At 44.2% G+C, this 144,179-nt stretch overlaps 1 protein-coding gene across 1 annotated transcript; it reads left to right on the top strand.

The window, feature by feature from the left end:
* The first annotated feature begins 25,352 nt into the window (after positions 1-25,352).
* Positions 25,353-131,222, top strand: GPR83 (G protein-coupled receptor 83). Its single transcript, XM_040340159.1, has 4 exons — positions 25,353-26,198; positions 121,780-121,905; positions 126,537-126,670; positions 129,981-131,222. Exons 1-4 carry the CDS (start codon positions 25,779-25,781, stop codon positions 130,603-130,605), a joined length of 1,305 nt encoding a protein of 434 aa, XP_040196093.1. The 5' UTR covers positions 25,353-25,778; the 3' UTR covers positions 130,606-131,222.
* The last annotated feature ends 12,957 nt before the right edge of the window (positions 131,223-144,179 follow it).

Raw genomic sequence — 144,179 nt, 5'->3', positions numbered from 1 at the left:
TTTTTAGATCCACTGTACCTTAGTAATCCTTTATGTTACTGGCCGCTTCCTGTATATGGATTCATCGGTTAGCAAGTTCTTTCTAAATCCCGCAATAACTCGCGGCAGAACATCCGCAATGTCTCCTGGGAACAATGACAAAAGCTCCCAGGAGACATTGCGGCATCGAGGAAGTGACGGAATACCCGCACACTACCTGATGAATCCATATTCAGGACGCGGCCAATAACATAAAGGATTACTAAGGTTCGCCTGCCCCTGACAGTGACTTGAGCTGGGCATCGCCGCTTAGTGAAGGATTGGCTCGGGCGGCTCGGCTGCTCTAGTCCTGCAAAGGGAACTGAGTTCCTGCTGTGAAAAAAGTGCAGGAACTCCGTTCCCACGCGTTCCCGCAGAACTTGAGCCCTGGAGAAAACAGAAGGAGGAGGGAAAAAGAGACAAATAATTAAAGGGCATTACATGTACCCAATGTTCATCATGCTAGCTACATCACATATGTACAATATAGAGCATATAGATATCCATAGGATTACTAACCGTAAGTGCAAGATATGCAGGTTAGTAAAACATCAGTAGCGGATTTTTTGAAAAAGCGATAAAAACTGTGGTTAGCTGTTGATCAAGGCAGCGCTCCCTCTAAGGCCGCGTACACACAGTCGGACAAAACCGATGAGAATGAACCGAGGTTCAGTTTCCTTCGGTCCAAACCGACCGTGTGTATAGCCCATCGGTCTGTTTTCCTTCGGTCCAAAATTTTAAAACATGCTTCAAAATCGAACCGATGGCCGCTGCCCGATCGGTCCAAACCGATGGTTAGTACAGAAAAGCATTGGTTCAAAACCCGCGCATGCTCAGAATCAAGTTGACGCATGCTTGGAAGCATTAAACTTTGTTTTATTTAGCACGTCGTGTGTTTGACGTCACCGCGTTCTGACCCAATCGGTTTTTGTGTACGCACATCAGACCATCAGGCCACTTCAGCGGTGAACCAATGGAAATGGCCCCGTCGGACCATTCTCATCGGTTTGGAACGACCGTGTGTACGCGGCCTTACAGTCAGGATGGAGGCCCGGCCAACACAACCCAGGAGATGGTGTGTCCCCCAACCGATGCAGTTTCGAAGAGGACGTAAGGAACGTCCAAGGACCTCCAACGACAGGAAGAATGGAACTAACTGTTGAACAGGTCCGGCCAAGGGGCCACTCACATCCCTACATGTGGGAAATAATGAACATTAGATTCATATCCATGATTATATTCCTGAGAGCCCTAAACAGGATTGAGCATACAAAAGCCTACCTGTTATAACCTCACTGTCCAAACATCTTGGAGAACTAACCACAGATCTTCTGTGGATGTAGGCGGCCTCAAATCCGTCTGTCTCTTCATGCAATTCCAGACAGACTTGATGATGTTGAGATCAGGGCTCTGTGGAGGCCAAACCATGACTTTCAGGACTCCTTGTTCTTCTTTACACTGAATATAGTTCTTAATGACATTGGCTGTATGTTTGGGGCCATTCTCTTGCTGCAGAATAAATTTGGGGCCAATCACACACACACACCTCCCTGATGGTATAGCATGATGAATAAGTATCTGCCTGTATTTCTCAGCATTGAGCATACAATTGATCAGGCAACGTTGAGGACTGCAGGAAACGTAATGCAGCAGATGAAAGACACATCATGCTTGCTTTCCTTTGACATCTAAAGATGTCCAGCCGTGCCATCAGCCCAAAACTGGTGGAAAACCAATGGGACCCAGGTACACCCATCTACTGTCTGAAGAAGTCTGGTCAGAAGTTGTCTTCATGGAGGAACTGTGGCCAAAAAAAATATACTTCTGACATGCAACTCAATAATGCATTAAAACGTAGGAACTGGGGTGCAGAAAAATGTCAGCAGGTGTTCTGAACTGAGTCAATTTTTTTTATATTTGGCTGTAGCAGGAGGATTTTGTTTCCCTTAAGGACTGGAAATAATGAGTGTCTGCAGCCAAATGTGAAGCATGGTGGAGGTCCCTTGCAATTTTGGCACTGCATTTCTGCAAATGGAGTTGGAGATTTGGTCAGGATTATTGGTGTGCTCAATGCTGAGAAATACAGGTAGATACTTATACAATATTTCATACCATCAGGGAGGCGTGTGATTATCCCCAAATGTATTCTACAGCAGGACAACGTCGCCAAACACACAGCCAATGTCACTAAGAACTATCTTGAGTGTAAAGCAGAACAAAGAGTCTGGGAAGTGATGGTTTGGCCTCCACAGAGCCCTGATCAAAACATCATTGAGTCTGTCTGGGATTACATAAAGAGACAGAAGTATCTGAGGCAGCCTACATCCACAGAAGATCTGTGGTTAGTTCACCAAGATGTTTGGGACAACCTACCTGCCGAGAAGAATTGATGCTAATTTGAAAGCAAAGGGTGGTCACACCAATTATTGATTTGATTTCTCTTCTGTTCATTTACTTCCCATTTCGATAATTGATAAAAATAAACTATTAACTCTTCTATTTCTTAAAGCTTTTTTAATTCACAGCATTTTTTTACACCTACCTAAAACTTTTGCACAGTACTGTATGTATGTCGGGGTTACAGTATACAGTTGTTTTATTGTTCTTTTCTTGGCTATACTGTATTTAAAAGCAGAAAATTTGACTTTTGCCAAATATTCACTGGTGGTGAACCTGTCACTGTCATTTATCTGCTTGCCGACCAGCGCACGACTGTATATGTCGACAGCATGGCACGGACAGGCAGAAGGACGTATATACGTCCCCTTTAAGATTGCGGCATTGTGGATGCGCGCGTGCGCTCCCGCCGTGAGCCCGACCGCAGGTCCGTGGACTTGATTGCTGCGATTGTCTCACGGTGAGGAAGAACGGGGAGATGCTGGTGTAAACAAGCATCTGTGATCGGGAACGGTGATCACTGTCTACACCCCCTACAGTAAGAATCACTCACTAGGGCACATTTAACCCCTATAGCGCCACCTAGTGGTTAACCCCATTCACTGCCAGTGTAATTTTCACAGTAATCATTGCATTGTTATAGCACGATCACTGTAAAAATGACAATGGTTCCAAAAATGTGTCAAAATTGGCTGATGTGTCCGCCATAATGTTGCAGTCACGAAAAAAATCGCTGATCGCCGGCATTAGTAGTAAAAAAAAAAATGATTAATTAAAATGCCATAAAACTACCCCCTATTTTGTAAACGCTATAAATTTTTACCAAAAATAGGTAGAAGAATACGTATCGGCCTAAACTGAGGAAAAAAAAATGTTTTATATCTTTTTTGGGGATATTTATTATGGCAAAAAGTAAAAAATATTGAATTTTTTTCAAAATTGTTGCTCTATTTTTGTTTATAGCGCAAAAAATAAAAACCGCAGAGGTGATCAAATACCACCAAAAGAAATCTCTATTTGTGGGAAAAAAAGGACGCCAATTTTGTTTGGGAGCCACATCGCACGACTGCGCAATTGTCAGTTAAAGCGACGCAGTGCCGAATCGCAAAAAGGGGCAAGGTCCTTAACCTGCATATTGGTCCGGGTCTTAAGTGGTTAAATATCACCAAAACAAAGCTCTATTTGTGTAAAAAAATGTCATATGTGTACAGTGTTGTATGACCGCACAATTGGCATTCAAAGAGTGACAGCGCTAAAAATTGGCCTGGGCACGATGGGGGTATATGTGCCTAGTAAGCAAGTGGTTGAATGACTGACTTTATAAAAGGTCAGTGATGATGGGTGTTCTTGTCTATAAGCCCTTTGAGGTGTCCCTCCTGATATTATTTTAATGTAGGGAACTGTGGGAGGAGTCTACATGTGGCTGTACTGACACGTTCCACCTCTATCACTATCATGGAGCTGATGCAGAGCAATGCCTTGCATCTGATGCTGAAGACAGGACATGGCTGATAAAGGCTGAAAGAGATAAGAAAAGCTGCAAAAGACGATGACAAATTGTAAAAACAATATTTTATAAGAAATGGCAATTTTTTTATGTGCTTTGGCAAACCAAAAGTCACCCCATTAAGGTTTAGATCCACTTTAAAGGTAAGCAGATACAAAAGACACAAATTAATGCAGTTGTGAACTCAATGATAGATCAATAATAGCCTAAAAGTCACTTCTGGTCCATTCACATTGTGTTCAATCAAGCCCTGATAAGGGGGTGTTTTTGGACCACCAAAACATGTTGGATTGTCCTCCTGACTTTTATTTGAATAAAGTTGTATCTGGCTTTACTATCAGTGGCATGATGCTTCAATTTGCATTTTTGTTATCTCCTAATACAGTGCCTTGAAAAAGTATTCATACCCCTTGGGTTTTCACATTTTGTCATGTTACACACTAAAAACATTAAATGTATTTTATTGGGATTTTATGTGATAGACCAACACAAAAGGGCACATAATTGTGAAGCGGAAGGGAAATGATAAATAGTTTCAATTTTTTTTACAAATAAATATGTGAAAAGTGTGACGTGCATTTGTATTCGGCCCCCCGGAGTCAATACTTTATAGAACCTCCTTTTACTGCAATTACAGCTGCACATCTTTTTGGGGGATGTCACTAACAGATTTGCACATCTAGAGAGTAACATTTTTGCCCATTCTACTTTGCAAAATAACTCAAGCTCTGTCAGATTGGATGGAGAGCATCAGTGAACAGCAATTTTCAAGTCTTGCCACAGATTCTCAATTGGATTTAAGTCTGGCTTGACTGGGCCATTCTAACACATGAATTTGCTTTGATCTAAACTATTCCATTGTAGCTCTGGCTGTATGTTTAGGGTTTGCTGGAAGGTGAACCTCCACCCCAGTCTCAAGTCTTTTGCAGACTCGAACAGGTTTTCTTCTAAGATTGCCCTGTATTTGGCCCCATCCATCTTCCCATCTGACCAGCTTCCCTTTCCTTGCTGAGGAACAGTATCCCCACAACATAATGCTGCCACCACCATGTTTCACAGTGGGGATAGTGCAAGTTCCAAATCCGACACATACTTCACTGTGGATAACGCATTTGTTGAGCCCTGATACTCAAAGGAATAACCAAATCAGGGACAATGTAAGGGACAATGTAAGAGAGGTACCCTGTAAAGCTACATTAGCCCTTATATCCTTAACCACTGCCTGACCACCCTATAGCAGTTTTACTGCTACAGGGTGCCAGCTGTGCACCAGAATATATATAATATATATATATATATATATACGAGATCTGACACTTTTGCCTGCAGAGGGCGTGCTCGCACACCACCGGCAGGCCGCTTCTGCTGTAATTATTCATAGCAAAAGCCAATCTGTTGGAGCCGGGCACTCAATATCCACCGGCACCCATAATAAAATCCATCTCTTCCCCTACTAAAAGCAGCACACATAGGAAACACAAACACTGGCATTTCTAGTATAAAAAAATATAAATACAAAAACATTTCAGTATATACCCCATAGTTTGTAGACACTATAACGTTTGCATAAACCAATTAATATACGCTTGTTGGGATTTTTTTTACCAAAAGCAAGTAGCAGAATACATATCGGTCTAAATTTATGAAAAAAATTGATTTTACATTTTTTTTACTGGATACGTTTTATAGCAGTAAATAGAAGAAAAATCAGTGCAACAAACAGATAGAACACAAGCAGCAGCTGTACACTGGGATTCAATTTATAAATTCCTGAAAGTCAATGTAAAAAGGTAGTGCAGCGCTAAAATAATAGTCCAAATAAAAGTCATCCAGGTGATCCTTTTACAATTGACTGGTAATGAAAAGCATGCAGGTGATGTAGCGTGGGATAGCAGGAGACCTCCACCAACAATAGCACTGAAAATAAAATACGCTTTCCCACATGGGTGAATCCAAGGCACATATCAGCATAATCCAAGCAGGGGAATGGATACCTCTCAGGATAAATCAGCATAGATGGCAGGCATGGGATCCCACTATCATGTTATATCATTCAAGGACTGTAGTGGCCAGACTGCTGCAAACCCTGTGCATTCCCAACCACCAAATGCTGTTGACTCCTTGAGGCTGGTTTACTAAAAGAGTTGAACATCTTCACACAGGCTATTTTCAGTGAGGTGAGCGGCCATTGCTATTGTTGGTGGAGGTCTCCTGCTATCCCACGCTACATCACCTGCATGCTTTTCATTACCAGTCACTTGTAAAAGGATCACCTGGATGACTTTTATTTGGACTATTATTTTAGCGCTGCACTACCTTTTTACACGTTGTATAGCAGAAAGTAAAAAATATATATTTTTTTTCAAAATGTTAAGTCTTTTTTGTTTATAGTGCAATTAATAAAAAGCACAGTGGTGATCAAATACCACCAAAAGAAAGCTCTATTTGTGGGAAACAAATTACATCAATTTATTTTGGGTACAGCGTGACATGACTGCCCAATTGTCAGTTTAATTCAGTGGCAGCAGTGATGTTGAGGGGGAGTGGCAGCAGTGGTACTTGAGGAGGGTGGCAGTGGTGATGTTGAGGGGGGGGGTGGCAGCGGTGGTGTTAAGGGGGGAGGCAGCGGTGGTCCTTGAGGGGGGCAGCAGTGATGTTGAGGGGGGGTGGCAGCAGTGGTACTTGAGGGGGGTGGCAGTGGTGATGTTGAGGGGGGGTGGCGGTGGTGATGTTGAGAGGGGTGGCAGCGGTGATGTTAAGGGGTGTCAGCGGTAGTACTTGAGGGGGGCAGTGATGATGTTCAGGGGGGTGGCAACGGTGGTAGTTGAGGGGAGTGGCAGCAGTGGTACTTGAGGGGGGGTGACAGCAGTGATGTTGAAGGAGGTGGCAGTGGTGGTGTTGATGGGGGGTGGCAGCGGTGGTACTTGAGGGGGGTGGCAGCGGAGATGTTGAGGGGGGTGGCAGTGGTGGTGTTGAGGGGGTGGCAGCAGTGGTACTTGATGGGGGTGGCAGCAGTGGCATTGGGGATGTTGAGTTGGGTGGCAACGATGGTACTTGAGGGGAGTGGCAGTGGTGATGTTGAGGGGGTGGCAGCATTGGTACTTGAGGGGGGTGGCAGCATTGGTGTTGAGGGGGGGCAGCGGTGGTACTTGAGGGGGGTGGCAGCGATGATGTTAAAAGGGGTGGCAGTGGTGGTACTTGAGGTGGTGGCAGCGGTGTGGTTGAGGGGGTGGCAGCGGTGGTACTTGAGGTGGGTGGCAGTGGTGGTACTTGAGGGGGGTGGCTGCGGTAATGTTGAGGGGGTGGTACTTGATGGGGGTGGCAGTGGTGGTGTTGAAGGGGGTGGTACTTGAGGGGGGGTGACAGAAGTGGTGCTGAGAGGGGTGGGAGTGGTGTGTTGAAGGGGGTGGCAGCGCTGGTACTTGAGGGGGATGGCAGTGGTGGTGCCATGCTCTCTCACCACCACCTCTGCTTCTTACTAATCACCATCTCTCCACCACCGATCTCATCCCTATTCCCCCATCACCTCTGTTGTATTCCCACGCAGCGGACACATTGCAGGATTTCACACAAAAGAGAAAATGTGCTATAGAGTGTAAACTATGAAGTAACAATGACTTTCCGACCAAGGCCAGGGGTCAACGCAGAATGCCTGAGTCTTCGGACTAAGGTGCGTCCGCTAAAATGTTGTAAACAAAATCAAACTGTACACATAAGAAAAAAAAAGGGGTGGGGTTTAATTGAGGAAGAGAGCAAGAAGAAAGATGGAGGAGCGAAGGAAAGGTAGGGGAAGGAAGTTCCCTCAGGCTGGGGATAGAAGTAGGTTAATTAGAGAGGCTTAGGCCAGTCGGGTGGAAGGTTGGAAGATCGTAAGACCACCATGGGGCCCACACTTTGAGGAATTTAGCATCAGTGTCATGGAGGATACTTGTCATCTTATCATGGATCATAAGGGTGCTCTTCAACTCTGCAAACCAAACAGCTGGCTTTTTTCCAGGCCCTAGCTCTTAGGTGCTTAGCTGTGATAAATAGGTAAAGCCTTGTACACACGATCAGTCCAAACTGATGAAAATGGACTGAAGTTCAGTTTCATCAGTCCAAACCTACCGTGTGTATGCCCCATCGGACTTTTGTCCTTCAGACCAAAGTTTTAGAACTTGCTTTAAAATCGGACTGATGGACACCTGACTTGTACACAAAAGCATCGGTTCAAAACCCGCGCATGCTCAGAATCAAGTCGACGCATGCTTGGAAGCATTGAACTTAGTTTTTTCAGCACGTTGTTGTGTTTTACGTCACCGCGTTCTGACCTGATTGGTTTTTGAACTGATGGTGTGTAGGCACATCAGACCATCAGTCTGCTTTATCGGTGAACCGATGAAACTGAACTTCAGTCCGTTTTCATCAGTTTGGACTGATCGTGTGTACAGGGCCTTAGTGTCTAATTTCTGCTGGTAAGAGAAGAGGCCCGAGATTGGACAATGTAGCAATGCGAGTTTGGCGAGTATGTATCTATCCTTGCGGATAGATACATGGAAAAGGGTGAAAAGGAGTCTAAAGACCCTTGAACAAAATCCCACAAGGCGGGGCAGGACCACCAAACACAATTCACTTTGTTTTAATATCACTTTAACACAGACCTGTTTAGCCATTATTAAACTATTTAAACCTTATAATTTCTTGCATCGCTGAGAGCAAAAGACCGTAATGGGAGATTGTGAGAAATGGAAAGTTATGACCTACGTTAAGACCTTTTCGTTTTAGAAAGGTCATGTCCTTTAGGAGAGTTATCTGTGTACAGCATGTGGTATTAGAAATTGATGGGAGGGGATCATACACCGTGGTAGAGAAGGATCATTTCCAAGAGGATACACATTGATTATTTTGATTGATACAAGTTGGACTTCCGTTTTTTTTTGTGTAGTGGTATTCCCAAAAGGGCCGCTGATGGAAGGGATGGAACATGATAAAAGAGCAGTCACTGCACATCTCCTGATAACAGCAACACAAAGGATAATGATGACCAAGGTTCTTTCTCTGATTGTGCAGAGACTGCCATCACACACACCATAGAAACTCCAATGCTGTATCCTGGCCTAGGCCAACAAGGCCCAGGCCTAGGGCAGCACGGAAAGAGTCCCCGCCGGCTTGCGCTATACTGTAATGCCACGTACACACGGCCGGAAATTACAACCGTGTGTAGGCTCCATAGGACATTTGCTGTCGGAATTTCCGATAACAAAAATTTGAGAGCTCGTTCTCAAATTTTTCGACAACAAAAAACATTCTCGTAAATTCCAATCGTGTGTGGACAATTTCGACGCACAAAATTCCACGCAGGTTTAGAATCAGTACAGACTGAAAAGCACGAGGCTGAAAAGCGCGAATCGTATCTCACCAAACTTCTACTAACACGACTGGTATTGAACTTCCCTTTAATAGTGTTGTACGTCACTGCGTTCTTGGCGTTCGGAATTTCCGACATTTGTGCGACCGTGTGTTTGCAAGAAAAGTTTGAGCCAACAGCCCTCGGAAAAAATTCCACAGTATTGTTTTCGGAATTTCCGATCGTCTGTACGCGGCATTAGTGTAGCTCTAGTCTTATGGGGTGGACTGGGCTAAGAGGTAAATTTGTCTAGCGCCCCCATAAAGTGTTGCCGCACTGCTTCCGGTATGCGGGCGGCCAGCATTCCACAACTGGGGGGGGGGGGGCGCTGCTTATAATTTTGACTGTCCTATCATCCTGGACCACAAACCTTTATCACTGTGCTATATGTTTTCTGCTGCGCCATTGGCATGGTTATATCTTCTTAGTCCTCTCCATAAAATTATCAGAAATTTGTGCTTAAAGTAGAACTATAGGCAACACTCAGTTTATTTTTTACCATCCCTGTCCTATTGCAGAGATTTCCCTTCACTTCCTGCCCCATAGCCAAACAGGAAGTGAGAGGAAATCTATGAAAATTAAGAGAATTCATTGCCCCCCCCCCAGGCCCTCAGAACTTGTGTCCCCACTCGAAAATTTCAGGGCGGGTCTTAAACAGTAAGGGGTGTAGCCTTGACAGGAAGGGTGTAAAGATGAATAGGAATGGTGGCGCTGCCTAAGTTTGTGCCTGTGTCTGTGTGGGCCTGAAGGTGGTCCACCCAGACCAGGGTCAACTATGGAGTGGCCCAGTGGTCCCAGTTGGGCTATATGGGAACTGCGCTGATGAAAGTTCCAGAGCTCCACAAGGACTTGGGAGCAATCACTCTGAGGCTGTCAGCTACACTAAAAGTGCTCTATGGAAAAACCCTAGTGCTAGACGCCAGCAGAGATCATAGAGGGTATGCTACTAAACAATGAGACACCTCAAAGTGCCTGGGTACATTTGAGTTTTAAACCAAGGGTGCTGTCTCTATGTAGCAGGAATACCAGATGTAAAGTTCCAAAATATAAGCGGATGCCTCTAGAAGGAACAATGATGTGGGACAGGTGTCTTATACCAATATATGCAGATGAGAGATATGTCAGGTTGTGTCTGGGTGTGTACCAAAAACCATCAATAATATAGATGTCACAATAAATATCAACAAGATGTATAATAAATGCACAAAACCCAATATCGACAATCCAGTCTATGATCAAACCAGGCACATATGCTTAGTATTGTCCGTGCTCACAAACTGTGAAGGAATAGCTGGTGGTATATAGCAACCTATGGATATCACATATATAGTCCATACATGTCCATTAAACCATTAACCACTTACCCCCCGGACCATATTGCTGCCCAAAGACCAGAGTACTTTTTGCGATTCGGGACTGCGTCGCTTTAACAGACAATTGCGCGGTCGTGCGACGTGGCTCCCAAACAAAATTGGCGTCCTTTTTTTCCCACAAATAGAGCTTTCTTTTGGTGGTATTTGATCACCTCTGCGTTTTTTATTTTTTGCGCTATAAACAAAAATAGAACGACAATTTTGAAAAAAATGAATATTTTTTACTTTTTGCTGTAATAAATATCCCCCAAAAATATATAAAAAAACATTTTTTTTCCTCAGTTTAGGCCGATACGTATTCTTCTACATATTTTTCGTAAAAAAAAATCGCAATAAGCGTTTATTGATTGGTTTGCGCAAAAGTTATAGCGTTTACAAAATAGGGGGTATTTTTATGGCATTTTTAATAATATTTTTTTTACTAGTAATGGCGGCGATCAGCGATTTTTTTTTCGGTATTGCGACATTATGGCGGACACTTCGGACATTTTTGACACATTTTTGGGACCATTGGCATTTTTATAGCGATCAGTGCTATAAAAATGCATTAGATTACTATAAAAATGCCACTGGCAGTGAAGGGGTTAACACTAGGGGGCGGGGAAGGGGTTAAGTATGCCTGGGTGTGTTCTTACTGTGGGGGGGGGGGTGGCCTCACTAGGGGAAACACTGATCCTCGGTTCATACAGTGTATGAACCGAAGAAAAGCATTTCCCCTGCTGACAGGAACGAGAGCTGTGTGTTTACACACACAGCTCCCCGCTCTGTACCGAGCGATTGCGTGTGCCCGGCGGCGATCGCGCCCGCCGGGCACACGCACGGGAGTCGGGGGCGAGCGGGGGGCGCGCGCGCGCCTCCGGCGGCGCGCGTGCGCCCCTAGTGGCGGCTAAAAGGTAGGACGTCATAATACGTGATCTCGCCTAGGAGAGCCACCTTGTGGACGTATTATGACGGTGCGGCGACGGCAAGTGGTTAAAGCATAGAAAATAAAGGAATCCCGGTAAAACAATTGGAGTCCAATAGCAGAGTGTAGATGTGGTATAAAGGTGCTCCTACAACACACTGCGGTGTGGTCCCGGTGCTCCCCTCAAGGTTCCCCACTCACCAGATAGAGGTCCCCTCTTAGGGTGGCGTACATGTATTGTGGGGTCCTGTGTCTGTTGCTCCGCTCCTATGCTTCCTCCAGAGAGGTGTCAGGTTTCCAATATGCCCAGAACTCTGCTTCCTTGTTTCCTCAAAAGAAAAAATCCAAGAGCTCCAATGGTATGATAAAGTATGAGACCACGTGATGTAGCAAAAAATTTGGTATTTATTGGTTGATAAAAATATATGCTATACATATATATATAACCTGCTGTGGGACCGGCTGCTACAGCAATACAAGCAATATTGCTTGTATTGCTGTAGCAGCCGGCCCCACAGCGGGTTATATATATATGTATAGCATATATTTTTATCAACCAATAAATACCAAATTTTTTGCTACATCACGTGGTCTCATACTTTATCATACCATTGGAGCTCTTGGATTTTTTCTTTTGAGGAAACAAGGAAGCAGAGTTCTGGGCATATTGGAAACCTGACACCTCTCTGGAGGAAGCATAGGAGCGGAGCAACAGACACAGGACCCCACAATACATGTACGCCACCCCAAGAGGGGACCTCTATCTGGTGAGTGGGGAACCTTGAGGGGAGCACCGGGACCACACCGCAGTGTGTTGTAGGAGCACCTTTATACCACATCTACACTCTGCTATTGGACTCCAATTGTTTTACCGGGATTCCTTTATTTTCTATGCTTTAATGGTTTAATGGACATGTATGGACTATATATGTGATATCCATAGGTTGCTATATACCACCAGCTATTCCTTCACAGTTTGTGAGCACGGACAATACTAAGCATATGTGCCTGGTTTGATCATAGACTGGATTGTCGATATTGGGTTTTGTGCATTTATTATACATCTTGTTGATATTTATTGTGACATCTATATTATTGATGGTTTTTGGTACACACCCAGACACAACCTGACATATCTCTCATCTGCATATATTGGTATAAGACACCTGTCCCACATCATTGTTCCTTCTAGAGGCATCCGCTTATATTTTGGAACTTTACATCTGGTATTCCTGCTACATAGAGACAGCACCCTTGGTTTAAAACTCAAATGTACCCAGGCACTTTGAGGTGTCTCATTGTTTAGTAGCATACCCTCTATGATCTCTGCTGGCGTCTAGCACTAGGGTTTTTCCATAGAGCACTTTTAGTGTAGCTGACAGCCTCAGAGTGATTGCTCCCAAGTCCTTGTGGAGCTCTGGAACTTTCATCAGCGCAGTTCCCATATAGCCCAACTGGGACCACTGGGCCACTCCATAGTTGACCCTGGTCTGGGTGGACCACCTTCAGGCCCACACAGACACAGGCACACACTTAGGCAGCGCCACCATTCCTATTCATCTTTACACATTTATCCTGTCCCCGAGGGGATAGTCCTTTTAGGAAGGCTGCAGCCTTAGACCTCTGATATCCTAGCGCAGGTTTTTTTACATTCTTGACAGGAAGGGGTTGGTCATAATTAAATTAGGGGGTGCACGAGTTTAGTCAGGCCTAGGGCAGCACAAAACCTAAATACACTACTGAGTGACTCCATGCACACTGACCCAGTGACTAGACTAGGAAATGTATTTTTAGGCTTTAATGCTGATGAAACTTGTAAGGGTATAGGGCATGTAATACTCCAATAAGTGCAAGTTCCAAAGCGGAGGACGGTAACTTCCCTGATACTCAAAGGAATGGCCAGATGAGGGACACTAAGGGCTGTACCCTGTAAAGCTACATTGGCCCTTATATCCTCAACCACTTTAGCCCCGGAAGAATTTACCCCCTTCCTAACCAGAGCATTGTTTGCGATTTGGCACTGCGTTGTTTTAACTGACAATTCCGCAGTTGTGCGACGTTGCATCCAAATAAAATTGATGTCCTTTTTTTCCCCACAAATAGAGCTTTCTTTTGGTGGTATTTGATCACCTCTGCGGTTTTGATTTTGTGTGCTATAAACAAAAATAGAGCGACAATTTTGAAAAAAAAAAAGCAATATTTTTTACTTTTTGCTATAATAAATATCCCCCAAAAATAAACTATTTGTTTCCTCAGTTTAGGCCGATATCTATTCTTCTACATATTTTTGGTAAAAAAAATCTCAATAAGCGTACATTGGTTGGTTTGTGCAAAAGTTCTAGCATCTACAAAATAGGGGATAGATTTATGGCATTTTTATTATTTTTTTTTTTTTACTAGTGATGGTGGAGATCTGCGATTTTTATCGGGGCTGTGACATTATGGCGGACAAATCAGACACTTTTGACGCTATTTTGGGACCATTGTCATTTATCAGTGCTATAAATAGCCACTGACTACTGTATAAATGACACTGGCAGGGAAGGGGTTAAACACTAGGGGGCGATCAAAGGGTTAAGTGTGTCCTAGGGAGTGATTCTATCTGTGGGGGGGATGGGCTACCACTGACATGACAGCGATCACTGCTTCCGATGACAGGAAGCAGTAGATCTCTGTCATGTCACTAGGCAGAACAGGGAAATGCATTGTTTACATATGCATCTCCCCGTTCTGCATCTTCATCTCACGAAGGCAGCAAATTCAAAGGGGCGTACAGGTACGCCCATTTGCCTGTACAAGCCATTCTACCGACGTATATGCGTGTCTGCGGCGGTTGGCAAGTGGTTAAAGTGGAGTTCCACCCTAAAAATGAACGTTCTATTAACAGCTTGCCTTTAACCGGTTAAGCCCCGGACCAATATGCTGCTAAATGCCCAAAGGCGTTTTTACAATTCAGCACTGCGTCGCTTTAACAGACAATTGCGCAGTCGTGCGACGTGGCTCCCAAACAAAATTGGCGTCCTTTTTTCCCCACAAATAGAGCTTTCTTTTGGTGTTATTTGATCACCTCTGCGGTTTTTATTTTTTGCGCTATAAACAAAAATAGAGCGACAATTTTGAAAAAAATTCAATATTTTTTACTTTTTGCTGTAATAAATATCCCCCAAAAACATATATATATATAAAAAAAAAATTTCCTCAGTTTAGGCCGATACGTATTCTTCTACATATTTTTGGTAAAAAAATCGCAATAATCGTTTATCGATTGGTTTGCGCAAAATTTATAGCGTTTACAAAATAGGGGATAGTTTTATTATATTTTTTTTTTTTTTACTACTAATGGCGGCGATCAGCGTTTTTTTTTTTCATGACTGCGACATTATGGTGGACACTTCGGACAATTTTGACACATTTTTGGGACTATTGTCATTTTCACAGCAAAAAATGCATTTAAATTGCATTGTTTATTGTGAAAAAGACAGTTGCCGTTTGGGAGTTAACCACAGGGGGCGCTGTAGGAGTTAGGGTTCACCTAGTGTGTATTTACAACTGTAGGGGGGTGTGGCTGTAGGACTGATGTCATCGATCGAGTCTCCCTATAAAAGGGATCACTCGATCGATGCAGCCGCCACAGTGAAGCACGGGGAAGCCGTGTTTACATACGGCTCTCCCCATTCTTCAGCTCCGGGGACCGATCGCGACGAGCCGAATAGCCGCGCCGTCGTCCCGGATCGCTCCCCGCGGGGATCTGACCGCCGCATGTAGCGGGGGGGGGGGGGTCCCGATTGGACCCGCGGAAAGGCGGGGACGTACCTGTACGCCCATATGCCTGTACGTGCCATTCTGTGGACGTACATATACATGCAGCGGTCGTCAAGTGGTTAATGTTTTCGTAATCTTTCTAGTTCCTGGTCCTAGGTGGATCAACTTCCTGTCCTAAGACCCCATTGCCTCCTGGGAAATGATGACACTCATTTCCCAGGAGTCTCTGGGCATTACTGTGCCTAAAAATCACCCAGCATGCACCTCTCCCTGAAAACCAGAAAGAAAAAGGAACTGGGCTTCACATGCCCACACATATGATGGTTACGGCCACAACATGAGCTGGAGGATATAAGGAAAGTGTTTGCAATGATTTCTGGAACGCTTGGGGAGCTATAAATATGTTTTAGGGACAATTTACTGTTATTAATTTTGGCTTGCAAAAAAAAATTATGCCCGGAATCCCGCTTTGGGAGGGGGTGTCTGTGTGTATGCAAGACAGCTTGAGTGGAATTCCGTCGAAAAAACCCGTCGTGTGTACATAAGTTGAGTGGTGGAAAGTATTGCTTCCCGATTCCTGCACTGCCTTTTGTTTTTTTGCTCCTGACCCCAGCATCTGTGCATTACTGGCACTCCTGCATTTTATGCATCACATCCTCCTGACCCTTGCACTCCTTGTGTTATACACACCTGACCCCTGCATTTATTTATTTTTTTAACAGGTTAAGTGTGTTGTGTTTCCTTAAACACAGCACTGACCACAGTAGGGGATTTTGTTTACAAAAAAAATCATCATTCCCCTTGCTTGCAGCAATATCATTTCATATAAATTTGTCAACGTTGCAATATGCAGAGAAATGAAAACAGAATCTCACATGGAATGAAAGTCCACAGCGATGATGTGCAAAGCCACATACTGCAAAACAAACATAAATAAACAATCACGTAGGTTTAGTTGAAGCCTGCATGATTTTTTCATGAGTATCTAAAGCTCACCAAGGGAAGGAGAGGCAGCAACAAAGAAAGTTTGATGGAAGGGGAAATGGGAAAAAATTCAAGAAAATGTCACTACAATAACCTTGTACTGAGAAAAGCATGGAACCCGCTGCTGACCTACTATATATTGTCAAAAGTATTGGGACACCTGCCTTCACACACACATGAACTTTAATGGAATCCCAGTCTTATAGGTAGATTCAGGTAGATAGGATTAAACTTGCGGCGGCGTAGCTTAGCCTGTTTAGGCTACGCCGCCGTAAATTAGCTAGGCTAGTAATGATTCTCAATCTACTTACCTGCTAATTTACGGCGGCGTAGACTAAAACGAGCGGGCGTAAGGGCGCCTAATTCAAATTGGTTGGAGGGGGGCGTGTTGTATGGTAATGAGGCTTGACCTCACGTTTTTGATGTTTTTTTACACTGCGCATGCGCCGGGCGCCTACATCTCCCAGGGCACATTGCGACTAAGTACGCCGTACGGGCCTATTGATTTCGACGTGGACGTAAACGACGTAACTCCCAATTCGCGGACGACTTACGCAAACGACGTAAAAAATTCAAACCTTGCGGCGGGAACGGCGGCCATACTTTAACATTGTTATTCCACCTCATAGGTTGAATAACTTAAGGCCGCCTAAGGCCTTACGGAAACGGCGTAAAGCGACTGCGGCGGCTGGGCGTACGTTCGTGAATCGACATAGAAGCTAATTTACATATTCTACGCCGGCCGCAATGGAAGCGCCACCTAGCGGCCATGCGAAAAATTGCAATCTAAGATATGACGGCGCAAGCCGTCGTATCTTAGATATGTTTAAGCGTATCTCTGTTTGAGCATACGCTTAAACAAACACCGGCGTAGATTCTGAGTTAACTCTTTGTGAATCTACCTATTAGTCCGTAGGGTTCAATATTGAGTTTGCAGCTATAACAGCTTTAACTCTTCTGGGAATGCTGTCCACAAGGTTTAGGAGTGTGTCTATGGGAATTTTTGACCATTCTTCCAGAAGCGTATTTGTGAGGTCAGACACTGATGTTGGACGAGAAGGCCTGGCTCGCAGTCTCCGCTCTAATTCATTCCAAAGGTGTTCTCTCTGGTTGAGGTCAGGACTCTTTGCAGGCCAGTCCTCCACCCCAAACTCCCTCACCCATGTCTTTATGGACCTTGCTTTGTGCACTGGTCCAAATTACTTGGTGGAGAGGCGATTATGGTGTGGAGTTGTTTTTCAGTGGTTGGGCTTGGCCCCTTATCAGCATACAAAGACATTTTGGACAATTTCATGCTCCCACCTTTGTGGGTACAGTTTGGGGATGGCCCCTTCCTGTTCCAACATGACTGCGCACCAGTGCACAAAGCAATGTCCATAAAGACACGGATGAGCGAGTTTGGGGTGGAGGAACTTGACTGGCCTGCACAGAGTCCTGACCTCAACCCGATATAACATCTTTGGGATGAATTAGAGCAGAGACTGCGAGCCAGGCCTTCTCTCCAACATCAGTGCCTGACCTCACAAATGCACTTCTGGAAGAATGGTCAAACATTCCCATAGACACACTCCTAAACATTGTGGACAGCCTTCCCAGAAGAGTTGAGGCTGTTATAGCTGCAAAGGGTGGGCCAACACAACATTGAACCCTACAGAATAAGACTGGGATGCCATTAAAGTTCATGTGTGTGTAAAGGCAGGCGTCCCAATACTTTTGACAATATAGTGTATGTTTCAACCCTGTATTTAGCTGTTTGGCTGGTGGTTTCATTTAAACTATGCACTACATACACAATTTCCATTTTCATTCCTCCAGAACATGATCTACAATTATGCTGCTAGGTCATTGTATATTTATGGACAGAATACATACAGTTATATCATTGTTTTTTTACATTAACAGGTCATTGGAGCGGTCATGAATTTCCATCCTCTACCAATATGGGTATGAATAATGAATGTATTTATTTGTATATGCCACCAGAAATCCTTAAAGGATCACTAAAGGAAAATGTTTTATTTGTTAAAATGTGGTATCTGTGGTATCCTATAAAGTCATAATAGTTTAGTGATTTTTTTTTTAAAAATAGTGAAAAGGGATTAAATTCCATCGTATCTCTTACCTGCATCTATCTGGTTTCGTTTTTGCCTTTTACTTCCTGATTCTCGGCGCTCGTTCATGAGAGCGACGTCGCCGTCATGCTGGGAACTACATTTCCCAGTATCCTTTGCGCATCGCGCATGTGCAGATAAAAAACCGGGACGCGCACTCTGTGCAAAGATTTGAATAGCCCGCCCACTATACCGCCCAACGATGGATCACACAGGCTGGCTGAAGTGTGGGAGGACACAGTGAGAGAGGGGGCTGGAGGAGGCAGAGCGCACCCACCCCCTTCCCTTCGGTGGTAATTAATGAAAGAGAGGAGGTGCTGGGGTGTTACAGACACACCCAGTAATTCACACCTCCTTGCAGTCTGGAAGACGTACACAGCGTCCAGACGCAGAGATGTAGTGTACAGAGGAGGGAACCAGCACGTTACTCCCCACAGCAGGAATCAGACCCGGACTGGGACAAAAAATAGGCCCGGGCATTTTAGACTGAGCAGCCAACTTTTGCAGGGGGGGTTTGGTAGACATTTGTGGGTGGCTAGTGTCGGCCCTCCACACTGTAATGTACAGGGGACACTGTAATATAAAGGGAACTGCATTGTAAAGGGGCACTGCAATGAATACAGTGCCCCTTTACAGTGCAGTCCCCTTGATATTACAGTGTCACAGTCCTATTATGGCCATACAATGCTAGTACTGTCTGTCCCCTATTGTGCCCACACTGCCCAGTGACACTGACCTGCTCTCTTTTTGGTGGTGCGGTACAGCGTGGCTCTCTCTCGGGAGGTAAAGGAATATTGTGGCTCTCTCTCTGGTGGTGTGGTAAAGCGTGGCTCACTGGTGGTGTGGTACAGCGTGGCTCTCTGGTGGTGTGGTACAGCGTGGCTCTCTCTCTGGTGGTGTGGTACAGCGTGGCTCTCTCTGGTGGTGTGGTACATGGTGGCTCTCTCTGGTGGTGCGGTACAGGGTGGCTCTCTCTGGTGGTGCGGTACAGGGTGGCTCTCTCTGGTGGTGCGGTACAGGGTGGCTCTCTCTGGTGGTGCGGTACAGTGTGGCTCTCTCTGGTGGTGCGGTACAGCGTGGCTCTCTCTGGTGGTGCGGTACATGGTGGCTCTCTCTGGTGGTGCAGTACAGGGTGGCTCTCTCTGGTGGTGCGGTACATGGTGGCTCTCTCTGGTGGTGCGGTACAGCGTGGCTCTCTCTGGTGGTGCGGTACAGTGTGGCTCTCTCTGGTGGTGCGGTACATGGTGGCTCTCTCTGGTGGTGCGGTACAGGGTGGCTCTCTCTGGTGGTGCGGTACATGGTGGCTCTCTCTGGTGGTGCGGTACAGGGTGGCTCTCTCTGGTGGTGCGGTACAGTGTGGCTCTCTCTGGTGGTGCGGTACATGGTGGCTCTCTCTGGTGGTGCGGTACAAGGTGGCTCTCTCTGGTGGTGCGGTACATGGTGGCTCTCTCTGGTGGTGCGGTACAGGGTGGCTCTCTCTGGTGGTGCGGTACATGGTGGCTCTCTCTGGTGGTGCGGTACAGTGTGGCTCTCTCTGGTGGTGCGGTACAGCGTGGCTCTCTCTGGTGGTGTGGTACATGGTGGCTCTCTCTGGTGGTGCGGTACATGATGGTTCTCTCTGGTGGTGCTGGAGCTATTAGTTCCCCCAGCACAGTCCTCTCTTTCATTTTGCATGTCTCCTATAATAGCTGCTATAATAGCTGCTATAAGCACTCCTCAGCGTGTTTTTGGGATCCCCCCCCCCAGCAGAGTGCATGCTGGGGAGTGTAATCAGCTCCCTGCTATCTCTGCCCACCTATCTCTGGGACTGCATTTCCCATGATGCCCCTCTATTTCTTCCGATTGGCTGCTGTTGTGGGGACATCTCCTCACATGTGCTGCTGAGTCCCGACAAGAGAAGGGGAGGGGAGTGAGCGGGGGAAACGTCCTGCCAGCAGCCGACAGCTCTCCCCCTTTCCCCACTGTGCAGACGCCTTGGCTGGAGGAGGAGGAGCAGCCCCTGGGAGCAGAGGTGCGGAACTGTTGGTATCGGCTCTAAGGCTGAGCTGTGTGTGAGAGAGACACACACAGCTCAGCCGATGCAGCCGAAAGTTCCGCTGGAGACACAGGCACGGCCGCATATCGGTAGTGGCGAGCGGCGGCCATGGCCTGTGTTAACTATGTTCAGGCCGCGGTCGGCGCTTACCTCCCGCTGTGCGGCCTGAACAGCAACAGGCTACGGCGTGGGTGGCCCTGGCCGGGTCGGCCCACCGGGCATATGCCCGGTCTGCCCAATGGCCAGTCCGGGCCAGGCAGGAATCCTCGCTCTGTGTTTCTTTTCTCAAACAGACAACCAGGAAGTGGGGAGAAGAGACAAGGAATAGATCAACATCTGAGCAAAAACGAACAATGAGGACATGAAACCAGGACTGCACTAAGGTAAAGGAAGCTATTTAGCTAAAAAAAAAATTCCTTTAGTGACCCTTTAATTCATGCTGTGAACTGCATAGAGGCTCCTGCAGGTGTCTCCTGATATTCAGTGTAATCATTTCTGATTTCAGATTCAAGTTATCAGTTATACATTAGAAATGTCAGTTTGGGAACACATTATCAACATAAAGAGAAATCAATAATTGCTTATGAGTGGGCATGGCTTTGTTTTCGAAGACAATTGATCTAGTATCTACTATGGAGCTCCTTCGACATTTCTGAAGAAGGTATTGCCAAATAATGTGAGCAAAAGTATTTACTCACGTTAAAAGGATTTCTGTCCGAATTGAAGATTGACTGCTGACACTGTAGACGGTACTAAGATCCATCTTTCAGGGAAGATTATTTGCTGCAAAATTAGCCCTTCAAGGGATTTTTTTTTTCATGTTCAAGAGTGCACTACGCACAGGGTGCAGTGTTCAGGAGTGTATGGCCCCGTACACACGACCGGATCTGTCCGCTGAAACTGGTCCGCGGACCAGTTTCAGCAGACAAGTTCGGTCGTGTGTACAGCCGACCGGACCGGATTCCCGGCCGAGCGGACTTTTTTCCAGCGGACAAAAGTTTCTTAGCATGCTAAGAAACCTGTCCGCTGGAAACCTGTCCGTCGGACGTGTTCAGTCGTCTGTACAGACTCACCGGACACGTCCGATCGGCCGCCATCCCTCGCATGCGTCGTACTGATTCGCCGCATGCGTGGAAGCTTTGAACTTCCAGGGCCGCCCACGTCGCCGCATCATCGTCGCGGCGACGGCGCGGCCACGTCCCCGCGTATTGTTTACGCGCAGATTTCTGTCTGATGGTGTGTACAACCATCAGACAGAAATCTCCGGGCGGACATGTCCGCTGAAAACAGTCCGGCGGACCGTTTTCAGCGGACTGTCCGTCCGTGTGTACGAGGCCTATCACACGCAGGGTTTAGGGTCCAGAAGCGCATTGCATGCAGAATGCAGGGTTCACGAGTGTGCTACTCATAGTGCAAGGTTTAGGAGTGTGCTGCTCACAGAGTGTAGGACTCAAGCGTGTGCTATAAACAGAGTGCAAGGTGCAAAACTCCTGGGGCCAGATCCACGTAGATCGGTGTAATTTTAAGCAGGCGTAACGTATCGTAGTTACGATACGCCGCCGCTACTTTGAGAGGCAAGTGCTGTATTCACAAAGCACTTGTGTCTAAAGTTACGGCGGCGTAGCGTAAATGTGTCGGCGTAAGGGCGCGGAATTCAAATGACAAAGATGTGGGCGTGTTTTATGATAATTCTATTTGACCCCACGTAAATTACGTATTTTTTTTTGAACGGCGCATGCGGCGTCCGTGGGGGTTTCCCAGTGCGCATGCTCCAAATTAACCCGCAACAAGCCAATGCTTTTGACGTGAACGTAATTCTACGCAAAGCCCTATTCGCGAACATTTTACGCAAACAACGTAAACGACGGAAAATTCGACGCTGGCCCGACGTCCATACTTAACATTGCGTACGCCTCATAGAGCAGGGGTAACGTTACGCCGAAAAAAGCCTTACAGAAACGACGAAAAAAAATGCGCCGGCCGGACGTACATTTGTGGATCATTTGCATATTCTACGCGGAAATCAACGGAAGCGCCACCTAGCGGCCAGCGTAAATATGCACCTAAGATCCGACGGCGTACTAAGACGTACGCCAGTCGGATCGAGCCCACATTCAGTCGTATCTTGTTTCGTGGATACAAAACAAAGATACGACGGGGGATCGTAGAAATTACGCGGCGTATCAATAGATACGCCGGCGTAATTTCTTTGTAGATCTGGGCCCTGGGGAGTACTTAGCAACGTCCTGTCAGGCTTCATGAGATATGTAAATTTCCTACACCTATAGAAGGGTATTATTCATTTTTAGTCAGAGCTACATTTTGTTTTCATCCCTTACCTGCATAGGCAGTTTTTTTGTGTGAAGGTGAACTATCCTTTTAACCCCTTGGCGCAGGGGTTTTCTATGTCTGGAGATGGGGCCGAGCTTATGGCCACATGACCGCCATGACAGCCAATCACAATGGTCACATGATCGGAAAAGTATTTTATGAGCTGCCGGTCACTGTGCCAGGAGCACGCTATGCGCGTAATCTCAGCGCAGCACTGTCGGTGATAATGCACACAAATATGCTACCGATCGGCGCCAAGGCCCGTCCGCCGAGAGACCGTATATTTGCGTGCGCTTATTGCCTAGAGGTTAAAGGTTTTAAGAGATACAATGCACAGCTTTATGCAAATATAAATGTAGAATCAGCGTATCGGTGGCTTACTAAGCAGTAGCTATCATCCATCAAGTAGAGAAGGAGTTAGTGCCAGTCTACACCATATGCAGTCCAGGGCGTTTTTTTTCCTGCATCAAAAACCCATAGAAAGTAGGTTATATGGTCTCCAATGAGTTCACACCATTGCGGTCAGTACCAGGGCTTTTTAGTTTCACAGAAAAAAAAAAGTAGAACATGCTGCATTTTTCCTGCACTTGAACGCAGTAAAATGCATCAAAAACACAATTTGGAATGCACTGGAACACATCATAAATGCATCGAATCCAGTAGTGAAAAAAAAATGGAAAAAAAGCACCTGGAATGAATCCGGAAACGCATAAAAAACGCACCGGAATGCTCCAAAAAAATGCATTTAAACCGCGCATCGGGAAAAGATCTGGAGTGCGTTTTTGTGGTGTGAACCGCCCCTTACAAAAGGCAGAGCAATACGTATGAGTGAGTTTGACTGCTGGTGCCACCTGTTAAACTCTACAGCCTAGGTTAATAATGCTGTGGTTGTGGCATGTGTACAGCCCTGTCAAGCATGTTAGCATTCGGGTGGGTGGCTAAGAGAACTACGACTCAACCATCTGCGTTTATCACCCTTCCTGTTACATTCTACATTACATAGAATATAATAATAAAAATAAATAAAAAAAAAGAGCTAACAAAGAGAGTGGGAATGCCTTACAATGGCCAGAGCAGGTTTGCAGAGAACCAGATATGTAACTAAAATGCCCCGTACAAACGATCGGATTTTCCGTCAGAAAAACCTTGGATGGTTTTTCGACGAAATTCCGCTCAAACTTGGCCTGCATACACACGGTCTGAACTTTCGATTGCCAAGAACGCAGTGATGTACAACACTACGACGAGCCGAGAAAATGAAGTTCAATGCTTCCGAGCATGCGTCGAATTGTTTCCGAGCATGCATCAGAATTTTTGCGCGTCGGAATTGCTACAGACGATCGTATTTTTCGATAGGAATTTTTTCCGTCGAAAAATTCGAGAACCAGCTCTTAATCTTTTGCTGCCGGAAATTCTGACAGCAAAAGTCCGATGGAGCCTACACACGGTCGGAATTTCCGTTCAAAAGCTCACATCGGACTTTTGCTGTCGGAATTTCCGATCGTGTGTACAGGGGAACAATAGGGACTCTGCAAGATATAATAAACTATCAGATTGTTTAAATCTCAAAATTGTAGTAAAAATTGAAATATACATTTTTAGCTAGATTCAGAGAGACTTAGGCTGGCGTATCAGTAGATACGCCAGCCTAAGTCAGAATTTGCGTCAGCGCTAATTTAAGCGTATTCTGGTAACCAGATACGCTTAAATTAGGCTCAGATACGAGCGGCGTAAGTGTCTTACACCCTCATATCCTAAAGTGTAATTTTTAGGCTGACCGCTAGGTGGCGCTTCCATTGCGGTCGGCGTAGAATATGTAAATCACTAGATACGCCTATTCACGAACATACGCCCGGCCGACGCAGTTCAGATACGCCGTTTACGTAACGCATTATCAGGCCTAAAGTTATTCCATCAAAAAGCTGGAATAGTAATGTTAAGTATGGCCGCCGTTCCCACGTCGAAATTTGAAAATTTTACGTCGTTTGCTTAAGTCGTCCGTGAATAGGGTTTTACGTCATTTACGTCCACGTCAAAATCAATAGGACCGTGCGGCGTACTTAGCCGCAATGCACACTGGGATATGTACACGGACGGCGCATTTACGCTACGCCGCCGTAACTTAGCAGGCAAGTACTTTGTGAATCATGTACTTGCCTCGCTAACTTACGGCGGCGTAGTGTAAATGCCATACGCTACGCCGCAACTATGCGCTCGCCATCCTGAATCTAGCTATTTGAGTGAATTGACCCTTTCAAAAAAAAATAAATCTATTTTTTCTTCCAAAAAAGGAGCGTCCTGAATTTGCATTGGAGTTATAATATTTAAACCGTTCAGATGCAAATTCTGCTTAACTGCTTTATTCTAATCAAACTAATCCCCGTAAAAATAAAATCCTATGAAAACAAAAGAAAATCAAAATCTTTCGCTCAACAAAAAAAACAGAACAAAGCCGTCCTTTCCTGCAAGGTTTCGATCGGAGCGAGACAAATAATCCATACCAATACAACCCTGACTTGTTTTGTTCTTGGTTGACAGACAGCAGGCTAGCGGGGACGTTAAGGGAATGTGCAGACTGGTGTGCGAGGCTCATTCATTCTCCGTAACGCTCTTTGCATTTAGAGATCTCCAAGTAGCAGAGGGAAGGTCTTTAACCAGATAAAGTGGTGGGATTCTGGTACGTCACGATGGCAAATAAGCTGCAGCCCAATAAGCGGAGAGCTGGAGATCCATCAGCCTGAGAGCTGTGCGTGTCTGCATGTGATATAAGTGTGCTGTAAGCGAGGACCAGCAAGGAAACAGATGCTGCACTGAGCGCAGGGGACATCTGTTGCTATTGTGATTGGCAGTGATGCTGTAGTCATCCTTCGTTCAGTTATGAAGATCGATACCAGAGCGAGCCTGCACAGTTCTGACTTTTCTTCTTCTTCTATGTCTGGAATAACCACTTAATTATCCCATGCCTTTTCCATGCTTTTCATTAGGGGACAGAGCTGGTCAGACATGGTTTCCCATCTCCTGTGGCTAATTTTGCTGGGCTTTTCCAGCATGCCGACGCCATCGGAAAGTTTAAACTTCAACAACAGCCTAAAGGCGTCTATCCAGCTTGCCAACAGCAGCTCCTTGTTCAGTTGGAATAACTACAGCCTGGCCGATTGGCAGAACTTCATAGAGAATAGGCGTTATGGGACGGAATCCCAGAACCCCATGGTGAAAGCCCTTTTAATCGTGGCGTATTCCTTCATCATTGTCTTTTCGCTTTTCGGGAATGTCCTGGTGTGTCATGTGGTCATCAAAAACAAAAGGATGCATTCGGCGACCAGTTTGTTCATCGTCAACCTAGCCGTGGCAGATATTTTGATTACACTATTGAACACGCCGTTTACGCTGGTAAGGACATGTTGCGTTTTTACGCTTAGAGCAGCCTTTCTCAACCAGGGTTCCTCCAGAGGCAAGGAGCGTTTTATAAATAACTACTGACACCAATGATCTTTTGTAGCTATCTGTAAGGGAGATCCTTCTCAATGATGACCATCCATGTAAGTAGAAATCTTCCCACTGGCCACAAATGTAAGGCGCATGCTTTCCACTGACCATCACACTAATGTACCATGAGTTGGGTTACCCGAGACTAGAAAGTTATTTTAGGGTTAAAAAGGCTGAACCTTTCTCAGCCAGGGTTCCGTGGAAGCCATGAGTTCCCCCTGAGGTTTCTGGGGGTTCATTGAGCAAGGAGCAATTAATAAGTAACCACTGACACCAAGCTAACAGTAAGGGGGACCACAAACATTCTTTCCACTGACCATCACACTATTGTACCATAAGCTGTTGATATAGTAATTATTCGCAGGGGTTCCCTGAGACCGGAAAGTTATTTTAGGGTTAAAAAGGCGGAACCTTTCTCAGCCAGGGTTCCGTGGAAGCCATGGGTTTCCCCTGAGGTTCGAGGGGTTCCTTGAGCAAGGAGCAATTGATAAGTAACCACTGACACCAAGCTAACAGTAAGGGGGATCACAAGCATTCTTTCCACTGACCATCACACTATTGTACCATAAGCTGTTGATATAGTAATTATTAGCAGGGGTTCCCTGAGACCGGAAAGTTATTTTAGGGTTAAAAAGGCTAAACCTTTCTCAGCCAGGGTTCCATGGAAGCCATGGGTTCCCCCTGAGGTTCGAGGGGTTCCTTGAGCAAGGAGCAATTGATAAGTAGCCACTGACACCAATGACCTTTCAGCTAGCAGTAGGGGGGGATCACAAACATTCTTTACACTGACCATCACCCTAATGTACCATAAGCTGTTGATATAGTAATTATTAGCAGGGGTTCCCTGAGACCGGAAAGTTATTTTAGGGTTAAAAAGGCTGAACCTTTCCCAGCCAGGGTTCCGTGGAAGCCATAGGTTCCCCCTGAGGTTCTTAGGGGCAATTGATAAATAACCACTGACACCAATGACCCTTTAGCTAGCAGTAAGGGGGATCACAAGCATTCGTTCCACTGACCATCACACTAATTGCCATGAGCTGTTGATATAGTCATCATGTAGCAGAAGTTCCCTGAGATTGGAAAGTTATTTTAAGGCTTCCTCCGTGTTAAAAAGGTTGAAAAGGCTGTCAGAGATGGTTATCCCACCCAAATCTGAAATATCAGATGTTGGTGGATTGTGGTGGGCTGAGACAACCCAATGGCTTCTTACATATTTTGTGAGCTCCAGTGCCCCCCACGCTCACATGTAGTCTCACTCCTCCTGTTGTATTTTCTGTGATGAAATATCAAGGGCAAAATGCAACAGGCAGCGTGAGACACATAAAAGAACTTGGGGCCAGATTCACAGAATAGATATGACGGAGTATCTCCTGATACACCGTCGTATCTCTTGTCCTATCTATGCGACTGATTCATAGAATCAGTTCCGCATAGATAGCCCTAAGATCCGACAGGTGTAATTGATTTACACCGTCGGATCTTAGGATGCAATACTTCGGCCGCCGCTGGGGGGATTTTGCGTCGTATTACAGCGTCGGGTATGCAAATGAGGATTTACGGCGATCCACAAAGGTTTTCGCGTTTGTTACGTCGTTGCTAGTAATTTTTTCCTTTAACATGGCTTAACTTTAGTCGAGCCATGTTAAAGTATGGCCGTCGTTCCCGGGTCGAATTTAAATTTTTTTTTGTTTTGGCGTAAGACGTCCGGGAATACGAATGGACGCAACGCACGTCGCCGTTCTAAAAAATGACGTCACATCGCGCAAAGCACGGTGGGAATTTTTTAAACTGAGCATGCGCAGCACGTCTGGCGCGGGAGCGCGCCTAATTTAAATGGTACATGCCCCATTTGAATTGGGCGGGATTGCGCCGGACGTGTTTACGATACACCGCCGCAAGTTTACTGGTAAGTGCTTTGTGGATCAGGCACCTACACTGAAAACCTGCGGCGGTGTAACGTAAACGGGTTACGTTGCGCCGCCGCAATTGTACCTGAATCTGGCCCTTGATATCTAAGCTAAGTTGTAGACTGAGGCCCCATACACACCATAGAATCTATCCGCAGATAAATCCCATCAAATGGGTTTCTGCGGATAGATCCTATGGTGTGTACACGCCAACGGATATTTATCCGCAGATAAATCTCCCCTGGAATGGATTTCCAGCAGATAAATATTTGTCGACATGCACAGAATATCTATCTGCTGGAATCCATTCCAACGGATGGATCCGCTCGTCTGTACAGACTTACCGGATCCATCCGTCCAAAGGGATTCCCCGCACGCGCCGTAATGAATAGACGCATGCGTGGAATTCCTTATATGACAGCGTCGCGCCCGTCGCCGCGTCATAATAGCGGCGACGGCGCGACACGTCATCGGCAGAGGATTTCAGCGCGGATTTCAATGCGATGGTGTGTACACGCCATCGCATTGAAATCCTCTGAAATCTTAGAGAGGATTTATCCGCGGATACGGTCCGCTGAACCGTATCTGCGGATAAATTCTATCATGTGTATGGGGCCTGAGATGTGTAAATCTCAAGATAAATGTACACTCAGACTTCATCTGGATCCACTTGTAACTGAAATTTCAAATAAAATATTAATTTTGGGTGTAATAATAAAGTACTTGTATGTTTAAAACACAAGCCATGTTCTGTATCAAAGCAAGCAGTTACAAAAAATGTATGAACGTTTTACAACACTAGAGCACCTAGTGAGAGTTCATTTTTTGATCGAAAATCATGTGTTTTGTTTTGTATGCTATTATCAGCTATTTCAAGCTAAAAGAAGGCAAAAAATTAACCTGCCAAACACACAGCACCATATAACAGAAGGTACTGCGGATTGATGGACAGTTTCTGTATCATAAGAAAATGTTCTTCTGTGCATTAAGGGACCTTTTGTTCTGATTTTGCATGGTCCAATTGTGACTTGTGGCCACACCAAGTCCCTGCTCCACCATCCTGCTATCCAATGAGAGCACATTAATTGGCAATAACAATGCTCCAATTGGATGGCTGGGTGAAAGCGTGTTTTTTTCCCCCAAATCAGAGCTTTATTAGAGGCTGTAGTTACAAAACAAGCCCAAGATTATGGATTTCTCCATTGTACAGAAGAGTATCTAGTTAAAAAGTGGACTTTGCAGTAAAATGCAAAGGCTGGTAAATTTTATTGAGCATCTTCCCCTTTACGGGTCAACTGCTGGTAATGTGTTTTAAAATGAACCTGCAAAAAATGTGTAAAAGAAAAAAAAATGTATACATTCCCCACCCAGTGATGCGCGAGATCACTGTCCTTCTGAGGAAATTCCTGTAGAGTGCAGAGTGGCAAAACCACCCAAAAGACAATATTTTTCATGAGCTTTGGCTGCCCTCAGTGCCATGTATTCTCCAGGATTTAGCTGGAAAGATTACGATGTCCTCCTCACCTAGGCAGGGCTGTCTTTAAGGCAGGGCAAAAAGGGCAGCTAACCTGGGCATTGTCATTGTTGTGGGGCCCAAAGCAGCTGCCTCATACTTGCCAACTATCCCAGTTTAAATTCCCTTGTCCCTTGAAGTTTTAGTCCTGTGCTGTGTCCTGATATCTCAGTGTGAAGTGCTGCTACTAATGCTGCCCAGCTCTGCCCTATTGTTGTGTACAGATGACTCACCTGCAGACACTGGGCCGGATTCAGATACAATGACGTATCTGTCCGACCCGCGTAACGTATCTCCGATACGTTACGCCGCTCTAACTTTGGGCGCGAGTTCTTAATTCACAAAGAACTTGCGCCCTTAGTTACGGCGGCGTAACGTATGTGTTGCGGCGTAAGGCCGCGTAATTCAAATGGGGATGTGGGGGGCGTGTTTTATTTAAATTATGCTTGACCCCGCATATTTGACGTTTTTTTTTAACGGCGCATGCGCCGTTCTTGAAAACATCCCAGTACGCATGCTCGAAAATCCGTCGCAAAACGTCATTGCTTTCGACGTGAACGTGAATTACGTCCATCCGTATTCGCGAACGACTTACGCAAACGACGTAAAAAATTCAAAAATCAGCGCGGGAACGACGGCCATACTTAACATTAGCTACCCCTCACATAGGAGGGGTAACTATACGCCGGAAAAAGCCGAACGCAAACAACGTAAAAAAAAAGCGCCGGGCGGTCGTTCGTTTCTGAATCGGCGTAACTCCTCATTTGCATATTCCTCGCATAATAATACGGAAGCACCACCTAGCGGCCGGCCTGGAATTGCAGCCTAAGATCCGACGGTGTAAGTCACTTACACCTGTCGGATCTTAGGGATATCTATGCGTAACCTGATTCTATGAATCAGGCGCATAGATACGACCGTCGGAACTCAGAGATACGACTGCGTATCAGGAGATACGCCGTCGTATCTCTTTCTGAATCCGGCCCACAGTGTTTACATAATCGGCATTCATATGTAAATAGAGGCAGCATTCATATGTAAATAGATGAGGTTGGCAGCATTCGTATGTAAATAAAGGCGGCATTTGTATGTATATCATGCCCCTCTGCAGTGAAGAGATGATGTGCTGTAACCTCTAGCAACCAATCAGTGAGCAGTATTACTTTACAGTAATCTCTAGAAACCAATCAACAAGAAGAAATCATGTGCTGTAACCTCTAGCAACTAATCAGTGAGCCGTAATGTTTGCTGTAACCTCTAGCAACCAGTCAGTAAATGGTAATGATATGCTTTAAACTCTGTCAACCAATCGCAATCACTAGATGATCTGATACAGTAAACTGATTTTAAGTCTAGCTGATAATTATTTTATGTCTCAGAGCAGGTGGAGAGCAAAATGACATGGAGGGGGGGCTCCAGGGTCTAGTCAACATTAAAGAGGGCCCTGCACCTAGGCACCATGAGAAAAAGACGGAAGTAGGGTAAACCATGCCTTTTTTTATTTACATTTTACCCTCTACTAACAGTAGGTGATTTGAGAATGGGAGGGGGCCTGGGCAGTGTCTGTGGTCCTTACATTTTAATGCAAATTCTGTTTTGAAGCTGATCCCCACCCAAACGACTACATACACAGTTACCAGAAAAACATAATTGTATTATTTATATACTAAACTATATATATATGAGAATGCGACTTATCACGTCTGAATGTGCTAGAACACAGCTAAACTTTAAAGCAGGTAGATCTAGGGGTCTCCAAACTTTTTAAAATGCCAGTCTACTGTCCTTCAAACTTCAGGGGGCCAAATTGTGTCTAGTAGGGGTAGAAAATGTCCCGGGCCCAGCATCAGAGAGAATAAACACTGCCTCAGGGTTGGTGGTCGGTTACATAATGCATCTGGGCAGTCTGAGGAGGAATGGTGCCCCATCATTGGCATCATTGGAGGAATAGTGCCCCATCATTATTATACAGCATTTATAAATCATCAACAGGTTACGCAGCGCTTTACAATATAAAAGGGAGATAGTACAGTTACAATACAATAAAATACAAAAGGGTTAAGAGGGCCCTGCTCATAAGAGCTTACAATCTAATATGGTGGGACAAATGGTACAGAAGGTTGTAACTGCGAGGCATGAGATGATGGAAGTGATAAAAATTATAGCTGGATGCATTATAGGCTTCCATAAAGAGATGAGTTTTCATGGATCGCCTAAAGGCAGCCAGAGTATGAGAGAGCTAGACAGATTAAGGTAGAGAGTCCCATAGAATAGGAGAGGCTAAGGAGAAGTCCTGAAAACGAGCATGGGAGGAGGAGACAAGGGAACTTGAGAGCAGGAGGTCTTGAGAGGAGCAGAGAGGATGGCTTGGGTCAGGGATGGACTGGCCATTGGGACTACAGGGAGTTTCCCGGTGGGCCGATGGCTCAGTGGGCCGGCTTCAGTGACAGCAGACTGCCGCCCCCCTCCGCTCCTCTGTCTCTCCCTCCCCGCAGCGCTCACCTGGGGGGAACAAAGAAGCAGGGGGAGGACCAGAGGAGCAGGGGGGACGACGACAGAGGAGCATGGGGGGAGGGGACAGACAGCTGACTCAACAGCTATGGCCTGGGAGTTTCTCACTTCTGCCTTATCTTGTCCCATAAAGGGGGCACCGAACTGATTCTTTGCCATGGGTGAAATAATGTCTAGCTTCCCCACTGGTACTGCCTATAAGAGTACCAGTACCAGCCGTTCTACTCTAATAAAGTAGAACGGCTAGTGGCTAGTGAAGGGGGAGAGGGGGCTTGGGTTGCCAGGGGGGGTGCGGGAGTTGTCCGGCCGCCATGGGAGAGACCTGTCAAAGTGGGCCAGTCTGGATGAAGTCCAGGGCCAAATTTCTGTCCCAGTCCAGCCCTGGCTTGGGTGATATTTGGAGACAAGATTGGTGATGTGGCTCAGGGCAGAGTTGTAAATGGCTTTGCATGTTTTAGTTAGTATTTTGAATATAATTCGCTGGGCGATCAGAAAACCAGTGGAGGGATTGGCAGAGAGGAGTGACAGACACTGAGCAGTTGGTAAGGTAGATGAGTCTGGCAGCAGAATTCGTGATAGACTGAAAAGTAGCTAGCATATGGAGAGGTAGACCTATGAGAAGGAAGTTGCAATAGTCACGGCGAGAGATAACAAGGGAGTGAATTAGAAGCTTGGTGATTTCATTAGTTAAAAAGGGGCGAATTTAAGAGATGTTATGGAGGTAAAGTCTACAAGCTTTTGACAACGATTGGATTGGATTTGGGGCTGAAAGGACAGATCAGAGTCTAGGATTACACCTAGTACCCTGGCGTGAGGGGAGGGATTGTTGGTTGCATTATTGACCTTGATAGATAAGTCATGGAGGGGGGGCGTGGGCAGGGGGGGGGAATTATCAGCTCAGTTTAAGAGAGGTTTAGTGGGAGGAGTAGTGCCCCATCATTAGTGTCAGTAACAGTAATGATGCCCCACTATTGGTATCAGTGGGAGGAATAGTGCCTCACATCAGTGGGAGAAAGCATGCCTCAAGAGTCAGATAAAGGCTAAAGTGCCGCATCGGGCCCTCTGGCTGCAGTTTGGAGACCACTGATCTAAATGGAAGAAAATGTTGTCTAGGAGGCATAAAATGCATTTATACTTTCCAGATAACTTCTCCTGCATTTAGAAAAGGTAAACTCAGGAGTGTCATTATGCATAAGGCCTAACTGTAAGTTATTCTGCACACTAGGTGTGGGTGGAAGACACAGGTGCACTGTCCTCCACCCTGTAAAAAGTCTATGAGAGGCTGAAAGTTGCTGCGGCTGCACGGTGCACCAAGTAGTACTGTTGTTTAGGGCAGTATGAGCCCAGGGGCGAAGGCTCGGAAAACAGTCTTCTTGCTTTCTAGGCATTCAACCCTAAACGTTAGTAGCGCTTGGTGCATTGTCCAGCTGCAGCACCTTTCAGCCTCTCATAGGGTTTTACAGGCTGCCTGCGCCTTCCACTGGCACCTAAACACCAGAGCCTCATTCAGTGGGGTTTAACGCCCAGTCATTTCACACTGCTCTCTAAATACATCTGCTGTCAGGGGGGTTAAGGTATAAATAAAAATATAAATGAAGGTTTAGCGATTGACTTTTTAGGAAAAGTCTATATTTGCATATCCATACCTGTGCTTTTAGGTCTGCTTACACTGCTAAGCTTAGGTAAAAAATTGGGGTGCGTTTCAAAGATCTGATGGAGCAGAATGTTACATGCTTGGAAAATCCAGAGATTAAAATGTTGGTGGGGTGTTGGACAGTAGTGTGAAGAATAATTTGCAGGTGTGCAGTGAGGGATGCTTTCTATGAAACAAGTGAACCCAACAGAGGTCACTGCAGTAGTGATACAAAAAAGACAAAATGTATTAAGACCTGTTAATTTTTATTTGCCAAGCAAGAACCACAGGAGTTGCCTGATGTGGGTTTTAACAAAGCTATAGACTAATGCAGGGCCGTCTAACACAAGGAAAAAGGAGCAGCTGCCCCAGGCCCTGTCATTGTTGTGGGACCCAATGCAGCTTTCCCTTGAGCCCACAAATAGTTGAGAAGGGGATTCGAGAGAACCAAAGAAAATGTTTGTCCAGGGTCCAATCAATGTTAAAGCGGAGTTCCAGCCTTTTTATGTTTATTAAAAGTCAGCAGCTACAAAAAGTGTAGCTGCTAACTTTTAATAAACAGGCACTTACCTGTTCCACGGTCCAGCGCTGCGGCCGCCCGGAGCGTCGCTCCTCACCCCCCCATTCTCTGCCAGCACCTCCATTCAGATTGTGTGCACCGGGCCGTGACAGCTTTCGGCTTCACGGCTGGGCACGCACTGCGCATGCGCGATTCGCGCTGAGCACTAAGAGTAGCGATCTCCTGGGACCTGTCACGTGTCCCAGGAGATCACCTAGAGGGAGGGGCCACCTTAGGCGAGAGGAGTCGCCGAGGGGGTCCCTGGGTGGAAGGAGGAAGTGGGACAGGAAGTCCCACTCCTACCGAAACCCCCACTCCCCCCCCCAAAAAAAATTCCATGCCAAATGTGGCATGTAAGGGGGTGAGGAGTGCTTAAAGCGGAAGTTCCACTTTTGGGTGGAACTCTGCTTTAAAGATGGCCCTGGACTAATGTAAGAGGAGGTGTGCCAATGGTATTGGTAGCTCTGAAAGAGGGGGTGTGACCCTTGAAACGCTTCAGTGGTATATGCACATCTATACGAGCGGAGATTGTGGAATAACAGCTGCATAGTGTTCTCAGTGATGTGTTTGAGATATTTCCAGACTAACTAACCTTTCCCCTATGTCTGAATTTAAAGACGTCTTACTTAAATTTTGTTCATCATGTTTCTGTTTCCAAGGAGGCACTTGTAGTACCGTACTTCCATCTTCCTTCATTCTGTCTAATGCCGCGTACACACGATCAGGCTTTTGCCCGACCAAAAGCTCATCGGAATAAAGTTCTATATTTAAACTCCAATGGAATTCATCGGAATTTCCGATGGAATTTCTCCGATGGGGCATACACATGGTCGGAATTTCCGATGGAAAAAGTCCGACTGACTTTTTCCATCGGAAATTCCGACCATGTGTATGCCCCATCGGAGAAATTCCATCGGAAATTCCGATGAATTCCATTGGAGTTTAAATATAGAACTTTATTCCGATGAGCTTTTGGTCGGGCAAAAGCCTGATCGTGTGTACGCGGCATTAGACAGAATGAAGGAAGATGGAAGTACGGTTCCGATGGTGTACGCGGCATAAGGATCACTCACTCACTATGGTAGGACAGGAAACTCATTTTTCCCAGCACAGCCATCCGATAACTCAGCTGGAAGGAGACAGCTGCTTTGCAGATGACCCTTTTCTCCATCTCCAGGCACTTGCTTGGAACATTTTAAGCCAACAAGCCCCCCTCCTCCTGCGTTCCTAATGAGAAGCTTGTCTCTGGCACGTGCTAGGAGACGGAGAAGAGTGCCATTTGTCAAAGTAGCGCCTTTTTGTTAGCTGTGTTGATGGACGGTCGTGGAGGAAGAGCTGTCCTGTCTATTCTCACAGCTAGACTAAAATAGCATATAGCAAAATGCAGCAAATTACTACATGGGGAACAGAACACATTGGGGTTGATTTACTAAAAGTGAAGAGTGCAAAATCTGGTGCAGCTGTGTAAAGAAACCAATCAGCTTCCAGGCTTTTTGTCAAAGCTTAAAGGGGTTGTAAAGGTAAAAGTTTTTTCACCTTAATGCATTCTATGCATTAAGGTGAAAAAACATCTGCCGATTATAGGCCCACCGAACCCCCCCTTTACTTACCTGACCCCTCGAAAATCCCACGCCGTGAACCCGCAGGCTTCTTGGCCGTCTTCCTGGCTCTGTCATTAGTTGATTGAAAGCAGCGCAGCCATTGGCTCGTGCTGCTGTCAATCACATTCAATGACGCAGCGCAACAGGGGTCGGGGCCGAGTGATACAGTCGGCGGCTGTATCACAGGAGCACGCCCGCAAAGACTCAACACCACGCAAGCTCGCTCGCATGAAAGTGTTGAGTCCTTGCGGGGGGGGGGAGCCGAGAGAGCCGCAGAGGGACCCAAGAAAACCAGGTTCGGGGCCACTCTGTGCAAAACTTAGAACTGTCTCTGCACAAAGTGTTATTTCTGAAGGAAAAAAAGTAATTTAAAAATCACTCGCGGCTATAATGAATTGTCGGCTCCCGGCAATTCAGAGAGAATTCATTCATAAAAAAAAAAGCGTGGGGGTCCCCCCAAATTCAATTTGGGGGGACCCAGGTCTGGTATAGATATTAAAGGGAACCCCGCCGTCAATTTTTTTTAAAAAAATGATGTGGGGTTCCCCCCAAATATCCATTCCAGACCCTTCAGGTCTGGTGTGGATTTTAGGGGAACTCCACCCCAAATTTAAAAAAAAATGTTGTGGAGTTCCCCCAAAAATCCACACCAGACCTCTTATCTGAGCACGCACCCTGGCCAGCTGCAGAAAAGAGGGGGGACGAGAGAGCGCCCCCCCTCCTGAACCGTACCAGGCCACATACCCTCAACATGGGGAGGATGTCCCCATGTTGATGGGAACAAGGGTCTCATCCCCACAACCCTTGCCCGGTGGTTGTGGGGGTCTGCGGGCGGGGGGCTTATCAGAATCTGGAAGACCCCTTTAACAAAGGGGACCCCCAGATCCTGCCCCCCCTATGTGAATTGGTAATGGGATACATTGTACCCCTACCATTTCACTAAGGAAGTGTAAAGAATTGTAAAAAAACACACACACTGTGAAAAAAAGTCCTTTATTAAAAAAAAAAAATAATCCAGCGGTGGTAATCCACACTCGATCCCCGCTCTAATATCCATACCAGACCTGAAGGGCCTGGTAATTGAATTTGGGGGGACCCCCACACTTTTTTTTTTTTTATGAACTAATTCTCTCTGAATTGCCGGGAACCGACAATTCATTATAGCCGCAAGTGATTTTTAAATTACTTTTTTTCCTTCAGAAATGACATTGCTCCATTGAATCTTTTTTTTTCCTTAAAGATTCTACCGAATCTTCTTTTTTTTTTTTTTGATTCCGTCAAATCTTCTTTTTTTTTTTTTAAAGATTCCGTGGAATTTTCTTAGAACATTCGACAGACACCATAAGCCTTCAATGACAGATTCGACCTTAATTAATTTGGATTTTCGGACAAATGCATTTCTTTAACGAAAAACGAAATAAATAAAAACAAATTTCAGGAGTAACTAAATAAATTAATTTTTCGGATGAAAACAAAATTCCGAAACAAAATATTTCAGTGTGCACATGTCTAATAATGATAACCAGGGGGGCGTGGCCAGGCAGCAAATGTAGAAGGACGTGTGTTCAGAGAGCTCCGCCGAATCTCCGTCATTTTATCCTGGAAACTCACCTAATTTGCTCCAAACCTTGCCACACGACTGCCGGGCGGTTCCCCGCTGCTAGTCTGCATCGATCTCAGCTGCTCTGTCCCTCGATGTCGGCTCCGAGGAAGCACAATCAGCCCCGGCCTACGGACCTCATGGCACAAGATGGCGCCGCGGACCAACGTACGGCTAAAGACAGACACAGAGCGGGAGCGGAAAAACTCTTCTCAAGGGCGCTCGTCTCGGATGCTGGTCCGTCTGTCAGCACCCCTGAACTCACACCCCAGGATGGATCGGAGGCGGATGACACCGTTCCATTGGAGGATCCGGCCGGACCCACCTTCTCCTGGGACGCAGTGAGTACTCCAGAGGGGGCCCCTGCTAGGTCTCAGGCCCGCACAAGCCCTGCAGCTGATGCGGAGCCCACACTGAGGGACATCTTTGCGGTGGTTACCTCAAATAACCTGTCCATAACGGCACTTTCAGCTGAGCTTAAGGGACTTAAGGCAGAAATTACATTCCTGAGACACGATAACCAGAAGCTTAGAGAGCGGACATCTGCATTAGAGGGCCGGGTGAGTTCTATAGAGGACGACATGGCGCCCATGCAACGTGATCTTACATATAACAGCCATCTCCTTGCTCAACACTCCTCTCGTCTGGAAGATTTTGAAAATAGAATGAGGAGGAACAACGTGAGGGCCATAGGGTTCCCCGAAAAGATTGAGGGTAGGAACCCGGTGGAATTTATTGAGCAATGGCTGTGTCAGGCTTTTGGAAAAGAGGCTTTCTCCCCCATGTTTACAGTGGAGCGGGCACACAGGGTCCCGACTAGGCCTCCAGCTCCAGGGGCCCCCCCTCGGCCTTTTCTCTTTAGGCTCCTTAATTACAAGGACAGAGATGCGGTGCTGCGACTAGCCAGGATGAACCCGGACGCACTGAAATTTGATAACACCAAGGTTTCGATGTTCCCGGATTTTTCAGCTGATTTGCAGAAACAACGGGCCAAGTTTATGGATGTCAAACGCAGGCTTCGAGACCTGGATTTGAAGTATGCAATGTTATACCCTGCTCGCCTGCGGCTAGAAGTCCATGGAGCCGTTCAATTCTTTGATTCCCCCTCGGCGGCTGCACAGTGGCTAGACAGGGAAGAAAATGCGCTACGTGATGCCCGTAACAGGCGTCCGGCACATGTGTGAAGCTGAGCTGCTTTTGTCACCTAACATGGATGTATATTCCACATTGATCCGCCACGGCGGAGCACTCTGCTGCCATGTTGGCATATGCAGATTTGCTACGGTTTATTTACTTTTGTTGCACGAGAAGTTTTAAGACACTGAAGTGCGCTTCCACTGTTGCCCCTAAGATGGCCTGGTTTTGGCCTCGAGCACATTACTGCTCTATTCGTTTGACCATGATGGTCAGTTCTTGCTATCATAACGTTGCTGAAGCTACCACCTCTCCACTACTCCCTGCACTTCTCCTTACTTATCATTATTTTTATTTTTATTTTTTTGCTCTATTGCCCTTGTTATTTTTGTCTCCAACATCATTTTATTCCTCCCAAAGTACCAGAAGATCTGAACTGATGCATGCCCTTCGAATGGATCTGGGGTTCACAGAGACTACTCTTTCACTGTGTTCTCAAGACTCACCTCCTCGAACTGCCTATTTGCTGCTCCTATTATTTGGGTACATATGTACTGCAATGTCTGTGTTCAATGTTAGATTTGCTTTCTTACTATGGCTAAGGTAACCAGATTTATGTCATGGAACGTCAGGGGGTTGGGCAGCCCAGTTAAACGTTTGGCGGTGTTGCGCACGATTAAGCGGCTCAGGGCAGACGTGGTCTGTCTCCAGGAGACTCACTTCCCCCCGACTTCTACACCACAGTTTGCAACTCGGCAATTCTGTCATCAATATCATGCGACTGGTTCGGTGTACTCGAGGGGAGTGAGTATCCTTATCAGGCGGGACACGCAGTTTTCGCCTCTGAATGTTAAAATTGATCCGGAGGGCCGCTTTGTGATTATTCTGTGCTCCCTGTATGGAACCAAGTGTATATTGGCTGGGTTGTACATCCCCCCCCCATACTCATCTAGCTTACTTAAGGTGATAGCTGATTATATGGCCAGATGCCCAGGGGTCCCTACATTGGTCCTGGGAGACTTCAACAATTACCTAGACTATACAAAGGACAAGCTGATTTCTCGCCTTACTGGGCCGGGGGGAGGGCCCGCAGGTCCTACTCCTTTTGCCCGCCTTTTGATAGAGATGGGCCTCACTGATGTCTGGAGGGTACGTAACCCTGAGGCAAGGGTATACTCATGCCAATCGGCATCGGTGGGGGGCTTGTCAAGGATCGACATGGCACTGGGCACTGATTTACTGTTGCCCTTGGTCTTGTCCTCCCAATACCACCCAAGACAAATCTCTGACCACTCCCCGATCACCATAGACGTTACACTGGGGGCCGTCAGGGGAAATTCCTTATGGAAACTGAATCCCTTTTGGCTAGCTCTCATACCGGACCCCGATCCAATCCCAACATTGATGACGGAGTTCTTTGGTCACAACCTGGACTCCGCGGGAGTGGGCACGGTGTGGGAAGCGGCCAAGGCGTTTCTACGGGGTCAGTTTATTAGGGTCATATCCCAGATCAAAACTAAAACCAAAGAATGGGAAACATTTGTGTTAACAGAAGCCCAAAGGCTGGAAGCCACATATATAGAGGATCCTAATGATTCTACAAATAGGTCCTGGCTGGCCTCCCAAGCGTTACTAGAACAACTCTCCCTACAACTAGCTGAGAATAAAAGGTTCTTTCTACAGCAATCACACTTTGAGGAAGGGGAGAACACAGGCCACATGCTGGCGATGCTAGCCAGGTCTCAGCAGCCCACCTCACACATAGTGGCACTTCAGGATGCACAAGGCACCCCATGTTACTCCACCCGATCTATATTAGACACATTTTCTATTTTTTTTTCAAGACGTTTATACGTCTAAAGTCCAACCCACCAGGGAAGAGCTTTCTTCCTTTCTGGATAGGTACCCCATCCCTAGCATCTCCTCCTCTGACGCGGCGCTTTTGAATGCCCCGTTAACTGAGGACGAATTGTTGGAAGCCCTGGCGCATGCCCAAAATGGGAAGGCGCCAGGGGCAGATGGCTTACCTGCTGAGGTGTTTAAAAGATATTCAGAACAACTCCTGCCAATCCTCCTGAAGGTTTATAACCACGCTCTTGAAACCGGTGTGCTCCCCCCCTCTATGAGTGAGGCCATCATAGTGGTAATATTGAAGCCTGGTAAGGACGCTATGTCGCCAGACTCATATAGGCCGATCTCCTTACTAACGTTTGATGTTAAATTGCTGGCAAGGGTCCTGGCCAATAGATTGTCCAAGTGCATCCAGCATGTGGTGCATAGGGATCAATCGGGATTCATCCCAACCAGATCTACTGCCCAGAATCTACGTCGGCTGTTTCTTAACCTGCAGGTACCGGCTGACAACCCTGGAGATCGGGCCATTTTCTCGCTGGACGCCGCTAAAGCGTTTGATAGCGTTGAATGGCCCTATCTCTGGGAGGTCCTGAAGAGATTTGGAGTGGGTAGCACTTTTCTTAAATGGGTTCAACTGCTGTATAGCGCCCCAACAGCCAGGTTACGGGTTAATGGAGAGCTCTCTGACTCCTTTAGGCTTTTCCGAGGCACCCGGCAGGGGTGCCCTCTTTCACCCCTGCTGTTTGCCTTGGCTCTAGAACCCCTGGCCATCCATGTTAGAGCTGCACAGGATATAGTAGGCTTTTGTAGAGGACCCAGACAGGATATAATTTCCTTGTATGCGGATGACACCCTAATATATCTCGGAGACATGGATGACTCCCTAAGGAATGTGATGTCCCTGATCGCTAACTTTGGGCAACTGTCGGGATTTAGCATAAATTGGAATAAATCGGTATTGTTACCGCTTGACCCCCTAACACACCAGCTGCCTGAATGTGCTAAAGATGTACTGTTAGTGGATGAGTTTAAATACCTAGGCATCCAGATTACGGCCGACCCAAACCAGTATCTCCTACTTAACTTGGCCCCACTGTTACGAAAGTTCCGGGCAAAATGCTCGGCTTGGCTTAAGCTGCCCCTTTTGGTCACAGGAAGGGCTAACTTGGTCAAGATGATCTGGGCTCCGCAGCTGCTTTACATATTCCACAATGCCCCGATATGGATTCCCCATACGTGGTTTACCCAAATAGATGCCCAATTCAGGAGTCTGATATGGGGCAACAAAGTGGCTCGTATTAGTCTCTCCTCCCTGCAGCTGGCCAAGGATCAGGGGGGCATGGCGGTCCCACATGCTAGATATTATTTTGTGGCCTCGCAGCTCCAGCACCTGGGGGGCTGGGGTTGGGAGGACACTGAAGACCCCATTCGTTTATTAATGACGCCTGGTGGGTCGGAGTTATCCGCGCTATCTCATTTGGAGGCGGGACTTACACAAATCTCGGGCTCCCTACCTACCTTTAAACTATTGAACTCATTGTGGAAGTACACCAGAACGCTACTGCGCATAACAGGCATATGCTCATTTACACCGATATGGAACAATAAATATTACACTGAACTCTTCAAACTTAAAGACTTTCGATCTTGGGAACTAGCTGGCATACGGTACATTACACAGTTGTATAGAGGAGCGACGCTTAAATCATTTACTGATCTCAGGGAGGAATTTGCACTGCACAGGTCCCAATTCTACCGTTACTTGCAATTGAGACACGCGATACAGGCTGAAGCTAGGCTTTCACAGCTTAGGTTCTCAACACATCCACTGATGGCGGAGGTATTTATGAATAAGGACAGGAAGGGCATGATCTCCAATGTCTACAAGTTGCTGCTGGGCGTGACACATGACGCTTCCTCTCTGCCGTGTAGGAGGGGTTGGGAGAGGGATCTAGGCCCCATTGATGGAGAGACTTGGGAACTGTGTCTCACTTCAGCTCCATTGGTATCTGTGTCTGCGTCTCGCAGGCTCTCTCATTTATTCCTACTACATAGGGTGTACAGGACCCCAGTACGTTTGCATAGGTGGGGGTGTCGGGACTCTCCAATATGTCCAAAATGTTGTGCACAGGAAGGGGACCTGTTACACATGTTGTGGAAATGCCCGAAATTGTTCCGCTACTGGAACTTTGTTATAACCACTATTTCCCAAACGTATCAAGTACCGATCCCGCAAGATCCGATTATATGTCTACTCGGGGCTCTGGAGATCCCATCGCTCTCGCCCAATGGCCATACTGCAATACTCCGCCTGTTATACATAGCTAGAACGGCGATTGCGAGACTTTGGATATCTCCCAGGGTACCGACGACTAAGCAATGGACTGATGATGTTAATAAACTGTTAATCAGGGAAAAAATTACATACCAGCACAGAAATGCGTTACGGAAATTTTATTCCATGTGGCAACCATGGCTCAATGTCCCGGGTCTAGGTCCCCCACAGCTTATCATGGATAGATTGTTGCTAGGATAATAATGATGTATTGTACTGTACTACGAAAATCTCTGTCTGACTAGGGATAATTGATGTCTATTCTTCTGATCCCCATACCCCTCCACTCACTGCTCCTTTTCTCCCCATCTTTTCCCCTCCCTCCTTTTTCTCTCCCCCCTTTTCTCCTTTATTTTTTATTTTTTATTCTACCCTCACCTTTTATAGTAAGGCCTTACTATGCAACGTTTAGGTGGTAGCTTTGGTTGATTATGCGGAGAAATATGAAAGGAAAGAAAAAGAATTCTGTTTTGCTTTGTAACATTCCGGTCGCGAATCGTTTTTTTCGCTCCGGAGTGGCACAATCTACACCTGTTACGTGTTTTTTATACTTGCTGATGTAGAAAACAGCACAAAATGCTTAGATACATCTTCTATACCTTTTCTGTGAACTGAAAATAGGTCAATGATGGTATTCAAAATATGTGTAAAGGTGTATGCTGATGTTTGTGACTTTACATTGTTTTCTCAAATAAACGTCTTTTGATTTAAAAAAAATAATGATAACCAATGTACTCACAGTTCATCAGTATACAATTGTATTGGAGAGGGTGGGCTCTGCTCCCCAGAGGGACTGCATCCCACACCCTCGCCAGGTTACGAGGGGTGGTGCATTTCTGTCCCAAACAGGGTGAGGTATTTGGGTCAATTTAGGAGGGGATTTTCAAGGGAGGTCATGGGGATCGTGGCTGGTTTGTTTTGTGCTAGTAACATCTGTATACTTTTCGATGCAATAAATATGTAGTTAACTCAGTTGGGTGTGTAGAATCCTCTGTTTTGTGTTTTTGGTTCAGATTGTGTGCATAAGAGGGGGGGGGGGACAAAGAGCCAGAGCATTGTGTATATAAGGCATGTAAAATTCATGTTAGTGGTTTGAGGGATTCAAAATTGTGAATTTAGTGGTCTGTGAGGTCCAAAAGGTTGGTGACCACTGGTCCTATAGGTTCTTAGATTTGTAAAGATATTGCGCGTATTGACAAAAATAGACCAGCATCAAGTGTTAAATCTGGAACCTGAATCATATGCTGTGTACAGTATAGGCAGCTCTATTTTAAATGTAACTCTCATATCAAGTATTTATGGTTAATTAACATGAATTCTAGGCAAATATAAAATACAGTTGTTAATGAAGCTCTGTATCATTAATACATCAATAAATGTATTTTTGTTAAATGCAAGCACTAAGGGCCAGATTCACAAATGAGATACAACGGCGTTTCTCCTGATACGCCGTTGTATCTCTGTTTCTATCTATGCGACTGATTCATAGAATCAGTTACGCATAGATAGCCATAAGATCCGACAGGTGTAATTGTTTTACACTGTCGGATCTTAGGATGCAGTACCGCGGCCGCCGCTGGGGGGAGTTTGCGTCGTAAACCAGCGTTGGGTATGCAAATTAGCAGTTACGGCGGATCCACAGCGGTTTTTCGCGTTCGCTACGTCGCCGCTAGTCTAGATTCCCGTCGCAAAGTTACACTTTTTTTTTGGTGCCTTAACTTTAGTCAGCAAGTGTATTGCTGTCTAAAGTATGGCCGTCGTTCCCGCGTCGAAATTTAAAAATCAACGTCGTTTGCGTAAGCCGTCCGGGAATACGGAAGTATGCTACGCGCGTCACCGTTCAAAAAAATGACGTCACGGCGCGCAAAACCGAGGAAACGGAGCATGCGCAGTAGGTCCGGCGCGGGAGCGCGCCTAATTTAAATGGCACACGCCCATTTGAATTGGCCCACCTTGCGCCGGAGGCCGCGGGCGTAGTTTTCATCGCAAGTGCTTGGTGAATCAGGCACTTGCGATGAAAAATTGCAGCGGTGTAACGTATCTAGGATACGGGGATGTAAACAGGATTCATGAAATTTGAACTGGGCACATATATCTGCAGCGTTTTCTTATCTCTCTTCAAAGCACTATGTCCCGTAGCTGTCTCCTGCTTCGTTCTTCTGTTATCAGCCTGATAACTCCTGACAAGTTTTTCGTCACATGTGATAAAAGCAGCCAGGGTTTTGTGTTGGGGAGGATGCTATAAAAAGCTATGAAGAGAGTGTGTGTGTGAAGTAGTAGCACATCAATTTGTGGGCGGGGCCTAGGGTTGTGGAACCCAATCTGGGAAAGATCACACACACAGTTTTTGATGTTGTAAACAGTCTTGTATATTGTTGTAGCCAGGTACTGGACTATTATGATTTAAAGCGGAGGTTCATCCAAAAGTGAACCTCCGCTTTTCGGAACCCTCCCCCCCTCTGGTGTCACATTTTTGTGTTCTGGGAAACACACGGCTCTCAGAACACAGCAGGCACCAGTGAGAACGGCGCAGCGTGACTCGCACATGCGCAGTAGGGAACCGGGCAGTGAAGCCGCAGTGCTTCACTTCCCGATTCCCTCACCGAGGATGGCAGCGGGGGAAGCCGAGAACCGAGCAGTAGCTCAGCTTCGACTGCCGACATCGCGGGCGACCTGGACAGTGCCCATTTTTTAAAAGTCAGCAGCTGCTGTAGTTGTAGCTGCTGGCTTTTAAAAAATAAAAATACATGTTTTTTTTTGTTATGCTTCCATTACACTGATGTTGTTATGCAATTGCTTCATTCTCCTCTTGCCAGCAGGGAGAGAGACAAGTTACTCCAGGCCTAAAGACTTTGCTACAGAGTGCCTGGGTTTCTGGGAGATGTAGTTTGAGACAGCGGCCATGTTAATGAAAAAAGTGTCATCCTAAGCTACAAATACCTATGACCTGTGTGTGAGAGGGAGAGCCAGAAGACTTTGCCAAGGAAGAGCTTACTCTCTTAGTGCCAGGGCTACTCGAGCAGACTGGACCTATTGGAACAAGCCATTTAAGAGGACCTGAGAGTAGGGCTAAAGTCACTTGGTTGGGTTAGTTACTCATAAAGTTCACAGAGTGAGGCTACTGCTGAGAGCTCAATTCATTCGGTGCACTCTCCACCTCGCTTATAGCTAAGAGATCAGCCAGACTTTCTGAAATATCAATTGAGTCAATGCCTCTTCAGGACCTGCTTATTGCAAGGCTCTGCATCCCCCCCGGTTGTTGGTGAGAGGTCCACCTGCTCACCTGTATCTTTTACACTAGACATACTGCTGAGGACAGTACACCATCAACTCTTCTTTTATACACCAATCCCGTCAACTGAGATGCCTATATTTGACCTCACCTCACAATACTGTAATCACCGGGTGCAGTTAAATCACAGCTATCACACAACCCCTGATTAGCAAGTGTTACTCATCGCCTAGTTTAATGGCATCTGGCATCTTTACTGCCTACAGGATATAAGGTCATCTCTAGGGCACCAACTGTCATCAAAAGGGCCCCAACGTTAGCTGGCAGAAGATTTGTCTTAGAGATTGCCTTTCTATTACAAATTCATGGTTCCTTCTTCTCTTTTGTTGTTTAAGCTGTTTAACGCTGACTGTGCTCATTTAACCAGTTATGGCCTAGCACAGCCACCATTAGGAGCTTTGGGCAATCTAGTTCTGTCATTGCTTAGTTAGGTTTCACGTGTTGACTGCTAGGTGTCCTGGGTAGCATTTCTACTGTTTATGCTGATTTGGAGCTAGTACATCAATTGATTTGTCCTTGCCTATCAATCATCTTCTGAAATAATAACTTATATGTTCACTTTTGCTCATGGTCTTGTTGTCTTACTTGAAAGAAACATTGGTGATAAGATATTTCTGTAAATATGTATTCCCTTTTCTAAATAGTCTGGTGTGCCAGAGGAGCTGGGGCCTGTGAAATTGTTGTGGCAGAGCACAAAGGACCCATCTTAACCAGCGGCTCTACAGTCTTACCAGACTTGGACCTGTGTTACCGGCAGATGGCTTTTGCTAGAGGGGTGATGGCATTCAGTATACGGAGGTGGCACTCTGTTTCTGCTGCAAAGAACTTCAAATCACTAATCCAGACAATAGAATGTTCCTTTTTAACAGGTGTTGCCCTGCAGTGGCCACACTCCACAGGAACCTCTCCCTGCACTTTACACTCTTCCTACCATTCCCTGTCCCTAACCTAACACTCACTTCGGGAATGCCACAATGATACAGGCACTCTCATTTTAAGGTCCAGCACCAAGATGGCTGCGGGAGGTCATCAGAGGTTTTTGCGTCCAATGAGACACCAACAGAGTCCCTGGGGAAACAATTCTCTCTGAAGACTCCACTCCATCTGTATATTGACAAAACACCACCCACTGGATGGAGGAAAACCTGCACCTGCCTACAAGTTAGAATCCACATGTTAATTGGCAATACAACTTGCCAAGCCTTCATACAGCCACAGTAATTGAGAACAAATCTAAGGCGTGATGGAACAGAATCAGTCATAGTATTGAAAGTGCATAGGCTAGAGCAAAGTCGACAGGGGGAAAGAATCACGGTATTACCTATTCCCTGCAGATATACCGCTGACGCCCCCAACGCCTCAGTGTGAAAGTGCCCTTAGTCACTGTTTATTGAACTAATTGAACATAGCATTGCCACATCATCCCTTTAATCCAGGACACATATGCACTACGCAGATTCTGAGGCTGATTTATTGCAGATAGGGCACCAAGTGAGTTTAATTACCACCTTAATCAGCCACAGAACCTGTGTAATTAATTTGTGTGCTGGGTTGTAGGGATGATGTGGCAACCCTAATTGAACTGGTCAGCTGTGCACTGTAGCAACTGTCCTTATTTGTTGTATTTGTTTTTCTGGAACATCTCTTTTGATTCCATTTTTCTTATCTTGTTGTAAAATGGAAAATTTAATAAAAATGTGCAAAAAATATTATAATAATAAAAAAAAACAAGGTTTAGAAGCACTTTAAACATTGTATATTATTCAGATAAATACACCCGTGAAATAAAAATAGTTGAGGTGGTTTAATGTGTATTTTTCCAGAGCTATCCTCAGATGTTTATTTCTAAATATCCTTGATGAGTGACTAAGGTCCATCACAACCCCATGTTTGCATATATAAATGGGCCTATTTAGCGCAGCTCATTAGAGTAAGCTTGACAAGGTGTAATTAAGCTGTGACTAAATTTACCAACAGTGTTTTGTTAGCTGACCAAATTTTAATCTCACCTCTGAAACCAGAATAAACTCAGGTAGCAGCTGCATACTAATTTCAAATTCATACAACACAATTGATGGGCTTCTGCTTTCTTATTTCCGTAGTTTATGGCAGCACCAATAATGAGATTTATAAACATGGCTTTTGGCACTCTTGCTATGCAGCACTGGGGTCATGCAATTGATTTTTATAGAGGATATTATCTTAATAGAGTTGATATTTTTTCCTGTATTTCTCTATTTCTATATTTATTGAACACATGTATATAGCACTGACCTATCTACATCATTATATGTCCCCCAGAGAAGCTCACAATATATTGTCTCTGTCACGTTCATGCACATGCTAGATGTAATTTAAGAGGAAGCCCATTATTTGACGATTTTATGGTTTGGTGCGATGAAACCAAAACCAAAGGAAACTCATGTAAATAAGGAGAATATCTTTAAACTCTATGCCTACAGTACCTGCCTGTGAGAATGTGTTTCCAACGCAATCCCATCGTGCTGGTTCTCTGCGACAGGGTACTGTACATCTTACGCTCGCTGTAATAGGAAAAACACATTACAGCGAGTGCGAGAAAGAAGCAACGGGGATCTGACTTGGATCCCCGCCAATACCAGGCACTGTGTTTGGTATGAATCATGAGGGAGAACTCCACGCCAAATTTTAAATAAAAAACCGGCATGGCATGGGTTCTCCTTCAGGAGCATACCAGGCCCTTGGGTCTGGTATGGATTTTGGGGGGGACCCCCATGCCAGTCTGGGGGGGGGGTGGTCCTTGGGCTGAGGCTCGGGTGCATCCAGAAGGAAAGAAGAGATCCTGGAAAAGGGGCAGATGTGAGAGCAAGGAGAGGACAGCGGCAGAGAACACTGCTAAGAGACAACTGGTCGCAGCCAGGAGGGCTGGTGAGTGAGCACAGTCGGGAGGACTGGGAAGGCAACCTGAGAGAACTGGAAGTTTGCAGTTTGAGATGGGTGCAGAACCAGAAGAGTGGCCTGTGGGAAGGGCAGTGGAGAGAGGTCATTGCAGCCAGGCTGACCTGCAGGGCCTGAAGAGAGCTATCTGGGATTGGTAGCTAAGTAGAGGACACTTATCACCTGAACTATTTCTACACCATAGGGGCCCGAGGCCCCTGCCCGCAAAAGACAATCCACTGAGGCATGGCACTGAGTTAGTGTCAGGCCTAACCATGCGGTGCTAGCTAGTCAGGAGGAGTAACAGTCTGCAGCAAGTGAAGTGCTGGAGGAGTGGAAAATCGTTCGAGGAGGAACAACCTCTGCTTCGTTGGTTTCCCTATAAGGGCGGAGGGCTCCCACCCAGAATTTTTTTATATAATTGGCTGAGGGACATTTGTGGGACTGACGCACCATCTTTTTCACATGTCATTGAGCGTGCCCACCGCACCCCTCCGCGTCCCCCACCTTCTGGAGCATCCCCACGATCCATTATAGCAAGGATCCTCAACTTCCAAGACAAAGTTGCTATTCTGCACCTGGCCCGAGAGAAGGGTCCACTTAAATACAATGGCAACACCATCTCAGTGTACCCCAATTTTTCAGCAGATGTCCAGCGACAACGCACCTCCTTTGCGGCAGTGAAGGCCCGCTTGCGTACGTAGGGCCTCTCCTACGCCATGCTTTTTCCCGCCAAGCTGCGCATCATTTATGAGGGTAAAGCGCACTTCTACAACAACCCCAAGGAGGCTATGGCCTGGCTCAATGATCGATACAGAGTTCTTCCTAGGCACAGGCCTGCCTAATATCTGTGGTCCTAGGCCCCTGCATTCTCCTCTATGTTTGCCTTGAACTGACTGTGGATACGGTATGTCCATCCTTCCATTTTGGAGAACTAATTTGCCTTGACTGCACTGATCCGAATTTTCATGAAGGTATGGTACGCCTCCCTGCAATAGGCCTGAGAACTACTACCCTGTCATCTTTAATCCTAATAGACTCAACTTCCTCCTTATTAACAGGCCTATCCCCCTACAACTTCTGCCGGTTGTTTACTCTGCAATCTACTGCATCCGCTGTTGAACTGTGATGCTTTTCACCCCTACAATGCTGCTCGGAAGTCACTCTGGACTCCACTACACACCCCATACCAGTTAGTGGCAAGGCCACGGTACAGCTCTCCCTCAGTTTAAGGAGGGGTTTTTTCGTTTTACAGTTCAGGGATCCAAGGCTCGCTATGTTGGGGTTGGCCGAGGGGGGGCAAGGGATTTTAAGACTCCGGGCTTAGACAGTTTCCCGACTGAATGGTACTCACAATTTAAAGACCTTTTGTGCCCCTTTCTTTTGCGAACCTATAACAAAGCTCTATATGTCGGGATCCACCCCCCAACGATGCAAGAGACTTTGATTGTACTTCTATTAAAACCCTGTAAGGACCCACTTAAATGCGAATCTTACCGTACAATTTCTCTTATTAATGTGGACGTTAAGATTCTGGACAAAATATTGGCAAACCATTTGAACACTGTAGTCACGTCCTTGGTCAATAGTGGCCAAGGGGGCTTTATCTCCGGCAGGTCACCCAGAATGAATATCCGCAGCCTGTTTCAAAACCTGCAATATCCACACGACTGTCCTTCCACTCGTGCTATTGTGCCTTTGGACACTTGCAAGGCATTCGACAGTGTGGAATGGCCATATCTGTTTCGATGGCAACACCAACCCCCGTGTCTTTGTGCGACGCAGAAAAGGTGAACGGATGGACTCTACATGCCTGGTTTCCACCGTGAAGCATGGAGGAGGAGGTGTGATGGTGTGGGAGTGCTTTGCTGGTGACACTGTTGGGGATTTGATCAAAATTGAAGGCATACTGAACCAGCATGGCTACCACAGCATCTTGCAGCGGCATGCTATTCCATCCGGTTTGCGTTTAGTTGGACCATCATTTATTTTTCAACAGGACAATGACCCCAAGCCCACCTCCAGGCTGTGTAAGGGCTATTTGACCAAGAAGGCGAGTGATGGGGTGCTGCGCCAGGTGACTACCTCTTGAAGCTCATCAAGAGAATGCCAAGAGTGTGCAAAGCAGTAATCAAAGCAAAAGGTGGCTACTTTGAAGGACCTAGAATATGAAATATATTTTCAGTTTCACACTTTTTTGTTATGTATTATTCCACATGTGTTAATTCATAGTTTTGATGCCTTCAGTGTGAATCTACAATTTTCATAGTCATGAAAATAAAGAAAACTCTTTGAATTAGAAGGTGTGTCCAAACTTTTGGTCTGTACTGTATATTAGGGGCCGGTCGCATGTCGGTCGCTCTTTTAAGTAGAAGGTCATCATCTGTCTTTCTAAAGGCCTCTTCTCCCTCTACCTGCTAGTTATCTTGTGTCCTGATGTTTTCCATTTTATATGCTGTAAGTCTAAAACATTCTAGATAGTCAGTTCTTCTGGCAACTTATCACTGGTAATACAGACCAATGTTTAGAAATGTGTTCTACTCAGCAAACCGCCAGCTGTATTTTCTTTGGATGGAAAACCGAGGTTGTAAATGTTTGAGGACCCCTTGAGACCTGGTAAACTAGTCAGATAACTGTAAAACTATATACCGTATATACTTGAGTATAAGCCGACCCGAGTATAAGCCGAGGCACCTAATTTTACCACAAAAAAAATGGGAAAAGGTATTGACTCGAGTATAAGCCTAGGGTGAAAATGCAGTAGCTACTGTAAGCGGAAAAGAGGGTCAACAATGCCCATTTGCAGCTTCACTGTGCCCATTTGCAGCTTCACTGTGCCCATTTGCAGCCTCACTGTGCCCATTTGCAGCCTCACTGTGTCCATTTGCAGCCTGACCTTACTATGCCCATTGCAGCTCTTCAACTCGACCATCCCCTCACCTACATTCTCTCTACTGTTTGTAACATTAAGGAATGTGCCATCACTGTGGGGATGTGAGTCTCCCTGGGTGTACTCGTAGTATGGTAGGATCCAGTTGGTTCCCTCGGCAGGTCCCGTTACCATAGCACCCTTGGTAATTTGCAGCCTGACCTCACTCGGTCTCCCAGGGAACACTGTGTTCAGTGATCCGCCTATCACGGATGCCCTCTTGTCCTCTCGTCTATCACGGATGAGAGGGCGTCCGTGATAGGCGGAACACTGAACACAGTGTTTGCTGAGAAACCTAGGGCCAGATTCTCGTAGATCGGCGTAAAAATGGGCGGGCGTAACATATCTGATTTACGTTACGCCGCCGCAAGTTTTTCAGGCAAGTGCTTTATTCACAAAGCACTTGCCTGTAAAGTTGCGGCGGCGTAGCGTAATTCACCCGGCGGAATTCAAATTCGGCGGGTAGGGGGCTTGTTTAATTTAAATGAACCGCGTCCCCGCGCCGAACGAGCTGCGCATGCGACGTCCCTAAAAATTCTCGGCCTGTATTGCTCTAAATGACGTCGCAAGGACGTCATTGGTTTTGACGTGGATGTAAATTACGTCCAGCACCATTCACGGACGACTTACGCAAACGACATAATTTTATAAATTTTCGACGCAGGAACGAAGGCCATACTTAACATTGGCTGCGCCTCATATAGCAGGGGCAACTTTACGCCGGGAAAAGCCTAACGTAAACGTCGTAACTTTACTGCGTCGGCCGCGCGTACGTTCGGGAATTCGTGTATCTAGCTAATTTGCATACTCGACACGGAAATCGACGGAAGCGCCACCTAGCGGGGAATAAAAAAAAATTGCAGTTACGATCCGACGGTGTAAGAGACTTACGCCTGTCGGATCGAATGGATATCTATGCGTAACTGATTCTAAGAATCAGTCGCATAGATACGACGGCCCAGATTAGGACTTACGATGGCGTACAATGCACTGCGTCGTCGTAAGCCCTTTGAGAATCTGGGCCCTAGTGTTTTCACCTATCACGAAACAGCACAAGGAGGAGTGCGAGTTTTTAACACTACATGGACTCGGGTACACAGATCGGATTCTGCAGTGGGCACGGGGAGGTCAGGCGGCAATGGACTCGGGTACGCTGACTCGAGTATAAGCTGAGGGGGTCATTTTCAGCCCAAAAAAAGTGCTGAAAAACTCGGCTTATACTCGAGTATATACGGTAAGTGCACTTTTACAATCTTACACTGCACATGTTGAATTGTTTTTATGACAATCATAAAAATAATATTTGATGCTGGTGAGAGTACATCATAATTTAGATTATCTACTATGTACAGAAATTATTCATACAACACAAACTCTCCATAATCTTCTAAACCGAGGACACCTTCAATTGGAGGACAATTGACAAGCATCCTACTGTCAGACTCTTGCTTCTATTCTATATAATCATAATAATAACAGCTACCTTTGTCATCCTTACTGCTCTACCTACCCCAGGAATAAAGTCCATTCAGCTATCAGAGGGTTCTCGGAAGAAAGGGAACTATAGGAAAAATTAGGCTTCGTAGTTACTTTGTGATTGCTTATGTGAATGGAAGACGGCACTCCTGTGTTGCGATCTCTGGGAAAAATGTATTATAATGACATCTGTCTTATCCTACAGAGCAGCACTTAGCATGTTACTCCAAGCAGTGTTGAATTGAAAGCAGTATCCCCCTGAGATGGAACGCCGTTTATTTTAAATTCAACCAGAATCCGAAGGGCTGACCGGTTTCTATAAAATAATTTTCATCTGAAGCAAAAGAAAATGTAAAAAGGGTGCCGAGTAGCTCATAGTCAATAGTGTAGCAGCAGGGGTCCCATCTGCATTGTTCCAGGATTCTTCTACTTCCTTAGGGTCTCATAATATAATTCCACTCTCGGAGGAGCCGCTGGTTCTGCCCTGCTGGAATGTATTGGAACCCCGAATAACACTCACGCACCTGAAACTGCTGAAATTTGCATTAGACAATTTAGAGCAATGTCAGTTCAATACAAACACAAGTTACAAAGTTAGACACACATACATAAACAGTATTGAAAATAAAAGGGGCATAACTTACAGAAAAAAAGTGTTTTCCTGCTTCTGGAGTTGGGTTGAAACAAATCGGGATCATGCTTCACACGTTCACTAGATTGTCAAAAGTATTGGGACTCCTGCCTTTACACGCGCATGAGCTTTAACCGATTGATGCCGCGTACACACGATCATTTTTCGGCATGAAAAAAAAACGACGTTTTTAAAAACGTCATTTAAAATGATCGTGTACGCTGCACATCGTTTTTCATCTTCTGAAAAACGACAAAAAAAAATTCGAACATGCTGAATTTTTTAACCTAGTTTTAAACAATGTCATTTTTTCGGGTAGTAAAAAATGATTGTGTGTGGGCTAAAACGACGTTTTAAACCCGCGCATGCTCAGAAGCAAGTTATGAGACGGGAGCGCTCGTTCTGGTAAAACTACCATTCATAATGGAGTAAGCACATTCATCACGCTGTAAGGCCCTGTACAGACGAGAGGATATCCGCTGGAAACGGTCCGCCGGACCGTTTCCAGCGGACATTTCTGCTCCCGATTTTGATCTGATGGGCTGTACACACCATCAGATCAAAATCCCAGCGGAAAACATACGCGGTGACGTGCCGCGCCGTCGCCGCGGCGACGTGCGCGACCCTGGAAGGTAAATACTTCCACGCATGCGTCGAATCACTTTGACGCATGCGAGGGATGGGGATCGCTTGGACTTATCCGGTGAGTCTGTACAGACGACCGGATCAGTCCAACGGACAGGTTTCCAGCGGATAGATTTCTTAGCATGCTAAGAAATTTTTATCCGCTTGAAAACCGTCGGCTAGAGAAATCTCCGCCGAAAAATGTCCGCTAGGCCGTACACTCGGCCGGATTTGTCTGATGGAACTGATCCGTGGATAAATCCCAACGGACAGATCCGGTCGTGTGTACGAGGCCCAACAGACAGAAAAGCGCGAATCGTCTTTTACTAACAAGGAATCGGCTAAAGCAGCCCAAAGGCGAATAGAACTTCCCCTTTAAAGTGCCGTTGTACGTGTTGTACGTCACCGCGCTTTGTTCATCATTTTTTTTAAACGATGGTGTGTGGGCAACGTTGTTTTTAATGATGAAGTTGGAAAAACTTCGTTTTTTGGACATGCTAAAAAACAACGTTTTTTTCAATGCCGAAAAATGATCGTGTGTACGCAGCATTAGCCCCGGAACATTTTACCTTCTTCCTGACCAGAGCACTTTTTACAATTTGGCAATGCGTTGCTTTAGCCGACAATTGTGTGGTCGTTCGACGTTGTACCCAAATAAAATTTGAGTCCTTTTTTTCCCCACAAATAGAGCTTTCTTTTGGAAGTATTTGATCACCTCTGCGGTTTGTTTTGCGCTATAAACTAAAAAAGAGTGAACAAAAATATATAATAAATAAATAAACATCCCCAAAAGTTTTTTTTCAAAAACAAATGTTTTCCTCAGTTTAGGCCAATATATATTCTTCTACATATTTTTGGTAAAAAAATCGCAATAAGCGCATATTGATTGGTTTTCGCAAAAGTTATAACGTTTGCAAACTATGGGAAAGATGTTGGGCATTTTTATGGCATTTGTTATTATATATATTTTTTTACAAGTAGTGGCGGTGATCTGCGATTTTTAGTGGTACTGCGACAATGCGATGGACAGAGCAGAGACTTTTGACACTTTTTTTGGGGCCGTTGGCATTTATACAGCGATCAGTGCTATAAAAATGTACTGATTACTGTGTAAATATCACTGGTAGTGAAGGGGTTAACACTAGGGGGCAATCAAGGGGTTAAATGTGTGTTCCCTCAGTGTATTCTAACTGTGTGGGGATGTGAGTCACTAGGAGAGTAGCCATATCGTATAGGATGACACGATATGGCTCCTCTCCTCTGGTAGCACAGGGAATTTTTACACACACAAATCCCCGTGCTGGCGCTCGTGCACGCGATCGCGCATGGCCGGCGACAATCGTGACCACTGGCCATGCACATTGGGTCCCCTGCCGCGCAGCGGTCTCACGCGCCCACTGGTGGCCAAAAACGGGTAGGGCGTACCCATACGGGATTTCGCACAGGAGAGCCATTGTGCCGCAGTTTATCTGCCTGCGACAGCCGGCAAGTGGTTAATGGCATCCCAGTCTTAGTCTGTAGCAGGGATCTTCAAATTACAACCCTCCAACTGTTGCAAAACTACAAGTCCCATGAGCCATTGTAAAACTGACATTCACAGACATGACTAGGCATGATGGAAATTGTAGATCCTGAACAACTGGAGGGCCATTGTTTGAGGACCCCTGATCCGTAGGGTTCAATATTGAGTTGGCCCACCCTTTGCAGCTACAACAGCTTAAACTCTTCTGGAAAGGCTGTCCACAAGGTTTAGGAGTGTGTCTATGGGAACGTTTGACCATTCTTCAAGAAGCACATTTGTGAGGTCAGGCACTGATGTTGGACGAGAAGGCCTGGCTTGCAGTCTTTACTCTAATTCATTGCAAAGGTGTTTTATCTGGTTGAGGTCAGGACTCTGTGCAGGCCAATCAAGTTCCACCCCAAACTCGCTCATCCATGTCTTTATGGACCTTGCTTTGTGAACTGGTCCAAATCATTTGGGGAGGGGGGATTATGGTGTGGGGTTTGTCATGTTACATGACATTGTTTTATTATAAGGTACTGTTTCTTTAATGTTCATCTTAAGTTTGTCTCTTGTGCCACTCCGTAGTTTGCATGCTGCTTAGTTTTCTCCTCCCCCTCTTCTCTGTATCAGTCAGGGGTCTGACAATTCATGGGGCCCCCGGGCAATAGAAGATAATGGGGCCCCCGGGCTTACAGATGGCCACCACGCCAGGAGGCAGTGCAGAGGCGGGGCAGCTAAAATCTCTGGATTTTCACATCAAAAGGATGTCGGTTTCGGACATATCAGGGACAGATATAAAAAAAAACATAGATTTTTACATACTGTCCCTGGTTTTACTGAGCCTGACAACCCTGATGGGGCCCCCTAGTGGCATGGGGCCCTCGGGCAGTGCCCGAGTGACTCAATGGTCAGTCCGCCCCTGGTATCAGTCATTTTATGCTGTACAATCAGTGTGACCTGTTGCATCGTCTAAACCTGCATGGAAGAATCGTTGTTTTACCTGTTGTAACTGCACATTATCATACAACGAATAAACATTGCCAGATCTTCTTTCATGTGAGTTGTGACTGAGTAAGCTATCTAAAAGGTGATTTGGTATGGATAATCTCATCAGGGCAATGAGTGCCATGGATAAATGTGTGAAAGAGGGCGCTAGTGGGATTATTACCTAACTATTAGGACACCCTCACTGGGAGGGACCCAACGGTAGGCGTGGTAGGTTAAATAGAATTAAACACTCCAGTGAACAAAAACACAACATGAGCTGTATATCAATAACTGAAAGATAAATCAATATAAAGCAGGTACAGTGAGATAATATATGCCAAAATAATAATCGCGAATCCTCGTGAGAGTGAAACCAATAAATGTGAAAAAATGATTAGGTGTCTCTAAATAAACACTACAATAAGCAGTCCATATGAAGTAGCCTTCCCAAGGAAATTCAATTAGTAATCATGCGATGAGAAGTGAGGCCCCATACACACGACCGAGTTTCTCGGCAGAATTCAGCCAGAAACTCGGTCGGAGCTGGATTCTGCCGAGAAACCCGGTCGTGTGTACACATTTCAGCGAGGAACCCGTCAAGGAACTCGTCGGGCCGAAAAGAGAACATGTTCTCTATTTTCTCGTTAGTCAATGGGAAAAGTTGGCCCGCCGAGATCCTCGGCGGCTTCCACACTGAACTCGACGAGGAACTCGATATGTTTGGCACGTCGAGTTCCTCAGACGTGTGTACGGGGCCTAAGTGATATTGCAGCCACCACCTGTTAAGGCTTCACCCGATGTGCTCTGGTCAAGTAATGCTCTTACCGGATAGCGTGGACCTCTTTAATTAAAAAGAAAGGTCTGCAGAGTTGAGCAGGTATAAGTGCCTGCACACTATTCACCAACTGTTCAGACTTCTATGATGTTTGGACCAATGGTATCCCAGGAATCCATCCACAAAAATAAAAGAGAGCTAATAGTGCATTATTGCTTTATTAAAATGTAAAAACAGAAATGGCTGATTGGCCCCTTACTTTGGTGGGTGCCTGCCCGGCACTAGGACTGCATGCGTTGTAAATAAAGCTCTGTCTGGATCTTTACAGACCGCTCGGTGTGGGGTGTCCCAATCGAGTCTGCAGAGTCTATGCGTGGGATCAGCTGGGGAGCGGGGATGTCAGAGTACCATGTGCTCCTGAAAACCACATTCATAGCCTTTGCAGCCGATCCAGAATAGGGTTGTTTTTCAGGGGTTGGGCAACATTACGCTCAGATTCTAAGTCCGAAATCTACACCTAATCTGTGCTAAATTGGGATGAAGATGCATCAGCTGGTGTTCAACAAGGAACACATGGAGATCTAGCTGACTCCCCCCGTTAGGGTATACAGATTAACAACTTAGCAACCGCCCTTTAGCGGTTTTACTGCTACAGGGCGGCAGCTGTGTGACGGATCACATATATATATGTGATTACATACTTCCACCTGCAAATTCACAGCAGAAGCCTATCTGCAGGTATCTGGGACTCAACGTTCTCCGGGACCCGCTGATCGCTGGTGTACTACACCGAATTGGGATCTGCCTATGTAAACATGGCAGATCCTGGTTCTAACAGGGGGAAAGGGATTTAATCTCTGTCTCTCCAACCAGTGTGTGTGTGTTTATGTTATTAGTACATTGTTTAACCTTGTATGTTGTGGTCGGTGCCCATCTACTAGTTTTTTGAAATTATCGATGTTTCCTGCTGATACCACTGCTTGTGGAAGAGAATTCCATTTCCTTACCGCTCTGACAGTAAAGAACCCTCTACGCAGTTTAAGGTTAAACCTCTTCTCTTCTAAGTTTAGTAAATGGCTCCATACTCTGGGTCCTTGGTTCCCAAATGAGATGCAAAATTTGCTCTTATCAGAAAAGAGGACTTTGGACCACTGAGCAACAGACCAGGTGTGTTTTTCTTTATCCCAGGTAAGACGCTTCTGACATTGTTTGTTGTTCAGGAGTGCCTTGACAAGAGGAATACGACATTTGAAGCCCATGTCCAGGATCTGTCTGTGTGTGGTGGCTCTTGATGCAATGACTCCAGCCTCAGTCCACTCCTTGTGAAAGTCCCCAACACTTTTCCCTTCCACATAACGTTCTATTAATGTGCTTTGATACTGCACTTTGGGAACATCCAACCTCTTTTGCAATTACCTTTTGAGGCTTTCCCTCCTTATGGAGGGTGTCAATGATGGTTTTCTGCACAACTGTAAGGTCAGCAGTCTTTCCCGTGATTGTGATTCCTACTGAACCAGAATGAGAGACCATTTAAAGGCTCAGGAACCCTTTTCAGGTGTTATGGCTTAATTAGCTGATAAGAGTGGGACACTTTGAGCCTAGAATATTGCACCTTTTCACAATATTCTAATTTTATGAGATTGTGGATTTGGGGTTTTCATGAGCTGTAAGCCATAATCATCACAATTATGACAAATCACGGCTTGCACTATCTTGCTTTGCATGTAACCAGTCTATCTCATATATTAGTTTCACCTTTAAAGTTGCATTAGTGAAATAAATGAACTTTTGCACAATATTCAAATTTTTCGAGTTTCACCTGTATCTCTGGAGTGAATCCCCTTTTTAATGCATGCCAATATTCTGTTGGCTTTGCTTTCAGCAGCTTGGCATTGCATGCCATTGCTGAGCCTGTCATCTACTAGGACCCCCAGGTCCTTTTCCATCCTGGATTCCCCCAGAGGTTCTTCTCCTAGTGGTGAGTAAATTGCATTCATATTTTTGGCACCCAAATGTATTACTTTACATTCTTAAACCTCATTTGCCATGTAGTTGCCCACCCCATTAATTTGTTTAGGTCTTCTTACAAGGTTTCCACATCCTACATATTTATTGCCCTGCTTAGATTTGTATCGTCTGCAAATATTGAGACTGGGCTGTTTATCCCATCCTCCAGGTAGTTTATGAATAAAGTAAAAAGGATTGGTCCCAGGACAGAACCCCGGGGACCCCTACTTTCCACACTGGACCATTCTGAGTACTCCCCATTTATCACCACCCTTTGGACTTGCCCCTGTAACCAGTTTTCAATCCATGTACTTGCCCTATGGTCCATGCCAACAGACCTTAGTTTGTACAGTAAACCTTTGTGGGGAACTGTATCGAATGCCTTTGCAAAATCTATATATACCACATCTACAGGCCTTCCTTCGTCTAGATGCCAGCTTTAAGTTTCCTAATGTGCGAATATTTTGTTTTTAATTTAAATTATCTGTTGGTTATTTGGGTTACACCACACAAATACTGTCCCCAGCAAATACAGAAGAGCTACAAATATCCTTTCCAAGGCCAGCTGGGGCTTACAGTTCCTCGATGACTGAAGGGCCCAGATTGCTTCCGGCTCAGCCATATGCCCGGAGCGTGAGTCTGTTCCTATATTTAGATGAACACAGATATGTACCGTCGTTATATTATAGATCTTCACGTTCCCTCGAATGGGAATACTTTATTGTAGTAGAACACTGGAAAATCCAATTTGTGTTGAGTGTCCCACAGCTAGTTTACATGATAAAACATCTCTCCCAGCTGTGGATTAGCATAGACTTTACATGCTCCAGGCGAATATTGTTCCGCCAATCACTTCTTCATTTTGCATGACAGAGCCACAGTTATGTATACGGCAATGGTTATTTTTTTAAAGTCTATCTCTGAGCAAAAATGAAATCCCCTTCCACCTCTCTTTACCCATTCAGAACAATTTTATATGTATTTTAAAAAATACATTGAGTCATCTGAACATTCATTTTAAATTATATTCCAAAAAAAGACAATTTCTAAGAATGAAAAGGAATAGCACATCTTCTGTGCAATACTTGATAGAAGTGAATTATTTAACGAGTCGATTTAAATCCAATTGCCTTGAAATTATCCTTTGGGTAAGGGAAAATATAGAAAGAAAGGATTTGTTCGTCCCTAGACAGACAATATCCGACATGGTATGTCTTTTTGAATTTGCATACGTGCCTCAGATATCTCACCTCTCTACAGGGAAAAAAAAATCTCACACTCCATATCCAAACATAATAAAATAACCCATAATTTCCAACTTTGACATTGAGAAAATTACGATAGATTGGAGAGGCATTATATTTATTAAAGGGCCAGTCTTCCCAAATGTAATACTCTAGTTTACAGGTAGATCCTGTTGGATTAAGTCAGCCACTGGCTTCTTATCAGGGGCGGCAACATCTCCATCTCTGAACCCACAGAGTTTGTTCTTTTATGCCGGCCAGCACTGCAGTGCCACTTCCCACTCGCCAGACACATTACATGCTCATGTTGCCCCAAAATCTCCATAGACCATAGGGCAAGTACATGGATTGAAAAGCCTTTACAGGTTACCAGTTTAGAGTTACACAGGAGGTCTGGCACTACAATTTTTGCTCTTGCTCTAAAATTCTTGGCAAAACTTCATAAGTGGTGCGATCACTGGGCCAGATTCAAGAAGCACTTGCGCCCGTGCAACCATAGGTTGCGCGGCGCAAGTGCTTACTTGCTCCGGTGTAACGAGTGCTCCTGATTCAGGAACCTCGTTACACCGACTGCAGCCTAGTATATGACAAACATAAGCCTCCTTATGCCTTCATATCTCAGGCTGCATTCTTGCGTTGGCCGCTAGGGGGCGCGGCCATTGTGATCGGCGTATAGTATGCAAATTGCATACTACCACCGATTCACAAAAGTTGCGCGGGCCCTGCGCACGCAAGGTATGGAGTTTCTGTACGGCGACTTTAGCGCAAGGTTGCTCCTGCTGTAGCAGGGGCAACCAATGCTAAAGTATAGCCGCCCTTCCCGCTCGTGAAATTTAAATTTCACGTCGTTTACGTAAGTGATTCGTGAATGGCGCTGGACGCCATTCACGTTCACTTAGAAGCAAATGACGTCCTTGCGACGTCATTTGCCGCAATGCACGTCGGGAAAGTTTCCCGACGGAGCATGCGCTGTTCGCTCGGCGCGGGAGCGCGCCTAATTTAAATGATTCCCGCCCCCGGCGGGATCATTTACATTAGGCAGCCTTACGCCCGGCTATTTAGCATATCGCCCGCGCAATTTACGGAGCTACTGCTCCGTGAATCGCGGGCATTTCAAAATATTTGCGTGGGCGCAGAGCAAACATCGTTGCCCTTTGCCCACGCAAATATTGCACGGATCTACCTGAATCTGGCCCACTGTTTATATGTGTGCTCTGCTGGGGGTTTATTATAGTGCCACGCTGGTGGTTAATTATTATTGCATGCAGAGGGTTAGTTGATGTGCAATGCTGGCAGTTAATTATTGTTCCATGTTGGGGGCTAATTATTGTTCTGTACTGGATGTTAATTTTTGTACCATGCCAGTGTTAATTTTTGTGCAGTGCTGGTGGTTAAATATTGTGACATGTCTTGGGAGTTATTGCTGGCTCTGACAATTGCTATGGTTACTATTGCTGGTCCCAAATGGGCTTATTTTACGCCAACACTCTCTTCAGTCTACCCAAAGGTCCTATGTTGTTTATAAAAAGGGGGGATGGTGGCACACTACAAGCTTTAGCCTATGAAAAAAACTACTTTTTTGTCCATTCCCACTTTTGGTCACACACAATTTTTGACTACACCTACACATGCTCAGCAGGCCCTGTGCATGCTGCATACACTCCCCCACCAACACATCACACTCCCCAAAAAATATATATGTTTTGCATGCTCCAACAGTAAAATATTCCTGCCGTGAATTCTGTCTCATTTTCTGTTAACTTGGGAGTTTTAGGCCACGTACACACGATAGGATCGCCAGAGGAGAACCGTCTGAAGGACCGTTTTCATCGCTCCAAACCGATCGTGTGTGGGCCCCATAGGTTATTTAACCTTCGGTCAAAAAAATGAGAACTTGCTTTAAAATTGAACCGATGGACGCCTAACCGATAGGTCAAAACCAATCGTTGGTATGCAAAAGCATCGGTTAAAAACCCGCGAATGCTCAGAATCAAGTCGACGCATGCTTGGAAGCATTGAACTTCGTTTTTTTTCAGCACGTCGTTGTGTTTTACGTCACCACGTTCTGACACAATCGGTTTTTTAACTGATGGTGTGTACGCACGACGGACCATCAGTCAGCTTCATCGGTTAACCGATGACAACGGTCCTTCAGACCGTTCTCCTCTGGCAATCCTATCATGTGTACACGGCCTTAGACATACCTGCCCACCTTTGCATGCTCAAACGCCTCCTGTTGCATTCTCCTTGATGTGTAATAGATACATTTAAGTAAGGAGAATTAAGAACTTGTCATAATGAATTCCAGAAAATTATAATACTCTATTCGTTTGATTCGTGTCAAATATACCAACATTTCTTTAAAAAAAAATCAAGATATGCGAACAAAGTGAGCAGGATTTTTTAGGAACATAATTGCAACTACATCCTTTAATTTAAAGGGGCCATTCAGTCATTTTTTCAACTTTCCATCTATTAAATCTTCTGCCCTTGTTGTTTTAACTTTGGATAGTAAAGCATTTTTTTTTCTGCCAGTAAATATCTTATACAGCCCACTTCCTGTTTCTTGTCTGACCATTAGATTAGGCTTATGACATCATGCACAGCTCTTTTTCTCACTCTAGTGAGAGTTTGCCAGGAAGAGAGGGGGGATGAGTCATACAATGGCCAATAAAAGCTGTAGGGCTGCAGAGCTAGAAGTGTGCCTCTGTGTGTCTGTGTAAATCCAGGTAGTGAACAGGCAGCAGCTTCAGCTACCCACAGTTAAAATGGATGCAGCCAGACACAGTGGAGGGAGATTTTTGCAGCATATTTGATAAGTACAGAATCACAGTATACAGTATCTTCTCACTGAAGAAATTACACTTTGCTACAATGTAAAATAGTGAGTGTACATCTTGTATAACAGTGTAAATTTGCTGTCCCCTTATAATAACTCAACACACAGCCATCAATGTCTAAACAGCTGGCAATAAAAGTGGGTACACCCCTAAGTGAAAATGTCCAAATTGGGCCCAATTAGCTATGTTCCCTCCCTGGTGTCATGGGACTTGTGAGTGCTACACAGTGTAATAGTGAGAGTCCCCGTCACTATAAAAAGGGAGCAAAAATGGACACAGAGGCCCAGATTCAGAAAGGCTTTAAGAGGACTGTACGCCGTCGTAAGTCCTAATCCGAGCCGTCGTATCTAGGCGCCTGATTCTTAGAATCAGTTACGCATAGATATCCATTAGATCCGACAGGCGTAAGTCTCTTACACCGTCGGATCGTAACTGCATATTTTTTCTGACCGCTAGGCGGCGCTTCCGTCGAATTCCACCTCGAGTATGCAAATTAGCTAGATAAGCAAATTCACGAACGTATGCCCGACCGACGCAGTAAAGTTACGACGTTTACGTTAGGCTTTTCCAGGCGTATAGTTGTCCCTGCTATATGAGGCATAAGTGCGGCGTACCAATGTTAAGTATGGCCGTCGTTCCCGCGTCGAAATTTGAAAAAGTTACCTCGTTTGCGTTAGTCGCCCGTGAATGGGGCAAGGTCGAAACCAATGACGTCCTTGCGGCGTACTTTGGAGCAATGCACACTGGGAAATTCCACGGACGGCGCATGCGCCGTTCGGCAAAAACGTCAATCATGTCGGGTCACAGTAGATTTACATAAAACACGCCCCCTTGATCCAAATTTGAATTAGGCGGGCGTACGCCGTCCGATTTACGCTACGCCGCTGCAACTTACGGAGCGAGTGCTTTGAGAATACAGCACTTGCCCGTCTAAGTTGCGGAGGCGTAACGTAAAACGGATACGTTACGCCCGCACAAAATTACGCCGCTGACTGTGAATCTGGCCCAGAGTCTGCATGTCAGTGGACTACAGAACTACACAGCATAGCAAAACCCGGAGAAAGCTGCCAAAACTGTTTTCTCTGTTTCAAAGCTAAGTTCGAATGGGGCTGTGTAGTTTGGAGATCCTGCAGAGACTTGGGTGGGATGGGATCTCCAACCCTGTGTCCAGGTATTATGAATAGCCGGCAGGTTGTGTGCCCAGGTGCACACAACCAATATAATGAGAGGAAGGTGGAGTGTGTGCAGCTGGCTGCTGGTGTCTCTGTGTTGGGACAGACGCTGTGTGCGTTAAAGGGCTTCGGAGCTGTGTGCATCCAGGACCGTGGGTCTGGAGGAGCTGCTGGTTTGAGGGACCAGTACCTGTGGCAGCAGTGCCGTTAAAGAGTAGCCAGGTGGGCTGGTATTTTCAGTTGTCTCTGAATAACGTTTAAACCCCTGCGTGGGATTCCTGAGTGGACTTTTGTTTTATTTTTCCTCATTTAATAAACGTGGGCTACCAGGCCCTTAACGTTATATGCCTGTTTGGTGTTGACTCACTGCACGAAAATTCATCTACCACAAGAGTTAAACACCCCCAATACTACAACAGTCTCAGGTGTTAATGGGAAGCAGATGTGTTAAATTTGGTGTTATCGCTCTCACTCTCTCATACTGGTCACTGGAAGTTCAGCATGGCACCTCATGACAAAGAACGCTCTAAGGATCTGAAAAAAATAATTGTTGCTCTACATAAAGACTTCCTAGGCTATAAGAAGATTGCCAAGACTCTGAAACTGAGCTGCAGCACAGTGGCCAAGACCATACAGTGGTTTAACAGGACAGGTTCCACTCAGAACAGGCCTCGCCATGGTCGACCAAAGAAGTTGAGTGCACGTGCTCAGTGTTATATCCAGAGGTTGTCTTTGGAAAATAGACATATAAGTGCTGCCAGCATTGCTGCAGAGGTTGAAGGGGTGAGGGGGGGGGGGGGGTCAGCCTGTCAGTGCTCAGATCATACGCTGCACACTGCATCAAATTGGTCTGCATGGCTGTCGTTCCCAGAAGGAAGCCTCTTCTAAAGATGATGCACAAGAAAGCCCGCAAAAAGTTTGCTGAAGTCAAGCAGACTAATGCCGTGTACACACAATCAGGCTTTTGCCTGGTCAAATCACATCGGAATTCCGACAGAATTTCATTGGAGAAAAATAGAACATGATCTATATCTAAACTCCGATGGAATTCATCAGAATTTCCGATGAGAAAACTCAGATGGGGCTACACATGATCGGAATATCCAATGGAAAAAGTCTGTCTGCCTTTTTCCATCAGAAATTCCGATCATGTGTACAAGGCATAAGGAGATGGATTACTGGAACCATGTCCTGTGGTCTGATGAGACCAAGATAAACTTATTTGGTTCAGATGGTGTCAAGCATTTGTGGCGGCAATCAGGTGAGAAGTACAAAGACAAGTGTGTCTTGCCTACAGTCAAGCATGGTCATGGTATTGTCATGGTCTGGGGCTGCATGAGTGCTGCCGGCACTGGGGAGCTACAGTTCATTAAGGTAACCAAGAATGCCAACATGTACTGTGACATACTGAAGCAGAGCATGATCCCCTCCCTTCAGAGACTGGGCCGCAGGGCAATAATCCAACATGATAACGACCCCAAACACACCTCCAAGACGACCACTGCCTTGCTAAAGAAGGGTAAAGGGTAAAAATGATGGATGGCCAAGCATGTCTCCAGACCTAAACCCTATTGAGCATCTGTGGGGCATCCTCAAAGGGAAGGTGGGGGAGCTCCGTGATGTCATCATGGAAGAATGGAAGATGACTCCATTGGCAACCTGTGAAGCTATTATGAACTCCATGCCCAAGAGGGTTAAAGTGTAGGTTCACCCCAAAAAATCTGTTTTTAACATTAGATTGGGCCTAATTACGGGAAGCAGAATCGGGTGTTTTGTTTAAAATCAATGTAGTACTTACCTTTTATGAGATAAATGTTCTCCCGCCGCTTCCGGGTATGGGCTGCGGGACTGGGCGTTCCTATTTGATTGACAGCCTTCCGACCGTCGCATACAGCGCGTCACCAGTTTCTGAAAGTAGCCGAACATCGGTGTGCAGGCGCCGTATAGCGCCGCACCGACGTTCGGCAACTCGTGACGCGCTGTATGCGACCGTCGGAAGGCTGTCAATCAAATAGGAACGCCCAGTCCCGAAGACTATATCCGGAAGTGGCGGGAGAACATCTATCTCAAAAAAGGTAAGTACTGCATTGATTTTAAACAAAACACCCGATTCTGCTTCCCGTAATTAGGCCCAATCTAATGTTAAAACATTTTTTTCGGGTGAACTCCCGCTTTAAGGCAGTGCTGGAAAATAATGGTGTCCACAGAGAATATTGACACTTTGGGCCCAACTTGGACATTTTCACTTAGGCCCCATACACACGATAGAATCCATCCGCTGAAAAATCCCAGCGAATGGGTTTTAGCGGATAGATCCTATGGTGTGTACACTCCAGCGGATCTGTTTCCGCGGATATTTATCCCCTGGGATGGATTCCAGCAGATCAGATATTTGCTGACATGCTAAACAAATCTATCTGCTGGAATCCATCCCAACGGATGGATCCGCTGGTCTGTATAGACTCACCGGATCCATCCGTCCGAAGGGATCCCCCGCATGCGTCGTAATGATTCTATGCATGCGTGGAATTCCTTATATGACAGCGTCGCGCACGTCGCCGCGTCATAATCGCGGTGACGGCGCGACACGTCATCGCCAGAGGATTTCGGCGCGGATTTCAATGCGATGGTGAGTACACTCCATCGCAGAGAAATCCGCTGAAATCCTCGAGAGGATTTATCCGCGGAAACGGTCCGCTGGACCGTATTCGCGGATAAATCCTCTCGTGTGTATGGGGCCTTAGGGGTGTACTCACTTTTGTTGCCATTTAGACACTAGTGGCTGTGTTGCGTTATTTTTGAGGGAACAGCAAATTTACCCTGTTATACAAGCTCTACACTCACTACTTTACATTGTAGCAAAGTGTCATTTCTTCAGTGTTGTCACATAAAAAGATATAATAACATTTTTACAAAAATGTTAGGGGTGCTCACGTGTGTGATACTGTATATAAAATAATATGCAAAGTGGTTGGAGGGAAACTCCAGAATGGTAAATATGTTTTTATTACAAATTATGTGAGCAGACTGCAGTTCGACTTTAAGACATTCTTTTATTAATATATTTACATTAAAACATATTTTGGCTGAGAGTTGAGTACATTGTCTCACATATCAATATGTGGTGTTCATCCAATATTAGTACATATAAATATTTTTTTTTTTCCAGTGGGAACGCAGGGGAACGCAGTTCCGGCACCTCCAGCACTAAATGTATGTAATGGCAAGGGGTGTTGGGGTGTACTGCAGGGTCTATTTATACTGGCTGCTGGGGGATATATTGTCTCTGGAGTGCATCTATTTTTGCAGGGGGTCTATTGTTGCTGGGGAAGCCTATTGTTTCTGGTGTGGGATCTATTGTTGCCTGGAAGTCGGTTGTTGATAGGGGGATCTACTGTTGAGGGAGGGTTCTATTGTTGCTGGCTGCTGGATAGTCTATTTATGCTGGCCACAGGGAGATTCTCTGTTGCTCGGGGGGGGGGGGGGGTATAATGTTAGAAGCAGTCCATTGTTGCTTGGGGGATCTTTTGTTGATGGGGGGGGGTGATTGTTGCTGGCTGCAGGAGATCTACTTTACTGCTTTTCCTGTTATCATTGACAAATTACATATAAATTACTTGCATCACAAATTCTACTTCTCTTCTCTTTTCTCTAAAAGGTCCAGTACTGGGAGGTGGGCAAGGGTTGGAACAAGGGGCGGAGACAAGGGGTAACTCTGAAAGGGGGAGTTCCTGCACTTATTCTCTGAAAACAAAAGCCCTGTGTGTGTGTGTGTATATATATATATATATATATATATATATATATATATATATATATATATATATATATGTGTGTGTGTGTGTGTGTGTGTGTATATATATATATTATTTTATATCCTGATATAATAAAATTCCTTAGCTGTGGGAGATTATTGCATACTTGAGGAGGAGGGGACACCCAGAAAATCCTTGGATCCTATACTCTCTAAAGTATTTAAGCTTATAAAATCCATGTACTTGGTTATAGATTGGTTCTAGCAAAAGCCCCTTATAAATAAACATTGTACCAACCTGCATGTCAAAGAGCTCAATCTCAACTAAGTATTCATAAATCTGTACATGAACAGAGTTGGATCCCACATGGCCACTCTCATATCACTCAGACTTATCTTACATTTCTATAGTGATGAATATAAGTGCTGCTAGAAACACCAATCATGCATGTCAATGTTAAATGTAACTTGTAATGTTTATAGATGACATTATTTAGAGGGTTTTATTTGTTTCAATAGTTTTTATTTGGTTTTAACAAATAATGAACATGCAGAAGTTACACCCACGCAGGGGCTAGCATTGAAGTGTTATCTCACATGGAAGACAAAAAATAAGGAGGTGGTACATGAACAGAGGAAACAAGAGCTAACATAACAGCAATGAATAGGAGTGTTTTCGGGGGCCCATGAGGACCAAGAGGTCCCAGAGAGGCTCCTGGCAAATAATGGATGTCCCCTGGTCCCTCCATAATCCAAAAGGTGTTGCAAAATATAGCCTGGACATATTTGAAAGGGAACGGAAATCAGAATAAAGTTGAGCAGAAAGGTAAAGCTAGAGGAAAGGAGCTTGTGCACCAACTCAGTAGGGAGCTATGAAAGAGAAGGAGGAGCCTAGGAGGGGTTGGGACGCTAGAAGATCAGAGACCAGGAGATGGGGGGAAGTTAAGGGCTCCAGTGTTGGCGAGGTGAGTCATGTTTGAGGGCAGGAGCAACAGCTTGACGGATGTCCACTCCCAAGACAGCAGTCCTATGAGGTGCAGGGGGAGGAAAGGGTAGACTTGGGGGGGAAGACCTGGAAAGGTGGAGGGAAAAGACCAGGAAAAAGAGGGGGAAGCTGCCCGAGGAGCAGAGACTGTCCCTTCCCCACAACTGAAGTAAATGCGGAACAATAAATTTAGTCAACAAATTATCCTGTGATGGATAACAAAGCTGATGACAAAATATTCCACAGAGAGCAGAGTGACCAGACCACCCTGGTCAGTAGGCCAAGGGAGGGAAGCCTGGTCAGCCTGAAGCAGTAGAGAATAATAAGGGCATTTGTGGGCCAGGAAGGCCGCAGTTCATGAAGTAGGGGACGTCCATAGAAGGGTCTGAGCCTCATAAGATCCTGGTGAGGAGCCCTGAAGGCCAAGCCCGCATTATAAGTTCTTAGCTGGGTGGCCATCCATCTCCTGACAACCCGGGGGCCACGTAGGTCCAAAAGTGGTAATTTCCCCCAGAGTAAGGATCTCAGCGTAGGAGGAGAAAAAAAACCATACAACCAAAAACCCCTCCCAAGAACCACAGGAATAGTAAACTGGAAACAAAGAGGCTGGATGGCCATGACTCACAGGTGCACTAACAGTAATGAGAAAGGAGGGAGAAACCGAGTATCCAATCACGGCAGTGAGAGTTCAGTGGAATGATCATCTCAGGGAGGAGCGTGAAGAGCTTGAGCGCAGAGAGGTCTGGGGGAGGTCTGGGGGAGAGATCTCTTGCAACCAGGTGTTTTCTCCCAGAGGCGGCCGAGTTGACCAGAGGCTAGGTGGGATCCTGGAGGGACGTGCTGGACTAGGGGCAACGCCCCTCTGTGGCAAAAGGTGTAAGGAAGCCAGTGTAGATTGCACCTCTTCTGGGGTAGTGATGGAGTGGCTGCGGCCTTGATATTCAAAAGGGGAAACCCCGGAAATACTTGATGCGCTGGTTCACAAGAACAGAGGTGAAAGGCTTCAGTTGACAATGTTTCTGGAGAGTGATTTGCAAAAGATCTGAGAAGAACTGATAGTGATGCCCCTGAAAGCTTAAATTGGACCTGTTCCTGGCAGCCATGAGGAGCATTTTTTTTAGTGCAATAATATGTGAATTTAATAATAATGTCCCTTGGGGGGCCATCAGGCCTTTTCAGGCCCAGGGACTGGTGAATACAGTCAAATTCAAGCCGGTCAATAGGGATAGCAGGGACCAGCTCCTGAAACAGGGCTGTTGCAGTGGAGATGAGATCTGTGATGGTTTCCGGGATCCCTCTTAGGCGGAAGTTGCCCCGGCGAGAACAGTTTTCAAAGTCCTCGAGCCGGGGTATGTCTGACAGGTCTTGTTCATGATTTTCAATTACAGTGACGCGGCATCCATTTTGTCCTCAGGGTCATTGGTGTGGCTCCCCAGCTCCCTTATCTCTTTAGTGAGATGGCCAGCAAGCTTAGATGTGGCTGCTGACAGTTCGCTTTTGCTCATGGCCTTGAAGCGGGACAGCATCTCAGTATCATGCAGGGGGAGGAGGTGCCGATGGAGCCTCTGCAAAACTCTCCAGATGACAGGGCAGCTCAGTATCTCCTGGGAAAAAAGGTGGCAGAAGCTCCAGACTTGAGGGTGGAGCATCCGGCAAGTCCGCCGGTGCAGGGGCCGCATACTCCGGATCAGTCCGCTTGGCGCTGGAGACGCGGGTGGAGCCCGTTTTTCTTGCTATCCATGCAGCAGAGGTAGGAGAGGCAGAGGATGTAAGCAGGATTCAGGGGAAGCTCTGCTGAAAGCCGCAAGGTGTGCCGATGTGTCCGGTTGGCGAGTAGCATGATTACCGAGCGGCCATCTTGGATCGCTGCTCAAGAGCGCCCCCCTAGAGTTTTTTTTTTAACCTTGCTTCTTCCTTTCTAAAAAGCCAATTGTTTGTAAAGGATTACATTTCTAACTTGAGTTTTCTCCTATATACATTTCTTTTTTTTCAGATTGCAAATACCAATCATTTATTAAAAACGTGTGAGTATTTGCAGTGGGTGGAATTTAGAATATTTTTCATTTTCCTGACTTAAAAGAAGAAGTGTTTCTTTCTGTAGAAAATAACACAAAAAGAAAATATATGAAAGAACACATCACATTTAAAGCTAGAAAAACTTGCAGTAGCAATGACATTCAGACAGGTGCTGGTGACAAAGAATGATGTTATGGATGCTGGTATACGGAAGGTGAAGGACAGAAGAAGCAGCCACAAGTGACTTGATCTATTACTAATGAGGTTTAAATCTGGAAAGATGAAGAAAAAAGAGAGAGCGAGAGAGAGAGAGAGAGAGTTTATAGTGCAGAGTAGACCATGCAGAAATTTATACAGTACTGTGTAAAAGTTTTCGGCAGGTGTGAAGAAATGCTGTAAAGTAAGACTCCTTTCAAAAATATATATTTGAATTGCTTATTTTTACCATTTGACAAAATGCAAGGAGAGCGAAAAGCAGAAAAATGTAAGCCAAGCAATATTTGGTGTGACTACCCATTGACTTCAAGCCAGCATCAATTCTTATGCCGCGTGCACACAACTGTTATTCATGTCATGGAAAAAAACAACGTTTTTCTCGATGTGATTCCTCTCAAGCCTGCCTTGCATACACACGATCGTGAACAAAAATGCTTGAGCAAAGCGCGGTGACGTAGAACACGTACGACAGCACTATAAAGGGTAAGTTCCATTCGAATGGCGCCACCCTTTGGGCTGCTTTTGCCGATTTGCTGCTACAGCTTGTTAGTAAAAGTTTGGTGAGAGACGATTCGCGCTTTTCAGTCTTTGTGCTTTTCAGTCTGTTACAGCGTGACGAATGTGCTATCTCCATTACGAACTGTAGTTTTACCAGATCGAGCGCTCCCATCTCATAACTTGCTTCTGAGCATGCGCGTTTTTTTCCCCTCGTTAAAGCCTACACACGATCGTTTTTCACGACGTGAAATAGAACGACGTGAAAAACGACGAGAAAAAATAGAGCAGGTTCTAAATTTTTAACGGCCATTTTTCACGTTGAGAAAAATACTCTGGAGCCTACACACGACCGTTTTTCACGACCAATTTAAAAAATTACATTTTTCTCGTCATGAAAAACGGTTGTGTGTACGCAGCATTACACTTTTTCACACTTTTTACACTGGCACAAAGTCAGGGATTTTATAGGATTGGAGACAGGTTTATGATTAACCAATGATACCAAGCAGGTGCAAATGATCATTAATTTCAAATGTAGGTTAACCACTTGACCACCAGGCACGTAAACCCACTTACATAATAACCAGACCAATTTTCAGCTTTCGGTGCTCTCACAATTTGAATGACAATTACTCAGTCATACAACATTGTACCCAAATGAAATTTTCGTCCTTTTTTTCACACAAATAGAGCTTTCTTTTGGTGGTATTTAATCACCGTTGGGTTTTTTATTTTTTGCGCTATTAGGCCGGGTACTCACGACCAAACATGTATGGTGAAAGCGGTCCGTCGGACCGTTTTCACCATACATGTCTGCCAGAGGGCTTCTGTACGATGGTTGTACACACCATCGTACAGAAGTCCGCGCGTAAACAATACGCGGGGCGTGTCCGCGGTGTCGCCGCGTCGATGACGCGGTGTCGCCGCGACAATGACGCAGCGACGTGGGCGGCCCGCCTTTAAAATGCTTCCACGCATGCGTCGAAGTCATTCGACGCATGCGAGGGACGGCGGGCGCCTGGACATGTACGGTAGGTCTGTACTGACGACCGTACATGTCCGAGCGGGCAGAATTCCAGCGGACTGTTTTAAAACAAGTCCAGGAATATTTGTCTGCTGGGAAAAGGCCCGGCGGGCAAATGTTTGCTGGAATTCGGCCCGCTCGCGCCCACACACGACCAAACATGTCTGCTGAAACTGGCCTGCGGACCAGTTTCAGCAGACATGTTTGGTCGTGAGTACGGGGCCTAAGAGAAAAAAGACTGAAAATTCTGTAAAAAAAAAAAGAATTTTCTTTGTTTCTGTTATAAAATTTAGCAATTTTAGTATTTTTTCTTCATTCTTTTGCATAATGTGAAAGATGAAGTTACGCAGAGTAAATAGATACCCAACATGTCACCCTTCAAAATTGCACATGCTCGTGGAATGGCGCCAAACTTCGCTACTTAAAAATCCCCATAGGCGACGTTTTAAATATTTTTACTGGTTATATGTTTTTAGTTACAGAAGAGGTCTAGGGCCAAAATGATTGCTCTCGCTCTAACGTTTGCAGCGATACCTCACATGTGTGGCTTGAACACCGTTTTCATATGTGGGCGGGACTTATGTGTGCGTTCGTTTCGGCATGCGAGCACACGAGGACAGGGGCGCTTTAAAAAATATATATATTTTATTGTTCACTTTACTTTACTTTATTTTAGTTTGACACGTTTTTCCGCAAAAAATAAAAAATTTTGATCACTTTTTTTCCTATTACAGGGAATGTAAACATCCCTTGTATTAGGAATATAGCATGACAGGTCCTCTTTACAGTGAGATATGGGGTCAATAAGACCCCATATCTCACTTCTAGGCTGGGAAGCAGAGTATTGCGGGGTATTGCAGAGTATTGCGGGGTATTGCAGAGTATTGCGGGGCATTGCAGAGTATTGTGGGGTATTGCAGAGTATTGCAGAGTATTGCGGGGCATTGCAGAGTATTGCAGAGTATTGCGGGGTATTGCAGAGTATTGCGGGGTATTGCAGAGTATTGCGGGGTATTGCAGAGTATTGCGGGGTATTGCGGGGTATTGCAGGGTATTGCAGGGTATTGCGGGGTATTGCAGAGTATTGCGGGGTATTGCAGAGTATTGCAGAGTATTGCGGGGTATTGCAGGGTATTGCAGGGTATTGTGGGGTATTGCAGGGTAGTGTGGGGTATTGCAGAGTATTGCGGGGTATTGCAGAGTATTGCAGGGTATTGCAGGGTATTGTGGGGTATTGCAGAGTATTGTGGGGTATTGCAGAGTATTGCACAGTATGGGTATGGAGCAGAGTATTGTTAGTATGGGGCAGGGATGGCTAAGCAGGGATGGATGGCTGGATTTTTTATTTTATTTTATGACTCCAACCACTTTTTTTTATTTTATTTTATGACTCCAACCACTTTTTTTTATTTTATTTTATGACTCCAACCACTTTATAAACCAACTTTTAGATTCCGCTATTTTTCATAATCCTCTACATTTAAAAAGTTCAACATTAAAAAGAAAAGAGGATTAGTATGCCACAATAGCAGAATAATCAGACTCCATTCATATCAGCAAATGCTTTGTGGGTGTAGAAAGTTGGAAAAAGTCGTGCTTGCTGCATTTTTGATGTGGTTTCCAGCAAAGAGCACATTACATGGACCTTTGATTGGTAGTTTGGTGCCTCATAAATATATTGAAAAATGGTTAGCGAGGTCTGTCAGAAACCAGGGCATGCAAGAAAACTGCTTCAGTTTGCAACTTTACAATGAATAATTCTCTGTGTTCTGTATGTAGAGTATCTAGAGCAATGATGTCAATGTGCCCCCCCCCCCCACCTTTTCTCCGAATGGCCACGCAATCTTTCTGTAATGTATATGGCTCCTATTGTTTCTGTAAAGTTCATTGAAGGGAAGCGCCCATTGCTACTCATTAATTATTATTATTTTTTTAAACAGTTGCTTGGGTATGACATAATTGACAATCCCCATGTAAGGAGTACATAGAAAAACGAATATATGTACTGCTACTTTCAAGATAAGCAATTCATTAAAAGAGGAGTATGACCAAAGCACTTACTTTTGCTCTCCTGTGATCCAGAGTCACCTCGCAGAGCCAATCCAGGCTCTGGAAGGATCCTGACACTATTGTCGGGATCCACCCAGCTGCCTGATGGAAAGCTGGATCCTCCTATCAGCTCACAGCTGAGAGACAACTGTCCCTGCCCCCTCCTCTACTTGGCGCTCCAGTGAGTATGGCGGGGCAGAGCGGAGAGCGGTGACTGACAGTCCCTGCTCTCCAATGGGAGCAGACCGAGAACTGAGCGGTCATGTGATCACTCAGTTCTCAGGCTTACAGCCAACATAGGATAGCTGCAGCATCACATTTATACTGCAGCATAGAGGTGAGTATTTGTGTGTGTTTTTTTTTTACAGACCCCATACTACTCCCTTTAAGCCCTGGTTCACACTGGGCTGCGGGAGTGAAGCCGTGCGAGTTCAGCTGAACTCGCACAATTTCACTCCCGCTGGCAGTCCCGATTTCGGCCGCAATTTAAGAGACATCTGTGCAGGTTTCTGCACAGATGTCTATGTAAATCGCGGCCCTAAATCGCAAAAAGTAGTACAGGAACTACTTTTTGAAATCGGTGCAGCGCCGCAGATGCGACGTCACACCGATTAGGACAGTGTCATTGCCGGCAAGTGAAATCGCATCTCAAATCGAAGCAAATCGTACCAAGTGTGAACCTGGGCTTATACACAGTTCTTATCTAAAACGTGCCTGCCCTGAGACACAATGGGAAGTGAGAAGAAATCAATCCAAAGTTAAGAAAATCCCCCCAACATAGACAGTTGTCAGTGGAACACATGGAATATTTTGATTTAGCCTAACTTTAAATCCTGATAACAATGGGCATCAGCAATAAAAACCTGACCGAGATTTTAACCCCTTTTTCTTTATCCAAAATGAAAAAAAAAAAACTTTAGATACAGTTTAACCACTTGCCGACTGCCGCACATTTACATCGGCAGAATAGCATGGGCAGGCAAAGCAACGGATATTTACGTTGCTTTAAATCCTACCCCCTATCAGGCGCGCACGCGCCCTCCATGGTCTCCATGATCGTGCCCGTGGGACCTGCGGACTTAACGTCCGCCGGTGTCCCGCGATCGGGTCACAGAATGGCAGAACGGGGGGATGCTTTTGTAAATAAGGCATCTCCCTGTTCTGCCTGGTGACACAGCACTAATTGTCTGCTTCCTCTCATCGGGAGCAGTGATCAGTGATGTGTCACAGTAAGCCACGCCCCCTAACAGTTTGAATCACTCCCTAGGACACATTTAACCCCTTCCCCGCCCCCTAGTGGTTAACCCCTTCACTGCCAGGCACATTTATACAGTAATCAATGCATTTTTATAGCACTGATCGCTGTATAAATGTGAAGGGTCCCAAAATAGTGTCAAAAGTGTCCATAATGTCGCAGTCACAAAAAAATTCAAAATTGTCGCTCTATTTTTGTTTATAGCGCAAAAAATAAAAAGAGGTGATCAAATACCACCAAACGAAAGCTCTATTTGTGAGAAAAAAAAGGACGTCAATTTTGTTTGGGAGCCACGTCGCATGACAGCGCAATTATCAGTTAAAGCGACAAAGTGCTGAATCGCAAAAAGTGGCCCGGTCCATTTGCAGCCAAATGGTCCGGGGCTGAAGTGGTTAAAGTCCAACTCCAGGCTGATAAAATCAATGTGGGTGTACCCCTCCCCCCTTGTATATGCAGGATGTAATGCTCTTTTAGTCTATTGGAGAGGAATGCTTACAATACTTTCCTCTCTGCTGGTTCCAGTAGTAACACAACTGATCATTTTAAAAGAGCTCTGTGGTCACAGCATACACTTTCATTTTATAAAATGATTTTATTAACAATAGTTTATATTTACCAATCCAATATAGGCTTACTTGAAAAATCTCCCTTCATGTTGTGAGCTCTGCCTGTCTGCTGCCCATCCACTTCCTGGGTTCCCTGCATGCTTTGCAGCTTCTCTTCTGCTGTTTACTTTCCATTCCTAGGGACTACATGTCCCATGGTACCTTGCGCTTTGCAAACAGAGATTCCTGTACTGCCTCTGTCTGTGTTCCATCAGATTAGGCAACCCGTCATATCTTGTAATGAAAGTGATGTTCCGTCACGGTCATCTTGGTACACCCAGCAGTAAGCTTACAGTCTGAAGTTGCCAAGCAGACATCTTCTTACACCGAAGTCTTGCATTTCAAAGGTGGCCAAAATGACGTCTCCTGATGATGTCTGTATGACGAAATGCGCGGGCAGAGCTTTCATCGTCACTACGTCACTTTTGGTTTTGAAGTTTTTCGGTCTGCGGAACGCAAGGCATCCCAGGCGATTCTGTTTACAGTCGTGTATTACACTGTAGCACTAGTGCTTTTTAAAATACCTTTTACATAATAAACTTTTAATTACGGATTTACACAATGAGATCCCTTCTTTTCTTATCCATCTCTATGTGAGTGTATGGAACCATCGTGGATGTCAAGGAGGAAACGCAGAACAAAGAGCTGAACTTTAAACATTTATGATGATTTTTGTATACATATCATTTTTCTTATATTATTATATATACGTCGGAGTTGATTTTTTGCTGAATTATGCACTTTCGAAGCTTTGAAGAATTGGACACCCATTGGATATATTCATTGATCAGCACTTGAGCACTTTATTTATTGTGCATGCACACAGAACAGTTTGCACCTTTTATGATGATGTTTTAAAGAGACAGTACATTACATTTTTTTAAATTTTCTAAATAACAAAAGTTGCCACATTGTTACCATTTAGCAGAACCAATTCACCCATATACCTTTCATTTATTTTTTTATCTTAACGAATTACTTGCATTAAGGTAAAAAGCATTTAGGCATCAACCCCCCCCCCCCCCAATGCCTCACTTCCTGGTCTCACTGGGTTTGCTAAGGCAGTGGGAGACATTGGTTTCTGCTGCTGTCAATCAAAACCAGTGACGAGAAGGCCGAACCAGCTGTCTGTGTCAATAGACACAGACAGTAAGGCTTGGACGCAAACTTACACAAGTGCCCCCATAGAAAGCGTCTTAACATGGGGGCACTCAGCGAAGGTGAGGAGCCAGGAGCACTGGCAGAAGACCTGAGAAGAGAAGATTGGGGGCCGCTCTATGCAGTTTCAGGGAATTTGTTATGGGCTACTATAAATCCTAAAGCAGCTAGCACAATACTCCCGTACCAAGTACTACAACAAAAGTGCTACAATAAATAACCAAACAGTGCAGTGCTATTTGTTATTTTGAAATTATTATTTTTTCATTTACATTTACAGTCAATTTAAACAAGCCCTTAATCGTCTCTGTAGCTATAGGCATAGTGGAGAGTCATCTTCAAAAATTACAACAGAGGTACTGAATCCTTTGCTCTTTTCCTATTACCTTCTTGATGCAGAATCTTGGCAGCCTACCAGTCTTCTAATGCAAACCCGTAGCAGGAGTTTCTAAGCCCCTGACACCCCTAACTGACTGATACCCCACTTTAGAGTCTTTGTTGTTATCATTGCGGACAAATTACTTCACAGTGAATGCAGCTAGTGGGTTTAGGGATGGCATAAACCACTTAAGGACCTTGCCTGTTTTTCAGACTCAGCGTTTACAAGATTAAAACCGTATTTTTTTTGCTAGAAAATTGCTTAGAACCCCCAAACATTATATATATATATATATATATATATATATATATATATATATTTTTTTTTTTTTTTTCTAACACCCTAGAGAATAAAATGGCGGTCATTGCAATAATTTTTGTCACACCGTATTTGCGCAGCGGCCTTACAAGCGCACTTTTTTGGGAAAAAATTCACTTTGTTTAATTAAAAAATATGACAGTAAAGTTAGCCCAATTTTTATAAATTGTGAAAGATAATGTTACCCAACATGTCACGCTTCAAAATTGCACCCGCTCGTGGAATGACGTCAAACTTTTACCCTTAAAAATCGCCATAGGCAGCGTTTAAAAAAATCTATAGCTTGCATCTTTTGAGGTACAGAAGAGGTCTAGGGCTAAAATTATTGCTCTCGCTCTAACGATTGTGCAGTTTGAACACCGTTTTCATGCGTTCGCTTCTGCGTGCAAGCTCGTCGGGACGGGGCGATTTAAAAAAAAAAAAACATTTTTCTTATTCATTTTAATTTATTTTAGTAATTTTAACACTGTTTTATTTATTTTCTTTAAAAGGGTCACTTTTATTCCTATTACAAGAAATGTAAACATCCCTTGTAATAGAAAAAAGCATGACAGGTCCTCTTAAATGTGTGATCTGGGGTCAAAAAGACCTCAGAGCCCATATTTAGACTAAAATGCAATAAAAAAGGGCTGGGAGAGGCAGGGCTTGGATCCAATCAGGTGGGCTGCATGCAAATGTGTTGACAAATAATTTGTTGATGGAGACAGCAGAGATGAATACCTCAGTCTGCTGCTGCTCTTTCAGTGTCCAATCAGGCTGGTGGTGGAGAGAGGACACAACCGTATGCCCTCTTCAGCTTATACTGTAACAGAGAAAGCAAAACCATCCACTTGTCTGTGCTGTGTAGTAGGGTTGTGCAAATCTCTGGACTGGATGGACAGAAATGCAGATATTCTGGCAGATAAAATAACTGCCAAATATGTATTTTATTGGTATTTTAACTATTTAGTAGCTTGCTTGAGGTTTAGCTTAAAGTGTCACTCAATAAAATTAACTTTAGCAGTTTCTTGCTCACTGGCGCCACAACAACCACTGGAGTTCTATGTTAAACCAAGACAAAGATACAACATCTATAAATGACAACACAAAAATGTGCCTTTAAGGCCTTGTACTCACGACCGGATCTGTGCGCTGGAAACTGTCTGCCCGACAGTTTCCGGCGTACAAGGCTGATTTGTGTTTTGTTCCGCTGGCGTGTACACACCAGCGGACCAAATTCCCGTCGTACCGGAACGCGTGCACGTAAACTACGTACGACGTCACTATAAAGGGGAAGACCAAAGTTAATGGCGCCGCCCTCTGTTCCTCTTTTGCTAGTTACGTGTTTGCTCGTGTTAGTGAAGGTTTGGTTAGAGCTGATTCGCGCTTCTCGGTCTCCAGGCTTTGACAGCGTGTATTCACGGGTTCAGTGCGTGTGCTTGCGGTAACGTAGTTGTCATTCGGCTATAGGCAAGCAGGTTGTTTCTGCTTTAGCAGTTGCATCCTGTGCGCTCGTATCTGTTTGTCGCGCGTTTGTCGCAGGTAGTGCTGGATTTGCGAGTGCTTTCTGTTTCAGTGTGTTCTTGACTGACCAGCCGGCCGGTTTGAAGCCATGATGGAGCAGCAGCGTCAATTTTCGCGAGTTGGTGCTGTTTATGGGATGGCTGCTGGATATGTTCATTTGTCCAGTACTTTGGCCAGAAACAGGGGGCGGAGGCGTTTCTGGACCAAGAATTGGTTGCGCCAGCGTGACCAGTTCTCACATATGCCTCTGCTTAGGGAACTCCAGGAGAATAATCCTAATGACTTTAGGAATTTTCTCCGCATGACGGACCCCGTATTCAACCGTCTGCTGGATCTTCTGTCCCCCTATATCACGAGGCAGGACACTGTGATGCGCCAAGCCATCACGGCCGAGCAGAGGCTTATTGCCACGTTGCGGTACCTGGCGACTGGGAGGAGCCTGCAGGACCTCAAGTTCTCGACAGGCATCTCTCCGCAGGCGCTTGGGGTCATCATACCGGACACGTGTGCTGCCATCATCAAAGTTATGCATGAGGAGTATATTAAGGTAAGTTTCCTGGCTCTAATAATGTGGCCAACTAACTTTATTTTTATTTTCCCAGATATGCTGTGTGTTTAACTAACGTTAGCTTTTCTCCCTATGCATGTTGATATCAGCTTTACATGTTTTATTCTTGGCCTACCTGCATATTTGTCCCTTACCCAATATTAACCTGTCCAGCATGCTATCCTAGGGACAAACCCACCTTGCCATTTTTTCAAACAGGACTTTTTGGGGTTTTTCCCCCCCCCCCCCCCCCTTCAAACTTTTATTGTCCCCATCAGAGGGCTGTGGAGTCTCTTAATGAAGTGGCCCTATATATTTCATTTTCCAAATTCTCCATGCACATTTTTCTAATGCAATTTTAATACTGTGAACTGTCACAAGGATGCTTGTAGGATGTATTTGTTACAAAGTACTAAATCTCTAATTTTGTTTGTCCCCACAGCTACCCTCCACACCACAGGAATGGCAGTCTGTGGCTTCCCAATTTGCCCAGCGGTGTGATTTTCCAAACTGCGGTGGAGCAATAGATGGGAAACACGTCCGCATTGTGCCCCCACCCCGCTCGGGGTCCTACTATTATAATTACAAGGGTTATCATAGTATTGTGTTGATGGCGGTGGTGTCGGCACAGTATGAGTTTCTATATGTGGACGTGGGGAAGAATGGCCGGATGTCTGATGGGGGAGTGTTCGCACGGACTGATTTCTATGATCGTCTCCAAGCTGGTGGTCTGGCATTGCCACCAGATGAAGATAATGTGGAAGGACTTCCGTTTGTGTTCCTAGCGGACGAGGCTTTCGGGCTTGGTCCTCACCTCATGCGGCCTTTTCCCCAGAGGACCCTCACCTCAGAGAGGAGTGTGTTTAATTTTCGGTTGGCCAGGGCTCGGAGGGTAGTCGAGAATGCCTTTGGGATACTCACCAACCGGTTCCGCCTGTTCAGGACATCGATACATCTGGCGGAATATAAATTGGACACCGTTGTATTTGCCTGCTGCATTTTGCACAACTTTTTACGCAGGCACTCCCAGACGTACCTACCCGACATCGGTTCTGAGGCAAGACTACCCTCAGATCCCCTTCCCGGGCTGGACACTGGTCGCGCTGGCTTGGCCCCCCAATCAGCTCGTGAGGTACGCGACAAATATGTTGAGTACTTCATGGGTCGGGGGGCCATTGCTATGCCAGATCATATTTCTTTCTAATTCGGCCCCCAAAGAAAGGAATATTCTAAAAAATAATAAATAATTAGACCATTGGACTTTATACAGTTGTTTGTCATTAATGCTTTTTCTCTTTTTCTGTCTTCCTGGTTCTCTAACTAACTTCTTCAATTGTAATGCATAATTGATTTCTCCACTTTTAGTAACTAACCACATTTTGCACAGTATTCACTCATCTACAAACAGGGTATTGAGTCTAGAAATAAGAAGCAACTCCATTTGTAAATGTTGAGGTCAATTTTTTTTTATTTTTGCTTGTTCATGACCCCAAAAAAATTTTTTGATTTTTTTCATTACTCCCTGCTTTTGTACTTAGGAGTCTTCAAAATTTTTTAAAAAAATTTTTTTTTTTTCAGGTAATTCAACCAAAAATATTATGCAGATTATACATTTATTAACAAGTTCACTTTTTTTTTCCTCAAATATAGTTAGATTTATTGTTTACATATATATATATATATATAGATTATATTTGGTGGGGTGTTTACCGCCTTAAATTTATTTTTGGCCATATTTTTTAGGCACAAAAAACAATAATTTTGTAACCATTTTTCTTGTTTTTGGTGTGTTTTTCTAAAACAAAATTTTTGGGTGAGAATTTGGAGTCAAATCTCTACTTCACTAAATTCAGTGATTAGAGAGATTTATAATTCTATATATATATTGAAAATAATTTTTGGCGTTGTTTATTCTTTATGGTCTAAACTTTATAGTATCCCAAAATGTTCAACATGGTCAAAAAGTAACAAAATCAAATTCAAAAAATATAAAAACTCACAACAGCAGTCAGTCATGGTGTGCTTTCACACTGGAACACGCCAAAATTGGAAGATACACACATTCAGTGCAAACTCGCCAAATGTCATTGGTTCAACAGACAAATGGCCACATGTGCTATCTGACATCATGGGTGATCAATGTCTGTGTTTTGTGGGAGCAAACCCTTCCTCTCAACTACTTGAGGATGGAGGAGGGGGTTGGACCCACAAAGCACAGACATTAGATATTCTGTGATGGCAGATAGCACATGTTGGCACACTGTGTGTGTATCTTCAAATTTTGGCGTATTCATTATTCAAACTGTTAAAATGTTTGTGGGGGCGGGGGATGGGCGGGGGGTGTTTCAGTCTTTGACACGGCCCATCATGTCAATAATGTTCTTAAAATTTGCTTCGATTACCATCATTCTTTGCCGCATATTGTCCATTTCCGTGCTGCATTCCAAAAGGACATTTGTTACATTCTGTTCCATGAGAAACATCCTTTCACGCATATTGTGCATTTCAGTGCTGCACTCCATTACCTGCTGAATAATTATAGCAGCACTTGCACGTGAAAATCTTGGCACACCATCCTCCTCCCCTAAACCAACAAAAAAAAAATGGCATTTACAATATTATTTTTCAATGAGGCCTATCTACATATGTTTTTTGGAATCAAGCTAGGGTGACACTGACCTGATGGGCTTCTCCTTTCCACCTCTTCGACATCTTCTATCACTCCTCCTTCTTCCACCACCTCCCCATCATCTTCAATCACTCCTCCTTCTTCCACCACTTCCCCATCATCTTGGACTCCTCCTTCATCCATCAATCCACCTTCTTTCAATTCGCCAAATTGTTCTTCCGCCACTTGCCCTTCATCTGCTATGACTTCTAAGTCCAAAATTACTTCTTCCTCCTCTCTTCCTTCCTCCTTTCTTCCTTCCTCCTCTCCTTCCACATCCTCCTCTCCTTCCACATCCTCCTCTCCTTCCACATCCTCCTCTCCTTCCACATCCTCCTCTCCTTCCACATCCTCTTCTCCTTCCACATCCTCCTCCTCCTCCACATGTTGAGATGGCAGATTTTGGCCTTGTCTGGCCCTCTCTGCCTCCTCCAAATGCTGGCGACTTCTTTCCCCTGAAATAAACCAAAAAAAATGTAGACTCATCAGCACACAGATATTGGAGAGCATAAATCGCACACATTGCTTAGAAGATGCTTTCATTTAGTTACTTTTATCTTTCACCAAACCTACATTTTGCAATTACTTCTATATGGCAAGCTCTGATCCTGCCCCTTTTTAGCAAAGTGACACACATGGATGTCCCCCCTAAACTGTATTTCTGGGATACCCTACCAAAACCCATTTTTGATTTGGGGAGACACAGGTGCTCTGCATTGCAGATGTGAAAACATCTGCTTTATTACCACTGTTTTTAGAATGAATCCTGTTTGCCTTTCCCATTCTCCTTCTTTTTTTTTATAGAACTAGCTTTTACACAATGTTTACAAACAAAGTTTTTGGCCAGTGAGCCATGTCCAGGTGTGTTGTTCCTGGAATAACCGAGCCTTTCTGATAAACTATGTGATGTTACGTTGTTTACTAAGAACACTGTTTGTAAATATGTAGTTATTTATGTTCTAAAAAATAAATAACAACATGTCTTTAAAATTACAAGCAGGCCAAGGAGGCAGATGGTGAAATATACATGGCAACACATTATTGCAGACAATCACCACCCCCCCCCCCCCCAAACCCAATATATATTTACTTACTTTTACGCAGAATTTTAAGTATTTTCTTCATCTGATGTGGCTCCCTCAATTTTAAGTCTGACCATCGTTTCCTCAGCTGTTCCTTGGACCTGGTGATCCCAAACATCCTCTGCATTCTCCTCGCCACCTTGTCCATAATATGTGCCTTTCGGCGGTTAGGGGTCTTGTATGGCCCTAATTCACCATCATAGTCCTTTTTTCGCATGATGTAAACTAACTCCACCATTTCCTGGAACCGCATATTAGTGGCTTTATATCTTCTTTTCCTTGATCGGGACGTCCCTGCCTCTGTCCCTTCACTTGTGGCATGAGAGCATCGTGCCCGCTCGTGTGACATCGCCATCTTTCCTTTCCCACAGAGATTATGGGCGTGGAAAAGATGAATTCTTACGCCATGGGCGGAGAAGAGGGCGGCGTTTAATACATACGCGGAGTGTAGAGAATGCAAACAACGTGTTTACGTCCGTTACGCGGAGAATCTTCGAGCGCATCCAGAACATACACAGTTAACGCCATATTTCCTAAAATCATTGATTAGGGGCCTCGCAAAGGTGACGAGGGCGGGGTTTCATAAATACGCGGAGTGTTAAAAAGGTTTACGCCGTGATTACGCATCTTACGCGGTAATTAGGCGAGCGTGAGAAACGAGGAGCGAGAGACAGGAAGGTAAGGAATTTAAAAATGTGATCAGCAGAGGCCTTGAAAATGTAGACACATGGGATGGGGGTTTGGGCTGTTGGTTGCACCCTTTTTAAGCTATTCTGTCTATGGGGTACCACAATGTTATTTTGGTATCCAAATGCTTTTGGACACCTCACAAAATAGAGATGTGAACAATGCTGTACCTCATTGACAAGTTTTTGAATGGTGTATTCAGATCAGGCAAAGTATTGTTCAAGTGTTGGTTGTACAGAGGTCATTAGGAAGTGTCTTTTATGTCATCCATTGTCAGGGGTATGAGATTTACACATGAAAGAGTGCCTAGATGAAAACTGACATTTGTAAGCATTGTTTAATTTAATATATTTAAAATATTTACTGCAATGTGAACAATGGCTCTGCATCTAGCAAATCAATGTTTGGTACAAGCAATGCGGCCGAGCTGCCAATCATTGTTTAAACAAGAGAGACTGTGTTTGGAATTAGATATAGGTAATAAATTTGAAGACACATATTAGATCAAGGTCAACGCTGATCCTTTTGAATATTTATTTTTCTGTGGTTTATGTTTTTGTAATCTAGACTCAAAAAGAAATATAATTTTTCAAAAATTGCAATGGACCTCCTACAAAGCAAGGAATCTATAGAGGCCTTACTTCAAAAATACCAGGACACGCCCATCCTGTGGAATTCAAAACACTCGTTATATTGCAATAAAGAGGTACGAGCGGCAGCACTAGAAGAGCTAGCAAATTATATGCAAACTTGGGTGCCAGGATGCACTGCCAACATGGTGAAGGATAAACTTGCCAACCTCAGAAGCACATACAGGAGAGCATACAAAGCTAATAAAATCAAAAAATCGGGAGCAGCAGCAAGACAAGCAAAGGAACCCAAACTGTGGTATTATAAACAGATGGCTTTTTTGCGGGACGAAATGGAAGGCAGGAAAACGATGTCCAGTCTTTCTTCCAACCTTTCCTCCATGCTACCTTCCAGCGGACATTCCCCAGATGACCACAGCCCTGCAGAGTCGGAGGAAGAGGGCCTGGCTGACAGAGATGCAGATCTGCCACCCTTCGATGAGGAGGTATAGTAGTTTCCTCTATATTTATGGCCTAAATAATTCTTGGTGGATTAATGATTAGATATTGAAAAAAAAAAACCAAGCTGGAAAAAAACAAACAAAAAGGTGTACAGACAAATAGGTGTCAGGGATGACAACTGCAGGGGTCAGAAGTAGAGTGTATTCAAGTAATAATGAACAGAAAATACTGAACGAAAAACATGAAAATGAGTGTGGTTTTATTTAGCGAAATTGTAAAAAAATTCCTTTTTTTTACACACAGGAAGAAGAGATCAGCCAGGAGGTGGCAGATCCTCAGGTGTCTGTCAGCCAGGAGGAGGCCGGGGTCAGTGGCAGCCAGGAGGAGGCCGGGGTCAGTGGCAGCCAGGAGGAGGCCGGGGTCAGTGGCAGCCAGGAGGAGGCCGGGGTCAGTGGCAGCCAGGAGGAGGCTGGGCCCAGTGGCCTGCAGCAGGTCCACCCGGCCAGGAGAACCACCACCAGCCAGTCTTCTCCCCCCCAGGTGAGGCCATCAGGCCGAAGGAGGCAGTTGAGGCCTGTGGAGGAGGCAAGCCTCCGCATGATCCAGGAGGCAAGCGCCATCATGAGGGCCCCCCTCAACCCCACAGAGGCCTTCAGTGCCTCATTGGCCCATGATTTAAATGAAGGGGAGGAGGACCAGAGAAGACTGGCAAAGGCCCTGATGAACCAGGTACTTTGGTGGATGCAGAGGGGCCTGCTGACCCCAGACACTGGGCTATGTGACCCGGCCCGGCTTGCGGAACACCATCCTCCTGCTGCCACATCAACCCCACCTGCAAGACCCCGTGTTCGATCCGCTGGAAGGCTGCCTGGAGGGAAGGCTGGAAAGAGGAGGAAACGTTGATTTTCTGCCTTCCATTTCCTTCCACATAAAGGACATCTTGTTTGTACTACCACAGTTTGGGTTCCTTTGTTTGTGTGCTGCTGCTTAATATTTTTGTGTTTGGCTCCTGAGGCTTGGAAGTTTATCCTTCACCATGTTGGAAATGCAAGTTTGCATATAGTTTGCTATCTATTCTAGTGCTGCCGTTCTTTTTATTTTTTTGTGATGACATTTGCCAGAATAAAAGGCCTTTTGCTTTCATTTGAAAACATGTCTATTGTTTGATATACTGTGGGGATTATTAGGCAGCAAACCTTTAATAAATATACAATGGGTAATTTACAAAGGACACACTCCTTGGGGGGGGGGGGGGGACATTTGGTGTGCCAACATGGTTTAATATTCTCTAATGAAACACCAAAAAAAAAAAAAAAAAATTAAAAATACATGTAAAAAAAAAATAGTTTAAATGGTGACATAACTAGAAACAAAAAAAGAAATTAAAAAAATGCACATTCCTTTACAAAAATGAATACTCTAAATTATGGAGGACCACCAACCAAAACACACGTCTGGCATAGAAAACATTATTAAAGGATTACATCACAAGCAAGAAATGTGACATTTCAGTATGGGACAACTCTATTGAAATTGCATCAGCAAGAGAACGGGGTTATTCTAGCAAGAGAAGAATTAATCAAACGAGGCTTTAAAATGTGGTTTAGTGCGCCTTTTTAAGACATTGTTCTCTTGCTAGAATAAAAGGTTTCTAATGACGAATGTGCCATATCCCAAAGAAACGCGAGTTTTACCTGAACGAGCGCTCCCGTCTCCTCATTTGGACTGAGCATGCGCGGGGTTTTTGTACGCTGCTTTTGTGTACAGACGACCGAACATGTCTGACGGACACGATTCCAGCAGACTGTTTTAAAGCAAGACCAGGAAACAGTTGTTCGTTGGAAAACGGTCTGGCCGACGATTGTTTGCTGGAATTCTGTACGTTACTGCCTACACACGAACGAACATGTCCGCTGAAACTGGTCCGCGGACCAGTTTCAGCAGACATGTTTGGTCGTGAGTACGAGGCCTTAGAAGCATGGGCGGAAGTGACGTTTTGACGTCGCTTCCGCCCTGCTATGCTATGGAGATGGGTGGGGGCCATCTTTCCCTCACTCGTATTTCAGCCAAGCAGGAAGAAGGACCCGATCGCCCTCGCCGCTGCCGATGGCTCCAGTAAGTGGCGGAGGGTGCGGGAGAGCGGTGGGAGGGGGGCCCCTCTCCCGCCGCTGATAACGGGAATCTTGTGGTGAATCCGCCACAGAGACCACCATTATCGTTTACAGGACCGCTCACTGAAAAGATGGATATCTCGGTTGCGGCAGCAGCTGCTGCCGTTACCGAGATATTCATCTTTAACCACTTGAGACCCGCGCTATTGACAAAAGACGTCAACAGCGCGGCTCTCAGGTTCCAACTGGACGTCTTTGGACGTCATTTCAAGTTACCCGCATTACCCGTGCGCGCCTCTGGGGGGCGCGCAGCGGGTAAACACTGTCCCGGCGCATCGCTGGGAAGCCGATGCGTGTACCTGGCGGCCGCGATGTCCGCCGGGTACACGTGATCGTCGGTAACACAGCAGGGACGTGGAGCTCTGTGTGTAAACACAGAGCTCCACGTGCTGTCAGAGGAGAGGAGACCGATGCTGTGTCCCTTGTACATAGAGACACAGCATCGGTCACCTCCCCCAGTCACCCCCCTCCCCCCACACAGTTAGAACACACCCAGACTACACATTTAACCCCTTCCTCACCCCCTAGTGTTAACCCCTTCACTGCCAGTCACATTTATACAGTAATTAGTGCATTTTTATAGCACTGTATAAATGTGAATGGTCCCAAATTTGTGTCAAAAGTGTCCGATACGTCCGCCGCAATATCGCAGTCCCAATAAAAATCGCAGATCGCCGCCATTACTAGTAAAAAAAAAATAATAAAAAAAAATCATAATTCTGTTCCCCATTTTGTAGGCGCTATAACTTTTGCGCAAACCAGTCGCTTATTGCGATTTTTTTTTTTTTTTACAAAAATACGTCGAAAAATACGTATCGGCCTTAACTGAGAAAAAAAATATTTTTTTTTAAAAAAAAATTGGGATATTTATTATAGCAACAAGTAAAAAATATATATATTTTTTTTAAATTGTCGCTCTTTTTTTGTTTATAGCGCAAAAAATAAAAACCGCAGAGGTGATCAAATACCACCAAAATAAATCTCTATTTGTGGGGAAAAAAGGACGTCAATTTTGTTTGGGAGCCACGTCGCACGACCGCGCAAATATCAGTTAAAGTGATGCAGTGCCGGAAGCTGAAATTTCGCCTGGGAACGAAGGGGGTTTATGTGCCCAGTAAGCAAGTGGTTAAAGTGCTGACGTATATGTACAGGAGCGGGTCCTTAAGTGGTTTTAAAGCTCTGTTTTTGCTTTTATGAGGAATACATAATTTGTAACATTTTAATGTTCATATTCTGGGTACAGGTGCACTTTAACCACTTGCCTACTGGGAACTTTTACCCTCTTCGTGCCCAGGCCAATTTTTAGCTTTCAGTGCTGTCACACTTTAAATGAAAATTGCGCGGTCATGCAACACTGTACCCAAATAACATTTTTATAATTTTTTTCACTATAGAGCTTTCTTGGTAGTATTTAATTAGCACTCTTTTTTTTTTGCTAAACAAATGGGAAATTTCCATAAAAAAAATATGTATATATATTTTGTTTTTCATAGTTTGTTTTACAATTTTACAAAAATGTCATTATGCTCCTTCACTGATAGGCGGCACTGATGGGCACTAATGAGGTGGAACTGATGGGCACTGATGAGGCACTGAGGCTGCATTGACAAGCGGCACTAATGGGCTCTGATATGCAGCACTGAAGGGGAATGATAGGTGGCACTGAAGGGGCACTGATCAGGAGGCACTGATGAGGCAGCATTGACCAGCGGCACTGATGAGCACTGATAGGTGGCCCTGATGAGCTCTGATATGTGGCACTGAAGGGGAATGATAGGTGGCACTGAAGGGGCACTAATGAGGCCGCACTGTGGGCACTGATGAGGAGGCACTGATGAGGCTGCATTGACAAGCGGCACTAATGAGCATTGATAGGTGGCAATGATGGGCTCTGATATGCGGCACTGAAGGGGAATGATAGGTAGTGCTGATACGCAGCACTGATAGGCACTGATAGTCTGCACTGATTGGCAGCACTGGTGGGCACTGTTGGGACTGCACTGATAATCAGGACACTGATAATCAGTGCCTTGATTATCAGTGTTGATGACTCCTTAACACAAGCCAGTTATTTGCTCTCTTCTCCTCTCCTCATTGTGTGAGAGTGAGGAAAGGACAGTCTGGGTTTTAAATCCTGTGTCCGGGTTTCAGTCTAGCTGAAACCTGGACACATCAGTGGCAGCCCTGCAGCACCAGTCCTCCCATCCCCCTCTCCCCTCCCATTGGCTTCCAGTGCTTTTAATTATATTGGTGGAGGGGTGCCTTTAACTGGGATGTAGACTGGCCTGTTGGGATTATACTAGGGGACAGGCTGACCTGGGGGGTTTATACTGGGGGACAGACTGACCTGGGGGGATTATACTGGGGGCCAGATTGACCTGGGGGGATTATACTGGGGGACAGACTGACCTGGGGGGATTATACTGGGGGACAGACTGACCTGGGGGGTTTATACTGGGGGACAGACTGACCTGGGGGGATTATACTGGGGGCCAGATTGACCTGGGGGGATTATACTGGGGGACAGACTGACCTGGGGGGATTATACTGGGGGACAGACTGACCTGGGGGGTTTATACTGGGGGACAGACTGACCTGGGGGGTTTATACTGGGGGACAGACTGACCTGGGGGGTTTATACTGGGGGACAGACTGACCTGGGGGGATTATACTGGGGGCCAGATTTACTTGAGGGATTATACTGGGGGCCAGATTGACCTGGGGGGATTATACTGGGGGCCAGACTGACCTGGGGGATTATACTGGGGGACAGACTGACCTGGGGGGATTATACTGGGGGACAGACTGACCTGGGGGGATTATACTGGGGGACAGACTGACCTGGGGGATTATACTGGGGGACAAATTTACCTGAGGGATTATACTGGGGGCCAGACTGACCTGGGGGGATTATACTGGGGGACATACTAACCTGGGGGATTATACTGGGGGACAGACTGACCTGGGGGGATTATACCGGGGGACAGACTGACCTGGGGGGATTATACTGGGGGACAGACTGACCTGGGGGGATTATACTGGGGGACAGACTGACCTGGGGGGAATATACTGGGGGTCTTTTACAATTCTATACACTGTAAAAAAAAAAATTGATGAAAAGGCGCTTTTCTGGGAACAACCCAAATGCTTTTTTTTACTTTCAATGCTAATGGTAACCAGAACAAACAGAGAGAGTGAATCTCCCCAATGGGGACACAGACAGCTATTAAAACTGACAGGTGTTCTAATCCATCTCCACTCTATCCAAAACTAAAAAAAAAGTTTTGCCTTTAGTTATACTTTAAAAAATATATATTTTAGTGCTGACTATAATAAATATGCAAAGAAAATATATGCAAAAGCCACAATTCCCTGTAGTATAGGAAAATGTTTCAGTTGCCTGTGAGATCTGCTTGTGTACATTATGAAAGACTGTAGACAAGGTAACGTGGGTTTATATACATAACTTAGTATTCACAGAACAGCTAATGGTGAAGAGATGATATTCATATGCTAATAACATATAATATCCTATCAGCAAATGTATTCTCTTGTTAATCACATAGCATTTATATAGGCATTAACAGGATTTTCTGTTCATAACAGTTTTTACATGTTTTAACTACATAATGACCGGGAAATACTACAGTATATGAAGAGGATGTTTTTTTTTTATCATTAGGATGAAGAGGATGTTTTGAAATATAAGTGCATTTTACAACAACGTGCACTCATCCTTTTTGCAGAATGTTAACTACAAACCAGTGTTCATTTTGTCATTAAAGCGGGGGTTCACCCTATGAACGGAATTATTATTTTTTTTTCTACTAGCATAAAATCAGGCATTGTAGCGCGAGCTAGAGTATGCCTGTCCCGATTTTTTTACCCCCGTACTCACCTTGTAATCGTTCATCGAAGATACCGGGGAATGGGCGTGCCTATGGAGACGGAGGATGATTGACGGCCGGCTCTGGCGCGTCATGCTTCTCCGGAAATAGCCGAAATAGGCTTGGCTCTTCACGGCGCCTGCGCATAGCCTGTGCGCAGGCGCCGTGAAGAGCCGAGACCTACTCCGGCTGTCTTCGGGGAGAGTGACGTGCCAGGGCCGGCCGTCAATCATCCTCCCTCTCCATAGGCACGCCCATTCCCCGCGGGAGCCGAAATCTACGATGTCCGATTACAAGGTGAGTCCGGGGTTAAAAAAATCGGGACAGGCATACTGTAGCTCGCGCTACAATGCCTGTCTCGATGGTAAAATCATGTGGGTGAGGGTGAACTACCGCTTTAAATTCCGATTTAGTTTTAGTCATATTATTATTATTAAGGATTTATATAGTGCCAACAGTTTGCGTAGCCCTTCAGTCATAGGGCCAGATTCAGATACAAGATACGACGGCGTATCTTCAGATACGCCGTTGTATCTCTAAATGCGGGAGGTCGTATCTATGCGCCTGATTCAGAGAATCAGTTACGCATAGATATCCCTAAGATCCGACAGGTGTAAGTGTCTTACACCGTCGTATCTTAGGCTGCATTTTCAGGCTGGCCGCTAGCTGGCGCTTCCGTATGTTTACGCAAGGAATATGCTAATTAGGTAGATACAGCGATTCAGAAACGTACGTCCCCCTGGCGCATTTTTTTTACAACGTTTACGTTCGGCTTTTTTCGGCGTATAGTTACCCCTGCTATGTGATGTGTAGCTAATGTTAAGTATGGCCGCCGTTCCCGCGACGATTTTTGAAATTTTTACATCGTTTGCGTAAGTCGTTCGCGAATACGGCTGTACGTCATTTACGTTTACGTCAAATACAATACGTCCTTGCGGCGTAATTTGGAGCAATGCACACTGGGATATTTTACGGACGGCGCATGCGCCGTTCAAAAAATATGTCAAAAACGCGGGGTCAAGTAAAATTTAAATAAAACACGCCCACACCATCCACATTTCAATTACGCGGGCTTACGCCGGACCAGATACGTTACGCCGCTGTAACATAGGGTGCAAGTTCTTTCTGAATACGGAACTTGCGCCCTAAATTACGGCGGCGTAACGTATCTGAGATACGTTACGCCGGCAGGAGAGATACACCAATGTATCTGAATCCGGTCCATAGTCTTTTGACTAAAATGCCATTTTAGTTTTAAACGTATTTTAGTCATGAATTGTTTTAGTTTTAGTTGTATTTTAGTAGACTAAAACCACCAGTACATTTTAGTTGACTATAATTGAATGGGTTTAGTTAAACTGTAATGCATTATTTAAAGTGATTGTAAAGTCTGTTTTTTTTATATTAAAACAACAAACACATTATACTTACCTGCTCTTTGTAGTGGTTTTGCTCCACCTCTTCTTGGGTCCCTGGCTGGAGAAGCTTGCTATGGGGGCACCCGAGCCAAGCTGCAGCTCCGTGTATCCATTCAGACATGGAGCTGGGGTTCGGCCCCACCCACTCTATCTCCTGATTGGCTAACTGAGTTTGATTGACAGCAGTAGGAGCCAATGGCACGGCTGCTGTGACTCAGCATGTCAGGAGGGAGAGTCCCGGACGGCAGAGGCACTTGTGGACATCTCTGGATAGAAATGGGGCTCAGATAAGTATTAGGGGGTTCTCCATTGACAATATCACGTATGACGAAACGCGTCTGAGGTAGGTCTTTTCTTTCTGGGTCATTTGGTGTACTCATGGCCATGGACTCTATAGATGGTGACAGATGGAGATCTGCGGCCATCCAGCCTGTGTTACTGCGGTTTCGCAACTTGATTATCATTGCAAGCTAAAGGCCTTGTCTGGGTTATAGCCACATGCCTTTTTTGCTTGCCATCCGGTAAGCAGGTCTTTCTTACGGTGGTTGGGCACTCATTTTTTTGTTTGCAGTCACTGTGGTGCCATTGAGAAGAGGATTCATTTCCCCAATATGGAATAATAATATGCTTTTCTCTTAATGATTTGGACTCAGCTTCTCTGTATTCCAAGTATTAGGGGGGTGCTGCTGCACACAGAAGGCTTTTTACCTTAAAATGCATAGACTGCTTTAAGATAAAAAACCTTCTGCTATTACAATCACCTCTGATTGGCTATCACAGTGACCAGTCACTGAAGCCCGCCCCTGTTTTTTCTTTCTCTGGAGGAGAGAGATGCATCGTATCGCTCTCCTTGCAGTAAAAATAAATAAATAAATAAAATAAAAAAAATACAAAAAAATACCTAGATCAAGGTTACCCCGTGACTAAGCTGCGGGGGGTGGAGTGAAACATTGGGGGCGTGACCTGGTCGGAGTCCAGGCTGAGTTTGCCACTCCACTCATCTCAACAAAACACCTAGATGTGCAGCTTCCAGGAGCTATCCTCCTTTCCTCAAGGTTTGATCTAGGTCAGTGCCAGGATTAGTGTTTGGGTCAAGGTCAGAGTCAAAGGTCAGAGTCAGTATTTTTTTTTAATGATTTTTTGTGTCAATGGGGTAGATTCAAGAAGCAATTGCGCCTGTGTAACCATAGGTTACACAGCGCAATTGCTTACTTGCCCCGGCGTAACGAGTGCTCCTGATTCAGGAACCTCGTTACGCCGACTGCAGCCTAAGATCTGCGCGGCATAAGGCTCTTATGCCCGCATATCTTAGGCTGCATTCTTGCGGTGGCCGCTAGGTGGCGTTCCCGTTGTGCTCAGTGTATAGTATGCAAATTGCATACTAACACCGATTCACAACGTTGCACGAGCCCTGCGTACGCAATTTACGTCGTTTACGTACGGCGGTTTTCGCGCAAGGCTGCCCCTGCTATTAGCAGGGGCAGCCCATGTTACGTATACCCGTCGTTCCCGCGTCGCGAAATTAGAATTTTACGTAGTTTGCGTAAGTGAATCGTGAATGGCGCTGGACGCCATTCACGTTCACTTTGAAGCAAATGACGTCCTTGCGACGTCATTTGCCGCAATGCACGTCGGGAAAGTTTCCCGATGGAGCATGCGCTCTACGATCGGCGCGGGAACGCGCCTAATTTAAATGATTCCCGCTCCCTACGGGATCATTTAAATTGCTCTTGCGCCGGGCATTTTGCCGGCGCGCCCGCGCAATTTACGGAGCTTCTGCTCCGTGAATCAAGGGCAACGGAGCAAATTTGCGGGGGGGGAAGGGCAAAAACGTTGCTCTGCGCCTCCGTAAATAATGCGCAATTCTACCTGAATCCGGGCCACTGTGTTTTAGGTAGGATTAAAAAAAAATGGGCACTATAGATTTTGGGCTTTACTACGGGTCCAAACAACAACTAACATCCACATATGTGGTATCGCTCCAATTGTCAGGAGCAGGAGAATTTAATTTGGGTTGTTCTTTAATGGTAGGTTATGGTAGTAGCAAAAAGTATATAGCTAAATTAAAAAAATATTTTGGGCCACTTTTCCTTTTGATAAAAAAAAAATCCCAATTTGTCCTGGAAAAAAACGTGGTATAATCCACCTAGATGCACAAAGTAGTTGAGATGATATCTACAGTTTTACCAACACATGTCAAAGTTTCAAAATTGTGCTTAGGCATTAACATTTGTTTTACCCTTAGGCATGAAGGGGTTAAGAAAAAAAAAATAATTTCAGCAGCTTAGTAGATGCCACATATTTATTCTTATGTGGTAGTGCAGTGTTAATTTTTACATCAAATTTCAGGGCTCGTGCAACGTTGTGAATCGGTGTTAGTATGCAATTTGCATACTATACACTGAGCACAACGGGAACGCCACCTAGCGGCCACCGCAAGAATGCAGCCTAAGATATGCGGGCATAAGAGCCTTATGCCGCGCAGATCTTAGGCTGCAGTCGGCGTAACGAGGTTCCTGAATCAGGAGCAATTGAGGGAATCTATATGTGACTTCACACATAAGGTGTGGAGTCCTAGTCCAGAATTCAACGCCGTGTAGAGGCAAAGCTCAGCCATAGGGGGGAAAAAGGAGACCCAGTGTGTTTGGTAGTTAGAAAAACTTGCGGGGGCAGCCACTTAACTTGTGGTTTAAATTAAACCCACAAATTGTCAGCAAGGTCTGTCAATCAAGTCAGCAGACCTGTATAAGAGACACATCATATGAGGTTACCCCCGTGTTCCAATGCTAAAAAACTTGCAAACTTAGTTCTATATTCTTCAGGGAGAGCCTTTCACTGCAGATCATTGGGTCAAGCTTCCTCTCCAGCAAGGAGAACAGTGAGCAATACAATAGCAACATAAACTCTCACTCCAGATCTTATGAGACTATGGCAGCCAGAGGCAACAGTGCCTTAGATCTTACACTGCAGATTTACTACTAAGAGCCTACAGAATGGGAGTATCTAAGCATGTGTCTAAATGTTTCTAAAATGTTCCTTATAAACAGTGGCATACCAACAGGGAGGTGGTCCGCCCCAGGTGCCACACATTTGGGGTGTCAGGCCGGCGCCAATTAGTAGACCATTTCTCCTGGCACCACTTAGTGCTCGGTCGGTCGGAGGAGGATTCATTGGGGGCTGTGTGCTAGAATGAGGATCCTATATATATATACACACACAGTTCCTTGAAAAAGTATGCATACCCCTTTAAATTGGCACATTATTGTATAGTGGAAGGAAAATGGTAAGTGGTTTTCAATTTTTTTTTTAGAAATAAATATGTGAAAAGTGTGGTGTACATTTGTATTCAGCCCCCCAGAGCCAATACTTTTTTAGAACCACCTTTCGCTGCAATTACATTTGCAAGAGTTTTTGGGGATGTCTCTACCCAGCTTTGCACATCTAGAGAGTGAATTTTTTGCCCACTCTTCTTTGCAGAATAGCTCAAGCTCTGTCAGATTGGATGGAGAGTGTCTGTGAACAGCAATTTTCAAGTCTTGCCACAGATTCTCAATTGGATTTAGGTCCGGACTTTGACTGGATATGCTTTGATCTAAATTCCAATTTAACTCTGGCTATATGTTTAGGGTCGTTGTCCTGCTGTAAGGTGAACCTCCGCCCCAGCCTCAAGTCTTTTGCAGACTCTTATGCCGCGTACACACGACCATTTTTCATGACGAGAAAAATGCAATTCTTTAAATTTCTCATTAAAAATGATCGTGTGTGGGCCCCAGAGCATTTTTCTCGACGTGAAAAAAGGGCATTTAAAATTTAGAACATGCTCAATGTTTTCTCGTTCTTTTTTCATGTCGACGTATTTCACTTTGTGGAGAACAGTGTGTAGGTTTTAACGACGGGGAAAAAAATGCACATGCTCAGAAGCAAATTATTAGATGAGAGCACTCATTCTGGTAAAACGAGTATTTGTACTGGAGATAGCACATTTGTCATGCTTTAACAGACTAAAAAGCGCAAATCGTCTTCTCACCAAACTTTTACTAACACGAAATAACACGAAATCAGCAAAAGCAGCCCAAAGGGTGGCACCATCCGAATGGAAGTTCCCCTTTATAGTGCCGTTGTACGTCACCACGCTTTGCTCAAGCATTTTTTTCACGATCGTGTGTATGCAAGGCAGGATTGACAAGAATCATGTCTAGAATTTTTTTTCGTTTTTTCTATGACATTAAAAACGGTCGTGTGTACGCAGCATAACAGGTTTTCTTCTAACATCGCTCTGTATTTGGCTCCATCCATCTTCTCATCAACTCTGACGAGCTTCCCTGTCCCTGCTGAAGAAAAGCATCCCCACAACCCAATGTTGCCACCACTATGTTTCACGGTGGGGATGGTGTGTTCAGGGTGATGTGCAGTGTTAGTTTTCTGCCACAAGTTCAATTTTGGTCTCATATGACCAGAGCACCTACTTCCACATGTTTGTTGTGTCCCCCAAATGGCTTCTCGCAAACTACAAACGGGACTTCTTATTGCTTTCTTTTAACAATGTCTTTCTTCTTGCAATTCTTCCATAAAGGCCAGATTTGTGGAGGGCAGGACTAATAGTTGTCCCGTGGACAGATTCCCCCACCTGAGCTGTTGATCTCTGCAGCTCCTCCACAGTTACCATGGTCCTCTTGGCTGCTTCTCTGATTAATGCTCTCCTCGCCTGTCAGTTTAGGTGGATGGCCATGTCTTGTTAGGTTTGCAGTTGTGCCATACTCTTTCCATTTTCAGAAGACGAATTGAACAGTGCTCTGTGAGATGTTCAAAACTTGGTAATTTTTTTATAACCTAACTCTGCTCTTCTCCACAACTTTATCCCTGACCTGTCTGTTGTGTTCCTTGGCCTTTTTGATGCTGTTTGTTCACTAAAGTTCTCTAACAGACCTCTAAAGGGGGTTTCCAGAACAGCGGTATTTATACTGAGAATAAATTACACACATGCAGACTCTACCTCGAGGCCAGTTCATCCAGATAAGACTAAATTGATCTTACCTGATTATGATAGAGAAGCATGTCTACTTGAACAGAGACTCCGTGAACGAGGATATTGTAAACCAATGGTCTGAAAAGTTTGTCGCCAAATCAGGAGCCTTGACAGAATTAACCTTTTGACCAATGGCTACTATAGACACTATACCACCAAATCAACCAGCTGCAGTCTACAATTCTCAGAAATTAAAAAAACATCATTACAAAACATCTCTCTATTTTACATAGAGATGACAGCTACAAAACCATCTTAAAGCGGAGTTCCGCCTGAATTTTTTTTTTAAAGCAGCTACAAATACTGCAGATGTTGACTTTTAAAATAAGAACACTTCCCTGTCCTGGGCGCCCAAGATGTCCTCACCTGAAGCTGACCCGTCCCTCTGCTCCGGGTGGAGGCGCCAGCATTTTCAGTAAGGGAATCAGGAAGTGAAGCCTTGCGGCTTCACAGCCTGGTTCCCTACTGCGCATGTGCGAGTCACGCTGCACGTTCTGAGTGTTCCCTGCTGTCTTCTGGGACCTGTGTGTCTCCCAGAAGACAACAGGGGAGGAGAGGATGGGCTGGACATGGCGTAGATTGCCGTGGATACTGCTGTGATATTCCGCCAGAAGTGGGAACAAATACCTGGATTAGACAGGTATCTGCTCCCCCCTGAAAGGTGCCAAATGTGACACCGGAGGGGGGAGGAACTGAATCAGTGGAAGTTCCATTTCTGGATGGAACTCCGCTTTAAGAGGTAGGATCAGATATGTTGCAAGAAAAACATGAATAATAGGCAACATGATCTCTCATAGTATGTACATCTCTAAGGCCGCGTACACACGGTCGGACCAAACCGATGAAAAACGGACTGAGGTTCAGTTTCATCGGTCCAAACCGACTTTTGTCCTTCAGACCAAAGTTTTAGAACTTGCTTTAAAATCAGACTGATGGACGCCTGACCATCGGTCAAAACCGATGGTTAGTACACAAAAGCATCGGTTCAAAACCCGCGCATGCTCAGAATCAAGTCGACGCATGCTTGGAAGCATTGAACTTCATTTTTTTCAGCACGTCGTGTGTTTCACATCACCACGTTCTGACCCAATCGGTTTTTGAACTGATGGTGTGTACGCACATCAGACCATCCGTCGGACCATTCTCATCGGATGGATCGACCGTGTGTACGCGGCCTAACACAACCACTAATACTTGGTTGAACATCACCGGATTGTTTAGATGCAATGCTACCAGGTGGAACACCTGCAATCTTTTAGGTGATCCCCATACTATAATCTCATACTCCAATGGCTTTTCTATAACTATTAAACAGTTAGTCAATTGTCACGCTAAATACGTGATTTACATTATTACCTATACCGCATGTAAAATCCAATACATAGGCAGAACTAACAGATGTCTCAGTGACAGAATTACAGATCACCTGTCGGATACTAGAACCAACTAAAGTACAAACATAGCGAAACAATCATCTGTCTTATCCGCGGCGGAGACCGCTTCTCCCTTCTTTGTAAAAGGGAGGTCTTTTCGATCTTTAGCATGGATACAAGAATTCCTAGAGGTCTCAACTACGAGTGGAACATTAACCACTATTAGGAATGAGTGTCTCATCAACAGTGCCTGAACTCTGATATGCCAACTTGCTTCTGCTATCTATGCACAAATAGATGTGACCCCCATACTCATATATTTCCATATTCAACACACCTTTATGTATAAGACCTATATATGATTTGCCCCTGCACAACATTGAGTGTCTTTTGGAGCTATTAGGGAATCCGTTTCTCCTCTTTTCCTCATGAAATTGTAGACAATTACAAAAAATTCCTTTACAAACATAGTTTTAACTACGAACATGAATCAAAAACAACTTATTATTTTTATCGCATATATTTTATTAAAATAAGTTAGCTTTTTTTGCTTATTGGCCAAATTGGGAGTATAAATGCTTATATTTTTTTTCTAGCACTCACAATAGTGTACATTGCACAGAGGTTAGCACTCTATGCCAATTTGCACTTGTAGATCCCTTCTTCCATACTAACACCAATCACAATTAATCACACACACACACACCTGCTACCATTTTGCACCTAACGAATGACTACCGATGATGCTTAAAGCAAAGTTCTACTCAAAATATCTTTTTATCGCCCCCCCCCCCCCCCCCTTTGGCACCTTTCAGGGTGAGGGTGAATGGGTACCTGTTTTTGACAGGTACTTGTCCCCCATTTTCGGGAGACGAGGCTGTGGCCTGGTCTCTCTAAATTTTGGCCCCCCTCCTCCTTTCTCCACCGCCGGACCAATTAGAAAGCGCAGGGCGCTTCACGCTTGCGCAGTAGGGAACCGGCTGTGAAGAAATTATCTGAAGATCGGCTAGGCTGGGAGGTGTTTGGACCATAGAAGTCAATGGAAACAAAGATAATTTGTTTCACATTTACTTATATTGCATGCAGTACCGCATGTGACCAGATGTAGGGGGCGCCGAATAGACGAATAGACAGTATTTCTGAGTGCATCAACGGCTCAGAGTGTCACCGGCGCCCCCGCACCTCTGGCCAAATGTTGTACTGCACACCACAGAGGCTTGAATCCTGCTCGTTTTTGTGAGATAACACTCGCAAACTGAGTCAGAATTGAAAGAATAATAGCTCGAATTGCTCATTGACCGTGTTACTCGCAATCCGAGGTATTATTGTGTATATACGTATATATATGTATATATATAGTTACAAAAAAAAGTTGAAAAACACACAAGTCCATCTAGTCCAACCTATATATAGTGGGCCAGATTCACAGAAGAAATACGCCGGAGTATCTACTGATACTCCGGCGTATTTTCAAATTTGCCGCGTCGTATCTTAATTTGTGATTCACAAACAGGATACGATGGCATTTGGCTAAAATCCGACAGGCTTACGGCTTTGTATGCCTTCGGATCTTAGGCTGCAATACTTCGGGCCGCCGCTGGGTGGAGTTTGCGTCGTTTTCCAGCGTCGGGTATGCAAATTAGCTTTTACGGCGATCCACGAAGGTACTGGCGTGCGTTCCGTCGTCGCAAGTCGTTTTTTCCCGTCGCAAAGTTAAGGCTGCTTTTTCATGCCTTAACTTTAGACCAGCCATGTTAAAGTATGACCGTCGTTCCCACGTCGAATTTAAAAAAAAAATTTTTTGGCGTAAGTAGGTTACGCACGTCGCCATTAACAAACACGTCGGGGCGCCGTAATTTCGCGCAAAGCACGGCGGGAAATTTCCAAACAGAGCATGCAGGAGCGCGCCTAACTTAAATGGTACACGCCCCATTTGAATTAGGCGGGCTTGCGCCGGAAGTCTTTACGATACACCGCCGTAAGTTTACATGCAAGTGCTTGGTGAATCAGGCACTTGCGCTGAAAACTTGCGGCGGGGTAACGTAAAGACGATACGTTACGCCGCCGCAGTTTTTGCTGAATCTGGCCCAGTATATTTTGGGGGGTTATACCTAATCTTCAGGTCTAATATGATTAATTTAAACATGCGTGCAAAAAAAAAAAAACACATACAAAAACGACTGGCAACAAAATGGTTAAATACACTTTCTAGCGAGCGAGAGCATCTTCCTCATTCGTTCATTTAACAGAAAACTGCGATGAACAGATTGCAGCCCTCCTCCTTATCTGCTCATTGTACTTCGCTATATTCAAATGACTCCCAGTGGAAGCATTCCTGCATTATATATTAATATGGTAATATATAGAGACAGCCTTTGGGAGTGATTTATGTGTTATAGTAAGATGCTGATATACATGTATTGTGTTCTATCGGGAAAGTATGTGAAAAATCCCAGTCGGCTTTGGGTTACAGCGGCACCGGGCATTAATGTGTTCAAGGGATTAGTCATGGGATTTCACATCTACAGGAAAAGTGTTTCTTTTGTCTTATTACAACACCATATAATGCATTTTGTTCACCTCTACAGTAAAACCGTGGAACAACACTCAGGGTGATGTTAAACCACAAAGAATAAACAGATGAAAAGCAAGGAATTTCTTTGCAGGGTCTTATATAGATGACTGGATGTCTTATATATGTATGTAAAGAAACATAAATACATATAGTACAGTGTAATCTGGTAGATGCATAATTCAAATTGATTAATATAACTTACATATACGACAGCAAAGTGGCCCTGCCGCACAGGATCACAAACCTAGTACGTGATCCTGCACCTCCGAGTAGGGGGCACGCCGGTGGCCTGCTCCCACTGTGATTATACACAGCAGGAGCTGGTCAGCAGGTACTGAGGACTCCATGTCCGCTGGCACCCTCCGTCCTTTGGCACTGAGGGAGAACGGTGGTCTGCCTATGTAAACAAGGCAGATCGCTGTTCTGTTAAAATAAGGAAGGCATGGATCCTGAAAACTCTGGTTAGGCCACATTTACAATTTTCCGTCCAGTTTTGGTCACCAGTCCTCTGAAGGAATGTGCTTGAACTGGAGAGTCCAAAGAAGGGCAACAAAACTAATAAGGGGTCTGGGAATGACTGCAGACACAAAAATTATTTTCGCTGGAGATGAGACGCTTGAGAGGAGACATTATGGCAATCTACAAATATCTCAATGGGGATCCCAGCATAAGAAATCAACTTTTCAGTCCTAGGGAGTGTAAAAGGACACTGAGCCACACAATGAGACTGGAGGAGAAGCATTTCTTTCCCTATTGATATTTACCTCTGTGGATGGAGCATCAGAACGATTCTGCATCTGTCCCCTGCCGTCTCTGCACTGAGAACCGAGTCACTGAGCACTGCCGATGGCTCGGTTCCCTCCCCTCCCCGAGCAGAGCGATGCTGACTGTCAGTCAGCATTGCTTCTGCTGTACTTTTCAGCGCTCATTGGAGCGCTCAGCAGTGGAGGCGCGGGGAGAGGCTGTCTCAGTGGCTCACTGAGACGCTGAGAATGCCATCAATCAAGACAGCTGGCAGATCCAGACTTGGAAGTCGGGATGACTTCATGCACTGAAGGTCAGCCAGGAGTGAGGCAGCAAGCAGGGTCAGGAGTCAGCCGGGGTCATACACTGGTAATCAGGCAGCAGCGGAGTCAGAAGAGAAAGCCAGGGGTCATACACAGGTCATCTGGCAAAAGCAAGGTCAATGAAACAAGCCGAGGGTCAAATCCAGGAGTCGAGACAAGACAGGTCAAAGGCAAGCCGGGTCGGTAACAAGAAATCCAATAACAGGAACTCAGGAGCACACGGGGGAGCTAAAGATCATCCACCACCTAGTGGCTGATGCTGCTGGCTTTAAATAGGCCACTTAGCGCTAGAATCTGTCACGCATTAATTTTCGCAGCCATTTGTGCCCGTTTGTGCGTGCGTATTAGCATTGTCGAATTTCTATGTGCCAATCTGCGATTCCACTGGGCATTAGCAGATGGTCCAGTTCTTCTGCGGACTCTTCGATGACAACCTCCCACAGTACACAAAAACACTGGCTAGGCACACAGTTAACCCGTTGATTGTCACTGTTAACCCCTTCCCAGCCAGTGTCATAAGTACAGTAACAGTGCATATTTTTTTTAGCACTGATCACTGTATTAGTGTCACTGGTTCCCAAAAAGTGTCAGTTAGTGTCCGACTTCCCACCATAGTATTGCAGTCCTGCCATAAGTTGCTCATCGCCGCCACTACTAGTAAAATAAATCCCATTGTTTGGTTTGCACCAAAGTTATAGCGAACTACAATCAATAAACGCTTATTGGGATTCTTTTTACCAAAAATATGTAGAAGAATACATATTGGCCTAAACTGATGAATAAATTATTTTTTTATTTACATTTTTTTGGATATGAATTATAGCAGAAAGTAAAAGAAAAAATTGTCATTCTTTTTTTTTTTAATAGCGCAAAAAATAAAAACCGCAGCGGTGATCAAATACCACCAAAAGAAAGCTCTATTTGTTGGGGAAAAAAGAACGTCAATTTTATTTGTGTACAGTATCGCATGACCGCGCAATTGTCAGTTAAAATAACGTAGTGCCGTATCGCAAAAATTGGCCTGGTCATGAAGGGGGTAAATGGTTAATTTTGTGGTTTTCTTTTTTATGTTGCTGCTGTGTACCGTTAGTCCTATTTCCAATATGTTCTGCAATATCCTGGCTCTTTCTAAAGACCCTCCTTTCTTGTTTTATCATGACATCAGACTTAGTCAAAGGAAAACGCCACTTTCATTAAAAAAATTAATAGAGCATGTAAAATTGCTACACACAACATTTTAATGTTATTAAAAGTCAGCTTTGCTCTTATTAAACTAGGATAATGAATAGATGGAGTAGGATAAATACTTTATCTGTACTAAAGCCTTTTATTTATATTTGTTAATTCGCCCATTACGGTCACACACTTTCTTCTACTAAAGAATTCTCAACACCTACACCTTCCAATGAGAAACACCACTCCAGGTTGGTCCACGGCTAACCTGCGGCAAGGTAAACCAGGTGCCAGACCAGCTCGTCCCTGCATAATTATGAGACAATTGTAGTGGATGACCACACACTGGTATTCACCAACTTCTTTATTTCAGCGATATAAAAGGTAAAAACACCTCTAAGTGACGGAAAAGCTGCTAATGCATTTCATGCCAATTGATACTTAATTATAACATTCTATGCTATGATTACACTCCTAATGGCGTAAAACACATTAGCAGTTTCTCTTTCTCTTGTTCTACGGTGGGGGTGTTTTTACCTTTTATATCGAGGGAATAAAGAGGTTATCATTTACTAGTGTGCAATCCTCCACTGCAATTGTCTCTCACCTACAGCTTTCATCCATCCAGAAAAGGGTTAATACACTTTTTTACCAAAAGTATTGGGATGCCTGGCTTCACACGCACATGAACTTTAATGGTACCTCGGTCTAAAGCCCCATACACACTATCAGTTTTCCTGACAGTTTTCTCTTCAGGTTTACCAAAACCATCTAATATGAGGTCAAACCTCAAGAGTTTCAATTTGTATGCAATCAGGCAGGCCCTTGCACTACACGGTTTTGGTAAACCTGAAGAGAAAACTGACAGGAAAACTGATAGTGTGTATGGGGCTTTAGTCTGTAGGTTCAATATTGAGTTGGCCCACCCTTTGCGGCTATAACAGCTTCAACTCTTCTGGGAAGGCTGTCCACAAGGTTTAGGAGTGTGTCTATGGGAATGTTTGACCATTCTTCCAGAAGTGCATTTGTGAGGTCAGGCACTGATGTTGGAGAGAAGACCTGGCTTGTAGTCTCCACTCTAATTCATCCGGTGCTCTATCAGGTTGAGGTCAGAAATCTGTGCAGACCAGTCAAGTAGTGTTGCTCACGAATATTCGCATTGCGAATATTCATTACGAATATGGCATATTCGAATATTCGCGAATAACTCGAATTTCGCGGCCAAAATTCGCTATTCCGAATATTCGTATTTTTTCACATTTATTTTTAAAACAGATCACATCCTAGATATCTCCATCGACGTCTAAAAGCATTGCTGGTATGATTAGAGACCCTGGGCCGAGTAGCTAAGCTGAGGCGATCCTTTTATGTTGCCGAATATTCGCAATCGCGAATATTCGATTTCCGAATATTCGCGAATACTTTCTCCGCCCTTCTTTTGCATCAGAGCCAATCAGAGTTCTCCTACCACAGTTGTCATAGGAGAGAGTGGAGTGTTTCTGTGCGTTTTTCCAGTGTATCACATCTTCAAAGAATTTTCCATCTTTTGTCCCGTGTCAACATCATTTGCATTTCACCTCTTTAACCACTTAACCACCAGCCGCCGTCATATAACGGCGGCAAGGTGGTTGCTTAACTGGGGGTCGCCGTTATTTAACGGCGCCCACCAGAAGCAGTAATGCGCGCCGCCTCGGGCGCGCACACTGAAAATTCTGTGCGCGCCGGGTCTATGAGACCCGGCGCTACACAGATCTCGGTAATTGACCGACAACCGCGGTCTTTTACCATGTGATCGCGCCGTCCAATGACGGCGCGATCACAGGTAAACAAACCGGCGTCATTTGATGACGCCGGTTCCTCCCTCCTCTCGCTGTACCGATCGGTACAGTGTGAGAGGAGAGCGCGGATGGCAGCAGCAGTGTGGGATGGATCTGTGACTATTGCAGTCACAGATCCATCCATCCCTGCTCAGCCATCCCTGCATTAACCCCTGCAATACTCTGCCTTCCCTGTGCAATACTCTGCAATGCTCTGCCTTCCCTGCGCAATTACTCTGCAATACCCCCTGCGCAATAATCTGCAATACTCTGCAAAAACCCCGCGCAATACTCTGCAAAAACCCCGCGCAATACTCTGCAAAAACCCCGCGCAATACTCTGCAAAAACCCCGCGCAATACTCTGCAAAAACCCCGCGCAATACTCTGCAAAAACCCCGCGCAATACTCTGAAATACCCCCGCGCAATACTCTGCAATACCCCCGCGCAATACTCTGCAATACCCCCGCGCAATACTCTGCAGTACCCCCTGCCAGTACTCTGCAGTACCCCTTGCGCAATACTCTGCAGTACCCCCGCACAATACTCTGAAATACCCCCCGCGCAATACTCTGCAGTACCCCCGCGCAATACTCTGCAATACCCCCCGCGCAATACTCTGCAATACCCCCCGCGCAATACTCTGCAATACCCTCCACACAATACTCTGCAATACCCCCGCACCATACTCTGCAATACCCCCGCACCAATACTTTGCAATACCCCCCGCACAATACTCTGCAATACCTCCCGCACAATACTCTGCAATACCCCCGCACCAATACTCTGCAATACCCCCGCACCAATACTCTGCAATACCCCCGCACCAATACTCTGCAATACCCTCCGCACCATACTCTGCATTACCCTCCGCACCATACTCTGCAATACCCCCCACACAATACTCTGCAATACCCCCCACACAATACTCTGCAATACCCCCGCACCAATACTCTGCAATACCCTCCGCACCATACTCTGCAATACCCTCCGTACCATACTCTGCAATACCCCCCACACAATACTCTGCAATACCCCCCACACAATACTCTGCAATACCCCCGCACCAATACTTTGCAATACCCCGGCCAATACTTTGCAATACCCCGGCCAATACTTTGCAATACCCCCGCACCAATACTTTGCAATACCCCCGCACCAATACTCTGCAATACCCCGGCCAATACTCTGCAATACCCAGAAAATACTCTGGGGGAAAAAAATGTGTTTTAACCACTTCCCGCCCACGTCATATGAGGTCCTTGACTTTGTGCAGGGATATCTAAATGATGCCTGCAGCTACAGGCATCATTCAGATATCATTTTTTTCAGCCAGCGATTCTCTACACCATAAGAACGATCATGGCGGCTGTTCCGCCTCTTGATCGTTCTTACGGGAGGCAAAAGTGGACGTCCCCACTCCCTTCGCCCTCCGGTGCTTCTTCTGACTCACCGCTGCGATCGAAGCCAGGATCGTTTTTTTTTTTTTGTTTTTTTTCAGGCTTCCCAGCCTAGAGGTGAGATGTGGGGTCTTATTGACCCCACATCTCACTGTAAAGAGGACCTGTCATGCTATATTCCTATTACAAGGGATGTTTCCATTCCTTGTAATTGGAATAAAAGTGATCAAAACATTTATTTTTGGGGAAAAACGTGTCAAACTAAAATAAATAAAGTAAAATGAACAATAAAAATAAAAAATAAATATTTAAAGCGCCCCTGTTCCCGCGTGCGTATACAGAAGCGAATGTGCACGTAAGTCCCGCCCACATATGAAAACGGTGTTCAAACCACACATGTGGGGTATCGCTGCGAACGTTAGAGCGAGAGCAATCATTTTGGCCCCAGACCTCCTCTGTAACTAAAAACATGTAACCAGTAAAAACATTTAAAACGTCACCTATGGGGATTTTTAAGTAGCGAAGTTTGGCGCCATTCCACAAGCGTGTGCAATATTGAAGGGTGACATGTTGGGTATCTATTTACTCGGCGTAACTTCATCTTTCATATTATGCAAAAACATTGGGCTAACTTTAATGTTTTTTTTTTTAAAAAGCACAAAACTGTTTTATTTCCCAAAAAAATGCGTTCGAAAAATTGCTGTGCAAATACCATGCGCGATAAAAAGTTGCAACGACCGCCATTGTATTCTCTAGGGTCTTTGCTAAAAAAGCATATATAATGTTTTGGGGTTCTATGTAATTTTCTATCAAATAAATGATGATTTTTACATGTAGGAGAGAAATGTCAGAACTGGTCTGGGTGCTCCAGAACGCCTGATGGTGCTCCCTGCATGTCGGGCCTCTGTATGTGGCCACGCTGTGTAAAAGTCTCACACATGTGGTATCGCCATACTCGGGCGGAATAGCAGAATGTGTTTTGGGGTGTATTTTGTGGTATGAATATGCTGTGTGCGAGAAATAACCTGCTAATATGAAACTTTTGTGGAAAAAAAATAAAAATAAAAAAAACCTTGATTTTGCAAAGAATTGTGGGAAAAAATTACAACTTCAAAAAACTCACCATGCCTCTTTCTAAATACCTTGGAATGTCTTCTTTCCAAAAAGGGGTCATTTGGGGGGTATTTGTACTTTTCTGGCATGTTAGGGTCTCAAGAAATGAGAAAGGCCGTCAGTACTTCAGATGTGATCAAATTGATCAATTTTCAGTAATTGGTACCATAGCTTGTAGACCCTATAACTTTCACCCAGACTAAATAATAACCCAATTTTTTTTTTTTTTTAACCAAAGATATGTAGCAGTATACATTTTAGGCCAAATTTATGAAGAAAAATTCATTTTTTGCAAAATTTTATAATAGAAATGAAAAAAAAATCATTTTTTTACAAAATTTTCGTTCTTTTTTCATTATTAGCGGAAAAAATAAAAACCGCAGAGGTGATCAAATACCACCAAAAGAAAGCTCTATTTGTGGGAAAAAAAGGACAAAAATTTCATTTGGTTACAGTGTTGTATGACTGAGTTATTGTCATTCAAAATGTGAGAGCACCGAAAGCTGAAAATTGGTCTGGTTATTAAGGGTGTTTAAGTGCCCAGTTGTCAAGTGGTTAATGAGAATAATAACTGTTTAACATAAAGACATTTAAGAGATGTCAACGTAAACGGTTTACTTGTATTTTCCAAATCTATGGTTATTCAATATTTATTAAACTAATCAATATACAAATTGGTCAAAGTAAACCCTCAAATCTATATAATAATGTATTTATTTTATTAATACCTTGTTAGTTGCAGGGTCCATTACGTAAAACCACACTTTTTCCAAAGGGCAGGTGAAATTGAATGTTTCAAAATTTCGCAATCAATTTCGCATTCGCATTAGCGAAATTTCGCAATCAGTTTCGCATTCGCATTAGCGAAATTTCGCAATATTGTTTATTCGATAAAATATCACGAATGTTCGATTTTAGCGAATATTTCTCAAATATTCGGCTATATATTCGTGATATATCGCGAAATCAAATATGGCGTATTCCGCTCAACAGTACAGTCAAGTTCCTCCACCCCAAACTCGCTCAACTATGTCTTTATGGACCTTGCTTTGTGCACTGCTCCAAATGTGGGGTTGTTTTTAAGGGGTTGAACTTAATGTCCATTGAAGGGAACTCCTAATGCAGGGCTCGACAAATCCCGGTCGCCAGGTCGCCATGGCGACTAGAAATAGCATCCTGGCGACTTGGCTTGGAAGGTGGGCAAATAAAACAAACTCCCCAGCTCTTCCTTGTGTGAGCTGGCGCCATCTGGTGGTGGGCGTTGGTATTACAAGTTAACCACTTGCCGCCCGCCAATGACAAATTGACGTCGCCTTTTCTGCGTCGCACAAAGACACGGGGGTTGGAACCAAAGATCTCAAGTTTGGACTCATCAGACCAAAGCACAGATTTCCATTCCTTGTGTTCTTTAGCCCAAACAAGTCTCTTCTGCTTGTTGCCTTTCTTTAGCAGTGGTTTCCTAGCAGATATTCTACCATGAAGGCCTGATTCACACAGTCTCCTCTTACCAGTTCTAGAGATGTGTCTGCTGCAAAAGGTGGCTACTTTGAAGAACCTAGAATATGAAATATATTTTCAGTTGTTTCACACTTTTTTGTTATGTATAATTCCACATGTGTTAATTCATAGTTTTGATGCCTTTAGTGTGAATCTACAATTTTCATAGTCATGAAAATAAAGAAAACGCTTTGAATGAGAAGGTGTGTCCAAACTTTTGGTCTGTACTGTATATATTGTAAGATTGGGGTGATCAGACTCCAGCGGTAGGTGCGTTTTTAGTACGCCAGTCCAGAACTGAATTTTTAAGGGCCTGGTAGCCCACTTTTATTTAAAAGCACAAAAAGTTCACAAATACATGAGTAGCCCTCACAGGGGGGTTCCACCATTTCTGTATCTTGCATACTCAATACTTTAGCCTCTTGGCTTTCATTCTTGCCATCTGGCTGTTTCATGCCTTTAGCCTAGGCCTTAGGTCTGCTCTTCAGAACAAACAGAGTTTCCTAGAGTTAAGCTCTCTTCTAGCTTACTCCTGATCAGCGCCTTGCTGCTCAATCACCAATGACATCTGCCTCCTGCAGACATACATGCTCTGGCTGTACCCATGCAGCGTCTGACTCCTCTCAGAGGGATGGGAGTCCACCTGACTCCCAGGGACAGACTTCCTGTCTGTTGGGTGGGGCCCTGAGCCATAGTCAGGTCAGAACTAAATAGCCCAAGACACAGCTGTGCAATCAGTGTGCCTTTCTCTCCAAAATCTGGCGTAAACCAGCAATCTTTAAGGTCGCACAGGGTCCCACCGCCACTATATATATATATATATATATATATATATATATATATATATATATATTTTACACAGAAATAATATGCCGTACATGCAAATATTAAAACACTTTTTAAAACCTACTTGCTCCATTAATTTAATTCATTTTAGACAGCACATGTGTCCATCTCAGCACCACTCAAGCACACTAACGGGGAATTTTCATAAAAATTCATAGAACAGCTTATTATTGATTGCTGGCAAGGAAATATCTGGAGCAAAAGCTTATATGTACATTATGTGATGGCACAGAAGAGATGCAGCTGTGTTGGATGTTTCATCATAAACACTAATGAGAGCTGTCTTTTGTAGATGTTGATGTTGTTTAAAACTGTAATCACATAAAAATGCAGATGTATGGTATAATCAGCACAGAACAGGGGCAGACTGACAACTCATGGGGCCCCCGGGCAATAGAAGATTATGGGGCCCACGGGCAATAGGAGATTATGGGGCCCGCGGGCAATAGGAGATTTTGGGGCCCCCAGGCAATAGATTATAGGGCCACACAGTATACACACACACACACACACACACACACACACATACAGTATGCATACACAGTATAAACACACAGTATACATACACACACTGAAAAGGTACTGAAGAGGCAGGGCAGCTATAATCTTGGGATTTTTAGACCTAAAGGATGTCGGTAAAAAAAAACCCCACAGATTTTGACATACTGTCCCTGGTTTTATTGAGGCTGGCAACCCTGATGGGGCCCCCTAGTGGCATGGGGCCCTCGGGCAGTGCCCACATGGTCAGTCCGCTCCTGGCACAGAAGGCTATGTTTTTAAGCCTAACCCGGGCCAAATCTATATTTTTTTATAGAGGGGAGAAAAGTTGAAGCAGAACTCCAGATCCTATTTCAATCCACTTGGGAGTTTTGGGTATCCCTGTTAATTTAAGTGTGTTCCAGAATCTACTTTTGCATTCTTAATAATATACAATAAATATTTAGATGGGGGGTGGGAAACCCATCATTAATTCTACAGCAGGTTTGTCAATCAATGAACGTAAAAGGTATTTCCAGGTTTTCAGCCAAATTGACTTAACACTTACTTTAACTACTTCAGCCCTGGAAAGGATTTGCCCCCTTAATGACCAGGCCATTTTTTGCGATACGGCACTGCGTCGCTGACAATTGCGCGGTCGTACAACGTTGTACCCAAACAAATTTGACGTCCTTTTTTCCCCACAAATAGAGCTTTCTTTTGGTGTTATTTGATCACCTCTGCAGTTTTTATTTTTTGAGCCATAAAGAGCGAAAATTTTGAAATTTTTTTTACTCTTTGCTATAATACATATCCCCAAAAAATATATAAAATATTTAAAAAAACACATTTATTCATCAGTTTAGGCCGATATATTTTCTACATATTTTTGGTAAAAAAAAAATCACAATAGGCATATATTGATTGGTTTGCGTAAAAGTTATAGCTTCTACAAAACTATGGGATAGATTTAGGGACTTTTATTGTTTTTTTATTGTTTTTACTAGTAATGGCGGCAAACTGTGATTTTTAACGGCACTGCGACATTGCGGCGGACAAATCTGACCCCAAATTACACTTTTTGGGCACCAGTGAAATTTCTACATTGATCAATGTAAAAATTATACTGGCAAGGAAGGGGTTAACACTAAGGGGCAATCAAGGGGTTAGCGTGTTTTAACTGTAGGGGGGATGGGCTACTAGGGACATGACAGAGATCACTGTTCCCGATCACTGGGAACAGATTATCTGTCATGTCTCCTGTCAGAATGGCTTGTTTACACAGGCAGATCCCCGTTCTGTCTCTCTGTACAATGATTGCGGGTCTCCGCTGGACATTAAGTCCTCTCGACCCACGGGCATGCTCCTGCAGCATGCAGCGGGAGCTCGAGCGCACCGCCGCCAGCGTGCGCCCACCCGCAACTGCGTCTGCGCGAGCCGCTGTACAGGTACGTTGATTCACGCACCGCAGCCAATCTGCCGCAGTATATATGCATGAGCTGGCTGGTAAGAGATTAAATTTATTACATGTCCCCATTCAAATAGCATGACTTAAAAAATATTATTTTATAAAAAAAAGTGCAGCTTCCCTTTTTTAGATGCTCATTTCTGAAACTTCCATCAAGTACAAATTCTATTTAGTTCTCTCTGTTATTAGGGGGGGTGGGAAGATGTGTTTGCCATTAATTAACTCCGAACTGTGTAGACAGGTATGGTGGAAGATTTACTAAAACAGGAGCACTCAGAATCTAGTGCAGCTGTGCATGGTAGCCAATCGACTTCTAACTTCACATTGTTCAATTAGGGTTTGCCAATAAAACCTGGAAGCTTATTGGTTTCTGTGCACAGCTGAACCAGATTCTGGGTGCAACTGTGTTAGTAAATCCCTCCTATGTTTTTTTTTTTTTTTTACTGCAAAAGTTGAAAAAACGCTTTAAATTGACTTTGTCACCAACCTTTGTTTTGCACACTTCAGTTTTAGTAAATCTCCCCCATGGTCTCATCGGCTGTACCAAATGTGGTCACTGTGGATTTGATTTACTAAAGACAAATAGACTGTGCACTTTGCAAAGTGCAGTTGCTCCAGAGCTTAGTAAATAAGGTAAAGCTTCACTTTGCACAAAATACCAAATCACGTGCAAGGAAAATAAAAAAACGTTATTGTCGCTTGTACATGATTGGATTAAAGAAGTCTGCAGAGCTTCCCCTCATTTACTAAGCTCTGGAGCAACTACACTTGCAGAGTGTATTTACCCTTCGTAAATCAACCCCAGTCTCTCTTAACAAATGAAGTAAAGGTTTAGGAGCTGGGGTTCTCCATTGAATGGCAATAAGAACTGGACTCAACCAATAGCCAGCCCAGCTATTGGGACAAATCGTATTAAGCTAGCTGATAAATGCTTGCAGTCAACCATGACACCTTCTTCCCAGAAACATTGAAGGCATGCTGTTCGAATATTAATACTTAAAAAACATATAGGGGGAGATTCACTAAAACTGGTGTACACAGAATCTGGTGCCGCTGTGCATAGTAACCAATCAGCTTCTAACTTCAGCTTGTTCAGTTAAGCTTTGACAATAAAACCTGGAAGCTTATTGGTTTCTGTGCACAGCTGAACCAGATTCTGGGTGCAACTGTGTTACTAAATCCCTCTTATGTTTTTTTTGTTTGTTTGTTTTTTGACTGCAAAAGTGGAAAAAAACGCTTTAAATTGACTTTGTCACCAAAGGTCACTTTCACAAACTAGGTAACCAGTAAAAGAAGCCTTTTTTATACTTACTTTTCTGGTGGCCACCGCACCTCTGATCCCCAGTTGCTGCAAGTATTCGATTGTTGGATGAACTGAATACTTGCTCCCCTGCTGGTTGCTTTGGTTCCTTCTGCATGCTTGTACATGCTGTGGTGATGCACAAGCCGGCAGGAGAACTCACAGGCCCGGATTCAGATACAATGGTGTATCTATCCGTGGCATAACGTATCTCATCTCAGATACGTTATGCCGCCGTAACTTAGGGCGCAAGTTCCGTATTCATAAAGAACTTGCGCCCTAAGTTACGGCGGCGTAACGTATGTGGTCCGGCGTAAGCCCGCCTAATTCAAATGTGGATGATGTGGGCATGTTTTATTTAAATCTATTGTGACCCCACGTAACGGCATGCGCCATTAGTGAAAGAATCCCAGTGCGCATGCTCGAAATTACGCCGCAAATCGTCATTGCTTTAGATGTGAACGTAACTTACGCACAGCCCTATTCGCGAACGACTTACGCAAACGATGTAAAATTTTCAAAATTCGACGCGGGAACCACGTCCATACTTAACATAGGATACCCCTCATATAGCAGGGGTAACTTTACGCCGGAAAAAGCCGAACGTAAAAAAATGCGCTGGGCGGACGTACGTTTCTGAATCGACGTATCTACCTAATTAGCATATTCCTCGCGTAAATCTACGGAAGCGCCACCTAGCGGCCAGCGTAAATATGCAGCCTAAGATACGACCATGTAAGACACTTACACTCGGATCTTAGGGAAATCTATGCGTAACTGATTCTATGAATCAGTCATATAGATACGACCCCGCAACTCAGAGTTACGACGGCGTATCCGGAGATACGCCATCGTAACTGCTCTCTGAATCCGGGCCACAGCGTCTGAAGGAGAAACGACTATTCCATGCAGCCAGAATTGTAAAATAACTGCATCAGCTTGAAAATGGAGAAACGGCAGCATAGTCTCTAAAACAGCCCTTCTCAACCAGGGTTCTGTGGAAACCTAGGGTCCCCCCCCAGTTATTTCTAGGGGTTCCTAGAGCTGTGACTGAATAATCTTCAATTTGATGGGGCTTGCTTAGTTCAGGGGGCAATGGCACTTGGCAGTGCCAGCTGCATGACATCAATTATCTTTTTGTAAGAGCATTCTGATTAACATTGGAGGTCAGAGAGAAGAATTCTATCCTTACAATAAATTGGTTTAAATAGGTGTTCCCCTCTGCTCATGAATCTTGATGCTGATATCTCAGAAGTAAGTCGGGTGATTAAATCAATAAAACCTTCAAAAGCCCCGAGCCAGGATGGCTTTTCAGGCCTTTACTATAAAAAAAAAATCAGCTTTCCAAGTACCCTATCTAACCAAATATTTGAATGCTCTCAAACATGGCTCACATTGCTATGATCCCTAGGAAAGATGATGGCGCCTCTGACCATCGAGCTCTTCTTAAGCCTATTTCACTCTTAAATGAGGACCTAAAATTCCTGGTTAATGTCCTGAGCACCCGAATCAATAAATGTTTCCCCCTCCTCATACATAGAGACCAGGTCAACTTTATCCCAGGGAGACAAGCTGGGGACAATGTTCGTAAGGTTATTTACCTTATTTATATCTTGAATCAATGCAAAATCCCTGGCTTTCTCCTTTCAGTTGACATATACAAGGCTTTTGACTCTCTCTCGTAGGAGTACCTACAGTACCTACAGTATACACTCTCTTGTTGGGGTTTCGGTGAGGCAGTTCTGGCTTTGATTCAGGCCCTTTACTGTACCTATTCGGCCTCAGTGGATTTTTCTCAGCACCTTTCTCGATCCTAAGGGGAATGAGACAGGGTTCCCCCCTGACCCCGGCCCTTTTTTATTCTAACTTTGGAACCTCAAGCAATAGCTCTTCACAACTATTCTAATATCACTGGAGTTCCATGCATCGTGGCAATTATAAACTAAGTCTCTTTGCGGATGATGCCATATTGGTTCGGACGAATCCCCTCACTACCCTTCCGAATTTACAGAAAATAGTGCAGCATTTTTCTGATATATGTGGACATGCATGCAACTAGTTGGCTTCAGGTCTTTGGCCTTCTGAGTACTGTAACAATTCGTAAGGATGCTAAATTGGCCATACTACACTGTCCTATCCCAGGCCTCATTGCCCACCAGCAAAGAACTATTCTCCGCTGAAGAAGCCGCGAGGTGTGACGTAACGGCATAGGGAGTGCAAGAGGCTGACGCAGACCAGGAAGTGACGTAATGAGGTGCTAGAGACGCTGCAATTTTATAATTTGCAGATTTTAAGTGTTAAAGAGTCCACCCTTAAGCGTTTAATAAAGCTGCTACATATTTTTAAACATACTTTTTGGAGGCATCTTCTTCTCTCCTTCCCCACTTTAATGCTCCACATTGTGGAGCAGATGGTGATAGGTTAAGGTACCCAATTGGGACACCTGCAGGAACAGCAGTCCCTGACAGCTATATCCACCACGAAGTCGGAGAGGGTAGAAGAGAGGACTGGGATACTGCTTAACTTGAGGCTGGATTATACCTAATCAAGGCAAATTTATACACTTACTGAGGTGAGAGTTCTGGGAGACCACTCTATGGAGCACCCATATTATTATTATTATTATCTAATTCCTTGTATTGTGGATACTCCGAAAGGGATTTATTGGAGACATTTTTACCTGGATCGCTTGTCCATCTATCATAACTGCTATAGCTATTGCAGAGTTTTTTCTCATCTTTCTAGTTATGGGACAATTATATTGATTTCTGCTTACCCACCATTCATGCACATATTATTTTAATTTTGATTATTATTTTGGACTTTAGTTGCACTTACAGTTGCACGATGTATATTATTTTCCTTCTATAGAACGTTTCATTTAGTGATATGACTTTTCAGCGCAAGATCGCCTTTTGTATTTAGCAAAGAACTATTGCCTAGGCTTGGAAAAAACTCACGATTTAATTCCAGGGAGTTAAAGATTTTAACTAGGAGCTAGTGCGTTTGGACTTTTAAAGACACACAGTACAGTAGGTATAGTAAAACACTAAAGGTATTTTATTTGTAGAAATATCATATAAAAAACAGTTATATATATATGAAATCAAATAAATCTAATCAATATTATAACTGGTCCACACAGGTTATCGCAATATTGGTAATATGATACAGTTTAGTTATAAAAACTCAAATGAGTATGATTAAAACAATCAGAGAATAACTGTAGAATATATAACCAGGCAGTGGGTCCAGAGGAAAGGAGGGCTGGCTCTACATACACAACTGATCCGGTGTAGTAATATACTGTATATTAGTATGCCAAAGCAGTGGTTCAAGTGGTACACTTAGTTCACACAATTTAGCATGATGCACCTGGTCCATTCGGTAGAGAGGTCAGACACCCTTGGGATCAGGTTACAATTGCACCATCAGTAAGTACTCCTGAATTCCTTATGATTGCCTCACAGGCTACACTGGATCAGTTGTGTCTCCCCTGTTCTACTCTTTGCTTACCAGCACAGATCGTCCTGTCGTCACTACTTAATTTTTTTTTACATGATACTACTTCCTTGACTGGCTATATGTTACAACACATTGCCACATTGCCACACGGCCAACTCTATTCATAAGTCTATGCTCCTGAGGAAGGGTTTTAACAACGTGTAACATGTAGAGCCAGCCCTCCTTTCCTCTGGACCCGCCGCCTGGTTATATATTCTACAGTTATATCGCTGATTGTTTTCATCATACTCATTTGCGTTTTTATAACTAAACTGTATCATATTGCCAATATTGTGATAACCTGTGTGGACCAGTTATAATATTGATTACATTTCTTTGATTTTATATATATAACTGTTTTTTATCTGGTATTTCTACAAAAAAAATACCTTTAGTGTTTTACTATACCTACTGTGTGCCTTTAAAAGTCCAAACTCACTAGCGCCTAGTTAAAATCTACACATTATTACCAATATATCCACAGTATCACCCTGTGTGGATATACGTTAAACCCAATTCCTTCCAGGGAGTTAAAGACCGTTTGATGACCCTGATGGTTAATGAACAGATAACAAGCATCCTGAACGACACCCATTCCAAGTTTCTCAAAATTTGGGAGCCTGCTTTTCCCTCTCTACACCCGGCAAGTATTAACCATTTATGATTGTTGGTTAGCGGTCCTGAGGCCAAGGTTTTCCCCTTCCTTCCTCCTCCTTTTTCCTCTTCCCCATATATGTTCTTCTTTTTTTAACTTTCTCTCTCTTTCACCTCTGGGGTTTCTGTCCCCCAATTTCTCCTTAATTTTTTTTTCTCTTTAAACCTCCCTAGCGGTATTCACAAGTGTGGCTCGGGTGAATTTTCATTACCAAAAGCGGTAACCCTGCACCACACTCAGGATTGTATCGCAATATCCTGGTACAGGTTACTTACCTTGTCCCTAGGACCCTGCAATGTCCTCCCGCTGTGTCCTCTTCCGGATCCTCTGCCTGATGTATTACTGTTCCAGGTTCCGTTCCCTGCGAGCGTCGTGACGCATGGCCGGCGGTAAATTTAAAAAATACAAAACACATAACATATATAATACACTGTGATCTGTAAGATTACATTACTGTATCAAATAATTTTACATCCCTTTTGTCCCTAGTGCTTTGTCCAGTGCCCTACCTGCACTTTTATATTATATTATTAGATTCTGCAACTGAGCAAATTTAATTTTTTTTCGATTTGATTACATTATTGAATACATTTTATTATATTATTCTTTTTTATAGATAATTATAGTTATTTATTATATTATAATTTATGATTTGCTGTTTTAAACTTTATCATACCCGGGGTGTCTACTAGACTCTTGTTCTGACAGATTTACGTGAGTTATTCCTGAGGATTACAGGCCTACAATATACAACGCCAAATTTCCATGCAAAACAATGTACCACTTTGAGATTAAAAAATCTGACATAATAATACTGCCAGGGATGTTAATTTGTACTTTTTTCCCTTTAAAATCAGGGGAAAATCATGGGTGCGTGTTATACGCCGAACGGCTGCCTCAGAGGGGAAGGAGAGAACGAGCGCGGCTGAAATAGACAGAGCCAAGTGTACTTGGCTCTGCTCGCAGTCCCGCCTCCTAGCATTTACATCCCGCCATTAAACCGGTGTTATGTCCATCTTATGAGCTCGGCCAGGGGGTGGGAGTGGGCGAGACTGCGAGAGGAGCCGAGTACACAGGACATTCGGCTCTGTCTATCTCGGCGGCGCTCGTTCCCTCCTCAGCAGGCAGATGGACACTGATCATGCTGCAATTTTGGGCAAGGCTGCAGATGGACACTCTTGGGTAAGGCAGCAGATGGACACTATTGGGCAAGGCTGCAGATGGACACTGATCATTCTGCAATGATGGGCAAGGCTGCAGATGGACACTGATCATTCTGCAATGCTGGGCAAGGCTGCAGATGGACACTGATCATTCTGCAATGATGGACAAGGCTGCAGATGGACACTGATAAGGCTGTATTGATGGGCATTTAAAATGTAGGTTTTTTTCCTTAAACTTCCCTCCTAAACTTGGGGTGCGTGTTATACGTCGATAAATACAGTATATGAATATAGACATAGGGCTTCCCCTTGTATTGCCTTGCTTGTTTGTCTTTCATTGGTACTTTTCGGTGTTTCATACTTTTCAATGCTCTTTATATAGTCCCTGCTTGGGCAACTCTGGTTCTTATTTTGTTATTTTTACTAAAACCAATAAAAATTATTGAACCGAAATAGAGTTCCCCTGAAACCTGAAATGTATTACAAGGGTTCCTCTAGGGTAAAAAGGCTGAAAAAGGCTGCTCTAAAAATATAGAAAAAAACTTTAGAACGTTTACTTTTTTTTTAGCATCTACAAACACCTGAAATGAACACCTCAGCTTTGGGTGGTTCAATACTTAAAATTTTTCCTGGAAATAATTTTCAAATGTTGGCAACTGCATATGTCCATGCTAATAGGTTGCATAACTACATTAAATTGTCTTAGCATTATGAATATTTCCTGGCTCTCTCCATAGGCTCGCTTTGTGAACAGTACCTGGATGTTCGGGAAAGGCATGTGTCATGTGAGCCGCTTTGCACAGTATTGCTCCCTGCACGTTTCTGCGCTTACCCTGACAGCAATCGCAGTGGACAGGCACCAGGTATGGTGTGACTGAGATCTATCAACACGTAACTGCATTGATTTGAACATCATGTGTTGGTCGATATCTTGCTGACTGAAACAACCTTTTAATAACCTCATACTGGTGTGCTGCTACTGCCAATTCCTCTTTTTTTTTTGTTCTTGCTGGGTTGGCTTTTATTGTTTATATCACAGCCTGTAAATTCCACTTAATATAGGCTCCACACCAGAGTGACACCATTCATTCATAGAGCAGAAGAACCTTCGTAATGTAAGATAGTGTTAATAAGTCACACAGAGACAATCCACCACCTGGAACTTCAACACTTATCCTAGTTTTGCTACATATAGCGGGAGGCCATTAGAGGATCGGTGAATAGCAGATACGTGTTGCTTTATAGAAAGGATCTATGAATAGAGCCCATGAAAATATGTGAAAGCATTAAAGAGTTTACCAAAGTGTGAGATACTTGTGGCGATCTCAATGAAAAAGGTTTTATACATCAGTAATGGCTAATAATGGGGAAAAATAGACTTTTCGTATCAGTTGAAGTATGTATTTAAGTATGTTGGGTGCTGATATCCATTGTTTGTTGGAAAGCATTTCTCTCACTTACTGTTCCAGAAAATAAAAATATATTTTTATGGGTTGTAAAGTCAGAAGTTTTTTTTTATCTTAATACATTCTATGCATTAAGATAAAAAGCCTTCTGTGTGCAGCAGCCCCCCTCAGCCCCCTAATACTTACCAGAGGTTCCTCTAGCTCCAGCAATGTTGTCGGAATGTCTCAGCCATCAGGGACTCCCCTACTCATTGGCTAAGACAGCACGCCATGGGCTCCCGCTGCTGTCAATCAAAGTCAGTCAGCCAATAAGATAAGAAAGGGGGTGGTGCTGGGCTGAAGCTCCATGTCTGAATGGGTACACGGAGCTGTGACTCGGCCTGGGTGCCCCCATAGCAAGCTGCTTGCTGTGGGGGCACCCAATAGGAGGGAGGGACCAGGAGAGCTGAAGAGGGACCAGAGAAGAGGATGATCTCTGCAAATCCACTGCAACAGAACAGGTAAGTATAAAGCCTCGTACACACGACGGAGTTTCTCGGCAAAAAACAGCAAGAAACTTGATGTTTGTTTTTTTTTTGCCAAGGAAACCGGTCGTGTGTACACTTTTCGACGAGGAAACTGTCGAGGATCTTGTCGAGCCAAAAAGAGAGCATGTCTTCTTTTTCCTCGACGGCAATGGAGAAATTTGGCTCGCCGAGATCCTCGACAGCCTAACAAGGAACTCGACGAGCAAAACGGTGTGTTTCGCCCGCCGAGTTCCTCGGTCGTGTGTATGAGGCTTCACATGTTTGTTTTTTTTAATGAAAAAAAAAACTAGACTTTACAATGACTTTAAAGCTTTATTTAACCTCAAAAGCAAACATATATTGTAATATGAAAAGTAACAGTTTCCCAATCCTTTAAGTAATATTAAACACACGCTGTTTAATTTACATTGTCTCTTCTATTTCTGTATGTGGATGATGGCACTGTAATAATTTTAATAAATTAAAAACAAAACAGCCAAGGACCTTTTTCCTAATCGATATACATCTGTCACATAAACTAAGTCTTTCCCAGCCAGTCTGCAGGGAAACATAAGCAAGAGGAGCTTCTAGTCCTCTGCTGCTGGTCACTGGTTAAATAAAATAAAAAAACAGCCTTTGGAATATAGAGTAAAAATAAATAATTAATAACAACATACTGTTCTAAATTGTCATACAATTACATACAGTATTTTAAATGAAATCTTTGTTGTTTTGTGGCAAAAACATGGTGTGGGTGAATTTCTGCCAGTCATAGGCTGTGTCACTCCCCTCCAGCCTTTGTCTTAGAATAAGAGGGATTTGAAGCCTTCATTAATCTACATGTAATATTCCACCCCCATTGTGTTTAGCTGGTTATTGGGCATGGATGAAGAAGGAGGGAGTAGGCTGTCATTTACCACTACCTCTAGAGTCACATGGGCTGCTCTGATGTGATGGGGGGGAAATGCTCAGCATAGAAACTCACTGAAAACTGAGCATGTGCAGAGCTGCCAACACTGCTCTGCAAAGTCCCTAGCTGAATTGGGGACATGAACAGAAGGGGGAGATAGAGAGCAGCAGGATCAACCAGGTTTTTTACAGAATACAGAAAACGAATCTCATAGTGACTGAGTGAGTATGAACAGCATGCAATACACCATGTATTGATAGTTTTTTATGATGTGAGTTTAGCGCCAGTTTAAATGTAGTATTATGTACAAATGGTAATATATATATTAATGTTTAACCACTTCCCGCCCAGGCTATAGCCAGAAGACGGCTACAGCGCAGGCCTTAATTGCTGGGAGGGCGTCAATAGACATCTTCCCCTGCATGAGCTGCCTTCGCGGCACACTCTGTGATCACTAAGTCAATGAGACTCGGCTTATCACAGATCGGAGTAAGGGGCTGATCTCTGCCCCTTACCATGTGATCAGCCGTCAGACAATGAAAGATGATCACATGATGTAAACAGAAGATTGGTAATCGGCTTGAGCGTGAGCAAAAAAAAAAAAGATCACCGGCTTCTGTCAAAGGGACATCGGTATCGAACAGTGAGAGCCACTGCCGCCTCATCTGTGCCACAAGTGGCGCCTGTCAGTGCCCACCAGTGCCACCTGCCAGTGCCGCCAATCAGTGCCCACCAGTGCCACCTATCAATGCCCACCAGTGCTGCCAATCAGTGCCCATAACTGCCTCATCATCAGTGTCACCTAGCAGTGGCACCTATTAATGTCACCTACCAGTGCCACCCATCAGTGCCACCTCTCAGTGACACCTATCAGTGCCCACCAGTGACACCTATCAGTGTCCATTAGCGCCACCTTATTACTGCAGCCACATCAGCGCACATCAATGAAGGAGAAAAATTACCTGTTTGCAAAATGTTATAACAAACTATAAAATAGTTTTGTTTGTTTTTTCAAAATTTTCAGTATTTTTTTATTTTTTAACAAAAAATAATCCAGCAGTGATTAAATACCACCAAAAGAAAGCTCCATTTGTGGCAAAAATATGATAAAAATGTAATGTAATGTAAGAGTGGTAGAGTGTTTCATGACCGTGCAATTGTCATTCAAAGAGTGAGAGCGCTGAAAGCTAAAACTTGGCCTGGGCAGGAAGGGGGTTTAGAAGGAGGATCCTTAGACCAAGTAACTAAAACAAAGAAAAAAAGAGAGGGTGCTCCAGCCTAGTGCTTTACCATGAAATAGAAACTCCAGTATATTCCCAAAGGTATAACACTTCAGGCATATAAAAACAAATCCAGTATGCATACTCAGATAATGCCCAACCTCAAAGGGGTGGCTGGCTTACGTGTTTTAAGGGCAATGCCCTCTTCATCAGAGCTCACCAATACACTTTAACAGCAATGCATTTATAGTCATCTTGAAAGAAACAATTGAATGTCCTACCCCCATAGAGAGGATGGGTCATGATGCACCCCAATACTAAATAAAACCAAACAAAAGTGTGGAGCAGCAATCTAACCAATTCACCCAAATCCCAGATTCATTAATACACCAAAAGATAATGGCAATATTTACAGTCCAATATGTAATAAACCATGCACAAAAAAATATATACTTTGCTGTTAGTGCCGGTTCACACTACAGCGACTTGGGATCCGTGTGTCACCCCAAGTTGGTGACATGAGAAATTATATTGAAGTGAATGAGGCCGTCTTAATGTACACAACTGAAGTTGCTCCGACTTCAGAAAAGGTTCCTGCACTCCTTCAAGGCAACTTCTAGGCATCTTGTACCCATTGAGTTCAATGGAAGTTGCCTCCAAAGTCGGATCAGTGTCTTAACTGAAGCAACTTTGCAGGAAAAGAAAATGGTTTACTCAGGCAAACCCCTCCCTCCCACAGAGCTGATTACTCTGTGATTGGCCACAGCCGAAGTCGCCTGTCCTGGAGACAACTTTAAGTAGCGTTGTAGGTTGCTCCAAGTCGCGCTAAAGTCGCCTTGCAAAGTCATGCTGTAAGTCGGGTTGCCCCTTTGTGAACCGGCACTTAAGGTGTCTCGTTAAGCTCTGATGAAGAGGACACGAAAGTCAGCCACTCCTTTATAAACAAGCTGATTAGACAATGAAGGAGCAGCAATACATAGAGAAGTTATCTTTTCTGTTCACTCTACTTTCTCCTCCTGTCACTATGCTCCATGTTATCAAATAAGCCCTGTGGCAGAGCCAAATTGTCTCTTAGTACTGCCTTCCCATGCTCCCCCAAAATTTAGCAATGAAAACAGTGCTGGATTAAACAGTGTTTAAAGCACAATTGTACTATTGTTTGTAACGTTGTTACCCTCCTGGCTTGAGGCTACCATGAGTATGACTTTCCCTCTAGACTGGATGGGGCTGCAGTGCATGTGTGCAGCATAAAGTGGACATTTTTGTAGTAATGGCCATATGGCTCAGCGTGGGGCTGCACAGTGAAGATCACTGTATCGGGTATGAAGGTAAGTCTACAACCAGGTGGGTAGCACTCAGGGCAGAGGGAGAAAAAAAAAGTACTGTTGAACTTAAAGCCCAAAAAAATGTATGAAGTTGGTCTGTAAACAGATTCTCTTTGTCAATCTCCAGGTTATCATGCATCCGTTAAAGCCACGGATATCAACTGTTAGAGGGGTGGCCTATATTGCCATAATTTGGATAATGGCTTCCTGTTTCTCTCTGCCGCACGCCATTTACCAAACACTCTTCACCTTTGAATACAGGTAAGCTAGGTCAACCAGGTACTTCAGATTGGCCTCTTCTAAAAATCTCCTCCTTCCCAAACTGTACTAGAAGTTTTGACTTTTTACATTAGAATAACATTGGGATAGACTAGGAAGTGAGGAAAAAAAAAAACATTGGTGACTGACAGGTTCACACCTGCACTATATCCTACATGTGGAAAATGCCTTTCTAAGCTCCACTACCTGGCAAAGCTGATCAGTTTAGCCAGCCTAATTTTTGTATGATGATGTGATTATTATAATAAATGAGGTTTGCTGACAAATCCCATCACGATCATCAGTAGAGTTGCTAATATACAGTATGAGCATTTTTGAGATGCTCACAAGCATATAGAAAAAAAAAGACTACCTGTGGGATACTACATACATTTTAGATAATGAAAGCTGTGATCCATGATATATATTCACATATATTCACATGTGTTTAAATAAAAACAAGTCCATGATGAATAGTACATAGATTGCACAGTTCTCGGATGATGTACTCCAAAAAAGTCTGTTATTTACCAATTGTGAAGTGCTCAGCATTAAGAAAATGAGTTAGTGCTCAAGAAAGGTGATTTGTGCCCCTCTTGATATGCCCGCACTCACCAGAATGGATGTACCCCCAGCTAACAGCATGAGAGTCAGACAAGCAGACAAGCTTTTTATAAATAGTCTGGTGTTTCATATACATAGTTACATAGTCGGTAAGGTTAAAAAAAGACACCCGTCCATCCAGTTTAACCTGTGGTGTGTGAGTGTGCATGTCTTTATGCCAATAGTAAATCAAACATGCCTGTATGTTGTGATCATTAAGATGCCCATCTAATAGTTTTTTGAACTATCAATGCTCCCTGCTGATACCACTGCTTGTGGAAGAGAATTCCACATCCTTATCGCTCTCACAGTAAAGAACCCGCTAGGCAGTTTAAGGTTAAACCGCTTCTCTTCCAATTTCAGTGAATGGCCGCGTGTCTTTAAACTTTAAAACGTTTTTTTCCTATGCTAGGGTCACCAGTGCGGTATTTGTATATCCCCATCATATCCCCTCTCAAGTGTCTCCTCTTTTCAGTTCCAGTGCATCCTTCTTGAGGACTGGTGCCCAGAACTGGATGGCATACTCAAGATGCGGACCAACCAGAGTCTTGTATAGTGGGAGAATTATTTTATCTTTGGAGTAAATCCCCTTAATGCATGCCAATATTATGTTGGCTTTGCTTGCAGCAGCCCGGCATTGCATGCCTTTGCTGAGCCTGTAATCCACCAGGACCTCTAGATCTTTCTCCATTATGGATTTCCCCAGAGGTTCTCCCCCCTAGCGAGTAACTTGCATTCGTATTTTTAGCATTTAAATGCATTACTTTAATTTTTCTGAACATTAAACCTCATTTGCCATGTAGTTGCCCACCCTATTTTTTTTTTTAGGTCTTTTTGTAAGGTTCCCACATCCTGCACAGAAGTTATTGGCCTGCTTAGATTTTTATCATCTGCAAATATTGAGATTGAGCTATTTATCCCATTCTCTATATCATTCATAAATAAATTAAACAGAATTAGTCCCAGGACAGTTCCATGGGGGACCACACTTACCACACCGGACCATTCTGAGTACTTGCTATTTATCGACACCCTTTGGACTCACCCCTGTAGCCAGTTTTTAATCCAGGTACATACCCTATGGTCCATGCCAACAGACCTCAGTTTGTAAAGTACCGTAAATGTTTGTGGGTAACTGTATCAAATGCCTTTGCAAAATCTGGATATACCACAGCCACAGGCCTTCCTTTATCTAGATGGCAACTTAGTTTCTCATAGAATGTTAATAGATTGGTCTGGCAAGAACGATCTTTCATTAATCCATGCTGATTACTACTAATGATACTGTTTTCATTCGCAAAATCTTGGATATAGTTTATTATCATCACCTCCAATAGCTTATAGAATATTGATGTTAGGCTGACTGGCCTGTAGTTTCCAGGGATAAATCTTGACCCTTCCTCGGGTTCCCCTTAATTCCACTCTCCTTACCCCTTCAAACATCTTCAGACTCCTTTCTCCACTCCCAGAAATGACAGCATTTGCTGGTAATAAGGACAGGGTAAATGGCAACCTCAGACAATATAGAGGATCAAAATTGAAGAGGGAATCTTCATTATTTATTCCCAACCACAAAATACAAACAGCACTTACGTAAAAACATATAAAACCAGCATGTATTGGCAAACAGCTCAAGAAAACCAGAACCCGGAAGTGCCTTAGCCAGCGTGTGCTTTAAAGGTCGGAAATGTTGTCATCAGAAAGAAGAAGTCCTGCCTAATATGTTTTGCTCCTTATATTGGTTTTACATGCTGGTTTTAGATTGTTTTACATCACATACATGTACTGGTTTTACAACACAGATTTGTTTGTGAATATTTATCTTGGATTTAAATTTGTTATACATACTGTATAGCACTGTGTTAATGTACCATTGATTTGGTGATTTATTTACACCTTGAGCAGCTGCATCAGTACGGTACGTTGAATAATGGCATGGGTTTTCTGTCATTGTACCTTCCTGAATCCAGCCCCAGTCCTGCTCAGTGTGTATGCTTATTACTGTATTATTATATTTTGTATTCAAGGTATATCTTTTGTATATCTAATGCTCCTTCCTGCATTAGATACCGTATTTATTTTGGTATAGCGCGCTCCCGCATATAGCGCGCACCCCTAAATTTGCCCAGAAATTCCTGTGAAAAAAAGATTTTTGTACTTACAGTTTGGTGTCTTGCACGGCGTCCATCGGCAGCCTCGTCTGGTCCGGCGTCCGTCTGCGGCTTCGGGTGTCCTCTTCGTCGGGTCCGGCGTCCTTCTGCGGTGTCCTCCCCGCTCGTTTCCCGTGCCGAGTTTGAATACTGCGCCGGCATATATCGAGCGCAGTACACTTGGCAATGCTCGGCTACTCTCGCGCTGGACGTACAGGACGTGAGCGCGAGTGTAGCCGAGATTGCCCGACTATACACGAGTATACTGCGCTCGGTATATGCCGGCGCAGTATTCAAACTCGGCGCGGGAAAGCGGTTATCGGCGTATATTGCGCACCCACGATTTTCAGGGCAAAATAGTGCACAGTATACGCCGATAAATACGGGTAACCCCCTGTAAAGCTCTCTCCCGAAGGGGGTTACCTTGAGGGCGCGCTCCTGTGTCATACACTTGGTGTCCATACCTGACGAGTGTATGACTTGGCTCTCTTTAGGGTTTTCTGTAAACAATGGTCTTTGTACCCGTACATGCACTTGTTAAAGTCTGTTTTCTTTTGCAGTGAGGTGGATATCAGAAGTCTATGTCTCCCTGAATTCCCTGAACCATCTGAGCTGTTCTGGAAATACCTGGATCTGGCCACTTTCATCCTACTCTACGTTCTCCCGCTCCTGATCATCTCTGTGGCCTACACCACAGTGGCAAAAAAGCTGTGGCTTCGGAATGCCATAGGAGATGTGACTACCGAGCAGTATTTTGCTCTCCGGAGGAAAAAAAAGAAGACTATTAAGATGCTGATGCTGGTGGTGGTCCTCTTTGCTGTGTGCTGGTTCCCCCTTAACTGTTATGTTGTCCTTCTCTCCAGCCAAATCATTCGCACTAACAACGCTCTTTATTTTGCATTTCACTGGTTTGCCATGAGTAGCACCTGCTACAACCCATTTATATACTGTTGGCTTAATGACAACTTCCGTTCGGAGTTAAAAGCATTGCTTAACATGTGCAAAAAACAGACTAGCCAGCGGGAGGACATGCTTCCTTCTAACATCCCTTCATATAGGGTGGCTTGGCCTGAAAACCGAAGCTTCAAGAGGTCTCTAGTTTCTCACACCCTGCCATCGTCCTCTAACATACAGTCTGGAAAGACAGATATCTCAGCAGTGGAGCCCATTGTGTCAATTGGGTGACCATACATGATCTTCAAAAGGCCTAGATGTTTTCTCCAAGGTGAAGGACTTTTTATTATGCTTACATGAGCTGTCAGTTCACCCATTGGTGCACAGAAAACAGAACTTTTCAATATATATGGCATTTGTGTTTATGAATGTATTCCACGGCAGGATCATACCTCTCTGTAATGGATCCTGCTGTGTATGTTGGCTTATCAAACAAGCTGTTCTAAAAGCCTTGCTGTGTTGTGCCAAAGTCAGGAATATCTGTTAATCAATCGGTTTACTGTTTAGTGCTCAGATAGGCTTCTCCCACCAATATGGTATTAATTAATTTTAAATGTTCCACAATGGAACTTATGGAAATGAGGAGTGGTATTATGAGACCTGACATTTACTGAGATTATTGGAGATCTATCTGTACTGTGTGTTTCCCACATCCCAAGGGAAACACTGCTGCTATATCTAATCACTTTGTAAACAGCATATTTGCTTCATGTACAATGTGGTTTAGCTGTTTTGCTCTGGAAACATCTTTTGTATAATGTCATGTGAAAATAAGGACAAACATAATTGAAATCAAGACATTGACAAAGAGAAAGGCTGTTAATAAATAAAGTGAATCCCTTCATTGACCAGTCTATTATTGATATTAAACTAGCTCCACATCTTTGGCAAGATAAAAAAAAAACATGGATGGAAGTGATTGAACCAGTTTTGAAACTCTACTTTAAAAAAAAAAAAATCCCTTCTTGATTTCTGTCTTTCTATATGTGATACTATTTCTCTAGAGATCAAATTAGCCTACATTCTGAATGCACTTCATTTGCAATTCATTTACTTTTGAAGATCCTAAGCTGCATTAAACCTAAGAGTCTTTGGCATAGGATAAAGCTCATCTTCAGTTATGATAGGCCCTCCTCCGATCCCAGCCATTGACCAGTTTTAAATGAATTTAATACATTTTGAAGCCTTTATAATACTGTTGACAATAAAACTATATTTTAAGATTTAATATCTCAAAGCTATGATATGAGTTACCGTATTTATCGAGGTATAACGCGCTCCCGCGTATACCGCGCACCCCTAAAGTTGCCCCCGAAATTCCTGTAAAAAAAATGTTATATGATTTTATTACTTACAGTTTTGGTGTCTTCCCGGCTTCTCCAGCGCGCGCCTCAAGTCGAGTCCCCGCTTCCCGCGCTCAGTTCGAACGCCTCCGCCAACATATACCGAGTGCAGTACACTCGGGTACATTCGGCAAGGCTCGGCTTCGCTCGCACTCACGCTCTGTGACGTTTATGCGTGAGCACGAGCGAAGCCGAGCCTAGCCGAATGTACCCGAGTGTACTGCACTCGGTATATGCCGGCGCAGGATTTCAAACTGAGCGCGGGAATCGGCTATCGGCGTATAAATACGGTAAATAAGAGTTCTTTTGACCAGAAGTGAAAGCTTCAATATAATAAACATTTATTAGAGCTTATACAAAGTCTAATCTAACACACAGAACCTATCTATAGTCCCAAACAAGCAGGAAACCGTAGGTTAAAATACAAACATTTACATGGAGGTATATAGAGCATATTCCTCTAAAACATTAGAGTACAAGCGTATGCAGTTGCTACATGTAAGTATAAAATACCTATACCATAGTTAACCTTTAAGACCCATCCCTCAGGCCATGCTTTCATAAAGTGAGAGCTGCCTTCACTTCTGCTGTGGAGTGTATCTCTCTATGCTGACGTCCCATTGGTTGGCCCAGATAGGATCAGGATTGGAGGCCTCACTACATAAGTCAGCCCCCTTTCATGCAAACCCTGGTGACTATATCCGGGCAGCAGATTAAAGTGAATTTTCCCAGGGTTAAAAGGGTGGGGCTATCTTCATTGCACATCCCAGCATGGGGTCAATCACAGAAAGTGGTTTAACTCAATGACTCCGAATTGTCTAGTAAGAACAAAAGGGCTTTTCTATGTGCTAACTGAACTACATTCCATATGCTAAATGAAATATCGTCAGCCCCTAACTGAAATATATTCATAATTAATATATATATATATATATATATATATATATATATATATATATATATATATATATATATATACACATACACACACACATATACAGCTATTTAATTTAGATTACCCAAAATAACATACGGCAACAATACTCACCTGACTTTGCCATCCATGTCCCTCAAGGGCGTCACTACCAAAATTCCTGAATGGGCTCCAAAGCTACAGTCACCTCCTCCTAGTGTTATCTCACCATTGCACCCATAGAGGACCCAGCCACTGGGTTTTATATGCATAACTTTTCTAGATGCTAACAATTTCCATCCAATGATACTTTTCTGGCAAGGATATTACAGTCATATATCATAAAAACATGTATCTTTATACAGAATGTAAAAGACATATAAAATTGTATAACGGCTTATTCATCATACAATGTGTGCATATGGTACATATACCGTTTTACAGAATAGCCATTAGGTTTCAAAAGGCATTTTTCATCAAATTCATAGTGCTTGACTTGTCTGTCGCTAAATTCTGGGGGTAGATCTGATCATCTTAAAAAAGAACACGGTCCACATGAAGAGTAAAACTTAAGTGTACAGTTGTTTACTGTAAGGCAACCAGAAAAGGCACAAGGGCAGTCTGTGGATAGAGGAAAAAAGGTTTAACGTAGAACTAAGGTTCTTTGTTTTCATTTTTAATGGCGTATGGGAGGGGTTATAACCCCTGTCAGGTTTTTTTTTTGTTCCATTGGAGAAATTTCTTTTTTGTGTCCCATAGCCAAACAGGAAGTGAGAGGAAATCCTTCCAAAGTGAGGGAACCAAGGTTTGCCACTAGAGTTACCAGAACTTTTTTTTCCTATTGGAAGATTTCCCCTCTGTTATTGTCCTGGGGACAACCTAAAATTTGGGAATTTAACAGTCAACCTAATGTGGGCACAGACATCAATAAAACCTGACAGGTACAAAAAGGAGAAACCAAGAATGAACATTTTAAATTGATAGCCACCAGTAGACCAAAATGAAAGAAAGAGCACTAAATTGAATAAAAATCCCTCAGTACTTTGATTTTCTGTGGGGTCCTGATATAAAAGATCTTCTCTAAATACCGCTATAGAGTCCACCATATCCATGGGCATACCTACAGGTTATTTTGTGTTCACATAGGCCACACCTGTTTGGAACAATATCATATGTACATATATGAACCTACCTGTTTCAAATAAAATGTTTTTTTATTATGTTATGATAAATTTTGATGTTTTATTCAATTGAGTACTCTCTCTTTCATTTAGGTCTACTGGTGGCTACCAACTTAAAGTGGAGGTTCACCCTAAAACAATTATCTAACATTACATCCAACATACTAACGACATGTACAGGTATTTTTTTTTTTTTGCCGTACATACCGTTATATTGTTATTTCCCCCCCGACTTCCGGGTTCTGATTCCCGCGGGTTAGATGATTGACGTGTAGTGCTGACTGCGCAGGCGCCATATAGAGCCGACTCGCAGGTCGGCTATTTACGGAAAACTGGTGATGAGCCTTGTGCGCCATGGGAAGTTTTTCACCAGACGTCAATCATCTAACCCAGGGATAGGAACGCCCAGTCCCGCGGGAATCAGAACCCGGGAAGCCAGGGGGAAAATAACAATATAACGGTATGTACGGCGAAAAAAAAATACCTGCATACTGTACATGTCGTTAGTATGCTGGATGCAATGTTAGATAATTGTTTTAGGGTGAACCTCCACTTTAAAGTCCATGTTCCTCCTTGGTTTCTCCTTTTTGTATCTATAATTGGATGTGGTGCCACAATCTGAGTCGTGTCTCAACAGTTGCCTCTGCTGGAAATAATCTGAAACTCTTGCCAAGTATACAGTATAATCACACATATAAGCTAGTTTCCAAGCAGTTAAATATTCTGTTGGTGCAATTTTTTCTTCTACCTCCTGCTGATGTCATTTTCCCTGTGATTTCTTGAACCATGTGAAGAAGACAGGGACATAAATTCAAACCTGAATCTTATTGAGACCACTGAAGTAAGCCTAGATTATATATATTTAGTTATAGTGACTGCAAAGACTGACAACTACTAATATGGAAATCTGCATATATATTTGCATGGAACCTACTGGGCTATTCACAATCCCCCTAGGCTGTTTTTTTTCTGAGCAGATTCCAAACATATAACATCTCAAAGACACTCTCTAAATGCTTATCAAGCATTTACTAATGCCTACCAATCCCAAAGCTGTTTGATGATTGTTAAATTTGCCACTTGCGAGTACTTAACCTAAATGTTTTACGCTTTCAAGGGAGTCCGCAGGTAAGTTAATTAAAGAACAACCTAATAAAGATGTGTTAAATTAGCTTTAATACACCTTTTTTTAATTAACACCAGTGGCATTTTTTTTATAATAAATAAAAAAAATATTGTACCATTGAGAGCCCGGAATGCTAGCCAATGTCTTGTAAAAGTTAACAGATTTCATTGCTCTTTCAAAACGGAACAGACAATAGCTTGTTTTCAGCACAAGAAGGAGATAAAACAGACCAAACTACTGGTACAAAATCAAACTTTTGGCTCACCACCTGTAAAACGTGTCCCTTAACAGGGTTACATTTCCCTCTGCCCAAGATGGTCAAAAGCCAGGTCACCAAGCAGGGTCTCAGTCATAGTAGTCCACTACCCGTTCTCCCAAGTGTGTCCTGCCTCACACTCCACCTCACAGACACTTTATTTTCCTTTTTAAACCTTCTTTTCAGTTGGGTTAACCCTTTCAAGGCCAAAGTCCCTGTAATGAGAGGCTCTTTCCCACCCATAGTCTCTCTGAGGCCTCGTACACACGACCGAACATGTCTGTTGAAACTGGTCCGCGGACCAGTTTCCGCGGACATGTCCGACCGTGTGTAGAGCCTACCGGACCGGATTCCTGGGCTTGCGGACAGGTTTCCAGCGAACAAAAGTTTCTTAGCATGCTAAGACACTTGTCCGCTGGAACCATGTCCGTCGGACATGTCCGCTGGTTATGACGTATAACCAGCGGCCCGAAATCCCTGAGGCCTGAGGCTACGAATTCCGGATCTTAAAGTGGAGGCCGGTCCATAAGAGGCGCTGCCCCTCCAAAGTTTTGCCAAATAAGAAAGCTAATCATAGACCAATTTATTTTTATATAAATGATAATATGACTAACATTTTTTAACATCACAGTTAAAAAATGTTAGTCATATTATCATTTATTTAAAAATAAATTCTATGCGGGACGCCAGACTAATGGCTGTCTATTAGGTCCGCCAGTTTTTCGACAGGCATGTGATTAGAGAATGATGCTCTAATTGGCTTGTCTTAGGTTGTCCTCAGGGTGCAGAGCACTGTGCCCTAAACCCCTTTCCACTTTTGATTTTAGCAAATCAATATTCGCCATTGTGTCACTTCAGGTTTTTGGCTTTTCGCCCCAGCCAATCAGAAGGTTGAAGATTTGGAACCCAGAAAGAACATCAGATTAACATGGAAGCCGCCGGGTATCAGGGGAGCATGACAGTTCCAGTGAGTGCGGACCTGGAGGAGTTTGTTTGCGCCCCCAATTTTTTTTAACACCAGCCTACCAATCTTCTGCAAACTGTAAGCCACTTTCCACTTCTGGATTATGATCCCAACAGTGCTCACTGGAACATTCAGAAGTATAGAAATCCTTCTGTAACCAATGCCATCAGTATATTTGCATCAATAAGGTTGCAAAGGTCTTGAGGGAACTCTTTGCTTTTACCCATCATGAGATGCTTCTTGTAAGCCATAAGTTAAGACTGAACCAGCTGATATTAATTTGCACTGACAAGGGGCAGGATTGCTTTCTAATTACTGATAGATTTTAGCTGGTGTCTTGGCTTTTCATGCCTTTTTGCACCTCTTCATGTGTTCAATACCTTTTTCCTTAATTTCTGAACTTATTTGTTTTGGTTTCTTTGTATGTATGGATTGTATGGGTTGTTACCGACATGTGGTGAAACTTTCATGTCAATATCACCTTTAGTAATATTTTTACCTAGAAAAATGGTGACGTGTTCAATATTTATTTTACCCGCGCTATATATATATATATATATATATATATATATATATATATATATATATATATATATATACACACAGTATCTCACAAAAGTAAGTACACCCCTCACATTTTTGTAAATATTTTATTCTATCTTTTCATGTGACGACACTGATGAAATTACACTTGGCAACAATGTAAAGTAGTGAGTGTACAGTTTATATAACAGTGTAAATTTGCTGTCCCCTCAAAATAATCTCAACACACAGCCATTAATGTCTAAACTGCTGCCAACAAAAGTGAGTACACTCCTAAGTGAAAATGTCCAAACTGGGCCCAAAGTGTCAATATTTTATGTGGCTACCATTATTTTCCAGCACTGCTGCCTTAACCCTCCTGGGCATGGAGTTCACCAGAGCTTCACATGTTGCCACTGCAGTCCTCTTACACTCCTCCATGATGACATCACAGAGCTGGTGGATGTTAGAGACCTTGCGCTCCTCCACCTACCTTCCGTTTGAGGATGCCCCACAGATGCTCAATAGGTCAGGAGACATTCTTGGCTAGTCCATCACCTTTACCCTCAGCTTCCTTAGCAAGGCAGTGGTCATCTTGGAGGTATGTTTGGGGTCATTATCATGTTGGAATACTGCCCTGCGGCCCAGTCTCTGAAGGGAAGTGATCAAACTTTGCTTCAGTATGTCACAGTACACATTGGCATTCATGGTTCCCTCAATGAACTGTAGCTCCCCAGTGTTGGCAGCACTCATGCAGCCCCAGACCATTACACTCCCACCACCATGCTTGACTGTAGGCAGACACACTTGTCTTTGTACTCCTCACCTGGTTGCCGCCACAAGCTTGACACCATCTGAACCAAATAAGTTTATCTGGTCTCATCAGACTACAGGACATGGTTCCAGTAATCCATGTTCTTAGTTGTCTTGTCTTCAGCAAACGGCAGGCTTTCTTGTGCATCATCTTTAGAAGAGGCTTCCTTCTGGGACAACTACCATGCAGACCAATTTGATGCAGTGTGTGGCGTATGGTCTGAGCACTGACAGGCTGATCCCTCACCCCTTCAATCTCTGCAGTAATGCTGGCAGCACTCACACGTCTATTTCCCAAAGACAACCTATGGATATGATGATGAGCATGTGCACTCACCTTCTTTGGTCGACCAGGGTGAGGCCTGTTCTGAGTGGAACCTGCCTTGTTAAACCGCTGTATAGTCTTGGCCACCATGCTGCAGCACAGTTTCAGGGTCTTGGCAATCTTCTTATAGCCTAGGCCATCTTTATGTAGAGTAACAATTCTTTTTTCAGATCCTCAAAGAGTTCTTTGCCAAGAGGTGCCATGTTGAACTTCCAGTGACCAGTATGAGAGTGTGAGAGCGATAACACCAAATTTAACACAACTGCTCCCCATTCACATCTGAGACCTTGTAACACTAACGAGTCACATGACACCGGGGACGGAAAATGGGTAACAATTTGGACATTTTCACTTAAGAGTGTACTTGCTTTTGTTGCCAGCGGTTTAGACTTTAATGGCTGTGTGCTAAGTTATTTTGAGGGGACAGCAAGATCAATCAAACCACCTCCGTCGCTTGATCGGCGAACAAACCCCCCCCGTCGCTCAGTCAATTTGCAAATAAACCCCCCTGTTGCTCACCCATCCACCCACCAGCCACGCACTAACATCATCCAGGTCAAGGCAGCTTCGCAGTCTTCCCCCTGCTTCTCCTGCTCTGCTTCTTCTCCCCTGTTTCTGCTCCCGGCCAATACAATGGCCTCTCCTCTAGGTCAGTCGGGTCTTAAGACCCGCCTCCTGATTCCCCCAGAGGAGAAGCAGGAAGACAATAGCGAATATTAATTTTCTATTGTCACTTAACTGGTTGGGGGAGGGGGGAGACATGCCCACCCTTTTTGAGCCATAGGCTCTAATCATGTGTGTAGAACCCTGGTTGTAAGCAGGGTTGCTAACAAATATAGTTTGCAAGGTGGTAACTAGTCTGGATAATTGTTAGGGGGGATTCCTTGAGTTTTCCCTAACTCTGGATTTGATGCACCTTTTTCTTCTGTCATTAGGTGGCACTGTTGCCTGTGACATTAGAATGATAAGGGCATAGTGAATCCAGACTAGGGGTTAATGGGTTGTCTCAGCCATTTGGCAGGGGTTTCTTTAGTCCCTTGGTATGCTGGGAAAGCCTATTTAATCTGGAGGAGTCAGGTGATTGGGTTCTGTGCCACCTGGACGGCTGTCTGGGTGGATGTGTGTCACAAGTAGACAAATTTGCTAGTTTTCGGTTCATTCGTTTTTTTGTTTTTTTTTGTAAATTAGAAAATTCATAAATTTTAAAATTCAAAAATTCAAACTACGAAAATTAAAAAATTCGGAAATTCGAAATTTTTTAAATTCGAGAATTCGAAAATCCAAAATCCGAAAATAAGAAAGAAAATCCAAAGATTTGAAACAACGAAAATTCGAAAATTCCAAATAATAACTAACTAATAATAACTAACTATTAAATTATAGGTATTGGAATTTCCTTTCAAATTTGTCTGTAAGTGAACATAACAAATACAAATTTTATATGAAGTTACAGTACAAATTATCCGAAATAACGAATGCCACATCGAAACAAATGGAACGGAACAAATTAATAATAAATAATAATAATAATAATAAAACATTTTATGATTATTATTGTTATTTATTATTATTAATTTGTTCCATTCGTTTAGATACGGCATTCATTATTTCAGATAATTCGTAGCTTTGGATAAATTTGCATTCGTTACATTCACTAACAGCCAAATTATTTCAGATTTTTTTAATTTTCGTTCTTTTGAATTTTTTGGATTTTCATTCTTATTTCCTAATTTTTAGATTTTTGAATATCGAATTGTCGAATTAACAAATTTTTGAATTTCAGAAATTTCGAATTTACTGTAGTTAAAAAACAAGTTGGAACTAAGCGAATTGCACATGTCTAGTCACAAGGCTCTGAGTTGCTAGGCCAGAAGCCTGAGGCCTATCCCAGGAGCATCTGGCTGCTAGGCTGTCTGAGGCCTATCCAGGTTTGATAGAGGCAGCATGGGGTTGGGGCTTCAGGCTGGAAGCCCAGCCAAGTTGCAGAGGTTCTGCCGGATGGGGAACTGGATCGATGCCAGCGGTGAGGGAAAAGCAGTTGCCATAAGGGACAACCACTCCTGTTGTCAGGGGCAAGTGATGATCAAGGCCAGAGGTAAAGGGAGGAATAGTCGCCAGCAAGGGACAACCATTCCTGTTATCAGAGGCCAGTGTATGGAGCAGCATTTTCACCAGCCAAGGATGGTGAAGAAGTGGAAAAGCTTCAGCAGAGTGGCAAGCCAGCGACCCAGCAGGTTAGCGTGGGTGAAGCTTGAGGAGTGTAGAGCGGGTTTATCTGTGGAAAAGCTCAGAGGATCCAGTGACGACTGGGAACTTAGTGAGTGAAGATCTGCAGTAGGATACTATAATGGGTTACTGTGAGTTACGTATTTGGATCTCTATTGACTGTTTAAAGTTCAGTTGCCATAGGAGACAGCAGTTCTACAAATACAGTTGCTGCATGCAGCTTTAAGGCCCTCTCCTGTATAGCTATCTGCCTATTTTTCTCTCTGAGTCTGTCAATTACTCAATTACTATTGCATTTGCCTAAGGGTGTCCTGACCCTAACCCTCTTGTTACCAGTTCTGTTAAGAGACAATAAATCTCTTTTCTTGCATTCAAAAAGTGATTGGCGCTCAATCATTCAACTTGCAATACACCCACCATGCTTAATAACCCACACTACCAGGAAGGATGTGAGCTCTCCCTGACTCTGGAGGTAACCATTAGGCCTCCAAGGTTGGGGATGCTGCTACATTTGGCGCCCAACGTGGGGCAAAGGTGTTTTTCCTGCAGTGGTCGTCCCTAGCAACAGGCTACAGCTACACAAGGATATCGTCTGGCTCTGTGAGAATGTGGCAAGTAACATCTATATTCCATGCTGCAGGGGTTAAGGCAGACTCCATTAAAGTTTTGGCGCACCCCAAGAAGAAAGAGGCGGGCGTTGAAGTCACTGGAGAGCATGTGCACCAATCCTCTGGCAGGGGGAGAAGTCGTTGCGCTGCAGAAGTGGAGAAGGAGACGCTGATGAGAGCTCCGCCACACACCCCTCAGCGGTTGGTCAGGTCTCCAGCCCCCAACATCCCCATCTAGGTCGAGTGTTTCCTCCGGAGCGGCAGGCTTCTGCGTCTCCTCCTTCCCCGGCATTGCGGCTTCCCCTGTGTGTTCTCTATTCTCCTACGCGGTGGCCAATAGGATCGCTTCTCCTCTCGGACCATCGGGTCTCAGGACACGCTTCCTAAACCGGGGGGAGAGTCAGGAAGACAATAGTGAATATTAATTTGCCATTGTCACAGAACTGGGTGGGCTCGGGGCGCAGTGCTCTGCGCCCTGAGTCCCCCCTTTTTAAAGCCAATTAGAGCTTCTGGTTTTAATTATGTGCTTCTGAAAAAAACACTTCAAATTGAAATCCATGCGTCCGGCGTCCTGCATGTATATTAGAGGTCAGGAGCATGGATTAGGGGGGCGGGGCCCCTGCACCCCATATGGACGGGCCATCGCTGTCCACACCCATGATCCAGAAAGTTCTCACAGCTTTTCAGGACAGCAGAGGGAGTAAACAGACTAGCAGTAGCTGAGAACATTGAGTAAACCAAACTAGTCAAATGCAGCTGCACTAAATAAAGTGAGCAACTCAATTTACCTAACATAAAGATTACATTCACACTGATGATCACAATGATTGGTGTATTTACGCTGCATTTGTGGCCAATTATTTACAATAATTGCAGAGAGACATCATTTATATATATAACAAATTCCCATTTCCTGTGGATATAGACCTACTTGTATCATGCTAATGACCCAGCCAGACCTTTTATATGAGCAACCATATTTTTGCTGGTATGGCCAATAAAATGTTCTGAAATGCAGGGAAACTGACGCCAGTAAAAAAACAAGTTAATGTGAACTTTTCCTTGTGGCATCCCCTCCGTCCAATCAAATCATACACAGCACCTTTGGCAATTATGTGAACTTTATGTAACCTCTATGGATTATTACATTCATAATATCGAATATGAGTCTTGTTATGAATGAAAATTGCTACATTATTATTTCAAGCATTACATTGGAAAGATTTCCTATATCACCACTGACTGACCTTTACATGACAATTTGTATTACGTAGTCTTCATTAAGTGTAGTCAAGGGAATGGTGATACAAATTTGCAGAACTATATGAGAATTTAAAGCTTGGTGAAACATGAAACATTGGACAAAGTTTTCTTTTGGAAATGTTTAAGTCCTCCTAGTGTTAAACAGTTAATAACAGGATACCCACACCCTAAATTTATGTAATCTCACCCAAAGGACAGACAGAGGGAAGGGGGGAGGGGGCGGGGGGGCAGAAGGATTTCTTCTGATTCCGTTAAAAGCATTACAGCCAAGTAAAATCAAAAAATCTTTTACAATTGTATAGAAAGTGTACAGAAAAGACATAAAATCAAGCATTTTGTTTAAAATAACTAATTATAATGGCTCAACTATAACTCTATAATTGTATCCATGCTCATGAATCTACCATGAAAATGATTAGGATATACAGTAAATCCTTGGATTGCGAGCATAATTCATTCCAGAAACATGCTTGTTATCCAAAGCACTTGTATATCAAAGCAAATTTCCCCATAAGAAATAATGGAAATTCAAATGATTTGTTCCACAACCATTTATTCATAAGTCCCTAAGTTCTATCCCCTATTTTGTAGGCACTATAACTTTTGCGCAAACCAATCAATATACGCTTATTGCGATTTTTTTTACCAAAAATATTTAGAAGAATACGTATCGAGCAAAACTAAGAAAAATAATATTTAAAATAAAAAAAAATATTGGGATATTATTATAGCAAAAAGTAAAAAAATATTGTGTTTTTTTCAACATTTTCTGTCTTTTTTTGTTTATAGCACAAAAAAAAAAAAAACACAGAGATGACCAAATACCCCCAAAAGAAATCTCTATTTGTGGGATAAATGTTTTATGATAAAAATATTATTTGGGTACAGTGTTGTATGACAGCGCAATTGTCATTCAAAGTGCGTCAGCGCTGAAAGCTGAAAATTGGTCTGGGCAGGAAGGGGGTTTAAGTGCCCAGCAAGGAAGTGGTTAACTTAAACAATACTTACGGGTGGACTGACCCTTTAAGAGTCCACCTCGCCCTCAGATGAAGCAAATTTGTTCTAGTTTTCCTTTTTTTACCATTTTCTCTTTTATCCCAGAAACTTATATACAGTGGTCTAAAAGCTATGAAAGGAAAATAAGCTTATAAGGAGGAATGAATCGTGCTGAGTATCTCCTGTGATTATATAAAAGTGGACACCATTAAAGATCAAAGTGAGAAGTGATATACAGTATACATGCCAAGGCTTTATTTTTCAAAAGGAGAAAAGGAATCAAAAATACTTTTTAAAGATTGTATTTTTAGTTTAAACAGGATACTCAAACTCTGAAATCATGCAAAACTAAATTATTGGTGAAATCTGCTATTAATGTATAAAGCCTTTCTTTGTTTGATGATCTTCCAGAAATTCACTTAGCTCCCAAGTCTTGCTGTGTTCTAACAATACACAACATTTTTTTAGTTTTCAGTTCTTCCCAGTTGTTTTTATCAAACTATCAGTAGTTGCCGGGCGCAGGAGCGCTACCTCCCAAAGTTTTGACCAATAGGAAGACTAATCATAGAACGATTTATTTTTAACCACTTGCTGACCAGCTCACACAGATATACTGCGGCAGGTCGGCTCTGTATCTGTACATCGGTCCGTGAAAGAAGGATAGCAGGCGCCGTGGGTGCCTGCCTGCAGACTCGATGTCCGCCGGTGTCCTGCGATCGATGTGTACAGAGACTGAACGGGGAACTGCGATTCCCCATTCTGCCCAATGACATTACAGAGATCTACAATGATTGGGAACAGTGATCTCTGCCATATCCCTGGCAGCCCCCCCTACAGTTAGAACACACGCAGGGAACACATTTAACCCCTTGATCGCCCCTAATGCCCTGTACACACGATCGGTCCATCTGATGAATATGGTCTGATGGACCGTTTTCATCGGTTAACCGATGAAGCTGACTGATGGTCAGTCGTGCCTACACACCATCAGTTAAAAAAACGATCGTGTCAGAACACAGTGACGTAAAACACAACGACGTGCAGAAAAAACGAAGTTCAATGCTTCCAAGCATGCGTCGACTTGATTCTGAGCATGCGTGGATTTTTAACAAGATTGCTTTTTTTAACCTATAGATAAAAAAAACGATGGGGCCTACACACGATCGGTTTGGTCCGATGAAAACGGTCCATCAGATGGACCGATCGTGTGTACAGGGCATTAGGGGCGATCAAGGGGTTAAATGTGTTCCCTGCGTGTGTTCTAACTGT

The sequence above is a fragment of the Rana temporaria genome, chromosome 2 (genome assembly GCF_905171775.1).
Source record: "Rana temporaria chromosome 2, aRanTem1.1, whole genome shotgun sequence".
In the NCBI taxonomy this organism is placed as follows: Eukaryota; Metazoa; Chordata; class Amphibia; order Anura; family Ranidae; genus Rana; species Rana temporaria.
The sequence above is the reverse complement of the archived record's forward strand: the minus strand, read 5'-3'. Positions and strand labels throughout refer to the sequence as shown.

What these genes read in the sequence shown, in the direction of transcription:
- GPR83 (XM_040340159.1), top strand. Translation starts at nt 25,779, where the DNA reads ATGCTTTTCATTAGGGGACAGAGCTGGTCAGACATGGTTTCCCATCTC. An exon ending in TGAACACGCCGTTTACGCTG is followed by an intron (nt 26,199 to 121,779) that starts GTAAGGACATGT and finishes CTCTCTCCATAG; the next exon opens with GCTCGCTTTGTGAACAGTAC. An exon ending in TCGCAGTGGACAGGCACCAG is followed by an intron (nt 121,906 to 126,536) that starts GTATGGTGTGAC and finishes GTCAATCTCCAG; the next exon opens with GTTATCATGCATCCGTTAAA.